The sequence below is a fragment of the Erythrolamprus reginae genome, chromosome 5, assembly GCF_031021105.1.
Source record: "Erythrolamprus reginae isolate rEryReg1 chromosome 5, rEryReg1.hap1, whole genome shotgun sequence".
Taxonomy (NCBI): domain Eukaryota; kingdom Metazoa; phylum Chordata; class Lepidosauria; order Squamata; family Dipsadidae; genus Erythrolamprus; species Erythrolamprus reginae.
In genome coordinates, this window is record NC_091954.1 from 80,524,749 (window position 1) to 80,668,927 (window position 144,179).

Sequence of the window (144,179 nt, forward strand, 5' to 3'; positions counted from 1 at the left end):
TGTGCTGGGTTTTCTAGCAAACAAGCAGGCAAACTAAGTAATATGCTTTGCTACCTATGACACTTAGAAAATATGCAAAAGCTTCAAAAAAGTGATCAAGTTTCTTTGTAAATAATTTTCAGTCATCTACCATGCTATAAAAACAGTTATTTGTTGGTCCTACTGCTTTTTTCCACATCCATATACAATTTTGATAAGCTTAAAATTTTTCAGCATGATAGACTTCAGCCTCAATCTACACTATTGCAAGAATCACCTTAATAATGGGATACCCAAGTACAACTTTAAAAAAGTCAACTATGAATTCAGACACCGATCTCTCACCTATTGACTGGCAAACTATTCTCTGGCTGTAGCACTGTGATGACCTCTTTAATATTTTCTTGCTTGGAGTCAAAAGAACTATCAGACTGCACATACATCTAATAACCACCACAACTAAGGAAAAAAATACTACCCATATCAATAAGGAAGCTAAAATCAAAAAAATAATAATCCCTCTGGCGAAAAAACAAAGCAGGCTATGTAGCTAACTTCAGAAACCACTACAAAAATATATGTCCCCAAATAAAGACGGAATGCTCCAATTATCACATCAAACAAGAAGAAAACCTTCTGTGCAAAAATCCAACCATGCCTTCTACAACTTCATAAATAACAAACTGAAGGACTCGAGACCCCTCCCACCACTAAAAGGACTCAACAACTAAGAATGCTACAATGAAACTATCAAAGTTAACCTCATCTACACATTCTTTGGCCCAGTCTTTGTAAACAGCAATGGCTCATGCCCAAAATTCCCTAGACATACCACAAATACAATGATTTAACATAAATAGACTTCACTCGAACCTTCTTTGTCAATTGGACCTGATGGACTATGTGCATATTGCTTAAAAAGGTTATCCACAGCCATAGCTGAACTACTATGCATAATCTTTGAAAAATCCTTCAGAACCAGTTCCCTACCAAAGCTATGATCACTAACCACAGTCATCCCCATCTTTAAAAAGGAAGATCCCACTCTAGTAGAAAAGTACAGACCAATCTCTATGCTACTTCACATGCAAAGTTATGAAATCAATCATAAACCAATCATTACCCTCCACCTAGAAACTAACAACCTACTTTCAAACAAGCAATTTGGTTTCAGGAACAAATTATCCTGCAGTCTACAACTATTGCACTGCAAAAATATATGGACCTCAAAACTTGACCAGAGCAAAATAATAGATGAAATTTACATAGACTTCAGTGAAGCCTTCAACTCAGTGTTTCATGATAAACTACTTCTGGAGCTGAAATCCTATGGCATCTCTGGACCCCTACATGATTGGATAACTGCATTCCTTTCAAACAGAAAAATGGTCAAAATAGGGAGCACCCTATCTAATCCCATTGCTGTCAACAGCAGTGTACCCCAAGGCAGTGTACTAGGACCCACACTCTTTATACTCTACATAAATGACCTTTGCAATCACATTACAAGTGACTGCATTCTTTTTGCTGATAATGCAAAACTCTTCAGCACCACCGACAACACCCCTACCCTCCAAAAAGTCCTTGACTCTGTGATCAGAATGATCAAACATCTGGCAACTCCAAATCTCAACCACCAAATGCTCGGTCCTGCATATTGGCAAAAAGAATCAGAACACCAAATACAAACTGAATAAACAAAACCTTGCAAATAATCCTCAATCTGTCAAAGACCTTGGAATACTCAAATTAAATGACCTGAGTGCCAAAGCTGCAACAACATCGCCAAAAAGGCTTCAGGAGTTGTTAAACTAATCTTACATAGCTTATCCTCCAGCAATATATCACTACTAACCAGAACATACAAAACATTTGCAAGACCAATCCTTGAATATCCTGCATATTGGACATAAATACACAAGAAAGTGTCCAGAGATACTTTGTGTGAGGAGCCCTCCACTCCTCTACTTGCAACAGAATATCTTATGCAACTAGATTTGAAATCCTGGGATTAGAAAGCTTAGAACTACGTTGCCTTCAGTATATGACCTAAGTACAACTCATAAAATTATCTGCTACAACATCCTACATGTCAACAACTACTTCAGCTTCAACGACAAGCACACACCAGATACAAACCCAAAGTGAACCACCCCAAACTTGACTGCAGAAAATACAACTTTTGTAACAGAGTGGTTAATGCCTGGAACTTACTACCTGACACCATACCCCCAAACTGCCCTTAGACCAGTGGTTCTCAACTTTCTAATGCCATGACCACTTAATACAGTTCCTCGTGTTGTGGTGACCCCCAACCATAAGTCTAGCACCAATTCTCACAACAGAGCTTTAAACTGATTGGCAGGAAGGTCAGAGCGACTGTAAACACTTGATTGGTCAGATTTCAAAAATATGTTCCAAAGTGCCAGAATAAAAATTTTAGTTCTAACACCATGGGAAATTTGTCTTTTCCCATGTTCATAGGTGACCCCTGTGAAATGGTCATTCGACCCCCAAAGGGATCCCGACCCCCAGGTTGATAATCACTGTCTTACACTGTCCACTGTTGACCTCACCTGATTCCTAAGAGGTCAGTAAGGGAAGTGCATAACCACACCAGCGTGCCTACCATCCCTGTCCAATTGTTCCTTCTTATCAGTACCCGTCTTATGTATATAAACAATGTTATATCTACTATTAACATTATATTACAAATATGTACTTGACAAATAAATAAATAAAAATAAAATAAATAAATAAATAAATAAAATAAAAAGCACAATAGTTTCATTACTTTATAATATACAAGCCTTTTTCTGTGTGGTATTCCTCAGTATAGCATTCAATGTATTAAATCCCACCCTATTATCTTTATGCTTAAAAGCCTTGTATTTTAATAGACTAGTGTGTGGTGATTTAGAAAATAGCTTTTCAGTTCACACAGCATAATCATTTCTGTAAAAGGAAACAGCCATGGACACCTGAGGTATTGCCATAGTACAAAAGTAAGACATATACAAGAAGTAAAAATAAAGTGCCTTTGTATTTTATAAATAAAGCATTAAATGTCATTGTAAGCAGTTTCCAGAGTTCCTCTCTATTCTTTTTATAATTTTAATGGATCTAATTTGTTATTTGAACTTTGTTTTTTTTTTCTCATTTCATTGTAAACATTTCAGCCACAGAGAAATTTCTTTCTCATTACCAAGCTACTTGATCCTTAAATATGGCCAGAATCGACTTTCTTATTCTGCTTTTAATTAGAACACATCAACATATCCATATAGGTCTTCCTTTGTTAAACGTTTTGAAATAAAGAGTATAAATGATCCATCTGCTAACATGATTATTTTTTTCAGTGTTCTTTTTATACACTACTGGAACTTGCTTCAGTTTTAAGTAGTATCAAGTGCTAGAAAGAATTTCAAAATATATTTTGAGCAGGATTGTTTAGCTATTATTTTTTCACGCTTTCTCAGAATCCTTGAATTAAGCAAATTCAAAACCCATGCCTGCTCATTTTCAAAAACTGATACCTTAGCTTTGGCAATAATTGGCTCTTGTTAACTTTTGATTCATTTCTTCTATTCCTATATCTCTTCTATTCTTTCATTGATATGTTCTATTACTATATCTTCTTTTCTATTTTCTTTTCTATTCTTTCTTAGATATATTTTACTATGAGTATCTCCTCTATAACCTTCATCATGTATTTTACTCTGTGTGTGTGTGTGTGTGTGTGTATGTATATATATGTGTGTGTGTGTGTGTGTGTGTGTGTGTTTTCGTAGATTTTCACGGGTATATGTATGTAGATTGTTCTGAGTTCGGGTTTTGCCCCGTGTAATATTTTGAGTGTCTATGCGACGTTTCGGTGAAATCACATTCACCATCATCAGGCTGAAGTTTTAAGCTTCGTGCTGCTGTAAATATGTAAATATTCCATATTTACAGCAGCACGAAGCTTAAAACTTCAGCCTGATGATGGTGAATGTGATTTCACCGAAACGTCGCATAGACACTCAAAATATTACACGGGGCAAAACCCGAACTCAGAACAATATATATATATATATATATATATATATATATATATATATATATATATATATATATGTGTGTGTGTGTGTGTGTGTGTGTGTGTGTGTGTGTGTGTGTGTGTGTGTGTGTGTTTTCGTAGATTTTCACGGGTACAGGTATGACGGTCTTGGTATATTCGGGTTTCTTCCCGTGTAGGATTTGGAAATTTCTGGCGACGTTTTAATGAGGTCCCACTCATCATCTTCAGGCTGGTGTTTCTGTCCTTGTTCTAAGGCGAACACTGCTAGACCTAAGCTGCCTTCCTTCTATAAATACTGGTGGCTGGGTGTGGTTTGATGGCTCAGCAATTGCCTGCTGTGTAGAAACTTCCTGGTGAGTCAATGGGGTAACATCTGGGGTCGTTGATGTAGCTGAAGTATGCTGAGTAGTTCATGGTTGTTGATTAGGCATGATATCCTGAGTAGTTGGAGCTTGCAGGCTACTTGATTGTTTTGCAATATGTGTTCTGAGTCTAGTTTCTGTTTTTATGGCTGGGTTACGTTTGAGGGCTGGTTTCCAGATGTCTGGTAGGCGGGAGGTATCACCCCACTTGTTCATATTTTGGGGATGTTTTTCTATCTTGATGGCTTCCATTATTATTCTTTTGCTGTAGTGTTCTGTTTTGGAAATTAATTTAGTACTGTCAAAATCAATTTCATGTCCTGTAGTTTTGAAGTGTTGGAAAAGGGAGGAGGTTTTTTCTTTTTTCCTTAATGCATTCTTATGTTCTACAACACGTGTTCTTATGTTCAGAACACAGGAGAGTAAATGCATATATACCCACTAAAACCCTCATCGTGTATTGGACAAACTAACTAACGAACTAACGAACTAACGAACTAACGAACTAACAAACTAAATAAATGCTGGCTGGGGAATTCTGGGAGTTGAAGTCCAGATATCTTCAAGTTGCCAAGGTTGGGAAACACTGCTCTAGAGGACTGCATAAAGACAAATGGTTGGAAGTAGAAATAAGGACAAACCAAATATATCCTCCTATGCCCTACACTTTCCCCATTCTACATGGCTATAGGTTACCATGAAATATCCAATTATTAATTATATTTGAAGGTTTATCACCTAATGTAGAAAATTCCACACGTGCATTGAAAACGATATTTGAATTCTTCAGATACTTAAGTCAAACCATTTTAAATGGTAGTCCACATCTGCAGAAGTTTACAGCAATCACAAAATAATGATCCAACCAGAACAATGGAATTACAATCAGCTTCTCCACTTCAGATCGTGCAGAATGCAGCTGCGAGAGCAATCATGGGCTTTCCCAAATATGCCCATGTTACACCAACACTCCGCAGTCTGCATTGGTTGCCGATCAGTTTCCGGTCACAATTCAAAGTGTTGGTTATGACCTATAAAGCCCTTCATGGCACCGGACCAGATTACCTCAGGGACCGCCTTCTGCTGCATGAATCCCAGCGACCAGTTAGGTCCCACAGAGTGGATCTTCTCCGGGTCCCGTCAACTAAGCAATGTCGCCTGGCGGGACCCAGGGGAAGAGCCTTCTCTGTGGCGGCCCCAGCCCTCTGGAACCAACTCCCCCCAGAGATTAGAACTGCCCCCACCCTCCTTGCCTTTCGTAAACAACTTAAAACCCACTCTGCCGCCAGGCATGGGGGAATTGAGATCCTCTTTCCCCCTAGGCCTTTACAATTCTATGCATGGTATGTATGTATGTATGTTTGGTTTTTATATTAATTGATTTTTAATCATCAATACCAAATTACTATTGTACACTGTTTTATTGTCGCTGTTAGCCGCCCCGAGTCTCTGGAGAGGGGCGGCATACAAATCCAATAAATAAATAAATAAATCTGTTATGCTACAAAGGATAGAAATCATCGCTTTATGCTTTTTTTTTAGAAAGTATGTGATTGTCAATGAATTTTCACCTTTCATTCTCTCTTTCCGACTACAAGATGTTAAAATGGTATATAAACTGATTGCTTGCTATCTGCCAATGGAACTAATGTATTCTCAGAGTTACATGATTTGCAAGCAATAAATACTTGTTCATATGGTTTACCTCATAATTTAAATTTGGATCAGGATTAATTCCATTCTTCTTTCCTATTTTTTTTCTTCTTACTTCAGGCAAAGAAGAAGTTATTAAGAAACTTCTACATTTTTAATTTTGTTTAATGGTCTAGATGAAAAATTTCTTAAATTATTAAAAGTCAAACTTTGTTTCTTTGGCTTTCAGCATTAAAAAGTAAAAAAAAGAACAGGAAAAAAATAAGTTATATAGGTAATTGAATAGGAATACAAATATAAATAGTATGTGTATGTAAAAAAAAAAGAGAGAGAGAAAGAGAATTCCATAAAGTTCTCTCTACAAAAGGAAAAACGGGAGAAAGGCATTTTTGTAGACTTGATTTATTGCCCAGACTAATACAAAACATATGATTCAAGGCATGTTCTGTTATGCTCAACTCACAAGTAATTATCAATGGAAAAATAGTTAATGAACAAAGAATTAAGCACTGAATTAAGCTTCAAAGAATATACTTTTTAAATAGTCTCATGTGAGATATATGCCATCTTAGAAATGTTTATTTTATTTGATTCTATTATTTATTGGCAGTTGCTCTTTCTTTCTATCAATCCTTGCTTTGTTTGTTTTAATAAATAATCATCCTGTTGTATGAATTGTGGCTACATTAGTGGTTCATCAGTTTGCCAAATGTTCAGACTGGATTTGGCATTTTTGTCTTCCTATTGAGTATTTTCAAAGGACCTGGGATAGGCAGATGTGGATGTTTGATCATGTTATAGATATCATTACAGGATGAAAACTATTCCATATAAAGCTGACTTTTGCAATTGACAGATGGTGTATTTGTCAGTGCCAATGGTGTTCAAGTGGTGAGCCAAACATCATCATCATTATTATTATTATTATTATTATTATTATTATTATTATTATTATTATTAATCACACAGCCACTTGTTTATATTGGAATTGGTATTTTTCTATGCCTACTATTTTCTCTATAACCATGGCTATCATTGATGTATTGTAATTTCTGGGCGAGAGTGCATTGGATTAATCAACCCATGAGTTGACCAGGCATGAATGCATGTTTGAAGGCATCCAAGATCCAGGAAAGGGCACAACTGGTTCATCAGATGACATTATGCAAAGGCCTTCCTGGCCACATGAACCAACTATTTGTCACACTGTGATTGACAGCCTCCAAAGACATTGAGAAACATCCAGTAGTTAGATAGTTAACTCTGTTTATTAATGTAGCTCCTCCTTTGTGATGTAACCTGTTTGCTCACACCCTCCTCCTTGCAGGAAGAAGAAGATCTCTAGTTTTAGAGAATCTCCATTATGCATTATCTTCATTAGCAATGTAGATGTGCCATTTTATGTCTCTTCAGACAATCTTTATTTTTCTACTTTTTCTAATAAAAGTTTAGTTCATTCGAACATGCTCTGTCTGTACTTTAATAACCATCACCTCCGGAAGGTCCTGGCTCAGTCCCAGCGGGCTGAGCACCTTGCAAAGGTAAGGACCCTCTAGATCCAACACTATTCACAGAGCAGGAGCTTTGATTCCAAGAAAACCCAGAAGTTGTTCATCACTCTTGAATAAGAGAAATGTCAGTCAATTTATTCCTGATTGCAATAAAAAAACTGAAATTCAAGCTGAAGGCAAGAAAACCACCAGGAAAAATAATTTTCCCCATTGATAGTAATCTCCAGTTTTAAAAACATTCCTTACCTGTATAGACCAATCTATAACAATTCCCTCTGATTTGAGGCCTCACAACTATTGTTCTTATATGTATAAAAAGTGAAATAAGGTGCATCTGTCAACTATCATCTGGACACCTTGGTTTATTTAATTTATTTATTTATTTAATTTATTTATTTATTATTTAGATTTGTATGCCGCCCCTCTCCGCAGACTCGGGGCGGCTCACAGCAGGATACAACAATTCATGACAAATCTAAATAATTTAAAATATTTAAAACCCCCATATTTCTAAACAAACATACACACAAACATACCATGCATAACTTGTACATGCCCAGGGGAGGTGATTCAGTTCCCCCATGCCTGACGACAAAGGTGGGTTTTAAGGAGTTTACGAAAGGCAGGGAGAGTAGGGGCAGTTCTAATCTCTGGGGGGAGTTGGTTCCAGAGAGTCGGGGCCGCCACAGAGAAGGCTCTTCCCCTGGGGCCCGCCAACCGACATTGTTTAGTTGACGGGACCCGGAGAAGGCCCACTCTGTGGTACCTATTCGGTTGCTGGGATTCGTGCGGCAGAAGGCGGTCTCGGAGATATTCTGTTGGTATAATTAGCAAACTTTCTGCTGAAAATTGCGGGATGGGCTAAAAATGAAAAAAGAAAGCTAGTTTTAAGATAGACCAATGGTTCCAAACAATTTTTTGGCCATGCTCCACTTAAGCATCTCTAAAATCCTGATGCCTCCTGCCTGGCATATAATTCTTACTATTGAAAAAGTGAACTCCTCCTACGGAGGAAGCCTAAAAGGCCACTAACTTGGTTTAAACAAGGTTCCAATTGCCCCCATTAAAAATCAAATTGACCCCTTGTGAGGCATGGGCCTCACCTTCGGAATCACTGGGAGACTAATCCACCATCATGAATTAATGAATGCAGTTTCTACTTTTTCTCTGATACATTTTAGCCTGAAAACGAGTGCAATCCAGCTATAAATGAGTCAGTCTTCATGTTGCAAAGATAAAATGGCAATGGAAAACAGGAAAACAGACATTGTTACTGAAATTCTCCAAAGAGCTTACATTCCCCTGTTCTATTTTTTATTACAGTGATCCCCCGCTCGTTGCGAGGGTTCCGTTCCAGGAGCCCCCGCAACGAGCGGGTTTTCGCGAAGTAGCGATGCGGAAGTAAAAACACCGTCTGCGCATGTGCAGACGGTGTTTTTACTCCCACAGCGCTAGCGAGGAGCCGAAGATTGGGGGCGGGGCGGCTGTTTGCCGCCGGCATGGAGGGCTTCCTAGCAGCCCCCCAAACCCGGGTTGGGGGTCCGGGGGGCGCTTGGTATCGGCGGTTTTGAGCTGAGTCCGGAAGCGAATTCGCTTCCGGACTCAGCTCAAAACCGCCGATAGCAAGCGGCAAGGAACGCCTTGTCTCGGCGCTTTCGAGCTGTCAGCTCGAAAGCGCCGAGACAAGGCGTTCCTTGCCGCTTGCTATCGGCGGTTTTGAGCTGAAAACCGGCGGTTTTGAGCTCAAAACCGGCGATACCAAGCGGCAAGGAACGGCTTGTCTCGGCGCTTTCGAGCTGACAGCTCGAAAGCGCCGAGACAAGGCGTTCCTTGCCGCTTGCTATCGGCGGTTTTGAGCTGAAAACCGGCGGTTTTGAGCTCAAAACCGGCGATACCAAGCGGCAAGGAACGGCTTGTCTCGGCGCTTTCGAGCTGACAGCTCGAAAGCGCCGAGACAAGGCGTTCCTTGCCGCTTGCTATCGGCGGTTTTGAGCTGAAAACCGGCGGTTTTGAGCTCAAAACCGGCGATACCAAGCGGCAAGGAACGGCTTGTCTCGGCGCTTTCGAGCTGACAGCTCGAAAGCGCCGAGACAAGCTGTTCCTTGCCGCTTGCTATCGGCGGTTTTGAGCTAAATCCGGGAGCGAATTCGCTCCCGGATTTAGCTCAAAAGCGGCGAGAATGAACGGCGTGGGCGGGCGAAGGGCGGGCGGCAGCGAGGAGTTTGCGTGGGCGGTGGGGAAACTCCTCGCTGACGCCAGCAAGAGGGGGAAGACCCAGGGAAGCCGCTGCCATCTACGCATGCGTGCCCGGCACGCATGCGTAGATGGTATTTTTGACTTCCGGGTTGAAAAATAGCGAAGTACCCTGTTCGCAATGGTTGGGGACGCAATAAACGGGGGATCACTGTATTATTCTGGAACCTTAAAGCAATGTGCATAGTTCTCCTTCTCATTTATCAATACAGTAATCTAGGTAATGTTGTGGTTAGCTCTGGCCCAGCTCCTGCCCCAAGTAATGTGCAGGTGGATGTGGGGGAAACATCCACATGCCGCAGGCCTGTTTTGCTCCCTATGGAATCTGCCGACAAAGCCTCCTCTGACCAAGGAAGCTTGAGTGACAGGGAAGAGGGGAGTTTGGCAGACAGCCCAGGAAGAGATCAATCATCTGTATCATCCTTGGATTCTGAACAAGAATTAATGACACATCCATGCATGCGTAGTGTGATGCATAGGAGACAACAACTGAAGGATTATTACAATAGAAAATGAGGCCACCTGTGGTTGGGTGGGGCTGCTGTAATTAGTGCTACAGATAAAAAGAACAGCGTGCTGGTTTAGCCTTGTGGCAGTTTATCTGATTCATTGTTTCGTCAAGATCGTGGTTTGTGTGCTGTTCAAGATTGTGTGTGGACTCTCTGGACTTTAGAATTGGACTCAATTTCCCAGTTATTGGGTGAGCAATTGGATTGAATTTAACCTGTGCCTTGTGTGTACCAGAAAATCCCTTTGACATTTAAAAAGGGAGCTGTTTCTGTTTTTCTGTTTATAAAAACTTTTATCCTGTGATGTGTGTCTTCTTGGACTAATTACCATGTAATTACAGGTGGTTGAAACACGCGGGCAGAACAGGTAAGGGATGTTTTTAGGTTGACAATCGTGCCTGACTTGTTAATATTTAAAATACTTCTTAATATACAGTATAGCTTATGGCATTTTTAATGTTAAATATGAAGCTCAATGTTGTCCCAAAGATTTTTAAAATTCATAGTTATTTATTTTTCCTTTGAGAATTCCAACCCTTTTTAAATTGTGTTCCTCAATTTATTTTGGAAGTTAATTTCATAGATAGGTATCATATCCTGCTGTGCATGCTTATTACACTAATATAATATCCAAATATCATACAGTCACATCATAACCCATGCACTTCTTGGTATAATTTCAAAGAAAATAAACATAAAAGTCTTTCCTTTGTCTCTCTACTTACTCATTCATCTGTCACTTAAAATATTGAATTTAATATTTCTTTCTATCTCATTAGAAGATGAAATAATCCATGAAACAGCGTGTATTAAAAAGCCATTCTCAAAATTACTCTGTTGTTTTTAAATAGCTTGCCAATGTATTTTTTCTACCTGCTAGTAGGGCCACATATGTGGCTTTACTGAGAAATTAATGGATGGATAGTCTACAATCTCAGGAAAGAGGCTGTTAAGATCTAATTAAAGGTAAAAATAGAGGTTGCCGGAACTGTCTTTTACAAATTAAATGTCCTCTTTTATGTGGTGCAGAGATGTCATCAGTATTATAAAGAGTAATTAGAGCATTTTACAACATCTTTCTAACACAGAGGAAGTGTTATTGTGAGTAGCTCCTAAAGTTATTAAGCATCTTGAGCACACAAAGTCACACTTACAAAGATGCCTCCAGCACATACCTGCTGTTGAGGGAGGATGTATTTTAATGCTTTTTAAGAAAGAACAAGTAATTGAAGACTTTAAATGGCTAACAAGTACAGAAACAATTGCTCACTTCTGACAGCCACTGAACTGGCAGCTAGACAAATGAATGCTATTGCACTTGAAATTGGAGAACAGAGACATAACAGTTCTGTGTTAGAATATGTCCAAGGTATTCTCATAATTTTTTACATGGCTGAAGCATCATTTCCTCCAAACAAAACTGAAACTCTTCATGCATAAATGGAAAGATCAACAATAACATTACCATAAGAATAGAGTGGAACGTTCTGGATCTTGTAAGGGGGTTGCTTGATAATTCAAGAAGGCATTTAGCAAGGCTTTTTGGAAATTCTTGATTATGGTTACTCACTAGCCAGCCAAATGTTTAGCATGGATTTAACCTTTTTATTCATCTACTGAGTCTTTCCCAAGGATCTGAAATAGGCAGAGGTTCATGTTAAATGTATTATACTATTATGGTTCATCATACAGTTGGCCAGATGTTTAGCCTAGATTTGGCATTTTTATCAACCTATTGAGTCCTTCCCAAGGACCCGACATGGGGAGGTGCTATTATTTGATGGTGTTATACTTTACATTGTTTCAGGATGAAAGGTGTTCCAAGCAGTGTTCCCTCTTAATTTTTTTCCAGTGTGAGCGGAAAGGTATAGTGTCTGAGCAGCAGTCCTTTTGGGACTGGGCGGCATAGAAGTATAAACAAACAAACAAACAAATAAACAAACAAATAAATAAATAAACAAACAAACAAAGTGTGGGCGCACACTATCACACGTAGGCGAGTTCTGACATCCATAATTCGCTCCCCCTCCTTTCTCTCTCCTCCTTCCTCTCTCATCTCTTTCCTTTCTCTCCCTCCCTTTCTCTTTCCATTCTATCCCTCCCTCTTTTTCTCTATCTATTCTATATCTCACTCTTTCTTTCCCCCTCCATCATGCCCTCTTTTTCTCCCTCCCTTTCTCTCCCTCCCTCTTTCTCTCTATCCTTTCTATCTCTCACTCTTTCTTTCTCTCCCTCCTTCATTCCCTCTTTCTCTCCCTCCTTTTCTCTCTTTCCTTTCTCTCCCTCTTTCTCTCTATCCTTTATATCTCTCTTTCTTTCTCTCCCTCCTTCATTCCCCCTTTCTCTTTCCCTCCCTCCCTTTCTCTCCCTCCTTCCCTCCCTTTCTCTCTATCCTTTATAGCTCTCACTCTTTCTTTGTTTCTCTTCCTCCTTCCTCCTCTTTTTCTCCCTCCCTTTCTCTCCCTCCCTCTTTCTCTCTATCCTTTCTATCTCTCACTCTTTCTTTCTCTCCCTCCTTCATTCCCTCTTTCTCTCCCTCCTTTTCTCTCTTTCCTTTCTCTCCCTCTTTCTCTCTATCCTTTATATCTCTCTTTCTTTCTCTCCCTCCTTCATTCCCCCTTTCTCTTTCCCTCCCTCCCTTTCTCTCCCTCCTTCCCTCCCTTTCTCTCTATCCTTTATAGCTCTCACTTTCTTTGTTTCTCTTTCTCCTTCATTCCCTCTATCTCTCCCTCCTTTTCTGTCTCTCCTTTCTCTCCCTCCCTCTTTCTCTCTATCCTTTATACATCTCTCTCTTTCTCTCCCTCCTTCATTCCCTCTTTCTCTCTTCCTCCCTTTCTCTCTATCCTTTATATCTCTCTGTTTCTTTCTCTCCCTCCTTCATTCCCTCTTTCTCATCGAGTTGGTGGCGTGGCCGGCGGATTTGCCCCCCCCCCACATGGATGAACATCAGGCTGGTGGCGTGGCCGGTGGATTCACCCCCCCCCCACGGACGGACATCGGGCTGGCGGCGTGGCCGGCGGATTGCCCCTTCGCACGTACGGACATCGGGCTGGCGGATTCGCCCCCCCTGCACGTACGGACATTGGGCTGGCGGTGGGCAGCTGGCTTTGCTGACTGCTGCAGGGCTCAAGTCCTGTGCCGAACAGCAAAGTCGGCTTTCCGGGAAAGCAGCACACTTTTCAAACGCGCTGCTTTCCTTCACCTCTTTCCTGGGCGGGGGGGGGGGAGGCAGCCACCTTCTCCTCCCCCCCGCCCAGGAAAGAGGTGCATGAGTACTCCAAGGTCTTTGAAATGAGTGAGGGTCTTCTGTGAGTTCAGTTTTACCAAGTGTGTATTTAGTATTCGGATTCTTTTTACCAATGTGTAGGACAGAGCATTTGTTGGTAGAGATTTGAAGTTGCCAGTTGTTAGACCATTCAGCTACATGGTCAAGGTCCCTTTGAAGGGTAGAAGTATTGTCAGAGGTATTAAATAGTTTAACATCATCAGCAAAGAGAACCCAATTGCTTGTGATATTGTCACAGATATAGTTTATGTAGAGTATAAAGAGAGTAGGTCCTAAAGCACTGCCTTGTGGGACACCACTATTAACTGGAGCAGGATTAGATATGGCATTACCTATTTTGACCATTTGCTGTTTGTTGGACAGGAACACTGAAATCCAATAATGCAGAAGTCCAGAGATGCCATAGGATTTTAGTTTCAGGAGAGGTTTGTCACGAGTCAAAGGCTTTGCAAAAGTCTATATAGATTGCATCTATTGATCTACCCTGATCGAGTTGGGTAGTCCATATGTTTTTACATTGTAAGAGTTGCAGATTTCAGGATAATTTTTCCCTGAAGCCAAATTGTTTGTTGTAAAGTAGGTTATTGGTTTCAAGATGAAGTGTAATGGATTGGTTTATGATGGATTCCATGCCTTTGCAAGTGACACAAGTCAGGGAGATTGGTCTGTAGTTTTCAATATTGCTTGGATCACCTTTTTTGAAGATATGGATGACTGTGGCTAGAGACAAGAGTTTATGTAGGGAGCTAGTTGTAGAAGATATTTTGAAAATTATGCTTAGGGGTTCAGCCAGTGTTGAAGAGAGTTTTTTAAAGAAGTATGCGCATAGTCCGTCTGCTCTGATTGAAAGGGAAGGTTTTAGGTTGTGTAATGATTTTTTTAATGTTTTCCTCTGTAAATTTGATTTGTGTTAGATCATTGAAGTTAGTTGAGTTGCGACTAGGAAATACTGGGCATGAGCCGTTGCTGTTAACAAAGACAGAGTTGAAGAAGGTGTTAAAGAGGTTAGCTTTAATTGTTTCATCATTATACGCTTTTTTGTTAGGTCCTTTAAAGGGTGAGATGGATCTAGAGTCTTTGAGTTTATTGTTTACAAAGTTATAGAAGACATGAGTGGATTTTGTACGTAGGAGATTTTCTTCTTGATTAATGTGATAGTTGGTACATTTCCTATCTTTTTACTTACATCACAATAATAAATCCTATATGCCAATGAATTTCCCTAGTACATTAAAAGCTCTTGGATAATTGCAAAAATATAATCATGTTATATTTATTCTAAACTTAATTTCCTCAGTACATTACTCTGAATTAATTAATTACACAAATACGGTCCTGGTAAAGTGATTCTTAAATTAATAATCCAATATTACCCACTACACATTTTAATTATATTTTAATCATTTTAAAAGATTTATTTGGATCATAAATTCTTTACAAATATTATCAACATGCTAAGTCTAACAGGACTAAGAACACCCATTGATCTAACTTTGACATGCTTCTAGTTTCTACCCCCAGCCCCGTGTCTGCGTTGACAGGCTGTAGTATAGTAAGCTCGGCTTCTATGATGCAGAGTGCCTACTATTGCATGGTTTAATTCCTTAGCCTCAGAAGCAGGAAAATGAAAATGGCTAGAAGAAGAACTGAGCAATAGTAGTTAGAATGAAATATTATTGAACAAAACAAGGCAGTGAAAAAATCAAAGGACATCAAAATGATATATAGGATAGTTCATTAACATGTCTAATTGTGTGTATAATTATCTAAATTTAACATCAAGGTGCATCACCAACATTCAGCAACCAATGGGAGTATGCTCTGGGAGGAGTATCACAACCTCAGAAATTTTTTATGGTATCCTTTTCCATTCTCAAATTATGCTACACCAGCCTCATAAAGCAACAAATAAAAATGCTGAACAATCACTGTGGACATAGCTCTATCAACTTTTAACTTTAAGACAGAAATTACATCAGAGATAATGATATGGATCTTCTCAGAATGAATTTAGAAGGTGGCAGAGATAATATCCCTTTTGAAAATACCTTTCCCCCTTTTGCCTTAAAAAAAGCAGCAACTCACAAATGTACAATAAATGCTTATAGAACTTTCTCATTTCCTATTCATTTTAACAACATCTAGTTGTTAAGTATTCATCTGACCACCTAGGACATAAATGCCTATGTAATAGTACACAATTAGTTAATTATTTTTCTGATTGGATGCAGAAGAAGGAATTAAAAACTATTTATGTGAATAGCTGTGCATACAGATGAAACAATTTTTAAAGAATAGAAACTGGAAAAATATGAAATCCAATAATATCCTATTTTGCTCAGCCAGAGTTTCTAAGGAATACTATTTTATTGCCTCTAATGCTAATTGCAATTGAACAAATAGGATGAACTGCAATTGTTCAACATAATTTATAAATATTATAAATACCTCAGGGACCGCCTTCTGCTGCACAAATCCCAGCGACCAGTTAGGTCCCACAGAGTGGATCTTCTCCGCATCCCGTCAACTAAGCAATGTCGCCTGGCGGGACCCAGGGGAAGAGCCTTCTCTGTGGCGGCCCCGGCCCTCTGGAACCAACTCCCCCCAGAGATTAGAACTGCCCCCACCCTCCTTGCCTTTCGTAAACAACTTAAAACCCACTCTGCCGCCAGGCATGGGGGAATTGAGATCCTCTTTCCCCCTAGGCCTTTACAATTCTATGCATGGTATGTATGTATGTATGTTTGGTTTTTATATTAATTGATTTTTAATCATCAATACCAAATTACTATTGTACACTGTTTTATTGTGGCTGTTAGCCGCCCCGAGTCTCTGGAGAGGGGCGGCATACAAATCCAATAAATAAATAAATAAATATTCTATTCTGGAAGATACTAACAATCCAAAAAGATTCCTAAGTTTATAGAAATCATGAAATAACTATACACATCAATTCAACTCTTTGTGATTTTTTTGTATTATTCTTGGAAATTCACAGTTAAGATCAGATATCAACAGTGATGAGTTGCTACCACCTGTTCACACAAATTCAGACTACCCAGTAGTGGTAATTTGGCCTGGGTCGCTAAACCGATAGCAACTGCTGGCTGGCCAAACCCCAAACTAGTCACCGCACTCTCGTCCCACCTGCCCAATGCTCATCCCACCGGAAGCTCATCCTGCCTTGCCTTCACCATGTGCATCCACAGAACTGCCTCCTCCTGCCCATACACAGGTAAGCATTAGCTTTCCCTCCTGTTCCTGCCGGACTAGCGTCTCCCAAAGCCACCAGACTTGCATGAGTGGCAGGGATGGGGGAATCCCAGCAAACTTCACAATCACATAGCTGCAAAGCTTGCCAGGCCGACACTCCTCTCCCTACCAGGCTAGCATATCATAAAGCTGCCAGCATTGCAGGAGTAGTGGGGATAGGGGACGGCCTATCAAGCTTTGCAGCCACATGACTGAGAAGCTTGCTGGGCCACTGCCCCCTTCCCCACCAGGCTAGCATACCCAAAGCTGCCGGGATTGTAGGATGGCAGTGGGGAAGGCAGACGGCTTTGAAAACATCATAGCTGCATGGCTGTGAAGCTTGCCAGGCCTCCACTCTCTCCCTACTGGGCTAGTTTTTTCTGAAGCCACCAGCATTCCAGGAGTGGTGAGGGCCACTGCCTCCTCCCCACCAGCCTAGCAAAACCAACTTTCACTCGCCACCATCATTACTGCTGCAGCCAGCCAAAGCCACACAGGAAAACTCCCCAGGACCTCTGGGACAGCCCACTGCCACCACTGTGGAAAACAGAGAGGGGGAGGAGGAAGGGGGAGGGGAAGGGAGAGAAACTGTACCTCTGAGGAAAAGAGGAGGTGGTGAAACGTTGGCTATCACCTGGGAAGGGAATGCAGAGGGACACGTCACATGCCTTTGTATCCCTCGCCACCACTACTTTTGCACTCAGTTTCTCAGTGCTCTTAAAGTTGATCTTGAAGAGCTGGAAGACATTTCTTTAGATCTCTGTCAAACTCATAATTGGGAGAGGTGTAGCCTAGCCTCTGAATATACCAGAAGTCTTGGGCAAAGTTCTTCCAAAGGTCAGCCAAGTCTTCTCCTCCTTCTCAGCCTTAATGTATGTGAGCAAATTATGCACAGCATGAGTTATGTGCATCATGAGCTGTGTGCAACTGTGCATGTTTGGTCTGTGATACAAGGCCGAGAAGGAGGCGAAAACGTGGCTGAACTTTGGAGGAACTTTGCCTAAGACTCAAATATTCAGGAGCTAGCCTACACCTCTTCCAATAATGAGCGTGGTGGCTATCTAAGGAAACATCTTCCAGCTGTACAAGATGGACTTTAAGAGTGCCAATAAACCAAGAGTAGATTTAGATTTATTGGATTTATATGCCGCCCCTCTCCGCAGACTCGGGGCGGCTCACAACAATGGTGAAGAACAATAAATAGTGACAAATCTAATATTTAAAAATCTAGGTTACAGTTTTAGATTAAAAGTCCAAAAAAAAAATAAACCCCAATATATCAAACACAACACACAATCGAATCATACAGAAAAACTGCATGGACAAGGGGGAGATGTTTCAATTTCCCCATGTCTGACAGCAGAGGTGGGTTTTAAAAAGTTTACGAAAGGCAAGGAGGGTGGGGGCAATCCTGATCTCTGGGGGGAGCTGGTTCCAGAGGGTCGGAGCCACCACAGAGAAGGCTCTTCCCCTGGGTCCCACCAGATGACATTGTTTAGTTGACGGGACCCGGAGAAGGCCAACTCTGTGGGACCTAACCGGTTGCTGGGATTTGTGCGGCAGAAGGCGGTCTCGCAGGTATCCTGGTCTGATGCCATGTAGGGCTTTATAGGTCATAACCAACACTTTGAATTGTGACCGGAAACTGATCGGCAGCCAATTCAGATTGCCGATCAAAATAAAACTAGTGGGGGTGAGAGGGGATTGTATATGTCCCCTTTGCAAGGACTTGGTGGCAGACACTCTGCTACTGAAGAAAAGAGGAGGCAGTGAAGCTCTGGCTGTCATCTGGGAGGAGACTGCAGAGGGACACATTACATCCCGTTGCCCTTGCCGCCATTACTTTTGCTCTTGGCTTATCAGTGTGGTATCTGCCATTGCCTACCTTCACTTCTTGTGCTTGCCAGGAGTGCTGAATAGGAGCAGGTTAGAGTTAGGGTTGAGTCCAAGGGGCTTATGTCAAAAAACCACCCCCAAAAAAGCCCAAGTTTGTAGCAACAGTTTGGAGATTGTTAAACATTCCTCCATGCCAGCCATGCATTTTCCAGTCCGGGCTGCTCAGCAGGTGGACTTGGCAAACAGGCTATTTGTCATCCAAAGTGGGAGGTACGTAGGAAATTGCCCTGTCTTTGCAGCATTGATTATGTGACTGGGTGGGCATGGCCAACTCAATGTCAATCACAGCAAGATGCCGCCCCACCTTATTGTTGTGGTTAGCTCTGGCCCAGCTCCTGCCCCAAGGACTGTGGATGTGGGGGAGACATCCACATGCTGCAGGCCTGTTTTGCCCCCAGTGGAATCTGCTGATGAAGGCTCCTCTGACCAAGAAGACATGAGTGACAGGGAGGAGGAGAGTGTGGCAGACAGCTCAGAAGGAGATCAATTATCTAGCTCCTCCTTGGATTCAGAACAAGAGTTAATGATACAGCCACGCATGCGGAGAGCGATGCATAGGCAACAACAACTGAGAGATTATTATCAAAGAAAATGAGGCCACCTGTGGTTGGGTGGGGCTGTGGTAATTAGTTAGGCTGCTATAAATAGCAGCCTGTGGGTTTGGCCATTGTGGAGGATTATCTGATCGTTCTGTTTCGTGACTGCTTTACTGATTTTGACCTTTTGTGTGCTGATTTTTCCCTGCTTTGAAACTAAACCAGAGCAAAGTGTGTTTCACTTTGTGAAAGAAGAAGGACTGTGAATTGCCTCAAAGCTGCAAGCTAAGTATCACAGAAATGATAAGGGACTTGTACAAATTACCAGTTTGTTTGGAGATGAGTGCTCTTGGCTATACCAAAAGAGGGCTTAGTTTAAGTGACTTTTCATTATAAAGAACATTGTTTTGAATTTTCAAACGTGTGTGTGTCTGAAATTTGTACCTGTGAATTTTTGGGAGAAGTCTACCAGAGAGCCCAACAGAACACTTATCATGAGGGATTTTGAGTTGGCCATTCCCACTCTGTCATGTGAACCTCAGCCAGCCATACTCATTAAGCCTCACTCTCTCAGAAAGCCACACCCACAGAACTGGTAGCAAAAATGTTTGAACCCACCCTAACCTGGTTAAATCTGAGGGGCTTCTGGCAATACTAAAAAAACCCACCCCAAAACAAAATCCAGTTTTGCAGCAACAGTGTGGAGTTTGTTAAATGTTCCTCCATTCCAGCCATCCTTTTGTCAGTCCGGGCTGCTCGGCAAGCAGGCTTTTATTTTGTCAGGTGGAAGGGAGAAAGTACATAAGAAATTGCCCTGTCTTTAAAGCATCAATCACGTGACTGAATGTGCATGGCCAATTCGATGACACTCAGATTAAAGTGCCGCTCAACCTTGCTATGAGTGTTGTCGAGTTGTCCATACCCGCTCAGTCACATGACTTCCACCAAGCCACACCTACTAATCCACACCTACCAAGCGAGCTACGCTGATAGAACTGATTGTAAAAAATTTTTTGAAACCCATCACTGGATATCAATATGCTATATTTGTATTATAGACTTTTAAGATCTGCTCATCAAATATCATGGGTCTAATCTATACCAAATGTAGACTCGGTGTTATTTAATTTGCTATCTCTCTTCCAAAATGTATTTAATTTAAATGAAAAATAATGCTCTTCAGAGAAAAGTATTATCTTGCCTGTTTACAAATCAGCCATACAAAGAAACAACTGTCATGGGTGTTACTCTGTTTATTGGAAGCTTCTGGCCCTGAAATAAATGAATGAACATGGGTAAGTCTTCATATTAGATCTATTTAATACACAGATATACACAGACATACACCATGCTATATTTATGTCCCCAGAGGTGAACCTACTGTGTTTATTAAGATTATCCTCCATCCACATTTTGCTGGAACAACAACAAGCAAAAACACCTTAACATATAGCAAGCAACATGCCATTAAAACCCAAAACATGTATACTTTTTGATAAATGCAACTTTTTCTTTTTATAATTCTGTATTATATACACAAAACTCAACATTCTTCAGTTTGTTTGGCTTCTTCATTACATATCCATTCTATGTAAGTTATACATATGGATACTTTGCTTTTGTTAAGAAAAGTCACAAAATTGGAAAACAGATTTTTTATTTATAGTAGTTTAGATCCTTGTGATATACTAGATGGTCAATTTGCAAAGCAATGTCTTCAAATCAGCCAGGCTGGGTTAAAATTTCAAGATATAATTTACCGTTTCCATGGTCTTGTGAATCTGTTTCTGGCATGTTGGTTTTCACATATCTACAGTTGCCTTTCATTATTATTTCTGCTAGATAGCATTTCTTGAATATCTACAGTTGCCTTTCATTAATATTTCTGCTAGATACTGTTTTCTTGAACTTTAAAATGACATTAGCTTTCGTTCAATTTAATATTTGCCTTTTTAGTACCATTTTTATGTTGAGTCTTCTTCTCTGGCACACCAGGCAAACATTTTTATCTATTTACAATATAGTTTCTTGTATGCTATTCATAGGTTTTGTTTGCTATTCATAAGTTTTAACACAGCACAATTTGTGGTGTGTTAAAACAGTTCAGTAGCAGTATTCAATCCAAAGCATTTTTATTCATCAATGCATTAAACATACAAAGTAGTATGTTTTCTCCACCCAGTGTTTATGGAGATTCTCAATCATTCAGGTTGTCCCAAAGATGCTTTTTCCCCCAAATTAAATTAAAATTAAATTAAAATTCAATTTCACTCATTCATACAGCAGCCATATAATCATTTGTTGGTCAGGGCCTAAGGTCTAATTGGCGAGTACAATTAGCCTTCTGTCCCCTGTCCTATTGCTCTCCTATATCTCCTATACCTTCTTCTATTCTTTCATTGATATGTTCTATTACTATACCTTCTTTTCTATTATTTCTTAGATATATTTTACTATGAGTATCTCCTCTATAACCTTCATCATGTATTTTACTATGTGTATATAGATATATACCCACTAAAACCCTCATTGTGTATTGGACAAAATAAATAAATACATAAAATAACATAAATGAGTCTTAAGAGGAAGGTGGGGGCAGTAAGAATCTCTGGGGGGAGCTGATTCCAGAGGGCTGACGTCCCCACAGAGAAGGGTCTTTCCCTAGGTCCAGCCAAATGGAATTGTGGAATTGTCTAGTTGATGGAACCTGGAGAAGGCCGACTCTGTGGGACCTAAACAGTTGCTGGGATTCATGAGGCAGGAGGCGGTCCCACAAGTATTCTGGTCCAATACCATGTAGGGCTTTTTAGGTCATAACTAACACTTATATCATGACTATCAATTTTTTAAATCTCCATTTCAGAAGCCTCCTCATCACTTATCTATTTTTATATTTGCCATTGTTTTGTCACCTGGAATCCAATGGATAGGCAAGAATTCATCTGCATTGCTATGTCTCCTATTAACAGAACAATTGGATGGATTCATCCTTTTGAAAAAATTGCCTTTAACAAATTGCTCTATTCTTTCTTCAGCATATTTCCCTTGTAAGCAATCTGCAGATATTACTCCCTCATCTTGCCCTCTAGAGGTCCTACTTCACCTTTTCTGAGCTTTTAACTCATCAGGAAAGGCAAACTGCACATTTGTCTTATAGTAAAAGTTAGATTTGGCCAAGATTACGTACACATGGGCAGCAGATGCACATAGGCAAGATGGTGCCAGCTTCTTGTGGGGAATTTGGAGAGGTTTTCTGTTACATTTTTGGTTTCCATCTGCCCATTGAAGGAACTGGGCTCAAAGTATATTGACTCATTCCTTTATACATGTTAGATTAGTCAAGCAATCTTCTATCTGCAATTGTCTGCTTCAGTGAAGCTTCATGAAGAAGGTTATAGCTTGTTCTGTTAGGCTCCAGAAAAACAGAGAGATACATAGAAGTTACTTCCTCCTGGCCATCAGGAATAGGTTATACCACATATTTATTTATTTATTTGTTTGTTTGTTTGTTTTCTCAAGTATGCCAACATGTCCTTTGTTCGGGATAAAATATTTTAATACATAAAAAACAAACAAATTTAATAAATGTATAATAAATAAACTACTTTCCCCCTTGTAATCTTAAGATGGTTTTTCCTTCCTATCCACCCTCTGTTTCAATGAATGGGGAAGAAGCATTGGAAATGGAATATATTCTGGTTTCCAGAAGGGAGTGGGGATGAGGATTGAATGCTTAGGATATTGTATTCATTGGAAGGGCTTCTCTGAATTGAAAAGTTTTAGGGAGGAAGCAATGGAAGCAAAATGTATTTGACAAGTGACAGAAGTCCTGTCTTTGAGAACTACAATCATATTGATAGATAATATCCCTAGAATGATTCCTGCCTGATTGGAGTCACTAGTTCCAGTTGTCGTGTAGAAGGACAGGAGAAAAATGTCCAGCTCTATCTAGAGCTTCTCTGTAACACATGTATATTGACTTTGATGAATGTGGGGTTTATCTTTATTCCTGAGATGTGAAAATTATTCTGATGTGGAAGGAAGTCTGAAAAAATTTAAAGTTTAAGAAAGAAAAAAGAGTGAATGAAAGGAGAAGTTTCAGAGAAGATTACCCAATAAAAAGAAATGAATAAGGGAAAAAATCAAAATAACTTAACTTTAATTGCATTTGGTATTAAGATAGAGCAGAAAAACTTCATCAGGCTTTCAAGATTCTGTTAGTCAACTCCACAAGGACTTCTAGAATCCTTATGGTGTCTCTTATTTGACCTTGTCTACCTTCTAAAGCTGATGATAAACATGTCCAGTTCTTCTATTGTCACTGTCTCTTTTTTATGCATGATTTGAATACAAATGGTTCATATGTTGAATAGAGTTAGAGAACTGGATGCAAGACTAAAATCTGCAACTTCCTGACTGACACTATATTCCAGTACAGTAAGGAATCAGAGATAGTATTCTTTCTGTATCATTATCAAGCCAGCTATACATCCATTTAATTGTTAATGCTATCCAGTTCACATTTAACTATCTTGCTAATCAGAGTGTTCTGAAGTACTCTGTCAAATGCTTTGCTGAAATCAAGATGCATAGCACATGTCCAGCCAACCCATTATACATTTAATTAGTAAGAAAATTGAAAGTGTGAGCCATCTCTGTAGAAATAATAAAGCATATTTATTCCTGGGAAAGAATGTAGATAGGGACTGAATAAAGGCACAGTCTCTCTTTATGCTGAACTTACTATTGTTCCATCAATAGTGGATGAATAGCTGGGCCATATAGCTGGATATTTCTTGAAAAAAGAACCTCAAAAAGATTTATCTCATCTTGAGGCTTTGTGTGAAAATAGCATTTCAATCCAAAGCATGTTCCTGACATTTGCTGCCAGTAAGATATATTTTGCCTTACAGAGTTCACATGCCCTCAAACTCAGTTTTCTTCTTGCTTATTTAATCATTTATTTCACAAAGCTAATGAGAAGTTCATGCAAATAGAAAGAAATCTTTTTGGATGTTTCCTCCAAGAAATTTGCCACAATGTCATCTTATTTAATATGTGCCATTTTAAATATTATAAAGACATATTTCTAATTTAATCATAGTTAGGCACAAATAGTTCTTCAGTCTTCTCCACGAAATCTGTTGTGTGATTTATCTAGGGACAAGAGAATGTCCTATACTTTCCCAACTGAGTGTTCCCTTTTAATGGTCAGTAATAGTATTACCATTGGAAAAAAATATTTTGTAAGACTTTCTAGTACACTTCTCCTATAGATGCAGAGCAAGTTGGTTTCATTGGTGGAAATTGCTATCTTGTCGTTTTGAGTGAATTTTCTGTACACAAAACCATACAACTTCCCATCCCAAGATAAAGCAACTCAAGAAGGTGACTGTGCAAATGAAGTCTGGTAGCCAGATAACCAAAAAAAATCCAGTGAAATATTTGGAATTATAGGTAGAACTGAAGATATATTTCAAAATAATCATATTTAATGAGATATTGAAAAGTAAAAACATTTAGAAACTTTCTAACAGGTTGAAACTATCAAAATTAACATTCTAAGGTATTTTTTTAGTCATTTCAAAAATTCTGCCTCATCTCCAAAAGAGAAATGGGACTGTGCAATTTCTAATTTCTCATATTCTACCTGCCCCACCTTTTTGATTAATTGAAAATAAGATTGAGATCTAAACCACTGTGTTATCCACTTTCCCATGATTGGAATTATTAGACTGTAATACTAACTTAATAGCACTTATATTATCTTGTAGATAAGAGAAATACAGCTTTGCACATTTAAAGAGCTAACAAACTACCAAATTTATTTATTATTTATTTATTTATTGGATTTGTATGCGGCCCCTCTCCGTGGACTCGGGGCGGCTAACAACAGTGATAAAAAGCAGCATTTAACAATCCAATACTAAAACAACTAAAAACCCTTATTATAAAACCAAACATACATACAAACATACCATGCATAAATTGTAGAAGCCTAGGGGGAAAGAATATCTCAGTTCCCCCATGCCTGACGGCAGAGGTGGGTTTTAAGGAGCTTATAAAAGGCAAGGACGGTGGGGGCTATTCTAATCTCTGGGGGGAGTTGGTTCCAAAAGGCCAGGGCTGCCACAGAGAAGGCTCTTCTCCTGGGTCCCACCAAATGACATTGTTTAGTCGACGGGACCTGGAGAAGGCCCACTCTGTGGGACCTAACTGGTCGCTGGGGTTCGTGCAGCAGAAGACGGTCCTGGAGATAATCTGGTCCTGTGCCATGAAGGGATTTATAGGTCATAACCAACACTTTGAATTGTGACCGGAAACTGATCGGCAACCAATGCAGACTGAGGAGTGTTGGTGTGACATGGGCATATTTAGGGAAGCCCATGATTGCTCTCGCAGCTGCATTCCGAACACTTTTCAAAGGTAGCCCCATGTAGAGAGCATTATAGTAGTCGAGCCTTGAGGTGATGAGGGCATGAGTGACTGTGAGCAATGACTCCTGATCCAGATAGGGCCGCAACTGGTGCACCAGGCAAACCTGGGCAAACGCCCCCCTCGCCACAGCTGAAAATGTTTCTCTAATGTGAGCTGTGGATCGAGGAGGACGCCCAAGTTGCGGACCCTCTTTGAGGGGGTTAGTAATTCCCCTCCCCCAGGGTAATGGATGGACAGATGGAATTGTCCTTGGGAGGCAAAACCTACAGCCACTGCCTTCTTTGGAGCAAAATGTATCTTTTAACTATTTTCTAATAATAGCAGGATTAATAGTTCATTACACTGTCTAGTGCTTGAATGTTGCATTTAAGAGACCAGAACAACATTGTTTATCTTTATTTTTTATTCTTACCTTATTTGCTCTCTTGAGAACCTCTAATTTTCATCATATCATTTCAAAATCTGTATCAGTTTCATGCTGCTTTTTAAAAAAATTGTAGAGTAGGCCAAATTTCACTTTCTAAAAGAGGAGTGAAATCTAGACTTTGACAGGTAGCAAATTGTTTTGGGGGGAAATTGATGCATTATGCCACAACCTGGTTAAGTACAAATGTTGCTGCTAAGTGAAAACCTCATTTGCAGCAAAGGACATTTTGCAATTTTACAAATATTTTCATGTTCTGATTAATTCATCAACTTGGGAATTTTTTTCTATTTTGCTCTAGTCACTGCTGCGTGTTGGACTCTCAATGGTTGGATACTTGTAATCAAATAAATTGGTAACGTGAATTGTAACAAAAATATATTTGTAGATTTAAATAACCAATCTTCAATGTATGGAAACATTGATGGGATCCATTAGAACATGGATGAAATTCTGTAAAATTTCGTGTACTACCATTATATTAAAAGTAGATGTCACAATCTGTAGCCTTATTTATGACTGTCTAGTGTTCCTGGCTTAAAATAAGATGGTCAAAACAAGGAGTGAAAACTTGTGTTCTTAAAATAGAATAGAATAGGTAGATAGAATTATTTTATTGGCCAAGTGTGATTAACCACACAAGGAATTGAATTCGACTACTGTAATGCTCTCTACATGGGGCTACCTTTGAAAAGTGTTCGGAAACTTCAGATCGTGCAGAATGCAGCTGCGAGAGCAGTCATGGGCTTTCCCAAATATGCCCATGTTACACCAACACTCCGCAGTCTGCATTGGTTGCCGATCAGTTTCCAGTCACAATTCAAAGTGTTGGTTATGACCTATAAAGCCCTTCATGGCACCGGACCAGATTATCTCAGGGACCGCCTTCTGCTGCACGAATCCCAGCAACCAGTTAGGTCCCACAGAGTGGGCCTTCTCTGGGTCCCGTCAACTAAACAATGAGCCGGGGTGGCGCAGCAGGTAGAGTGCTGTACTGTAGGCCACTGAAGCTGACTTGTAGATCTGAAGGTCACTGGTTCAAATCTCATCACCGGCTCAAGGTTGACTCAGCCTTCCATCCTTCCGAGGTAGGTAAAATGAGGACCCGGATTATGGGGGCAATAGCCTAGTTTTGTTTTTAAAAAGTGCTATTGCTAGCATGTTGTAAGCCACCCTGAGACTAAGGAGAAGGGCGGCATAAAAATAGAATAAACAAACAAACAAACAAACAAACAAACAAATAAAGAGCCTTCTCTGTGGCGGCACCGGCCCTTTGGAACCAACTCCCCCCAGAGATTAGAATTGCCCCACCCTCCTTGCCTTTTGTAAGCTTCTTAAAACCCACCTCTGCCGTCAGGCATGGGGGGACTGAGATATTCTTTCCCCCTAGGCCTTTACAATTTACGCATGGTATGTTTGTATGTATGTTTGGTTTTATAATAAGGTTTTTTTTAGTTGTTTAGTATTGGATTGTTACATGCTGTTTTTATCACTGTTGTTAGCTGCCCCGAGTCTGCGGAGAGGGACGGCATACAAATCCAATAAAATAATAATAATAATAATAATAATAATAATAATAATAATAATAATAATTTCTCTTGGTGTATATGCCCTCAGTGAATATATAATAATACAAAACATTTTAGCCAGCAAGTTGAGTAGGGCTGAGCTGACAAGCAATAGTCTAATAATCCTAAAACTAAATCATCTATCCTAGAGACCTTATGAAGCTTCACATTCTGGCCTTATATCTTGCTCAAAATATCACCACAAAAGGATAGTCCACCTGATGTTCCATTCCTAATTTTCAATGTTTGAAAATATAAGCTTTTGAATTTCCAAATGCTTAAAAATATTTTTTTTAAAAACCCATAGAAATAGTTTTTAAACTTTAAATTCTTAAAACTATAAATACACAATGTTGCCATTTTTTATGTATGAAGGTACATTAATTTATTATATACAGCAGGTAAAAATTGTTTAAACTAAAAAAATTCAAAAGATCACAAGATGGCACTGATCTATAACAATTCTATCAGACTCCAAGTTTTACGGTGCTCAAAGAATTTCTCTGAAAAAAAATTTTGATCTCAAAAGATTTGAAAGAAATCATCGTTATGCACAACATGATATACACATAAAAGAGTGAAATAGGTAGAATCACAGAGCGTCTGAAGATATATATAAAATATTGGAGTAAAGCACACAAAGACAAAAATAAATTAAAATGGCACAGCAACTTCTTTCTTTGTTTCCCTGGAGTGATGTCTTAGTCTTTTTTTCCTCTATCTACAGTAAAACAGTTTGAAAGAGTCCCTTGAGCATATGTTCTAAAGCCCATGTCTGAAAGAAGATACACATTCAGAAGTTGCAGGAAATCTTTAATTTTGTCAATGCTGTCTACAGTATTCACAGCAACATTAATGTCAGATTCAAAATCCTTACTTTCAATTGGCTTTTATGCATGAGACCTTCATTTTTATTTGCCATAAAAATTCACTGATCAAAGAGAAGAAGCTGCCTTAATATTTGCTAGCCGGACACTTTAAAGAATGGCATAAGGATGACCATGATGGATTTGAAGGAAGTGATACAAGACAGAGGAGCAGGGAGAGTGCTGATCCATAGAATAGCTAAGGGTTGGAAATGGCAAAATTGCTGCTGCTGATGTTGTATACAATTTGCTAAAATGTTATAGATAGATGGTTATCCAGCCTTTGTTGGATTATTTCCATTAAATTGAAAATGAACTTCATCAGGAAACTAGTTATACTACTACTACTGATGATGATGATGATGATGATGATGATGATGATGATGATGATAGGCAGGTCATGTTACTAGGATGCCAGACCATCACATCCCTAAACAGGTCCTCTATGGCGAGCTGTCTAAAGAAAAGCAATTGAACAGTGGACAAAGGAAGTGATACAGTGACATGTTGAAAGCCTCCTTCTAGTCCCTCAATATTCAAGGGATAGCCTGCCATAAGATCAATCAATATGGCACATGCTGATCCACCAAGACTGCCAGATATCTGAGGACAGAACAACCACACCAGAAGAGAAGCAAGCACTCCACAAAGCCAGAGCTGTAAATGCTGCGACAATGGTGTCCACACATGTCTGCCCAACATGTGGCAGAATATTTTGTGCCCCTATAGGCCTTACCAACCTTCAGACATATCATGGACAGCCTGTTAGATATCAAGGTCCTCCTTGAACACAATAGACGAACATAATACATCAGAGATAAATTCCTTGTGTGTCCAATCACGCTTGGATAATAAATAATTCTAATTCTAATTCAACTTAATATTATTTGTTTTATCGTATTATTTAACCTGTCTTGAACTTTTTGGTGCCCTTCTCATTTTATTCTGCACGGGCTGCTGATTGATCTCCAAACGCAATTCAAAGTGTTATTTATTACCTATAAAGCCCTACATGGCATTTTACCAGATTATTTACAGGACCATCTTCTGCCTCACATGTCCCAGCAACCAATTAGGTCACACAGAGTCAGCCTCCTCCGGGTCCCATCATCCAAACAATGTTGGCTTACGGGTCCATGGGGGGAGGGCCTTCTCTGTTGCAGCTCCAGTTCTCTGGAACAAACTCCCCCCAGAGATCCACACTGCCCTCACTCTCCTTGCCTTTCAAAAAGCATTAAAGACACATCTATGCCGGCAGACCTGAGGACCGTGAGCGACAGTTTCGTTCTGGCTGTTAGTATGAAAGAGGGATGATTGTTTGTTTTTTATAGTGGGTTTTATTTATATTCCTAACATAATAATAATTAATAATAATAATTTATTAGATTTGTATGCTGGCCCCCTCCGAGGACTTGGAGCGGCTCACAACAGCAACAAGATACAATATGATACAAATCCAATATTAAAACTAATTTAAAAACCCATTATTGCTCAAAAACATTCAATTCTACACAATCACACCATTCTCAAATGCTATAGTCAGAAAGATGGGGGGGATTAGTCCCCCCCATACCTGGCAGCATAAATGGGTCTCTAACAGCTTGTGGAAGGCAAGGAGGGTGGGGGCAATTCGAATCTCCAGGGGGAGTTGATTCCAGAGGGCCGGGCCGCCACAGAGAAGGCTCTACCCCTAGGTCCCACCAGACAGCATTGTTTAGTCGATGGGACATGAAGAAGGCCAACTCTGTGGGACCTAATTTGCCGCTGGGATTTGTGCGGCAGAAGGCGGTCCCATAGATATTCTGGTCCTATGCCATGTAGGGCTTTATAGGTCATTACCAACACTTTGAATTGTGACTGGAAACTTATCAGCAACCAATGTAAGTCATGGAGTGTTGACGAAACGTGGACGTATCTAGAGAGGCCCACAACTGCTCACACGGCCATATTCTGCACAATCTGAAGTTTCTGAACACTTTTCAAAGGTAACCCCATGTAAAGAGTGTTGCAGTAGTCGAACCTCGAGCTGATGAGGGCATGAGTGACTGTAAGCAATGACTCCCTATCCAAATAGGGCCGCAACTGGTGCACCAGACGAACCTGTTCTAATGATAGCTGTGAATCAAGGAGGATGCCCAAGTTGTGGATCCTCTCCGAGGGGGTCAATAATTCCCCCCTGGGTGATGGACAGACAGATGGAATTGTCCTTGGGAGGCAAAACCCACAGCCACTCCATCTTGTCACAGTTGAATTTGAGCCTGCCACAAGATCAAAAGAAACATGAGAAAATATTATTTTACTGAAAGAGTAGTAGATCCTTGGAACAAACTTCAAGTAGATGTGGTTGGTAAATCCACAGTAACTGAATTTAAACATGCCTGGGATAAACATATATCCATCTTAAGATAAAGTACAGGAAATAGTATAAGGGCAGACTAGATGGACCATGAGGTCTTTTTCTGCCATCAGTCTTCTATGTTTCTTCTATGTTTCTAGCCTGTTGATACCCATCCAGATCCTAACAGCCTCCAGGCACCGGCACATCACTTCCACTGATCCACTGACTGGACATGGGGTGGAGATGTACAGCTGGGTGTCATCGGCGTACTGTTGACACCTCATTCCCTTGGATGATCTCACCCAGTGGTTTCATGTAGATGTTGAATAGTAGGGGGAGAGGACCAACACCTGTGGCACCCCACAAGGGAGAAACCTAGAGGTCAACCTCTGACCCCCCACTAACAGTGACTGCGATTGACCAGAGAGGTAGGAGGAGAACCACTGCAGAACAGTGCCTCCCACTCCCAATCCCTCTAGCCATCGCAGAAGGATAGCATGGTCAATGGTATCAAAAGCTGATGAGAGGTCCAGCACCAGGACAGATGATAAAACCCTGTCCCGGGCCTGCCAGAGATCATCCATCAGCGTGACCAAAGCAGTTTCTGTGCTGTAGCCGGGCTTGAATCTTGACTGTTGAGAGCCTAGATAATCGGCTTCTTCCAAGGACTGCTGGAGCTGGAGCAACACCACCTTCTCAACAACCTTCCTCATAAAGGGAAGGTTGGAGACTGGATGGTAGCTGTTGAGTACGGCTGGCTCCAGGGAAGGCTTCTTGAGGAGGGTGTGCACAAGTGCCTCCTTATAGGGAGCCGGGAAGGACCCCCCCTCAAAGAAGCATTGACAATCTCCTGGACCCAGATCCGTGTCACCTCCCTGCCGGCTGAGACCAACCAGGAGGGACACGGATCCAATAAACAGGTGGTGGAACTCACAGCTCCAATGGCCTTGTCAACTTCATCAGGTGTCACCGGGTCAAACTCCTCCCAGACAAGTGGACAAAGATGAGCCCCAGTCACCTCGACTGACTCATTGTCAGTCGACACTGCTGTCCAATTGGAGTCAAGGTCCATCTGAGTGATTTTATCAGTGAAAAACTTATTAAAATCCTTAGCACTACCCTTCAAGGGCTCCCCAACTCCCCTCTGATTAAGAAGGGAGTGGGTTAGCCTAAACAGGGCGGCCGGACGAGATTCCGTTGATGCAATCAAGGCGGCATAACATTTTAATTTTATTTATTGTTACCATGTCTATTTTACCCCTGTAAGAAGCCCTGAGTCCACGAGGAGAAGGTCGACATATAAATAAATAAATAAATATCAATAAATAAATATTAATAAATAAATAAATAAATAAATAAAATTCTGAAACATTACCCACTTTCTAAGATGATCTTCAGCCAGCAAATTTGTCTAGTTGTGATCACTCACCTAATTAGGAATCAGTCTAATAATTAATCACCTGCACACATTTCATACTTTTATGAAAGGGCAGCTGAGAAGATATTGAATGTTTATTTAAATCAAGGTATCCTATCGTTATGACTTGTTTGTGGCAAATCCCAAAATTATTATCCAAATGCTGAACCTTGCCCAGTTAAACCTGACAAATCTATAATTTCTTGAATCCTTGGAAGGATCCCAAGTCATTGACTGAGATGGATGGGCATAGAAATTTAAAAAATACATAAATACTTTCTCTTTCTCTTTTTTAGAGTTAGTGATGTTAACTGTTATCCAACCTTTGGGGACTCTGGCAGCTCTCCAAGAGTTGTCAGAGCTATATTTAGCATTTTTGCTATCATTTCTATCAATTATTTAGTATCCTAGGATGTAAATAATTTGATATTGAAGACCGAATTAATTTAAATGACATAAGTATTTTTTAATTCTCTTTTTATCTGTACAGAACTACAGTCCAGTCTTCCACTGCAAATGTCTTAACTATCATTGAGAAGCACTAGAGTAACATAGAAACATAGAAACATAGAAGACTGACGGCAGAAAAAGACCCCATGGTCCATCTAGTCTGCCCTTTTACTATTTCCTGTATTTTATCTTACAATGGATATATGTTTATCCCAGGCATGTTTAAATTCGGTTACTGTGGATTTACCAACCCCGTCTGCTGGAAGTTTGTTCCAAGGATCTACTACTCTTTCAGTAAAATAATACTTTCTCATGTTGCCTTTGATCTTTCCCCCAACTAACTTCAGATTGTGTCCCCTTGTTCTTGTGTTCACTTTCCTGTTAAAAACACTTCCCTCCTGAACCCTATTTAACCCTTTAACATATTTAAATGTTTCGATCATGTCCCCCCTTTTCCTTCTGTCTTCCAGACTATACAGATTGAGTTCATTAAGTCTTTCCTGATACGTTTTATACTTCAGACCTTCCACCATTCTTGTAGCCCGTCTTTGGACCCGTTCAATTTTGTCAATATCTTTTTGTAGGTGAGGTCTCCAGAACTGAACACAGTACTCCAAATGTGGTCTCACCAGCGCTCTATATAAGGGAACAACAGCATTCACAAAACATAAAAAAACCCCATCAATTATCAGTCTGGACTTCTCTGATGTTTTACTTTCTTCTTTTTTCTTCAATGAACTGCTATACAAAATTCCTGGCTGTTCTCACAAATTAGCCTCACTCTCTCAGTACTATTGTCTTCATTTTAGTAGAAATAGTATATTTTCCAGAAAACAGTCTTTTCTACTTCTTTTATCAAGAATGTAAAAACTGATTAAAATCAAGTCATCAAAACAGGGTTTCTTACAATGCCATTCAGTTTGAAAGTCTGTAATCTGAGAAAGTCCATTTTAATTAGGATTTTATTTTTGCATTACAGTACTCTTTAATTTTGACTCAAACAGCAACTGCAACACAATAACCATTTCAGAGTGTAGCATATCAAAATATCAGGGCATGATCCTTTAAATAAAAATATGGTGGCTATATTTTGATTCTCCATTTGTATTCTGTTGCCATGTTTGCCTTGAATATTCCACAGATGATAGTGTCAATTATGCAGATAACATGAACCCTATTAAATGTCAGGATCAAAAGTATCATTCCCCAATGTCAAATTCTTTATAGTCTTGATGTGCTGCACATGATGAATGGAAAAAGCAGAAAAAGGAAATGGAAAATGTCCTTTTGTGAATTTACTGCTGTTTCTGCCTGTAAATGTAGGAGGTATAATGAGAATAGTTTTGAAATTATAGGAAAAATAGAGAAATTATACCTATAACTCTGTTAAACTGGGGGATTTCTGGACTTAAGAGCTGAAACTCTTTCCAGTTGAAAACTAATGATTGCCTTAAAGAAAAGTAGCACTGTGAATATTTCCACCCAAGATCACAATTTTGGAAAAAGGGAGTAAATTTCTTTTCATTGTTCCCACAGAAACTTAAATACAAGAAAGCAAAGGCACTGGGTGGCGGCAAATGGAATATTATTGTTCTAGCTAATTTAGAAAAAAATAATTAAGTAAACCACCAAATTATTTTCATACCTGCGTGACATTTGTACTGAGCAGTCCTGTTGTGCCTCTAAACATTTCCTACTTATTATTTCAGTATGGATAATCTGTTAATCAGGTCTGCTAGTGGTGGTCAGTTATTTTTGGGTGAACAATTTGTTGACTCGTCATTTCACCTACTAAATCTCCATGTTTCCATCTTAGTCCCTCTCTTAGACTATTTGATCCCTTCCATCTTGGCAATTTGCTCTTATTTGCTCTTTGCTTTCCCTTATTTGCTTTGATGGCCACTGTTGAGCCATCACACATACAAGTGCACTGGCTGCTGCTCATGTCTGATTGGCTCAGACACAAATAACCGCAAGCGGAAAAATAAAGCCTTGCTATTGGTTTGGAGTTTGACAGTTCCACTATAAAAGGAACTGTCAGGCCACTGTTCCCTGTTCTGCCTATTGGTGCTGAAATAAAGCTCACTGGTGCTGTTACTGCTGAGTCTGCCTCGTTCCTGTCAGCTACATCTCTCTACCTAGTTAACAGCCATAATTGGTATCTTGTCTCTCCTGTCCATTATGTCTCATTTTCAGTGACCCTCCTAGGTTCCTTTAGTTGCATTGCATTTAGTTGCATTCTTTGCCACTCTTTTGTGCCTCACATACTTATCCTTCATAGGATTTTTCTGAATCTTTTCCTTTTGAATTCATTATATCCTGCCCTTGTTCTCTCAACCATTTACCATATTTTGTATCTCTTTATCTTAATCTCTATAGGTTTCTCTTTCATCATGCATTTCTTTGCCTCTTTTAACTTTAATTTTCTCTCTTTTGCATCTTCATTTCCTTTTCTCTTCTCATAAAATTATTTTCAACAGTAAGTTGTACCCACCTAACTCTCTGACCAATATTGGAGGTAGTAATCCATATTAAAATAAGTATCAGAAGATGAGAAAGAACTTAAGTGGCTTTGGATATTTATATGTTCTCTTAAATGCCTCAGTAAGTAACTTTTGAGGCATACAAATCTTATCATTATCACTTTAATATAACTAAATTAGAAAGTCTCCATTCAATCCTGTTAGCATTTTCTGAATTTCTAGGAATTTGAACTCACATGCTTTCTTTTTCTGAATGAAATCTGATTCCTTTCTACTTAGCAGATTTTCCCAACTGGTCACCCTTGAGAAATATCAAATGAGAGTTCCCATCATTTGGAGTAGAATATTTGTCTGATTCATGTAAAGCTTTCTAAGCAGGTAAGATATATTTTTCTCAATACCAGATAGTATAAAACCTAAATATAGCTATTCAACCTGTTCTTAATGGCTTTCGAGGGGTGGCATACAAATCAAATCAAATCAAATCAAATCAAATCAAATCAAATCAAATCAAATCAAATCAAATCAAATCAAATCAAATCAATCCATCCATCCATCCATCCATCCATACATACATACATACATACATACATACATACATACATACATACATAAAAAAATATTGCTGAGGACCATCCAACACAAATTAGAGTCCCTAGGACAGATATTCAAGCAGGCTTTAGAAAAGACTGAGGAAAACTGTCAATTTTGCCAGTTGTATCAAGTTATGGAATATTTTCAGAAAAACTGGAATCCTCATCGTCCTCATACAAAATCCATACACACTTCAGGAAACCACATGTTAAAATTAAAATGTGGATATATTATGCAAAAACCTTGATAAGTCTATAATACTAATAATTATGAAACAAAAGTGTCAATAGGTGCATTGCAGCAGAGGCAGAGTAACGACACGGACACAGAGAGTTGGATTTAAAACTGGATCATTTTTATTAATTAAATTTGCATAATTTATTCATTAAATTAGCATAAATTTAACTAAACCTAACAAGGACCTGCAGGGTCAATTACTTCCGGGGCAGAAATGACGTCAGAAAAACTTCCGGGACAACTTATGGGTGTAGCTCCATGCTGATCCAGGTGAAGGGCCTGCCCTCACCTGGATCCCAGCCATGCACCTGCATGTGGGAGGTCTCGCCGTCTAACCCCTACAAGGGGATAGAAGTGGGCGGGACCCAAAGACAGGTTCCCCCCAATTGCTCAGATCGAACTAAAGGCACCATGAGCCTTTGGAGAGAACATGTCAATCATCCCCAAAGATGCCCAACGGAGAAAACGCAGTTGGTAAACACCACCCAATTTCCGCCCCTAACCTGTCTACCCAAATGACCAAAGGTAAGCCAATTTAGACTAATCGGGGAGCAAAGCACCTCCTAACCATCCATCCGTCACCACACTGTGGAATAGGTGAAAAACGGTCGCAGAAAATACTGAGACCGCCAAAAATTCCTATTCGGCCCCCTAAGGGTGACCCACAGTGGCACACTGAAAGATAGGGAGGGCGGGCGGGTGTTTGCTTGCTCATCGTCGGGGCGAAAAGGAGGCCCCAAGCCTGCGCAGCCTCTTTTATAGGGCTGGCAGGCTCTTCCCCCGACGACGTCATCGGCCTGGGCCGATGACACAAAATGGCTGGGATCTCGCGAAATCTTGTGAGATCCCGTCCTTCCAAAATGGCGGCTATGCCGAGGGCCATGTCTCCCTGGCCCTGCAGCAAATCCGGACCGGGGATGACTCACCGGCCATGCATTGTGGGAATACCTAGGAGACATTTGGAGACAAATTATTCTGTATCTGTATCTATATGATTGCTAAGAAATATAAAGTCATTAAAAAGACTTAATAGGTCATATTTATCAATAAACAAAATATTCATGTGTTGTTTTATTTTTTGGTTGTTTGAATATGATATGGACATTTCATTGATTCATTAGTACAGAAATTGTTAGTTGCCCAAAATAAGACATTAAGAGTGCATTAATGTACTCTAAGAACATCAGGATAAGTGTTTATATTTACAATACTGTATTGTCAAGATCACTGTACAGAAAGGCAGAAATTGGTTCCTTTGATTACTCTTGTTTTGAAAAGTCTTCAAATGTTAATGAATTCAATCTCAATTTGACGTGTCTTGAAGATAAGGCAAAGGATTAAAACAAAGATAAATTCTGTTGTGGTTAGCTCTGGCCCAGCTCCTGCCCCAAGGACTGTGGATGTGGGGGAGACATCCACATGCCGCAGGCCTGTTTTGCTCCCGGTGGAATCTGCTGATGAAGCCTCCTCTGACCAAGAAGACATGAGTGACAGGGAGGAAGAGAGTGTGGCAGACAGCTCAGAAGGAGATCAATTATCTAACTCCTCCTTGGATTCGGAACAAGAGTTAATGATACAGCCACGCATGCGGAGAGCGATGCATAGGCAGCAACAACTGAGAGATTATTATCAAAGAAAATGAGGCCACCTGTGGTTGGGTGGAGCTGTGGTAATTAGTGAGGCTGCTATTAATAGCAGCCTGTGGGTTTGGCCATTGTGGAGGATTATCTGATCGTTGTGTTTCGTGCCTGCCTTGCTGACTTCGACCTTTGTGTGCTGATTTTTCCCCACTTTGAAACTAAACCAGAGCAAAGTGTGTTTCACTTTGTGTAAGAAGAAGGACTGTGAATTGCCTCACAGCTGCAAGCTAAGTATCTCAGAACTGACAAGGGACTTGTACAAATTACCAGTTTGTTTGGAGACAAGTGCTCTTTGCTATACCAAAAGAGGGCTTGGTTTAGTTCACTTGGTTAAAAGTGAATTTTCAGTATAAAGAACATTGTTTTGAATTTTCAAACGTGTGTGTGTCTGAAATTTGTACCTGTGAATTTTCGGGAGGATTCTACCAGAGAGCTTGACAGAACAAATTCTATCAAGTCTCTATTGATTTTTCAAAGCAAATTGATTATATTATTATTCCTTTCTTTTCCCTTCCCCTTTCCTGGCTTCCTTTTCTATAGCAGAGGCAGAGTACTACAAACCTTGGCTGAACACGGGAACCCTGCTGAGCTCATTGCAAGCCAAGGGCAGGGAATGGAACACATGCTTTTCACTAAGGCAAATTTCTTTTTTCTAATCAGATCAGCAGTCATGCAGGGGGAAGTGGCAGTGACAGAATGTCAAGAAATCAATCTGCCAGCACACACGGCATTTAAATCCAACTGTGGATGCTAGCTTTTCAGAAAGGAATTAATCCAAGCCTAGACTCTGTTGTTCATCATCATGAGAAGGGGAACAAACTGTTCATTTAGCCCGAACAGTGGCAACATTTGGATTACAACAGCTTAACCTAGTGCTGCTAGGAAAAGATTGTAATTGAGCCTGAATCTTAAATTTCTAATTTATTATGAGCACCCCACTCAGAGCTATGGACTAAGCTTTGGTTGTGCTTGGTTTGCACTGTACATAAATTAGTAACAATGTTCTGATTTGCAAGGTATTATTAGAAACAAACATGCCTTCAAACAGGTATGAAGATTTTCTGTTTTGTCTATAAGCAATTCATGGTCTTTAATTATACAGCATGAAGGCTGTATATTTTAGTCATTCATTTTCTTTCCTGTGTTGCCTTTAATACAAAACTTAAAGGAGTAAGACCGAAAAAGTCCCAAAGGAGCTTCTTAGATGAGAAGTGAAATGTCTTCAAAGAAAAAACAGAAAGTCCAGTTGTCTCTTGAAAAAGCAACTTTGAAGCAACCATGACTTGGATGATTAAGAATCTCCATAAGACTGAAAAAGCTTTAAAGAATTAGAAAATACAATATAATATCATCCTAAGATAAAATACAGAAAATAGTATAAGGGCAGACTAGATGGACCATGAGGTCTTTTTCTGCCGTCAGACTTCTATGTTTCTATGTTTCTAGATGAATTTTTATACTGAAGCTATTAGAAGTGATTTTAAATTTAGATTTTAAATTTTAGATTTTTAAGGTTGGATAGGATACTGATAAAAAAAATCATTATTGTACTTAATCTGGAAAAATGGAGATTTGGAAGCACAGAACATTCCTTGTGATCCTGCTCCCCATTCTCTCCAGAACTTGTTTCCAGTTCTAATGTTTAACATGAGTTGTTTGTAATTGTTTGAACTGAATTTTAATTCAATAATTCCATTTATTGTTTATAAATTACACAAAGCACACCTTGTATTAATGGATTCCCAAAGCTTTGGAACTAGACTTGAGCTAACCCACATGCCAATTCATAGTTAGGTATTAACCTGTCTTCCAGAATCTTTCTCTCTTTCGCTCATGTTGAGAATGGACTGGTTCTTGGGAGGCAACCATGCAACTAGCAAACTATCAGCTGTAAACCTACTTGATTTTCACTGTAAAGATTTGCTTGGCAACTTTCACTCTTATATCACCTAAAGTACTGTATCAAGACTGCATATAACTTTTGGATTTGCCATCATTGATCTATTTACTACCGTTGGTTTTAGATTCTGCTATCTTTCTGTGGAAACTGATAAAGCAATGAATATCACTTAACCTTGTAGCATCACTGTATTCAGTGACTTATACTTTGTGCTGAAAGTTACTCAATGAGAAAAACGTTCTTTTTTGAACTTATATAACAGAAAAATACTAACAAGTTCATCACTGTTGTTCACAATGCTGGTACCACTCTGTGCAACAGGAAGAATATATTGGCATATTTCTGAAAAGTTTAAAACTCAGTCCTTTCTTATTCCATGCTCACTTGATTTCCATGAGAAGGCTTCTTACAAATTAATGTTTGATGTATTTGACAAGAAACTAATAGACTTAGTGCTTAGGGAAATTGTAATGACCAAAAGGTGAATTCTTATGAATGCTTAATGTGGGGATTAAAAGAGAGGGCTCTTATGAGTTAATAACCTAGGACTTAATTTCTTTCAATTGTGTTCAGAATACTTCAACAATACAACTATAATATTATAAAGTCCCGAAGAACACATTTGGTATTTAGTTAGGATACAGCAGAACAATATATTCTTTACTTACAGTAGAAGTGAAATTTATCTTTAAAAAATTTGTTCATGATTTTTTTTTCTGTCTCCCTATCCTCTTTTTTGTCACCATTCCTTTGAGATAACTGATAAAATATAATATAATTTTAATATTTCCTTTACAGCAATGGATTATTTTTTGTAAATGTGAATTCAAATTGGATAGCTTAATACAACTCTGAACTAATAAAATTAGTAATATTAGTTCAACATTTTCTCAATCTTTCATAAATATTTAAAATATGTTAACCTTAATCATAGCATTAAAAGATCCTGAATGGTATAGAGCAGTGATGGCGAACCTATGGCATGGGTGCCACAGGTGGCATGCGAAGCCATATCTGCTGGCATGCAAGCAGTTGCCCTAGCTCAGCTCCAACATGCATGTGTGTACTGACCAGCTGATTTTTGGCTCACACAGAGGCTCTGGGAGGGCTTTTTTGGCTTCCTGATAGCCTCCAGGGGGATGGGGGAGGGCGTTTTTACCCTCCCCTTGCTCCAGGGAAGCCTTTGGAGACTGTGGAGGGCATAACACAAGCCTACTGGGCCCACCTGAAGTTGGGAAACAGGCTGTTTCTGGCCTCTAGAGTGGCTCCAGGGAGCGGGGGGGGGAAAACTGTTTTTGCCTTCCCAAGGCATTGAGTTATGGGTGTGGGCACTCACGCATGCACAATAGCACCCACCCACACTTTTTTGGCACCTCTGCCATCAGGCATGGGGGAATTGAGACCCTCTTCCCCCTAGGCCTTTACAATTCTATGCATGGTATGTATATATGTATGTTTGGTTTTTTATATTAATGGGTTTTTAATTGTTTCTAGCATCAGACTACTATTGTACACTGCTTTATTGTTGCTGTTAGCCGCACCAAGTCTCCGGAGAGGGGCGGCATACAAATCCATTAAGTAAGTAAGTAAGTAAGTAAGTAAGTAAGTAAGTAAGTAAGTAAGTAAGTAAGTAAGTAAGTAAGTAAGTAAGTAAGTAAATAAGGTTCACTTTTACTGGTATAGAGATTAAAATAATCTTTTGGAAGAAACAAATGTCATGTACATTATCTACATTATATACGTGTGTGTGTGTGTGTGCTATGTGTTATGTGTGTGTGTGTGTGTGTGTGTTTGTGTTTTTGTAGATTTTCACAGCTATAGGTGTTTGGCATATTCGGATCTTTTCCTATGTAAGATTGATCATATCTTAGCAACATTTTGAAGAAGTCCCACTCATCATCTTCATTTTCATCCTAGGGCGAACAAATTGTGGTCAGGACTGCTATCTTTCTATAAATATTGGTGTGTGGGTGCGTGGAGTGCTTGCTTAAGCACAGTAAATTGGTTGGCTGTGTTGTAACATCTTGATTAGTTGATGGAGTTGATGTTTGCAGATTAGTTGATGTTTGCAGATTAGGGGTGACTGAGTAGTTGTTGCAGTTGATGTTTGAAGATTAGTTGGCTGTTTTGTAATGTATGTCTGTGGTGTAACATCCCTGGTTTTGGTTTGGCTCCGAGTTTGTGATCTGGCTATGTGTTTACGGCGTGTTTCAGTTTGCTTTGTGCAGGTGTCGGAAGGGGGTGCAGCAGTTGGAGATGCCGCTGTGGTTTGGCTTCTGGGTGGTGGTTGTATTTTGTCTGTGTGGTGGGTATGGGTTTAGGTGTAGTGTGGGTGATGATGTTGGCATCCTGTGTTGTTCTGGGTCTGGTGTCGGTTTTTGTGGTTGGGATTCATTTGTTGATTAGAGCTAGTTTCCAGATGTATTATAGGTGGGAGGTATTGTCACATTTATTCATGTTGTGGGGATGTTTCTCTATTTCGATTGCTTCCATAATTATTCTCTTGTTGAAGTGTTCAGTTTTGGAGATTAATTTGATTCTTTCAAAACAATGTCCTGTTGTTTTGAGGTGTTGGAAAAGGTTTTTTCTTGTTTTCTGGCTGCAGTGTGTGTGTTTATTGTCCTATTAGTTTGTCCAATGTTTGTGGCTGGCCAGATTTTTAAGGAATTGAGATCTCATTTCTGCAACTGTTTTTATCATTTTTTATTTTACTATTAAGACTTTGTTCTTTCATACAGCTGTGAAAATTAAAATGAACATCTCATTGTTTGACAGGCCAACTTTAAGCAAACTTTAAATTTACTCATTAATATACTAATACAGTACATTGGATCTGGGTTTCCTTTATCTTACCTGATGGTATTTTCATTCTTTATACAAAGAGTAGCTTCTATATACAAAGAATCTCTTATAAATTCCAGAAGATTAAGATTTTGGAATCTTTAGACTAAAATAGATGGTCATATGTCTTCAATCAGTGGGACGTAATAATATCCTCTGCACACACGCTGCAAGACTAAGCAAAAATCTAATAGTTACTGTGTGTTACAAAAATGTCTTATGGCGAGAAGAAGAAGAGAAAAATTACTAGTCAGAGAGAAGCAGGAATCTAAAAATTCTATTCAGAGATCAATGTCCAATTCAGATAGTTGTGGTGATAGTGACTTTTTTAATCTGGTAGCAATCTACATAAAGTTATAATAAAAATAAATTATTAGGCGTGGGAGATTTTTCACCAGAAGCTGTGTTCCTAAACAATCTCTAAAATTACAAGAAAGGAAATTGAAATGTGTCTGTAACCTTTCATTGGTAGTCAATGCTGTAAAAAATGGCAAACTGCACGTAGCCTTAGCTTGAATAAATTAAAAAGGAGTCTTTTATTCTTTCTATACTCTCTACACTTTAGGTGTATCTTAAAGGTTGAAGGTCTTCAGCAAAGGTCAAATAAGCTAAATGAGGAAAGCAGTTGGGTATTGGAAAATGGATGGAAAGTCAGCTCAGTCCACTGGTTTTCTGATTTCTTTTCCTGTAGCACTGCCTTACTAAAGTACCACTCAAACTTCAGGCAAGACAGTAGGTCATGTCTACTATATAGAAAACTGGTGTATAGCATAGTGTGCTGTATTGAAAAGGTGCATTTGTGTGTGTGTGTGTACGTGCATTCATGTATGTATGTATGTATGTATGTAAGTATGTATGTATGTATGTATGTATGTATGTGTTATGCCGGGCTCTTTGCTAATAGCCCCCCAGTGAGTTAGGAATGCAAACTCAAACACATGCACACCAGCAAAGAAGAAAAATAGAAATAGTTTATCCGAAACAGTTTTGAAAGCACACACTTTAAGAAGAGCCAAATTTCTCTCACCCAGATAACAGTCTTGGAAGGCGTCCAAAAGCAAAAACAAAAGAGCAATTAAGGCAGCTGTGAATCCTCACAGCAACCCCCTTCTATGAGTCCACAAGAGGTAGTTAACTGTGAAGTGTCCCAAAAGTCAGTAGAAGTCCTGGAATAATCCAAACATTAGCAATGTCTTTCTCCAAATGGATAAACATCCATGCACACACTCCCCAATGCCCGTAATTTATCACCAAACACATTAATCTAATTGACTCAGCAACAGGTGTTCTCCCTTATCTTCGACGATACCTGCGCATTCGACGATACCTGCACATCTGGTCCCTTCTTGTCATGAGCCTGCGCATATGGGCATCTACCAGCAGATCCTCCTCCAAGTCTGACATCTCACTAATGGGAGCATTAACTGATGGGCTGGTTGCACCCATCTCTCCGTCTGATTCCCCTCCCCCACCTTCTGACCTTGGTGATGAATCTTCACTATCAGAATCTTCTGGCAATAACACACATCTCTGTGAGTCCGAGAATTCCCCTGAAGCAACATCCAAATTCCCCGTTGCAGAAGCTGGCCCAGAGCCAACCACAACAGTATGTATGTATGTATGTATGTATGTATGTATGTATGTATGTATGTATATAAGTATGTATGCATACATGCATAAGAAATAAAATATTTATTAGTCAGTTTGGGAGTGGCAGAAGATGTCTCCATGGTTGCTTCTAAACATAACATTGTATTATAGCTTGGTTAACTTTATTCTGTAAACCAAACTATATACAATGGCAAGCTGCATAAGTTTTGCAAATCACAATTATTACGTGATTAATTGCTACTTAATATAATATGTGAACCCAGACAATATATTAGAATGAAAACCAAGGTTTTTAAGCTATCAGAATGTGCAGGTTACTTCTAGCTTCTAGCACTATTATTAGTAACATAGTAGTAAATTTTGCACAATAGGGCAGTTTTTGATCTTTGGATACAATAGTGACTATCCTGCATCCCAAATGTAGAAGAATAGAGAATTATTTTCATTGAGTTGCAGAAAAACATAGGGAAGATAACTATATTCAGTTTTGTTGCTTCAGTTGATAAGAAGAATCGAGCGACTTACAGATTCTCACATTAAAGATCAGAGCAAACCTTTGTGATGATTCATGAGCTTTGACTTCTCTTCCCTTCCCTACAAGTTCCTGTATTTCTAAATTATCTGTACACATCAATGCCATTTTTATTGTTGTTCAATAATGACTTTTTACCTATTTTGTTTACCTATCTGACATTTTTATTAACTTTATATTTGTGTGTGTTTGCGGACACAAACTTCTCCAACCATCACAAACTTTTCTTTTTACAGTAGCATTATTTGAAGAGAATTTATCACTAATCTATTACAGCTGTAGGGACTGTACAGCCAATTAAAAAGAACAGGGATTGGCTCCTGCCAAATAAGGCAACCATATGTTGGACTTTGATTGGCTACCTCAGGGGAGCAAAGGGTCACAGGGGGCATCTGTTTGCCATTTCCTTTCAAAATAGCGTGGTGTAAAGTAAAGGGTAAAGGGACAAGTTATCAAACCATGGGGTTCTTCATCTAATGTCTTGTCTAGGATCAAATGAAATATAGATCATCCCACTGAGCAATATTCATTAAAATGAACCAACACGTATACCATGTTAGTACTTAAAAGGTTTGCAATTACTCACAGTTATAAAAATATGCATGTGCAAAAATCCTTAGTTTAAATGAAATGACTTAGCTTTTGCAACAAGATTACTTGAAATGTACTTTAGGTATGTCTCCTGAAATAATATGTTGCAAACTAACATGCTAACATTAGGAGGCAGTGGTTAAATGACAATATGAATATTCTGAACTATACAAAGACAATTAAAAAGAAATTTCAAAGAGGAAAGCATTGCTGATCATTCAATAAAATATATATTTGGCTACGTCTAGATATACTGTTAAGCAGGGGTGGGTTCTATCTTATCTCACAGCTGGTTCGCTTTCTCCCGCACCATGTGTCTGAGGTTTGTGAGTTTGTCCATGCACAATGCTGAAAAATTAAAAAAATCCCCCCTTCCCCCTAAAAAAGATAAAAACAAGATATCAACATATAGAAACTCGGTTTCTGCACATGTGCAGGATAAAAAAAGATTTAAAATGATGGCAGTGCCCAAGGACCGGCACTGATTGAACTGGTTCTGTCATGTCATTGTGACATCACCAGCGGGTCATTACCGGTTTGGGTAAACTGGTCCGAACTGGGAGAAACCCACTTCCGCTGTTAAGTGAAACTTAGGAGGAAATTAAGTCTAAAATACTTCAAAGTATAAGGTGAACGAATAAGAACAGATAGCAAATTCTATAGCCCTCTCCCACTTCAGAATTGGAGGGGGTTGCTCTGTCACTGAAAGCTTTCAAAAAGAGACTGGACAACCATTTGTCTGAAATTATATACAGTATCCTGATTGAGCAGAGATTTGGACTAGATGCTGTCCAACTCTATTATTCTATGTTCTATATTTAAATATAGATATATACAAATAAGCATAAATATTTGGCCCCACATTCCAATTTTTGGGAGATATTCTGGAGACTATAAAGCTACATATGGCCTTCGAACAGTATCTTTCCCATATTTTCACTAATAAGATACAACACTTACCAGTACTGTACTTTGTTTCCAATAGTTTTATATTATATAAATTATCTGAAGTAGAGATATTTTATGGTATAATTTCACAGCATGTCTGGGTTAAGGAAAAAAGGTTTTGGTTCTTATCTTAGTATATTTTCCCTTTGCTATATAAAACAAGGACTATTTATTTCCAGTTTTTTTTCTTTTGTGTAGCCAATTATACCATTTATCCCAAACTTTATAAAAGACTGTGCCTTTTCTATCTTTAATCCGCATAGTCAACCTATTCATTTCAGCCAATTCCATTATCTTGTTTATAATATAAAGGTTAGTGGGTGTAAATTCATTTTTCCAATTTTGAGAGTAACAGATTTTGCAGCAGTGAGTAGATGTATAATTAAATATTTATCATCCCTTTAAATATTTTTATCAACTTTTCCCAATATAAATATTTCTGGTTCAAATTTGATCTCTGTTTCAGTTATTTCCTTTACCATTTCCATATTAATTTCCAAAATTGCCTAGCTTTCCCACAGGTCTACCACATATGAAAGTATGTGTCTAATTCATCTTTACACTTCCAACAATTTGAAGACATTCCTTTATGAATTTTTGCCAATTTCACTAGTGTAAAATACCATTGATAGAAAATTTTGTAGCAATTTTCTTTATACACAGAGGAGATGGTAAGTTTTAGGTTGTAATTCCAGGGGTTCTCCCATTTGTCTAACTCAATTGTATGGCCTACATTTTGGACCCATTTTACCATAACTCTTTCTTCCTCCATTTCATTTTTAAGAAGGCATTTATAAAATTTTGAAATTTCTTTTCCCTCTGGACCTGTAAAAATTTTGTCGATTTCTTGTTCACTTGGTTGGCATATTTTGATAGGAAAGATCTTCCATACAATACTGCTATTGTTTTTTGATAAGTTCTCTTTGGCCAAGATACTTGTCTTAAGAATGTTGTGCTTGATAAAATCCTGTTGAGCACTATGAATCTCCCATATAAAATTGTATATTTGAAGCATATATAACTCAGCAAGCTGACTAAACTAAATTAATACACTAATGCAATATTTTATAACCTTGGCAACTTAAAATATGTTGAATGGAGAATTGTGTAGGTCCACACCTGTTAAATTTGTCAAGTTGAGAAACAGTACTGTAACATAGTATTTCTTCATCAGGCTACAATTCCATATGCAAGGTTTAAATAAATCCATGTGATTGCAGTAAACATTCTTGTATCGTACTTCAATGAGAGGAAAAAATAGAAAACACATCCTAATCAGGATAACTCATTGTTTATTTCAGTCTAGACATTGCAAATGAAACTATCAAACAGTGATTTATGAACTCAACACTCATTTTGTGGTTTGTATAATACCAAAATTCACATGCATACAAATAAAAATGATCTAGAACCACTGCTAGTATTTTTGTTATAACTTAAGTAAAATCAGCACATATTATTCTTTACTAAAGTTAAAATTAAGAATTAAAAATAATAAAATTAAGAACAAGAAATAACATGCTCACTAAGATAAATTTATTAGATTTTTGTCATAACAATGTACATCCACTTATATTAAATAATCAACTTTTTCTCCTTTATTTTTCCTATACCCCATGAGCTAGTACTTATTGTTCTTTCTTTTATTTTTAATTAATTTTGCAGGATGTTTTGAATCTTGCAGTAGTAGCAAAGGTAAAAAAGTATCCTGGTAAATTTGGAAGAATAAATTATTGTTTAAATATTTTAATTTTTTTTTTTAGTATATTTTTGCTAATACCAACTGCCTCTTGAATAGTAGCTTGCTTTTTTAAAAAAATCTTGATGTGTTGGTAAATTTGAGACATTAAAATAAATAAAGTGATGGCTTGCTGCTATCTTATTGCATTCCTGCTCAGAATGTAAATTTTTGTATTTTGAGTGGGTATCCATACCTATCTTTATATTTCTCTCTCTCTCTCTCTCTCTTTATATCTATATTATATCTATATATCTATATCTATATCCCTCCATCCCTCCATCCCTCCATCCATCTATCTATCTATCTACCTCTCTCACACACACACACTCTCTAGATCTATATCATAACTATATATCTCTATCTCTATCTATCTATCTATCTATCTATCTATCTATCTATCTATCTATCTATCTATCTATCTATCTACCTACCTACCTACCTACCTACCTATCTCTCTCTGTCTCTCTCTCTCTCTCAAGTGTTTCGACATGTGCGGAAGCAAAAAAATCTCACCGAAACACGGGCACACCTGCAGCTCCATGCCTGATTTTGCTACCTCCACAGGTGCAGAAGCAAAATCGCACTAGCCCTGCAAGCACTTATAAGCCGCCCCAGCGAGGGCAATTTAGCATTCTGGCTCATAGCCCACCGCTATAGTTCTACATATATTAATTATAAACATTATTTAAAAGGTAGATTAAAATTGCCTCCTTGAGCACTTATCTTCTTAATTTATATCTGTCAGTGGTGATACATTATAGTGGTGGTATAAACAAAAGACAAGAGGTTGCTAGAATTTGTTCATGAATAGGATTTTGTGATTCTGACAAATTATTTGATCAAAAGAACATAGTTAAACAAATATGAATTAAAAACAAAGGCATCAAACATATAGTATTGTATACATTTTACGATCAGTTTGCACAAGATCTCAAGTGAATGTGCATTGTTTGTTTAGTCAAGTGCTACTGAATTTCAAAATTGCCCTGCAGGTCAGTGTCAACACTTCTAGGTTTTAAAGCAAAATGTTTCAGGAATTTTCTTCCTTAGCATGAATCAGATGTTTCCTACATTTTTTCAGACTTAATTAGCTCAATGCAAGTAAGATCTTCTTACGTTTTCCTTTTATTCTGAATTTAAAGCTATAACTCTCCACTATTTTCTTTTCCTTTGCAAATGAAAGTATCTCTCCTTTTTCAATGGAATGCTTCATTCAATTCCCACCACTAAGAAGTCCTTACTTTATAAGGTCAATGGCAAAGTAAACAAACAATTCATCTGTTTTACAATTTGAACCATAGTTCAGAGACAGACAGAATCAGAAACAGTATGATTTCATTAGGAATATAGACAGAATAAGGAGTCATTGACACTTCTGCTCATATTATTAAATAGAGTTTTTAAAGGCTAGAATTCTAAATGTGGTGAACATTCCTCATATTTTCAGTGAAATAACAATACTACTACTATTTTTATTATTGGTAAATAACCTAAGTTCCCCTGGTAAATTGAATTATGGGACTGTGGATCCTCTCCACTCAGAATTAAGAAATTGATCAGAAAATATATTCTGATTTAAAAATATGAATTAGATTATGGAAAGAAAATAAGGTGTTATATGACACATAGTCTATGTTTTCTTGTTTCTTACTAATTCCACTATCAATTCCATTTTGAATCTGATTAAACTTTCACATTTACAGTACTTTCTGAGATGTTTCTAAACTTGGTTCTTTAAATCTATAATAAATGCTTGCATATTTCAGAGACTCTTTCATATGTAAATGAAATTATTATAAAAAGTAAAATGAAGGACTTAATTGAAATAATTTCTGGTGTAATCTTTTATCTTGCCTCAGCACCTGGACAATAGGAATAATATAAAAATATATTTATATTTAAATTGACCAAATACTATATCCTAAATAAGGGAAATAAGACCTAAATAGTTTTACTCTTAATATATCAGTATATCCACATGTTATCATATAGAGGAAAAAAACCCAGCATTCTTTACCAATAGATTCAATTAGAAATGACTGCCTCTCTAAGTTATTAGAGCACTTTGTATGTTCATGTTTGGACTTGCTTTCTCTTAGCAACCTTTTGACATACCACACTGTACTTAGTGCCTTTATGTCCTGAACTTTAACCTTTACTTCCTGTAACTGTATAAACATCATCTCAGTTTTGCCCTGGAGGATGCTATTTCTATCAGCAATGAAATGTGAGGAGAAAGCTGAAATTCATTTGTGCTTGTTTGAGTCATTCAACAAACTGCTGGCCTAAATAGTAAATTCAGGTACAAGAGTGTGGTCTGATTTTACTTTGAATGTTTTAATTCTTTTCAGATGTAAGGGATATAATCTTGGTCAATTGGAAATAAACATGTCTTCTGTTTAAAAAGAAAAAAAATCTTTGCACAATAAAGGCCAATGAACTAATCCAATAACTGAATCTTTCAGACAGAAATAACTTTGAAATTTAGCTTGGCTTCCGATGATTTCACTACTTGAATTATAGTGACCGGCTTGTCACTAATGGTTGGGAAAGGACAATTTAAAAAGCTACTTTTTTCTGTGCACTAAAAGATTTGTGAACCTTCCCAGATATTGCCAGTAGAAAAGGTCAAACATATAATTTGGTTTCTTAATGGAATTAAGCTAAACATTAATGCTTATGTTTCTTCTACCATTTTAAAAAGGGGGATAAACATGTTTTGTTGAGTATCAATGGCAACATTTTGTATGATCAAAATGGATTATAGCACAATGATGCTTTGGGTTCCTTCCTTCCTTCTTCCTTCCTTCCTTCCTCCTCCTCCTTTTTTCCTCCCTCCCTAATTCTTCTTTCTCCCTTCCTTCCTTCCTCCTCCTTCCTTCCTTCCTTCCTTCCTTCCTTCCTCTGTCCATCTTGTTAAGTGACTCTCAGCAGTTTAAATAAACTGTTACCTTAACTCATGGATGTAGATGCTATTTGGAATAGTCTGTATAAATTTAATGTACTACCTTTCTTGAGAAAAAAAAATCAATATAACATTATTATCAGTTTCATTACCAAAGAACTAAAAATCTAATTTTAAATAGATTAAATGAAGTTAGAGTCAAGATTAAAATATACATTATAATATTTTGTAGGAATCTTATAAAAAGAATTAAACACTTTTGGATATGATCAGAATCCAATGTAAAGAACTTAAAACCTCATCTTGAGTAAGCTATTGTTTATCAATAGCTTAATAGCTGTTTATGCATCATTTTAATATAACTGTTCTCAATATTTATTTGCCGTTTCATGGTATTTGCGCAAGATTCCCTTATTGGCATGCTAAGTTTCTCTCAGAATATTTATTGATACTAAATTTAATGAAATTAATAGGTTTGCTAGAAATTAAAGATATAGAAATAGAGATGGGTGACATAGAAATCACACACACACACACAGTATGTCACAGAAGTGAATATACCCCCTCACATTTTGTAAATATTTAAGTATATCTTTTCATATGGCAACACTGAAGAAATGACACTTGGCTACAAGCTAAAGTAGTAGTATACAGCTTGCATAACAGTATAAATCTCCGAGTCTTCGGAGAGGGGCGGCATACAAATCCAAATAATAAATAAATAAATAAATAAATAAATGTGCTGTCCCCTTTAAATAACTCAACACACAGTCATTAAACTGCTGGCAACAAATTTAAATGCACCCCAAAGTGATATTGTCCAAATGGGACTTGAGTAGCTGTTAGCACTCCCTGGGGTCATGTGACACATTGGTGATACAAAGTCTAAGGTTTGAAGGGGAAACAAGTATGTTAAATTTGGTGTTACTGCTGTCACTCTCTCATACTAGTCACTGGAGGTTCAATAGGGCACCTCGTGGCAATGAACTCTCTTAGGATCTAAAAAAATGAATTCTTGCTCTGCATAAAATGGCAATAAGAATATTGCCCATATCCTGAAATGAGCTGCAGCAGACCATACAGTATTTGAACAGGAGTAATTCCACTTAGAATAGGCCTTGTCACGGTCGACCAAAGAAGTTGAGTGCCTGTGCTAAGTGTCATATCAAGATTGAGATTTTATCAGGCGGCAGCCAATTCTAACAGGTATTGGCAGAAGGAGACAGCTGAGGAGCGCCAAATCGGATCACCTTGGAGTGAAGCTGCCATGATCGGAACCCATTCAGGTTAATCAGGAGAAGCGGTGGGTAACATCAAAAAGCAGCCCAGCTGCCTGACAGCCCCCTGAGGAGCTTCAGAAGTGCAGTGCGGGAATCCATGGGCACTCAACAAATATAGAAGGCTCTGACATAATAGCTGAAAGCAAAAGTGTGCATCCTGGCCTATGACTGAGTTGAAAGAGGGGAAATCTAAGATGGAGGGCTCTATTTATTTGTTTTCAGACTCAGTCCTGATTGGCTGACAAGGTCAACCCATCCTTGGAGATTAGCTCCACCAACTGTGGAGAAAAGCACATTTACACTGTTTTACAAGCCATATGCTCCATACTATACATTGTAGCCAAGTGTCATTTCTTCAGTGTTGTCACATGAAAAGAGATAAATATTTGCAAAATGTGAGGGGGTGTACTCACTTCATAAATGAGGGGAACAGAGACAGAGAGAAAGACAGAGACAGAGACAGAAAGACAGACAGAGAGACAGACAATGACAGAGAAACAGAGGCAAACAGAGATAGTGACAGAGACAGAGAGACTGAGAAAGACAGAGAGAGAGAGAGAGAGAGAGAGAGAGAGAGAGAGAGAGAGAGAGAGAGAGATGTATGACTGGGCTGTATACCCAGAGGTAAAAAAGATATAAATATAATATATAAATAGGCAAAGCACCTATATTTGTACACAAAATATTTTTGGCCCAACCCACTTCCAACTCTAGTATATCACATTGAATATCACATTGGTAAACAATTTTAAATAAGTAATCAATGAAACTATTATCACTTTTGCTGAGCTATTGATTACCTACAAAAAATGTGTGTTTGAGATATGGGTGATTTTTGGAAAATTGACTTTTTTCTTGTTATTCTCTCTTTTTATTAAAAAAAATGAAGAATTAATTATTGGTTTCAGTCATTTGTACAGTATACAAATCTGCCTTCTGGACTAGAAAATGCAGAATCAATGACAGTATCATTTCACCAGATTAGCACAACCTGGAGTTGTTGTGACCTTGAACCTGAATTTGGTACTTGCACTTGGTACAATTTGGTACAATAAAAGATCTAATTCTAGAAATTCAAAAATATTGAATCACGCCAGCTTCAATAAAAACAACTTGTTCACATGATATCTTCCAATTGAAAATTCAGTTCTAAATTGTCTTTCTCTTTTTCAAATTGCATTGGAAACATTATTGAAGAGGGTTTTTTAGATAAATATAGTCAGGGGTGTGCAGCAGGCAGGACGGAGTGAAACACAGTTCCATCGGCAGAAATGAAGCTGCGTGCGCAGCTCCAGCTGACTGGCGGCAGTCACTTCGTGGATTACCAGTCTTGGCTCAGCTCTCCCTGCTGCTGCTCCTCGCTTTTTTCCTCTTTCCTCCTTCTTGGCCTCGGACAAGCTTCCTTCTCTCCTGCCCAGCTCCCCTCCAGCCTCACATGGCCACCTCCCAAGGCCAGGAAGGAGGAAAGAGGGGAAAAGCGAGGAGTGTGTAGCAGCAGCAACAGGGGGAAAAGGGACAGCTGCACCACGCCAAAGCAGTCTGGGCTGCAGTGTTTTTCTCCTCATGAAGCCCTCATTCCACCCATAGCTGAGATGAAAAGGTGTCGTGCAGCAATAATAAACTTGTGACTCTCCCTCAGCTTTCCGATATTTTTAAATTCTCCCTCCCGTCCTCCTCCTCCTCCTCCTTGGAAAGCAGCAGGGGGGCCTTTTCTTCCCCCATCATTCCTCTGATCGGCACCTGTTCATCTAGCTACCCAGCCTGAGGTGGGGGGCAACCCAGGAAATAGACCACGGGAAATGCAAAGCAAATTGTCGCCCCAGCGGGAGATTATAAGTTGTGGACTTAACAGTTCACTTGAACATGACCAGCAAGCCACGCCTACCCAGTCACATGACCATCAAGCCACACCCATAAAGTAAGCTGCACCCACAGTGTGGCAGTAAAAATTTTTGCTGCCCATTACTGGATATAGTGGTATTGTCTGGAACAGGAAGCAGGTATGCCAAGATACAGTATGTCAGTCACATAGGCTGGAACCCTGATAATATAATGTAGTTATAGATGCATCTCTAGTGAAAGTCATGGCGTAACCATGTGGTTAAAGATTCCTTATTAATCCAAGATTTCCTATCACTTTAACACAAGTGAATATAGCAAAAGAGATACTTCTGAGCTATAGATATTTGAATCTTAAGAGCAGTTGAGGACAAGTATAGATCAGTAAACTAATAGGTTCATTATTTGCTGCCAAGATGGAATTGATTATGTAAAACAAGCAGAAGGTGAAATTGTTTCTTAAAAAGAAATTATTTTAGGGGAAATCAAACAGGTCAAGTCAGTATACATTAAAACATCATTAACACATATGAATATTGTATGAAATAAATAGTTCCTGTTTATATTGGATTCATATTGAACTTCTATTAAGTTGCACAATTCTTTAAAACCCTGCTGTTCTGTTCGGGTCGTATGTGACCCGAAGCCAAGTTTGAGTCCCTGTAAAAAATTTTCCCTGCATATCTGAAACTTGAAATTTCATGACTTTTCATCATTTCAGGGGTTCTCTCTATGAGAATTTTTTTGGGGGGGTGGGGGGCTTAGTTTTTGCTGAGCAAAAAAAGTTACAAATCTTATGTTCGGGTCACATACGACCCGGACCGAAAACACTTCATTTGAAGTGCTTATGTTTGGTCAATTTGAAAACTTTTTTCACTTGGAAAGTAGTCTGAACATTTCTGCACACAATGATATGAAAATTGAAATGAAAAAATTAATCCTTATTGGTTTATTTTGCACATAAATGTGCCCCCCCCCCCCCGTTTTTGTGATTTTTTTTCAATTTATGGATAGTTTTGCTTGCAAAATCCATTCTATTTTACTGGAGTTGGTGTGGGATTGGTAGCTTGAACATTTCTGAATATAAGAAAAATATAAAGGAACTGAAAAAAATGATTCTTACTGGTTTTTTAACATCAGAAATAAGGCCTCCCCCCCCCCCTCGGCTGCTTGCAATCATTTTCACTTTTTATTTTTTTATGCTCCAAATCCGAAATATTCTTTAAAATCTTAGGCATTCATTTACTCAATTTAACAATGCTGGTCATCAAAAAATATTTTTGGGGTGGTGGCTAATTGTTTTCTGGGCAAAAAAAAATCATAACTTCAAATCTGTTTCTGTTCGTATATGACAGGACCAAAAATATTTTTTTTAGGTACTTGAATTTAATCTTTTTGAAAACTTTTTCAACTGGAAAACTAGTTTGAACATTTATGAACATAATGATATGAAAATTGAACTGGAAAAATTGAGACTTATATTTTTATTTTGATCAAAAAGCCCCTCCCTCCCCCCATCCTTTCTGAATTTCGTGTCAATTTATATTTTTTAAGGCTACAAATCCCTAAGGAATTTTCCCCCAAAAGGTTTGATATACTAAATTGAACATTTCTGAACATGAGAAAAATATAAATGAACTGAAAAAAATGGTTCTTATTGGTTTATTTTTGCCACAAAAGGGCCACCCCCCCCGGCCTTGCTGTGTGCCATTATTGTCACTGTTTATACATATTTGTCTATAAATATTTGGAATATCCTTTTGAAAATCAACCACATTGTAGCCAGATAACTAATTTTATGAAAGAAATCCATTTTACTAAAAAAAAGTATGTAAGTTTGAAATTAACAGCATAATTTTTATATAAATTGAAATAAATTTATATGCAAAATAAACCAATATGCATCAATTTTTCCAGTTCAATTTTCATATCATTATGTTCAGAAATGTTCAAGCTACAAATCCCACACCAACTTTAGCAAAATAGAATGCATTCTGCTAGCAAAACTATCCATAAAGTAAAGACTATTTCACAAAAACGGGGGGAGGCACATTTATGTGCAAAATAAACCAATAAGGATTAATTTTTTCAGTTCAATTTTCATATCATTGTGTGCAGTAATGTTCAAGCTACCAATCCCACACCAACTTTAGTAAAATAGAATGCATTTTGCAAGCAAAACTATCCATAAATTGAAAAAAAATCACAAAAACGGGGGGGGCGGCACATTTATGTGCAAAATAAACCAATAAGGATTAATTTTTTCATTTCAATTTTCATATCATTGTGTGCAGAAATGTTCAGACTACTTTCCAAGTGAAAAAAGTTTTCAAATTGACCAAACATAAGCACTTCAAATGAAGAGTTTTCGGTCCGGGTCGTATGTGACCCGAACATAAGATTTGTAACTTTTTTCGAACAGAACAGCAGGGTTAAAGAGTTTTATTACTCTCAAGGGTATATATAATAAAAAAATATGTTGCTATTTACATTACCAACTCCTAAGAAAAGTGCCAGTATATCTTTCTACCTCTGTTATGTATTGTTGTCATATGTTTTTGCCATCATTTCGTTCTATTGCATGAATTTAAATGTTTAATGCAATTCCTTGTAAAGTCAAAATAAATGTATGCAATATCTTTATGTGTTAAGTAACTAGATTCTTGCACATTAGGCAAAAAACAAAGCAATTTGGATAGTTTAACATAGTATTTATAAAAATTAAATTAATTACTTTAGATATATTTATCCTTTAGAAAGTAATAAAAAGCGGATATAAGAAAGTATGTTCTTTCTAGGAATAGGGGTTTGATACATTTAAAAAACTGAAAAACAGAAACAAGAATCTTGTTTCCATGTTGTGAGAAACAGCAAATCATCCATATTTTCCATAATATATAATTCTTATCCTTTCCATACAGCTTCATGAAAATCCTGTTCACAACGGGATTTTTTAAGGAAAAGCAAATAATTATATCTAAAAAGAGTGTTTGTGTCCTACTTTCCAAAGAAAAAATTCCCAAAGTTGATAACCAGTCACTCATCATTAATTCCAATTATTGCTTTTTGAAGACAGCTTGATGCTTATAATTAGAAATTTATAGAAAATATAGGTCAAATACTACTTTTGATTTAAAATTAAATAGACTCATTTTATTCTTGTAATATTTTTTATGTGCACTGAGAGCATATGCACCAAAGGCAAATTCCTTGTGTGTGCAATCACACTTGGCCAATAAAGAATTCTATATAAAACAATGAAAGGCATAGAAGCCAGAATTGTCCATTTCTGAACTCCACTAAATGAACCTGTGGGGAGGATTTATTTATTTGTTTGTTTGTATATACTGCCCCTGTCTGAAGACTCGGGGCAGCTTACAACATATAAAAAAGAACAATAAAATACAATATGGTAAATCCAATTAAGTAAAATTAAATAAACTACAGCAACCATACATAACATTTATCAGCCAGGGGGCTAGGGTCTAATCACCTCAAGCCTGATGAAATAAATGAGTCTTAAGTCTTACGGAAGGTGAGGAGGGTGAGGAGGGTGAGGAGGGTGGGGGCAGTGCAAATCTCTGAGGGGAGCTGATTCCAGAGGGCCAGGGCCCTCACAGTGAAGACTCTTCCCCTAGGTCCCACCAAACGAGAGCGTCTAGTTGATGGGACCTGGAGAAAGCCGACTCTGTGGGACCTATCCGGTCGCTAGGGCTCATGCGGTAGAAGGTGGTCCCGCAAGTATTTTGGTCTAATGACATGTAGGCCTTTATAGGTCATAACCAACACTTTGAATTGCATCTGGAAACCAATTGGGAGCCAGTGAAGTCCGCAGAGTGTCGGAGAAACATGGGCATGCCTAGGGAGGCCTAGGCAGGCCTCAACTGTGTGGAAATTTCAAAGGTAAAATTCTCAACATGCTACACGACAATGAATTATTAATCTTTATTTTCAAACAACTGAAGAAAGACCTTTCCACAAGGAATTCATTGCATTATGCACATAAATATACACAAAATTAAATAAAAGTGATACTTTGTGTCATAATGGAATCTGTTTCTAATATGAGTCATGTTAAGTCATTTCATGTGGCTAAAGTTGTTCCAAAAATAACTAATAAATATAATGTGTACTTTATAAATATCCAGAGTTCCCAATCTGCGACAGAGTTCATATTCAAGAACATCAATCAAAATAAAAGCTGCTTTCTTGACATCCTCAATATATAATACTTGAATATTTATTTAGGACATATAACACAAAGTACTGTATTGCCAAACCTAATAAGCCTATTGTATAATTCAAATAACTTCCATTCCATTGCCCTGAAGTTGCAAGTTTGCATTGCTTCCCTTTGGGGCTTTGTAATATAGTTGCTTTTCAGCTATACTTCAGCAGATCCTAAGAATAATTAATGTCTGTGTGGGATAATTATATAAATAATAACGACTCAACCAACTTGTAGTTATTTATTTTGTATTCAGGGATGTCCTGCAATTTGGCCACGTTGCCTTCTAATTCATTCCAAAAGTTTAATAGTGTATCATATTCATGTTGTCCTATTCATCTATCCCTATAAAATATAGTATACAAATCAGAATAATTTATTTATTCCAATTTAGCCACACGGATAAGATCTGAAACTAAGAATAAAGTCTGAGGTTTTCCATTATTCGTTTAAAACAACCTGAATCAGTTAACAATCTTCCACAGTGAAATATGTTAAACAATTCAATTTTTTATGAATTGTATCTGTTCTACAACAGTTATACTATTGTCTGGTTTATCCAATCTTTGTACAATCTTATTTTGTATTTTGTCATGGAGATACAACAAATTTCTTCTCTACGTGTATACAATTATCTTGAAAAAAAATCAGAAACATGTTAAATCATTGGAATCATTTAATAAGTTGTTCATTTTATAACAATCAGAACTTAATCTTGAAATTTGTGTCCTATTATTAAATCTACTGATGAATTTACAAACAATTATAATTCACCCATTTTTTTCTAGAATAGACTAAAACCCATAATTTGCATTATTACAAATGTCAAATGGTGATAATTACTACAAAACTTGTTATCATTATAAAACTTGTACATATTTTTTCAGGGGAAGGAAAAGTCAATTTCATTTCATTTTGTTTTTTAAGAGATTATACATGTTTCTGTTAATATAATGGAATAGAATAGAATAGAACAGAATTCTTTATTGGCCAAGTGTGATTGGACACACGAGGAATTTAGGTGCATGGGCTCTCAGTGTACAGAAAAAAAATAGATTTGTCAAGAAACATGTGGTACAACATTTAACGATTATCATGGGGTCAAATAAGCAATGAAGAAATAATCAATATTAATAAAAATCTTAGGATACAAGCAACAAGTTACAGTCATACAGTCCTGAGTGGGAGGAAATAGGTGATAGGAATGATGAGAAAAAACTAGTAGAAATAGAAGTGCAGACTTAGTAAAAAGTTTGACAGTATTGAGGGAATTATTTGTTTGGTAGAGTGATGGTATTTGGGGAAAAACTGTTCTTTTGTCTAGTTGTCTTGGTGTGTAGTGCTCTGTAGCGACGTTTGGAGAGTAATTCATTTGGGTAGTAGCACTGCCAGAAAGTCTAAAATATATGTACAGGTTATTCTGTTCTATTAATCATCTAAGCCATTACTTTTCTTTCGTCTGGTGAATGAATCTAATTTGTATGAAAATAGCATATATTGAAGATTTTCTTTGATAAGTTGCATCTACAGCATTTGAGACAAAGGAAAAGTTCAGAACTTATGAAGAATGGGAAAAATTTCTCCAGTTAATTGAAAACAGTTAATGATTTGTTCTTTTTATGTCAGTCCCAAACTGCTTTGTTTAGGAATAAAAATGAATCTTTTGGAGCAATTATTCCATGTTTAAAGTTTCATTTTCTCTCTGGTATGTATGCATTCACCAGTAAAGCTTCAGAAATAGTATCCAGGGAAATTTATTTTCAATTCCCTATTGAAGAATGCATTACAGTAAAATAAACTTTGAGTCTGGAACAAGCACTGTGTCTCTTTATAGGTCGCTCTGTGTGAGAGAGGGTATGGTACCAGAGATGGTAGGAGCATCTGGAACTGTGACTCCTAAGATGGGAGAGTGGCTCCAACAGACTCCAGATTAGATCTCTGTATTCCTAGGAATGCAATGCCAGGAACAGTAAGATGTTGTGGAGAACTCTCAAATTACCAGGCCTCTGGTAGAAGACCCAAGATTAAGGAACACAGACAGATAGATAGACAGACAGACAGACACACACACACACACACACACACACACACAGGGGGGGATTAAAGGTTTTAGATATATTTTGTTTACTTCGACAGGCTAGAAGTTTTATAACTCATAGGACCTTTTCTGAAAATTTTAGAGAACTATCAAATTAATAAGCCCTTTTGTTGAAATTGTCACATAGCCATAAAATGTGAATAGTAATTATTAAGAAAGTTTTCCTTTGTCAACAAATTATTAAAATTTAGCTTTTCTAAAAAACTTTATATATGTGAGAAAGCTTCTGCCAGTAGCTAATTTGTGGTAATACTAAGAATTAACATGAAAGGATTATTATATTACATAAAGCATCTATAATTTATAGGTAAGCAGTGCAGTGAATTGTGAAAGCCATTCATTGAATTCTAAGAATAAAACTGCAAGTTGTTCAAGTTTTGCAATAAGACCCTCTTCTGGTTTCAAATAGCTATAATTATGAATGCACATTCTGTTCTCATTTTAGAAAACATTTATACACTGAACTAATTTAAATCCCTAATAGTAAGGTAAAACTTATTGTGTATGCTTAAACAACAGCACTGCAAGCACTCCAAGCATTAGTGCCAAAAAAACCCTACAAGTATTAAAAGCATGATTGTGAGAATAATCATGATGTGATAAATTTTTGTTAAGCCTGCAGAAGTACTGTACTTACACTGAGAGGTTTCAGGATGCCACCACTGAAAGAAATTAATGAATACAGTTTGTGTGTGTCTGTGTGTGTATTCTTGATTTATGAGAAAAAGCACATGGATTACTAGAAAGAACAAAGTCAATCCTCTGACTCCTGTAGGCTCAGGTTCAGCAGATATTGTCTTTTTCCTACACCTCTTCTAAATCTGATTAGCCCATTAAATGCTTTTCATATCGAAATGCTATCAACCAGCATTTGACTTTTATGAGGCTTAAATGTAAGTACTGGTATGTGCAAAATATACCATGCATGGATTTCTCTGCAAAACAAATAACAATATTTTAAAATCTTGCCTGAACCAAGCCATGTTTTAGGTATTTTGGTCAATGAACAGGATGAAACATGACTGTCCTGATCTGGCCAAAAATGATTCAGTTGGGAGGCAACAATATGAAGCCATTTATAAGATTGGAAGGATAGGTAGATTGACCAGTGAAATACACTGTAATGATATATCAGTGGCAATAGAAGCAATGGTTAAAGGAAAAAAGAGGATGCCGGGAAAATTAAGATTAAATCTTAAACCTAAACTGTAATTAGTCTACATTTGCCACTCAGCTGTAATGTTAGGTTGTCATATGATACATTGCATTGCCATTGATCTCGTTATCTTTTCCCAATGATAGTGATGTCTTGCTGCCTTCCCTACTGTAGTATAGCACTCAATAGAAACTTTCAAATACTTTTCTCTTTCTTAACTTTTAACTTCACCTTTTTTTCTAAAAATAATAGTTGCAAGTTTTCCTATATTTCTAGAGTCAAATATGATGACAAATATGATGACAAATATTGAAAATGTCCAAAGATACTTCACCAGAAGAGCCCTTCATTCCTCCACTCAAAATAGAATACAGTGATCCCTCGATTTTAGCGGGGGTTACGTTCCAAGACCTCCCGCGAAAATCGATTATCCGTGGTATAGTGGTGCAAAAGTAAAAACACCATCTGCGCATGTGCGCCCTTTTTTCCCATGGCCGCGCATGCGCAGATGGTGGAGGCGGGGAGCGACGAAAGTGAGGAAGCCGACAGATTGCTTTGAATGTCAGCTGCCCCCGCGCCCCCAGCACCCGCTCGCCCGCCGTTCGCTGCTTGCCCGCCCGCCTGCCCGGCCGCTCATTCTCTCGCCGTTCGGCCGTTCGCTCGGCCGTCCGGCCGTCCGCTCGCTCGCCGCTCTCCCGTTCGCTCGGCCGCTCGCTCACTCGCCGCTCTCCCGTTCGCTCGCCCGCCTGCCCGGCCGCTCGCTCACTCACCGCTCTCCCATTTGCTCGGCCGGCCGCTCGCCGCTCGCCCGCCGTTCTCCCGGCCGCTTGAGAGCAAGAAGGGGAGAAATAGAGATGAGAGAGGGAGGAAGAGAGTGTGAGAGAGGAAGAAGCAAGATAGAGAAAGAGAGAGAGAAGAGTGGAAGGAAGAGAGAGAGAAATGATAGAAAAAAGGGGAGAAAAAAAGAGAAATGAGAAAATGATTGAAGCAGAGAATGACAGGAAAGAAAGAGAAAGAGACAGAGAAGTGACTCTTGGTGATGACGTACGACGTCATCGGGTGGGAAAAACCGTGGTATAGCAAAAAAACCGTGGAGTATTTTTTAATTATTATTTTTTGAAAAACTGTGGTGTAGCGTTTCGCGAAAATCGAGACCGCGAAAATCGAGGGATCACTGTACCCTACGAGACTAGACTTTCAATCCTGGGCCTAGAAAGCCTAGAACTAAGACGCCTTAAACAAGATCTAAGTATTGCCCACAAGATCATATGCTGCAACGTCCTGCCTGTCGGTGACTACTTCAGCTTCAACCACAACAACACAAGAGCACACAACATATTTAAACTTAATATTAACCGCTCCAAAGCGTGGAACTCATTACCGGACTCCATAGTGTCATCCCCAAACCCCCAACATTTTACCCTTAGATTATCTACGGTTGACTTATCCAGATTCCTAAGAGGTCAGTAAGGGGCAAGTACAAGTGCACTAGAGTGCCTTTCTTCTATTCCTATATCTCTTCTTCTATTCTTTCATTGATATGTTCTATTACTATATCTTCTTTTCTATTCTTTCATAGATATATTTTACTATGAATATCTCCTCTATAACCTTCATCATGTATTTTACTATGTATATATATATATATATACATATACACCCACTAAAACTCTCATTGTGTATTGTACAAAACAAACAAATAAATAAATAAATAAATATCCTTTGAAAAAAGACAACCAAGGATCAACAGTGTGAATCAAAACCAGAATGTTCACCTAACATCTTTTTATTATATGTTTCATTGGAATATTACAAATTCCAAGACTCTTTTTTTAAAGTCTGTAATCTGATACATGTATGTGAGAATATGTTTGGTATAATGGCTAACATATTAAACTAGAAATTGGAGGACTATGAATTGTAGTCCAGCCTTAGGCACAAAGCAGCTGGGTGACCTTGTGCCAGTCACTCCCTTTCAGCCCTAGGAAGGAGGCAATGGCAAACCACTTCTAAAAATCTTGCCAAGAAAATTTGCAAAGCAGTCTACAAGAATTGTGCTTGACTGAACAGAAAGGGGGAGGAGTCTCTCTCTCCCCCCCCCCCCAATTTGGTTTGACAAGAAGTTTAGAAGAAAGCTAAATAATATGTACATGTTGATTCCTTTCAGACCAGTTAATCTGGAGTCTATCACCTGAGCATAGTCATAGAACATCTTGAAATTCTGAGAGCTTAATTCAATGCATCTGAATGAAAGCAGATTGTGGAATGCTAGTGTATATAGCATTTTTAAAACCCCTACCATGTCTAATAGATATGCTATCAAATCAATATGCAAAATTTGTCTTACTTTAAATATTGGCAAGTCTATGTGCTTACACAAATCATTCTTCCATTCCATTCTTCTTCTTCCATTGCTATTTCAGGCTCAAGTCCTCTATGTACTCCTGAGGAATAAACTCTATTAAACAGAGATTGCTTTTGCGTGATTATGTACAAACTTCCACTGTTCCTCACATTCATGCCTTATTCATTTTATTTGTCAATGCTTTCATTTGGAAACCATCCATAGCTTATCAATAGACTGTGCTAGATCAGCTTTGCAATTTAAATACCCAACTAGCAGATGTTTAATATCTTGCAACACATATTAATGATGAAGCCCAAAATAATAAATAGATTTTAAATTCATTCTAATACAGATGCATATTTTAAATTGTCTCTGAATCCTTCTGCTTCTTTTCTTTGGAGTTTAGCTCTTTTTCCCACATGTTCTGATCAGGGATTTCAAGAATCAGAAGATCCATCATGTATACATACATACATACATACATACATACATACATACATACATACATACATACTTGTTTTTGTAGATTTTCACGGGAACAGGTATGATGGTCTTGGTATATTCGGGTTTCTTCCCATGTAGGATTTGGAAATTTCTGGCAACGTTTCAACGAGGTCCCACTCGTCATCTTCAGGCTGGTGTTTCTGTCCTTGTTCTATCCCCAAAATATGAACAACTGGGATGATACCTCCCGCCTACCAGACATCTGGAAACCAGCCCTCAAACATATCCCAGCCATAGAAACTGAAACCAGACTCAGAACACACATTGCAAAGCAATCAAGTAGCCTGCAAGCTCCAACGACTCAGGATATCATGCCTACAACCATTAACTAATCAGCATACCTCAGTTACATCAACGACCCCAGGTGCTACCCCACTGACTCACCAGGAAGTTTCTACACAGCAGGCAATTGCTGAGCCATCAAACCACACCCAGCCACCAGTATTTATAGAAGGAAGGCAGCTCAGGTCTCACTGTGTTTGCCCTAGAACAAGGACAGAAACACCAGCCTGAAGATGACGAGTGGGACCTCGTTGAAACGTCGCCAGAAATTTCCAAATCCTGCACAGGAAGAAACCCAAATATACCAAGACCATCATACATAAATACATATATATATATATGTCACATGTTTTTTTTGCTGAATTTGAAAATTATATATATGATGAATTTGAAGCATTTTAATTCAAACATTATATTTGTTTCTAAGATATTTATTTTATTTATTTATTTTGTTAAGTACGAATTGGTAGTAAACAAAGATATAACAATGTTTATATGCATGATACTAGTAAGAAAGAAACACTAGGACAGGGGACAGACATAGACACGGGTGCACTTATACATACCTCTGCTTTAGTTCTAAAGCAGGCAAGCATAGAAATGGTATAGGCCAGTGATGGCGAACCTATGATATGGGTGCCACAGGTGACACTTGGAGCCATATCTGCTGGCATTTGAGCTGTTGTCCTAGCTCAGCTCCAGCGGGCATGTGTGTGCTGCCCAGTTGATTTTTGCCTCACACAGAGTCTCTGGGAGAGTTTTTTGGCTTTCAGAGGGCCTCTGGGGGGATGGGGAGGGCGTTTTTACCCTCCCCTGGCTCCAGTGAAGCCTTTGGAGTCTGGGGAGGGTGAAACACAACTCTACTGGGCCCACCAGAAGTTGGGGAAAAAGCCATTTCTGGATTCCAGAGGGCCTTGGGGGTCTGGGGAAAGCTGATTTTGTCCTCCCCAGGCATTGAATTATGGGTGTGGGCACTTGTGCGTTTGCGATAATGTGTGCACATGCTCTTTCGGCACCCAAGGAAAACAAGGTTTGCCATCATTGGTATAGGCACAAACTCTCTATATGCCAGTCATGTCTTAAAGAAGGCACACTTATTATGTGCTCTTATGAGTGCAAATCCAGAAGTATGGAGATGATGTCAATGAAGAAATGATGAGAGCCAACCTATGCTTGCATCTTTTCACTTTCTCTGTCTTGGGCCTGAAATATCTTTCCTTTCTTGCTTAGATCAAAATTCTACAGTCATTAATTGATAGTATAAGTATAGATTTCATCCTATTTCATCCTGGTTTTTATTTTAACAACAATCCAACTTGCTGGATTATTTATATTATGTAATTCTTCTTATTTTAAAACACATCATCTATATTAAAAGAAATGGACTAACAATAAAGTATGATTTAATGTCTAGGCATGTCACGTTAGCACTGATATATGAAAATATCAATATCTATAATTTTTATTCAAAAATAACAAGTGATGTGGCAAATATGAAGCATATACATAAATATAAATAAATATAAATATGAGCATATACACCAAGACAAATTCCTTGTGTGTCCAATCACACTTGGCCAATAAAAATTCTTTTCTATTCTATTCTATTCTATTTGATAGATTGGTAAATTGTAACTTAAACTGTTACTTCCATTGATCAGTGATGTTGCCTTATAAACATGCTACCTTTTTTGAAATATTAAAATGAAATATTACATGATGTGAAGGAAATAAATAAATAGCTTATAACACTTTATTTAAAAACCAGACATGTCAAAATGTGAATAAAATTAATTATTACTGTACATATTAACAGCTCAAATATTTACTTGCAAAAGTCTGGCAAGATCTAAATTCTAAATTATAATTTAGCTATAATCCTATGCATACATCTTCCAGAGAAAGTATAAATGAATTCAGTGGAATCTGTGTTTATGTAAATGATGAAATGTGCTAATTTTTTGAAGTGGCATTTTGCCTTGTCAGATATTTGAGTGCAGCATTCCTTTAAAGAATCTCCCAAAAGCGAGAAGGTGCTGCATTTCTATTGTAGCAGAATAAAAGGAGGTGATATCACTATGCTTCACTTAGCATATGAATCAGCTGATTGAGGTAAGGTGAATTTGCTTCAATATTTCATCAGTACATGTACAAAAGGTGTTTAGTCACATCTCACAAGTTGAAGAGCTCTATAAAATGTTTTATGAATAATCTGCAGATCTCCATTACTGCATGGGAACTCAGGGTCACTTTTAGTTTTGATATTCTTTAGACAAATAGTAAATATTTTAAAAAAATCTCATAAATGTTTTTTTTTTAATCTGTGGTGTTTGTCAGTAAAAATTATAAGGTTCTCATTACTGTCATTTTCACTGTCATATCATTTTAATGAGCCAGCATTATATATAGTTAAGATGTTGGAACAAGTTCAGGGAGATCCTGTTTGAATGCCCTCTCAATTCATAGCATAATTTTGGGTCAGTCACTAATTTCTTAGAATGCTGGGATGATGGAAAATATCACTCTCAAACCTTGATTGAAAAAAAAAAAATTTTTTCAGAAAACTACTGGAATATGATCTGTTGGAAACAGAAATGAAAAGAAAGAATGAAACGATTCAGCACAAACTTATTTTGCTCTATTCGGATTCTATTTTATCCCAATGCCAACTAAAACATTCTAAAAGAAGAATTGCATGATGTAAGGCCATGAATGCGAACCTATGGCACAGGTGCCACAGGTGGCATGCGAAACCATATCTGCTGACTCCCGAGCCGTTGCCTAGCTCAGTTCCAATGTTCATGTGTATGCCGGCCAGCTGATTTTTGGCTCACACAAAAACTCTGGGAAGCCATATTTGGCTTCCAGAGAGCCTCTGGGGACTGGGGGAGGGCTTTTGTTACCCTTTTCCAGCTCCAGGAAAGCCTTTGGAGTTTGGAGATGGCAAATCACAAGCCTACTAGGTCCACCAGAAGTTGGGAAATAGGCCATCTCTGCCCTCCAGAAGGCCAAAACTAAGTCTCTAATTATTGGGAGGGGGAAAAAATCTCACTATTCATAAAAAGCATACAGTTGTAGTCCTTTGAGCAAGCTTTTATGAATTAATTTTGATATTAATTTTAACTATACATATTTAATATTAATTTAACAATAAGTATTTAGTATTACTTTAACCAAATTAGTTCCTGTTTATTTAATTAGCCATCTTCGGCATTTGTATAAATTGAATAAATATATAACAATGAAATTATGATTATAACATGACTAATTATTGTTTCGCTGTTAAAAGGCATCCTTGACTAAACTCCTTATATTTCTTTTAGTCAGAGATAAATGAAGGTATAAAGGGGGCATTGGTCTTACCTGATACACCTCTTCTCATCAGATGCAGCTATAATTCAGGATGGGATGTCCTCCTCCAGTCAGAATGAGACCTGAGTCTGTTATTTTTCTTTTTTTGCTGGATCTGCCTACCTGGGACACAGTTTCAATGACAAAAAGATTTGACATGGCTACCAACTGGATCCCATAAAATATATGGAGTCCTCCCTTTCTGAGGCCACCAAAAAGATGGGCAGATATTGGCCAACCAATGTCAACCAGGATCAATTAAGAAAAATGAGGAGTGTGTAGTAACAATCCCCCAAGGATGGGACTGAATGATGACTCCACCTGATGAGAAGAGGCATATCAGGTAAGACCAATGCCCTTTCTCCACTCTGGGTGGAGCCATCATTCAGGATGGGATATACCAAAGCCCCAAATTCCCTTGGGTGGTTTCAGTCCAAGTCCAAATCAGTGAGATTCCTCTTGAATGCCTTGTAGAACCCTAGGGCTGAAAACCACAACTGCCAGTGTGAATTTGTTGATTTTATAGTTGTGGATGAACTGAGAAGGAGAAGTTAAAGTTGCCACTCAACAAACTGCAGCCCAGAGTGCCTCGTTGCCAAGGTGGCTGCGCTATGCATGAGTGTGACCATGATCCCCAACGGTCACGGCAAGGCTGAGAGCTAGGACACCTTAGCAATAGTCTCTCAAATCCATTAGCCGATAGTTGAGATGGACAACTTTTGACCCAAAGGGGAAAAAAAATCACTTACAAAGTCCTGTAAGTCCATTGGGTAGTAGACCAAATTCAGGAAGGGAGAAAGGTAGCCATGATTGTTCTGGTATGAAGACCAAGTTGAAACTATGTCCCAGGAAGGCGGATCTAACAATCTGGTCAATCTGATCCTAAATGATGGAAGATGGAGAACATAAGAGCCCTGGTGGTGCACTGGTTAGAATGTGGTATTGCAGGCAAAGTTGGCCGGCAGTCTGGAATTTAATCCTGACAGGTTCAAGATTCAGCCTTCCATCCTTCCAAGGTCAGTAAAATGAGCACACAGATTGTTGGGGGAAATATGCTGACATTGTCGCCTGTCCAGAGAGTGGTGTAAAGCACTGTGGGGTGGTTTATAAATCTAAGTGTCATCGCTAATGCTAATGCTACAAAACATGCAATCCACATGTTAACAAGTTAGGAAAAATGTGGCTTCTTGAATTCTTTAAAACTCTTCCTAGCATTGATCATATGTAAGTATACACATGTGCTAGGAAGGATGGAAGACTGTCAAAATTCTATTCTTAGTCATATGCTTAGAATAAATATTAAAACAATCCAATTTTAAGCTATTTGCTTTCACCTACAGGAATACATATCGTAGTTTTCAAATTATTTTTCCTCTCCAGATCTTCAAATCCTAGGCCAATGATGGCGAACCTTTTTCAGTTTGTATGCCAAAAAGGGGGGGGGGGAGCACAGACATAATTCCATGTGCCCCTCCACACATACACACATGATCACTCCTGTTCCAGCATGTGATGGCACACCCATTTTTCACTCTCCTCAGGCTTCAAGGCCTTTCTAGGAGTCTGGGGAGGGTGAAAATGGCCTTCCCCATTCTCCAGAGGCCCTCCAGAGACAGAAAATGGCCCATTTGCAAAGTTCTGGTTGAACCAGAAGGCCATTTTTTTTGTTTCCCCCAATCTCCAGAGCCTTTCTAGGGGCCTGGGGAGGGCAAAAATTGCCTACCCCCACCCCCAGAGGTCCTCTGGAGGCCAGAAATGTTTCATTTGCCAACTTTTGGTTGAAGCAGAAAGTCTGGGGTTTTTTACTCTCCCCAGGCTTCACAGCCTATCTAGGTTCCTGGGAGGGCAAAAATGGCATCCTCCCACCGGAGGCCAGAAATGGCCCATTTCTGGCTTCCAGAAGGCCTCCAGCGTGTGGGGAAGGCCATTTTCATCCTCCCCACCCTGGAAAGACTCTAGAGCTTGAGGAAAGCAAAAATGGGCTCTCTGGAGGCTGAAACTAGGCTGCTTCCCGACTCCCAGTGGGCCCAGAAGGCCCAGAGATCAATGGCCAATGCTGCACATGCACGCCGAAGCAGATCTTGCATGCCCACAAGTGGTACGCATGCCATAGATTTGCCATCACGATCCTAGGAAGATCCTACTACTCCAGCTACTTCTTTTGCTACTATCTCTTCCTATTGTCTTCTTTGACACTGATTGTACTAATCGACAGGGCAACAGAGACTCAAATCTATTTGTACAATTTCTTTCCAACATTCTATTGGGTTAGAAAGTATTAACATAAAACTGGCTCACATCTTGACATGCTACAATTTTTTACACTTCATTATTGTGTCATGGGATTTATTTTGTAGCCTTTTATTTTTTGACATATTATATCTATCTCCAGGATAGCTGTATTAACTCCCTGGCCCTATCAAGACTTCAATGGTTTTATGGCTGATTGCAGTACACATTAATTCTGTTAAATAAATAGAAGCCCTTCAATCATTTTGCCCTAGATCTGAAGATAGCTAAGCAAATTAATAAACAAAACTCTCCCATTACTGGAGACAAAAACATTGGTAGATCTTTACAAGCCTTGTGAAATGAAGCAATTTCCTTAAATTAAGCCCAGATATTAATCAGATATTCAGCTATTGATTTCAGGCACGTTTAATTAATTTCATGTTATGAGGGAAGGGGGTAAATGCAAGCACTTTGACTGTAATAAATTATTTGAGAATTCATTATCTGTTTTTCCCTCTGAAAACAGAAGAGGCAAGAACGCTTATATATCTGCCTTTCAGATTCAATGAATCAATCATTTTCCATCAGCACCATCCCTCTGATAAACTAAGACAATCACTTTTTTAATCGATTTAGAGTGGTGAAAAGTTGCCATAGATATGGGATCCTGCAGCCATCAAAACAGAAAGCCCTTTCAGAATTGAAAGTGACAGCTTTATTCATCACATAGTTAACGAGCCTTTGAAGGGAGAGAGTCAAGCTGTCAGAGGCTTTGGGTATATATGAAAAGGCTGTTGCAAAATACTTGAAAAAAAGCAGCCATGAACAGCTCAATGGAGAAATATGACATAAAATTTTCATTAATGTTTTAATGTCTGAACAATGAATTCTACTTTTGTAGAACATCTTTCTTCCCTTCCCTTCTCATCTTTAAGCTTACTGACATACCTCACAATAGTTCTCATGTTGAGTGCTGTAAAAATAGCACTGTTGACATTTCTGCATGATTTCAAACTGTTCTAGGCTAAGTTTAGAAGGCGAAAAGAGATGCTGAAACCATCAATTTAAAATCTGATCATTGTTATGTTCTGAAACCTCTTTTTGGCTGAGCACCCTTTGCAAATATTGTGAGAGCCCTGCAGGGATGTTTATAAGATTCTGCAAATCCCTGCTGAGTTTTCTCCTCTATACCTTTTCTACGTTTGAGAATGCACTGTATTTCCTACCTGTGAGCCCAGCAAGCATGTCACTCAATCATTCATTTGCAGATCATGCCTCATAACAGTGTGTCTTTCTGTCACATTGAAATTAGAGAAAAGGGAAGGGTGTGTTTGTGATATGTATGTACTGGTATGCTGCATAAATATATAAATAAATCCAGCAACCTTCTGTTCTCACATTAAAAGTGTAATTCACAGTAAGCTTAAAATTATACTATTGTGGAACACTTAATAATTTTGTGGATCTGTGCCTGCCTTTTAATTATTATTTCTGTTGGATTCTTAGTCTTCATACATATGTCTGCAAATAATGCTGGACGTCAAGAAATAATAATAATAATAATTTTGTTTTTACAGATGACTTTTACAAAGCTCCTTTAGGCAAAAGATGTTCATTCAGTGATTGTGAGAATGAAAAAGAATTAATTTGTTTTCATAATGATAAAGATGTGTGAGCATGCAAAATAAATTTAAAAATCCCCAATAAGGTACAAGCAAAGAAAAATATAATCCTGGGCCTGCAGATAAGGTCTAGCAGAGCTTACTCTTACCTGATATACCATATTTTTCTGAGTATATGACACATCCTTTTCCGCCCTAAAAGAGGGTGGAAATGTCAGTGCATCTTATGCACCTGATACAGCCATTTTTGCTGTCCCGGAGCCCACCACTGCATCCTATTTTTTGATACAGGGTCTGGGAGGCCTGCAGAGAGCTCCTGGGGCTGGGGAAAGGCAAAAATGCCTCTGTTTTGTGAAAAACGGGGGCATTATTGCCATACTCCAGCACCCAGGAGTTCTCTGCAGCTTTCCAGACCCTTTGCTGACCAATTTTTGCAAAAAAACCCAACACCCTGTTTTCACAAAAACAGGGCTGTTTTTGCCTTCTAATTAACCCATCTAGCATGACTGGAGGAGGAATTCTGGGAGTTGAAGTCCACAAGTCTTAAAGCTGTCAAGTTTGAAGTTTGTACAAAGTCGCCCTGAGTCCACAGAGAGAGGAGGCATACAAATCCAATAAATAAATAAATGAATAAATACATGGTTGCAAAAAGTATACATATTTTTGTAAAAAGTATTCTGCTGCACTGATATTTTATTAAATATCACTACACCATTTGGTTCACAATACTTTTTTCCTTGTTTTCCACCTGTAAAATCTAGGTGTGTCTTATACTCCGGTGCATTTTATACTCCGAAAAAATACGGTACATTGATTTTTCAGAATCATATTGAATAAACAATGTTTCTTGTTATTCTCATTGGGTCAGGCATTTCTTGTAAATATGCATTTATTTATTTATTTATTTATTTATTACTTAGATTTGTATGCCGCCCCTCTCCGAAGACTCGGGGCGGCTCACAACATGTAAAAACAAATCATAAGCAATCAGACAAATTTAAAATATTTAAATATTTAAAAACCCCATATGCTAACAGATACACACACAGACATACCATGCATAAATTAAACATGCCCAGGGGGAGATGTTCAGTTCCCCCATGCCTGACGGCAAAGGTGGGTTTTAAGGAGTTTACGGAAGGCAGGAAGAGTAGGGGCAGTTCTAATCTCCGGGGGGGAGTTGGTTCCAGAGGGCCGGTGCCGCCACAGAGAAGGCTCTTCCCCTGGGGCCCGCCAACCGACTTTGTTTAGTTGACGGGACCCGGAGAAGGCCCACTCTGTGGGACCTAATCGGTCACTGGGATTCGTGCGGCAGGAGGCGGTCTCGGAGATATTCTGGTCCGATGCCATGAAGGGCTTTAAAGGTCATAACCAACACTTTGAATTGTGACCGGAAATTGATCGGCAGCCAATGCAGACTGCGGAGTGATGGTGAAACATGGGCATACCTAGGTAGGCCCATGACTGCTCTCGCAGCTGCATTTTGCACGATCTGAAGTTTCCGAACACTTTTCAAAGGTAGCCCCATGTAGAGAGCATTACAGTAGTCGAACCTCGAGGTGATGAGGGCATGAGTGACTGTGAGCAATGAGTCCCGGTCCAGATAGGGCCGCAACTGGTGCACCAGGCGAACCTGGGCAAACGCCCCCCTCGCCACAGCTGAAGAGTGTTGTTCTAATGTGAGCTGTGGATCGAGGAGGACGCCCAAGTTGCGGACCCTCTCTGAGGGGGTCAATAATTCCCCCCCCCAGGGTAATGGACGGACAGATGGAATTGTCCTTGGGAGGCAAAACCCACAGCCACTCCGTCTTATCCGGGTTGAGCTTGAGTCTGTTGACACCCATCCAGGCCCCAACAGCCTCCAGGCACCGGCACATCACTTCCACCGCTTCATTGACTGGGCATGGGGTGGAGATGTAAAGCTGGGTATCATCCGCATATTGATGATACCTCACCCCATGTCCTTGGATGATCTCGCCCAGCGGTTTCATGTAGATGTTAAATAGCAGGGGGGAGAGGACCGACCCCCGAGGCACCCCACAAGGGAGAGACCCAGGAGTCGACCTCTGTCCCCCCACTAACACCGACTGCAACCGGCCAGAGAGGTAGGAGGAGAACCACTGAAGAACAGTGCCTCCCACCCCCAGCCCCTCCAGCCGGTGCAGAAGGATACCATGGTCGATGGTATCGAAAGCCGCTGAGAGGTCAAGGAGCACCAGGACAGAGGATAAACCCCTGTCCCGGGCCCGCCAGAGATCATCCATCAACGCGACCAAAGCGGTTTCCGTGCTGTAACCGGGCCTGAAACCCGACTGCTGGGGACCTAGATAATCGGCTTCTTCCAAGGACCGTTGGAGCTGGAGTGCCACCACCTTCTCAACAACCTTCCCCATAAAGGGAAGGTTGGAGACTGGACGATAGTTATTAAGCACAGCTGGGTCCAGGGAGGGCTTCTTGAGGAGGGGGCGCACAAGCGCTTCTTTATAGAGTGATGGAAAAACTCCCCTCCCCAAGGAAGCGTTGGTAATCTCCTGGGCCCAGCTCCGTGTCACCTCCCTGCTGGCCGAAACCAACCAGGAGGGACACGGATCCAGTAAACAGGTGGCGGAACTCACAGCTCCAATGGCCTTGTCCACTTCATCAGGTGTCACCAGATCAAACTCTTCCCAGACAGGTGGACAAGTACGTGCCCCAGTCACCTCGACTGACTCGTTGTCAGTCGACTCTGTTTTACAATTGGAGTCGAGGTCGGCCCGAATCCGAGCGACTTTATCAGCGAAAAACATGTTAAAATCCTCGGCACTACTCTGCAAGGGCTCCCCAACTCCCCCCTGATTAAGAAGGGAGCGGGTCACCCTAAACAGAGCGGCCGGGCGGGATTCCGCTGATGCAATCAAGGCGGCATGGTACGCGCATCTTGCCGCCTTGAGCGCCACTTTGTAAGTCTTAATAAAAGCTCTTACAAGTGTTCGATCGGATTCAGACCTACTCTTCCTCCATCGCTTCTCTAGACGTCTCTTCTGGCGTTTCAACTCCCGGAGCTCCTCGTTGAACCATGGGGCTCTACGGGGTCTAACGCCTCGGAGAGATCGCAAAGGCGCAATCCGGTCGAGAGCCTCCGCAGCAGCCGTGTTCCAGGCCTCCGCAAGAGACTCCACCGAACTGTGGACGAGTGCCTCTGGAATAACCCCAAGCGCCGTCTGAAAGCCCTCTGGGTCCATCAGGCGTCTGGGGCGGAACATCTTCATTGGTTCCGCCTCCCTGCGGGGGAGGATTGGAGCCAGGAAGTCAAGCCATAGCAGAAAATGGTCTGACCATGACAAAGGCAATGCTTCTAAGCCCCTTAGTCTCAGACCATTACTCAGTTGCTCGGAAAGGAATACCATGTCAGGTGCGTGCCCTCCCTCGTGAGTCGGACCCTGTACTACTTGAGTCAGGTCCACGGCTGTCATGGTGGCCATGAACTCCTGTGCCAACCCAGAGGTTTCGCCGAGTGACGGCAGGTTGAAGTCCCCCAAGACAATAAGTCCGGGGAACTCCACCGCCAACTCGGCTACCTCCTCGAGTAGCACAGGCAGGGCTTTTGACACGCAGCTGGGAGGCAGGTACGTGAGAAATAAGCCCACCTGAACCCCTAAGTCCAACTTCATCAAGAGAGATTCGCAACCTGCAATTTCCGGAGCAATGAGTCTACGCAGGCAAAGGCTCTCCCTGGCTACAATGGCCACTCCTCCCCCCCTTCCCTGGGGTCGCGGTTGATGCCATATCTGAAACCCGGCTGGGCAAATTTCCGAGAGAGGAACACCTCCCTCTGGGCCCAGCCAGGTTTCAGTAATGCATGCCAGGTCGGCCTCCTCATCCAGGATCAAATCCCGGATGAGGAGAGCTTTATTTACCACCGACCTGGCATTCAGCAGCAACAACCTGAGCCCAGGGCCAGAGTTACACTCACCACCAGTACCCAAGATTGGGCTCACAGAGCCAGAACAAGGGATCGTTATTAAGCAACGATCCCTCGTTCCCCTGGAACGGCTAACTCTGTGGCCCCCGCCATATCTGCCTCTCCCCAGCAACACAGGGATATTCCGACCCCCTGCCCCCCCAGAGATCGGTGCCCCTTCCTCTCCCACCTCCCGAGCGTCAGGTGGGCCAAACCTCTCATTCACACTACTATCAATGAATTCATCCATACCATAACCCCCCCCCACCCCCACCCATGCAATCATACCAATCATTCCATTCATAACCCCAATTTTGATTATCCCAGTCATCCATTACTTAGACCCCAACTACGTTAAAAAATTTGCTTTCTTTTTCCACCTTTATAAAATGAAATTGCATCTTAGATGCCCTGGGAATAGTCAGTTCTGTAGCAGCTTTTAATCAGATGGATCTATTGAAAAGTTTCATTTGGGATGACTGTATTCCAGAAATTGGATGATTCTATTACAAACAAAGTTGAAGTACATGGAAAAATTGTTTGAGAAGAATAACAGGATAAGTCTAAAACACCAAGAGATGAAGAAACAGTGGTCCTGGCAAAAATCAAGGATGATGATTCTGGAAACTATTATTAGATACTGACAAACAATACACAAACATCTGGCTTGACTCTTGCAATTTATTATAAACAAAGATGCTAGAGAAGATCTTTTAAATTGCCTCAGATTAAAAAAACATGTCAGCAACAATAGCAGAATAAAGCAAAAGAGAATAGTTTTGCATCTCTCTATTATTGTGTTTATATCTGTCAGGGTTCCAAGTAACACCCCCAACACAAGAAAACTCCAAGGCTAGTAGTTCCTCAAAGTCATTTGGCACATCTGGGGAAAATGAAAATCTAAAAGCTTCCAGGTTTTCCCCACTCAAAAGAAAGCCCAAGTCCCTTCCCCTTGCCCACAAGTCCATCACATGGTCCAATCAACACACCGTCCCAACTGGAGATACCTCCCAGTCACACCACTCCAGGTGCAGGCCGAATGTCCTTGGCTGTCAGAGAAAGAAATGTTATTATGGCTAGCTATTCCCCACAGTTCCCTGCAATCCCCCATCCCAGTTTTCCACAACACTAAGTGTGGTAGCCCTGAAGTTCCAAATAAAAATATGGCCTCTAAGGATTATTATCCTTAGAGGCCTTCACCCCCCCCTCCCTGCAATGATGATTGAGTCCTACAATTACCATGGTATGCTGCCCTGAATCACTTTGAGAAGGGCAGCATAGAAGTCTAATGAATAAATAATAAATTAATAATAAATGGGAAAATGTAGGGAGTTAATACCAGATTCCCTAACTATCTCTCCCTCAAGTAGCTTTAGACAAAGTAGCTTCAGACAAAGGGTAGCCTTTCTATTGTTGAATATTTTATTATGAGTATCTCCTATATAACCTTCATCATGTATTTTACTATGTGTACATATATATATATATGTAGATTGTTCTGAGTTCGGGTTTTGCCCTGTGTAATATTTTGCATGTCTATGCGACGTTTCGGTGAAATCACATTCACCATCATCAGGCTGAAGTTCCAAGCTTCGTGTTGTTGTAAAATTTTACAACAACACGAAGCTTGGAACTTCAGCCTGATGATGGTGAATGTGATTTCACCGAAACGTCGCATAGACATGCAAAATATTACACAGGGCAAAACCCGAACTCAGAACAATCTACATACATATACCCGTGAAAATTTACGAAAATATATATATATATATACCCACTAAAACCCTCATTGTGTATTGGACTGACTGACTGACTGACTGACTGACTGACTGACTGACTGACTGACTGACTGACTGACTGACTGACTGACTGACTGACTAACTAACTAACTAACTAACTAACTAACTAACTAAATAAATAAATAAATTGTAAGAAATTTTTCCTGATAGACATGGACAGTCTTTTCCGGTAATATTTACTTGAGGTTAGACAATGAATTATAAAATTAAATGTTACATTGTTTATACTTTAGCTACACTATTAGTGATTCTATTAACAACTACAGTGTGACCTTATTAAAATGGAATACAGTACTGTTTCTCAGAAGTTCATATTATAGGAGCAAATCAGATAAAAAGTTGTAATAGAAAAATGTGGGCAATGGGTATGCAAGTTTGCTATGCCTATGTATTGAAGGAGTTATATATGTGAAGAAAAAACATGTCTTTATGTATATGCACTCCTATTGAACTGTATAAATTGCTTTGATTAAAAAGCTGAAGATCAAATTTAATCTCACCCTGTTCCCTCAAATTAGGATAAATTCTTTACAAGCGTGCAAATTAATTGATCCAAATTCATGAATATGTCACTGCATATATATTCCTATTTAATAAACCAACTGCATCTTAGCTTGCCTTCTGATGCACATTTCTAGTGATGTTAAAGTTACCAGAATTGCTGAAGCGTGACATATATTAAACATATGTTAACAGGTTAATATTGAAGTACTGGAAAATGGTCTTAAAGAATTCACTTAAATTTATGAAATCATAAAGTTGACTCTAGATAGAGTTGCAATCTGAAATATAAAATATGAATTATCTGCTTTGCTTTGCTTAGCTCAGAAAGGAAGATCTACATATAGAAACATATGTTTGCCGTTTATGAAGTTCTCTACATGCATATTGTTGCTGCCATTATTGCTATGGTATGATTACAGTTACACAGATATATATTACACACAAATATATATTCACACAAAGCAGCCTTAGCAATGTGATTCCAGGAGCAGGATTTTTTTTTTAATTAACATACAAATATGAACAATTATTATGATTACTTACAAAACTCTATTGTCCCTAGAACTATTTTGGTTAGACTCATGGCAGCTTACAACATATCAAATACAATGTACATATAAATATCTAAAAATCCAATTAATTTGGCTAATCACTTTAAAACCCTAGTAACATTTAAAAATCACTCATTCCCATTCAAACAGCAGACATACCTACATTCATCAGCCAGGGGGTTAAAGTCTAATAGTCCCAAGCCTGGTGGCAGAAATGAGTCTTTAAATGAGAAGGTGAGTGGATGGGCGCAGTATGAATCTCTGGGGGGAACTGATTCCTGAGGGCCAGGGTCCTCACAGAGAAGGCTTTTCCCCTAGTCCTGCCAAGCGACATTGTCTAGTTGATGGGACCTGGAGAAGGCTGATTCTGTGGGAGCTGGGACTCATGTAGCTGAAGGCGGGCCCCCAAGTAATCTGGTCCGATGCCATATAGGGCTTTATAGGTCATAACGAACACTTTGAATTGTGTATGGAAACCAATCAGCAACCAATGCAGTCCGCGGAAAGCTAGAGAAATATGTGCCTGTCTTAGGAAGCCCATAACTGCTCACACGGCTGCATTTCATACGATTTGCAGTTTCCAAACACTCTTCAAAGGTAGCCCCATGTAGAGAGTATTGTAGTAGTTGAACTTTGAGGCGGTAAGGGCATGAGTGACCGTGAGTAGAGACTCCCTATCCAAATAGGGCCGCAACTGGTGCAGCAGGTGGACCTGGGCAAATGTCCCCCTCGCCATAGCTGAAAGCTGTGAGTCGAGGAGGACGCCCAAGTTGAGGACCCTCTCTGAGAGATCAAAATCCCCCCCAGAGTGATGAATGGACAGATGGACATGTCCTTGGGAGGCAGAACCCACAGCCACTCTGTCTTGTAGGGGTTGAGTCTAAGCATGTTAGCACCCATCCAGACCCTAACAGCCTCCAGACACCAGCCCATTACTTCCACTGCTTCACTGAGTGGAAACGGGTGGAAATGTATAGCTGAGTATCATCAGCATACTGATGGTAACTCACCCGTGCCGTCGGATGATCTCATCCAGCAGTTTCATACAGATATTAAACAGCAGGGGGGGAGAGGACCGACCCCTGATGGACCCCACAAGGAAAAGGCCTAGGAATTGGCCTCTGACACCCTGCTAACACCAACTGTGACTGACCAGAGAGGTAGGAGGTGAACCATTATAAAACTGTGTCCCCCACTCCTAACCCCTCCACTCAGCGCAGAAGGATACTATGGTCGATGGTATCAAAAGCTACTGAGAGGTCAAGAAGCACCAGGATAGAGGATAAACCCCTATCCCGAGCCTGCCAGAGATCATCCATCAGTGCGACCAAAGCTGTTTACATTCTATAGCTGGGTCTGAATCCTGAATGTTGAGGGTGCAGATATCCATTTTTTAGCACCTTTCAGTTGAAACAAGACTTAGAAACAATAACCAGGGTTAGAAAAACAAGACAAAACAAAAGCTTTAAACAAATCTTGTGTCAATTCACATACTAATCCTCAATAGGTTTTTCCTAGCAATAGCATCTATCAATCAATCAACCAAAATTTTATTACAATTTTGTTGTTAGGAAAAATCAAATGATATAAGCAGAAAGACTAAATAATTTACACAGAAATAAATATTTGTTGATATATTGATTTAATTATATTTTCAGGCCATGATTCTAAATGGCATGCAATTTTTTAAAAAGCAGTAATTAAAGCAATAAAAATTAGTTGACCCAAAATATTATCTGCTAAAATGTTGGAAACAAAATTAAACAGCTAAAAGTGCACACTAGTGGAAAATTGTCCTTACTATTTTTGGAGAAAGAAGACTGATAAAGAGTTTTCCAGAATTAGATTGACCCAAGCCTCACGCAAGAAAAGTCAGATTTAATCAAAAATTCAGAACTCTTAATTAGCCCATAATTATTTCATTCACCTAAATCTAGTGAGCAACCTAGCTCCTATATTTCAAACAAACTTAAAAGAGCCTGCATAAACAATAAGATCAAGAATTTGTGTCCCCTTGTTCTTGTATTCACTTTCCTATTAAAGGTCACATGGCCGGCAAGCCACTCCTACCCATTAAATATTAGACATATTTACTAAACGTGGTTAATCACAACTAAAATTTATATTTCAGCCTCCCTTCCTTTTCATTATCAGCAAAAATATGTTAGATAGATAGATAGATAGATAGATAGATAGATAGATAGATAGATAGATAGATAGATAGATAGATACATACATACATACATACATACATACATACATACATACATACATACACACAGGTGTAGGCAGCAGGCCGGATGGGGTGGAACGCAGTTCCACTGATGGAAATGAAGATGCGTGCGTAGCTCCAGCTGATCGGCGGCTGTCACTTTCTGGATTACTAGTCTCAGCTTGGCTCTCCTTTTTTTTCTTGCTGCTGCTGCTGCACCTGCGCTCCTTGCTTTTTTCCTCTTTCCTCCATCCTGGCCTCAGACGAGCTTCCCGCTCTCCTGCCCGGCTCCCCTCCAGCCTCACACAGCCACTTCCCACCTGAGGTGAAAGCAGAAGGTGTGGGTGGAAGTGGCGCTGGCAGCATTTATGCTTCTGGCAGCACCCGGTTTGCCTAGCTACCCAGCCTGAGGTGGGGGGGGGCACCCAGGAAGGAGAGTGTGGGAAACGCAAAGCAAATTGTCACCCCAGTGAGCAACAATGGTAAGGTTGTAAGTCGAATGATGATGAATTCACTTGAATGATGATGATCGTTCAAGCCACTCCCACCCGGTCATAGAAACATAGAAATCTGACGGCAGAAAAAGACCTCATGGTCCATCTAGTCTGCCCTTATACTATATTCTGTATTTTAACTTAGGATGGATATATGTTTATCCCAGGCATGTTTAAATTCTGTTACTGTGGATTTATCTACCACGTCTGCTGGAAGTTTGTTCCAAGGATCTACTACTCTTTCAGTAAAATAATATTTTCTCATGTTGCTTTTGATCTTTCCCCCAACTAACTTCAGATTGTGTCCCCTTGTTCTTGTGTTCACTTTCCTATTAAAGGTCACATGGCCGGCAAGCCACTCCTACCCAGTCACATGACCATTAAGCCACACTCACAAAATAAACCACACTCACAGTGTGGCAGTAAAAATTTTGACTGCCCATTACTATACACACACACATTTCAGCCAAAACATTAGCTACTGCTAGTGAAAGGATTTTGACACATAAAATCTATTTAATCCATCAATGTTGCTGCTATAACAGCATTCTTCAAACTACTAGCCTCTTTTGTGGGAAATGCAACTCCATTGAAAACAGGCTTATACCACCATTCAAGACACTACTACTGTCCACTGAACTGTCAACATATCTGATAAAACAACAATGCCGCCACCTTGCTGTGAATATGGCAAATTCAGGATCTGAAGGTCTATATAGAGTTTTATATATTTACAATTTTATAAATCAGTGTGTGAATGAATTTTAGTATGTCAGTAGGATTAGTATTCTGCCATTTGTATTGGGCAGTGATATTTTTCAAAAAAGATTTAGGTTTTTTTTTAAAAAAAACTCCCTTTGATCTATAATATAATTAAAAGTAAAATACAAGAGATTAAACAACAAAGTCCCACCTGCTTAACTATATATTTGACTGATTTGTATCTGCATCGGTTAGAACTTATTTGTAGTTCCTGTAAACATCTTCTTCGGGGTCTGAAAACAATACCTAAAATAACATGTTTGGCTCCTTAGGAAAAATTTTAAATCCTCCAGCTTTCACAAGTATCTGCCATGAATTATCTTAGAAAGAAGATTAAATAATATAAATCCTTCATTATGAAAATGGGCAGTTACATCAGCCAGTTTCCAGCCAGAGGGGGAAAAAATATCCAATGGTATTAGTAGTAACATTAAAAGGATTCCATTTATGTGAGATATTTAATGATTAAAGAATTTTCCCCCCAAGACAAAGTCTTATGAATGTATTGCATGGCTCATAGCTTGGTGAAGACTGGCTCCTTTAGGAATAAGTACACATCTTTTCATAAATTCAGATATCTTCAGTCCAGGTAAATATACTTACAAAGAATCCATGTACAGTGAAATATTTTTAAAGAAGATATTTTGTCCAGCAGAAACACAGTAAGCAATATGATTTGGTGGGAAGTAATGTGCTGATTGTGTGGATTGTTAATGTTGCATAATGGGATGAGCTCCCATTACTTGTCCCAGCTTCTGCTAATCTATCAGTTTGAAAGCATATGAAAAATGCAAGTAGAAAAATAGGGACCAACTTTGGGATGGTAACATACTACTGTATATGAATTCACAATTTTGGTGTTAGGTGTATCTTACAGGTTCAAAAGTCTTCTTTAATAAGAATTCCCTTTTTCTTTAATTTTATCCAATTTGATTTGATTTGATTTGATTTAGTTTGATTTGATTTGAATGCCGCCCCTCTCCGAAGACTCGGGGTGGCTCACAACAATAATAAAACAGTGTAACATTGAAACAAATCTAATATTGAAATAAAAATATATAAAAACCCCAGCAGTTAAAACCATACAACACATACATACCAAACATAAAATATGAAAGCCTGGGGGAGATGTCTCAATTCCCCCATGCCTGACGATATAGGTGAGTCTTGAGTAATTTGCGAAAGACCATAATACTTCTGGTAAGAAGATTTCAAGGAGAAAAATTTCTTTAGGAAAAAAATGACTTAATGACTGTTTATGTTTGTCTGGATTTCAACTTCCCAATAAGTAAGTCCTGGAAGAAGGATGATATTTTTACTGTTTTTGTTCTAAAATAGGCAAAAAATTCTATTAATTTGGTTTTTATGCCCATTCTGAATTTAACCTAAGATTTAGGTTAAATTCAGATTAAAAGCTAGTTAAAGGGTTAGGTTTAGGTTAAGGCTAGTATTGTAGCTGATAATTTTACAAAATAAAGTTTGTGGAGAATTTAACATGCACTGCAACATTTTCCTGTAGCACAATAACATTGATAGCATTGGCAAATAAAGCCTGAGAATTAACAGCCCATCCAGCTTGATGCTGGAAAGAAAATGTGTAAATAGTGTCCAAATCTCATTGTTGAGAAAATACTTTAGTTCATAATTTGACTCTACAGTGTAAAATCACCAAAGAGGAAAGCATGGAGTTGGCCTTGAGGAAGAAGATTTTTGCTAGTTATGCGGTAATTGCTGACAGGATTATTGAGCTGAGCTTCATGTGCCAAGGAAGAAAGAGTAGAAATGAGTAGAATTTACTGCCAAATTGGGGGTTCAATAGCACAGAAAGTGTGGGAATTAAATACTATTATTTCAACTGTCCGTGATCTAAGTTAGCTTTTGTAGGGTCCTGGTTTCAAAAGGCATGATCACAACAGATAAACCTTATATTTAAAAAAAAATGCTTTCGAGAACTGGTCGATATACAAAATTTGCCATCTCTAAGTAGAACAATTAGCTTGTTTTAAAGGATGTAATGACATGAATAAAAATATGGAAAATCTGGCTTTTCTTTATTCAGCTATTGGAAATACTTTGTTTCAGGCCAATTCTGTCTAAAGTTTAGACCACAAAGCCTCTGTTTTTTTGGCATTAGTCTAGTTTGCATAAATAACCCATAGAACTGAAGCCAGCGGGAAAATAAACAATGGCAATCAATTTGTTTCAACACAACCCATAAACAAGATAGTGAAAAAATATGTAATGCCTTCAAATCTGAACTAAATTAATAGTGTTTTTTTTAAAAAAAATGCAATTTAAAACAGAGCAATGATCTGTAATGCATCTGCATTATGAAATGATACTTTTGTACTGGTTTCAGCTTGAAAAGCATATAATACATATTCAAGTTCAAAACCTGTATTGCAGTCATTGCCCCTTTGTATATTTTATGCCGTTTCATATCAAAGGTTATATATACAAAAAAAATTATGAATAACTAAAATTAAATGAAGATCAAAAACACATAAATAAAATGTAAATAAGGTGGATTAAAGAATAATCTAAGTAAAGTCAATTGGGGATTTAAAAATAAATTTTCAACAATAAAATACTATTAATAGTATTAATAACTAGGTCATGCTAAGAAATATACAAGTGTTCAGTTTGGAGATTTGCTATCACACTAAGATATTGAAATGATATTCAATCGAGTAATAATAAATACATTGTTGAATTTTATGATGGACTACAAAAATATTAGAAAATAAAAATAAAGGACAAACACAATGTGTTATAGTAATAAAGTCAAAACAATATGCAACCAACAGCCAACCAAACACTTTAGTATGTTTGCCAATGTCCAGTCCCAGCCAAGAAACTTGACTGCTGCCAAGAAAGAATTGGCAACTTTACACATAATATATGGTTCCTTATCTGAGAAAGGGAAGACAAAATGATATTGACGGTTGCTATGATATTGTGGGTAATATAGCACAACATGTTGGACAGTAGCAGTAACACCAACCTGCGAGGTCAGGTTCTTTTAAATGCTTTACTAAATCTGCCAGTAAGAGTCGTAGAGGTTAAGACATCAAGTCTAGTCCTAAAAAGGCTCTTTGTTGGGCAGGACAAAGAAATTAGATATGTATTTAATTCCCACTTTATATAAAGTATGCAGGTTCTAACATGAGCTGAATTGTTGTTAACTAGATATCCAATATCTAAAAGTCTTTCTGTAATAATTCTCCTACGTGGAAAATATTTCAAGAGAATCAATTGTTTGAGTGGTATCCTGTAGGTTTTCCTAATATTCCCTGCTGTCATGAAGACTGAAATGGGCCAGCCAGAACTAATGGAATCAATGCTGATCAAAGGAAATGCCATTTAAGCCAATCAGTGAGTATTAATAATCGTGCTCTTACTTCCATTTTTCTTGCCCTGATTCCATTCTAAGAAACATATTAATTAAACAGCTAAGAGCTTGAAACAGTAATGAAAAAAACCCCTCTGTACAACCTTAAAAGATTTTTAATGAGTAACGGAGACTGAAATGGAGTGTTTGAACTATTGGTTTTGTGAGAAAGACTTTCCATTCAATTATATATATCCCCTGCTCTTCAGTGTTGCTTATATACATTATGTGCCTTTCAGTGCTGTTTGTATACATTGCCTGTCTAGATAAATCTCATAATAATTGCTGTACAAGGCAACATGATCATTGTCCATCTTATATCCTGGAATAGTACTTCTAAATATTTACAGCTTTTAATCTGCTTGATTTCCTTTCAATAAACTAATTAAATAGATTGGATTTTCTATAAAAATACTCCCCTCAGTTTCAGTTTTCTGTCTCTTGATTAGTTCGTAGAAGATAATTTTGGCAAGAATGGGTAAAGATTTTTTTAAAAATTGTCTGAATTCTACCTACTAGTATTAGTAAATTAATATCTGCTTCACCATCTTAAGAAGAAATAGGATATCCACTTTTGGAATTTTAGGAAAATGGAAACTCGGATGGATTGTTGCTAGAAAGTATAAGCAGAGGTTAAATAAGGTTAGCTCCAAAATATGGCTCTATATGATTCTCCTTGAAATCAGGATAAAAGTATAAAAAGCACGCCATAAAGAAAACACAGGATAATCATTACATTATAACCAATTGTTGTGGTTAGCTCTGGCCCAGCTCCTGCTCCGAGGACTGTGGATGTGGGGAATACATCCACATGCTGCAGGCCTGTTTTGCCCCCCCCCCCCCCGGTGGAATCTGATGATGAAGGCTCCTCTGACCAAGAAGACATGAATGACAGGTAGGAGGAGAGTGTGACAGACAGCTCTGAAGGAGATCAATTATCTAGCTCCTCCTTGGATTCAGAACAAGAGTTAATGATACAGCCACGCATGCGGAGAGTGATTCATAGGCAACAACAACTGAGAGATTATTATCAAAGAAAATGAGGCCACCTGTAGTTGGGTGGGGCTGTGGTAATTAGTGAGGCTGCTATAAATAGCAGCCTGTGCATTTGGCCATTGTGGAGGATTATCTGATCGTTGTGTTTCGTGACCGCTTTACTGACTTTGACCTTTTGAAACTAAACCAGAGCAAAGTGTGTTTCACTTTGTGAAAGAAGAAGGACTGTGAATTGCCTCACAGCTGCAAGCTAAGTATCACAGAACTGATAAGGGACTTGTACAAATTACCAGTTTGTTTGGAGACGAGTGCTCTTTGTTATACCAAAAGAGGGCTTAGGTTAAGTGAATTGTCATTATAAATAACATTGTTTTGAATTTTCAAACGTGTGTGTGTCTGAAATTTGTACCTGTGAATTTTTGGGAGGAGTCTACCAGAGAGCCCGACAGAACACCAATGGATTTTTAACTCAATGTAAAACTTTAAAACATCAATACTTTATCTGTTAAGCAGGCAGACATTAATATATTTGGCAAAACTGATATTCAGTCTCTGAATGTGTTCAGATAACTTTCTCTTACCCTAATTTCTCTCTTTTATCTTCAGAAAGGTATTTGAGTCATCTTGAGAAGTGCGGCATAGAAATCTAATAAATAAATTTGGGGTGAGTATATTCATAATATCCTCCAAAATGGTAGCAATTGTAATACAAAATGTATTTTAATACATTGATGAGTGTTTTTGTTTTAGCATTTTAATATTGACAACAATGAAAGTTGCAGTTTGTCCAGAAACGGAATGCATAGAGATTGTAGTAATAAAATATTAATAACTATCCCAACTAAAGAATTTCTATTTTCTTTAAATGAATTGAAGATATTTTAAACAGAAATTAAACAGCCAATGATGGTATGACATAATTTAAAACACTGTAGAACAATGCTACCTTGTTCTCAAACTGGGAAGAAGTTTGTTTATGTTGCATATGCAACATCTGCTAATTCCTGCTAAGCATTTGCAAGCTAAGTGATGTTTAGACATGCAATGACTTGTATAGATATACCTACAGTAGGTGCAGCATGCAAAACAGTCTTATTACCAAAACCCAGTTTCAAGGAACAATTCTGTATTTAAGGTTAAAATGTGATGTATAAGAAATATATAAGGAACATACTATGTTCCTTTAGTTAGGAGGTGAAGTTAAGAGAGAAGGATCTAACAACAACCAAAGGAAACTTTACATTTACAGTATGTGCTATATTTATTATCCAATTCAATTGTCCTAAAACATAACAGTGAAGCATAAACACTAACCAATCATACTATCTTAAGCCATATTAATTTAAATAGTAATAGCACTTAGACTTACTGTATTTTCCGGTGTATAAGACGCACCTTTTTCCTCCCTAAAAGAGGCTGATAATTAGGGTGTGGCTTATACTCTGCCACTTATACCTTTAAAGCAATCATCTCTGGCTCTATGGCAGTAAGAATTCTGACTGAAGGAATGAAGGGAGGTTTTACTTTGAACAAAAAAAGGGTTGTTATTTCACGTTATTTTAATTTGTCTTTCAGAAGAGCAATATTTGACATTGGGGAAGTCAATCAGTCAAAGTTATCTGAAAACTGCATAGGAGCTACATGCAGAGTTATGCTTAGTTTAACTTTCAAAGCTTGTTATTGGCACAGGAAACTGACATGAAGAAATATATTCTTCTCTATGAGTTGTCCAGAATAATAAATCATATGATAGGTAGAGCAAGGTTTCTATTCATATTAAAATGGAATTATGTGACATTTGTAGGGGTGTAAATGAAATATATAGTGACACTTTATTGGTATAGTCGCACTGCTATTGTCCCCCATATGTATTTCAGATTTCCAACTGAAATATAGGCTTTCTGAATCCTTCAGAGCTCTTTGAAATCTTAATCATATCTTCATTCTGTGATAATCCTAGTTATTATTAAATCATTTATTATTAAATAATTATTAATGTTAAGGATTTTATCACATTTGTTTGTTTATATATTTATTATATCAATTTATATAGCTGCCCATCTCACAGCTGTGACTCTGAATGGTAGAGATAAGGTTAAAATCCAACCAAACAGAGATAAGAAAAAAGAAAAAGCAGTGGTGGTTGAAAACAAATCCAGATTCAAGCTTAAAAAAATAGGTGCCCAGCTCACATAATGTCAGATCCCAAAATTGAATAACTACCACACAACTAATAAACCATACTGGTTTTCCGGGAATTTTGAATTCAATGGCTGAGTTTATAATAAATCCATCTGATATTTTAGGACAACATATCATTTCAATATAACTTACACCATGCTGGGTTTTTCTTCCTGCTATTGATTTGTTTTATTTAAAAGGAAGTGGTTTCTGATGTTCTCTTTCATGGCTGGCTCAGAATAACGGTGTCTCTTTGTTAATTGTTATAAATCTGTTCTGCTTTGGTAGATAGTTTATTGACAGCTTAATTTTTAAATTGTGTTCTTTACTGTAGGAGAGTTAGTAATAACAGGGATGAGCCAATGTTCTTTTCTTATTGCACATTTTAAATATTTGAAATGGGATTAAATTGAGATTTGGGTGGTTTGAAACCAATAAGGGTTTATGGCCACTGGGGCGTCCCAAGGTCATGTAATTGTCAGCTTCCAATAAGGAGACTCAATAGAGAAGCCAGCAGTAAAATTATGAGTTGTGATCATGTGATGCTTCATTTACAAACCTGCATTGCTTAGCAATGGAGCTTCGAGTTTAATGGTTAAGTGAGATTGTCTGAATTGATTTAAAACTAGTTGCAATTTGGATTTCTTTATTGAGAGTGGAACTAAAACTATCATACAAAATGATGCTTGAAATGGTTTTTGTTTTTTAATAAAAGATTCAAAACATTATGTAGCTTATTTTTTTGTTTTAAAAGTCTAATTAAGAAATTTAGCAAACATATACAAAAGTACAAACAATACATTTAAGAAACACACCGAAAAAAATAACAATAACAAAAAGAAAGGGAAAAAAGACAAAAGAAAGAAAAAAAGACAAAAGTAGAGGTGTCAACATGTATATATACAATCTGAAGGCGCTTCTCACCTCATAGAAGAAATCACCCTTCTCCCTCTAATACTTCAAAGTTTCCCCTCTCTACTGGTTCTTGTCCCTTGAAAGGAGCTTGCCTAAAATGGCCACGATTGTACAAAAGACTGGGCAAACCAGACGGAGTTTAAGACAGCTTAAAATATAGTAGGAACTGTAGCTTAACATGTCCATTTAGCACTAAAAGAGGATAAAAAAGAAGAAATAATGTAATTGGAATAAAAGTAGCCTACTGGTTTGATAATTTTCTCCTTTTGTTTTAACATCTCCCCCACCCAACACACACAATAACATGTACCCTGCTCTTATTACAGTGAACCCTCGATCATCGCGAGGGTTCCGTTCCAGGACCCCACGCGATGATCGATTTTTAGCGAAGTAGCGGTGCGGAAGTAAAAACACCATCTGCGCTTGCGCAGATGGTGTTTTTGCTTCTACTGCCGCCCGCCCTTCGCCCGCCCACCCCGTTGCTCGCACAACGGCTTCCCTGGGTGCCCGCTCGCTTGGGAACATCCCAGCTTCGCTCCCAGCTGGGGAGCGGATCTAGGGAGTCCCCCACCGCGCGCGGCGTTGCTGGGGAAAGCGCGCGCGCTTGGGAACATCCCAGCTTCGCTCCCAGCTGGGGAGCGGATCTAGGGAGTCCCCCACCGCGCGCGCGTTGCTGGGGAAAGCGCGCGCGCTTGGGAACATCCCAGCTTCGCTCCCAGCTGGGGAGCGGATCTAGGGAGTCCCCCACCGCGCGCGCGTTGCGAAGCTGGGATGTTCCCAAGCGCGCGCGCTTTCCCCAGCAACGCGCGCGCGGTGGGGACTCCCTAGATCCGCTCCCCAGCTGGGAGCGAAGCTGGGATGTTCCCAAGCGCGCGCGCTTTCCCCAGCAACGCGCGCGCGGTGGGGGACTCCCTAGATCCGCTCCCCAGCTGGGGAGCGGAGCTAGGCTGCCCCAAGCTCGCGCGCGCCGCCCGCCCGCCCACGCTGTTGCCGGCTCCGCTTCCCAGCTGGGAAGCGGAGCTAGGGTGCCCCAAGCTCTCGCTCCAGCCCACCGCCGCTGGGGTCTTACGGGGCAAGAGGGGGAAGACCCAGGGAAGCCTCTGCCCGGCGGGGAAACTCCACCATCTACGCATGCGTGGAAGGGCACGCATGCGTAGATGGTGGAGTTTACTTCCGGGTTGCAAACTAGCGAAATAGCCCTTTCGCGATCCTTGAGGACGCGAAACTCGAGGGTTCACTGTATTACTTTTTGTCCATACACTATGGTTAGTATTATGGATCATTTCTTTTCCAAAGACCTCATTTCTATATTTCTAGAACGGCTGAAATAAAAGGAAGTAATAATGATGCATCAGTAAATTAGAATGGTATCCTTTATTGGAAAAGACCTTTGTTACTGAGTAGCAGCATGGTTTTCAAAATATATTAGGGAATTATAATTAGCACGAGTTTAGCATAATCTTTTCTGGTGTTTGAAACATCAACTCTCAGTATGGGTATGTGAATTAATATGGAGAAGTTCATTTTGGGGTCAGTGCAATTGTAAGATAATGCTGTACAAAGTCAAATTAATTTAGAATAATCTGTAGAAAGATCAGTTACCATTTCGCTGAGAATGTGTAAATTCTCAAAATTGATGGGCCTGCAGAGCAAAGATGTCAGGCCCAAAATAAACATCTGCTGTTCCAAAACTGCTGTAGAAATAATAGATTGGAAATAGGAATCTATTTTAGCTCAGCATGAATCCTCCAAACCAATGTTTTGCAAAGTTCCTATTTTCCACTGTAACTATGTTTGATATTTTTTTGTCAATATAATATTTTATTCCAAAGTTTAGAATACTGGAACATTTCCCAAACTAAGCATGGCTGGTGCTAGTAATCCTCTTTATCCTCTCACATCCATGTTTATGTCAATAAAGTATCCAACATTTTGTAGCTAAAATTTGTGCATAGATATCATTGTCTAATTCTAAAATATAGAGTCTTCGGAGAGGGGCAGCATACAAATCTAATAAATAATAATAATAATAATAATAATAATAATAATAATAATAATAATAATAATAATAAATCATACTGGAAAGCATTCCAAATGCAATTGAATAATTGAATGATGCCTATTTATTTTTTCAATTGTGAAAAAGTGGTCAGTCATCTTATATTCATTCATACAGTATCTGGGTAATTTAAAATTTAAAATGATGGAATTTAAATTTAAAATGATGAATTTAAAATGAATTTAAATTTAAAATGACGGAACTACTGATTCCAACTACTGGTTTAATTCATAAATTCACATTAAAACATATCTGACTAATAAATAACCTGAATTTCCTTGAACACATCCAGGAAAAAATGATCTGGAAATTTTTCCCTCTGTGTAATTTGTTGTATTATAATAATAATTAATAATAATAATAATTTATTGGATTTGTATGCCGCCCCTCTCCGTAGACTTGGGGCTGCTAACTATGGCTGATGCTAAGATTTGCTTTTGTAACATCCCACTGGAGTTTGCCTACCTGAAAGCTAAATCCATTATTCCACATATTAGTCTTGGTCCTCTTTTATGTAATGTTTTAGATCAGTAGCTTATGATACCTCTTCAATCTTCTCTACTCTAAGCATTCTCAGATCTTTAAATTTCTCTGTACAGAATTTCATTTCTGATTTCTGGGTCATACTTATAGATATTTTTGAAGTTGATTCCTGTTTTTATGAATCTGTTTCAAGTGGGTAAAGTACTCAAGATGGATTTAGACCAAAGTAGAGTGGGACACAGTGAAGGAATGTCTATATTTCTGCTAATGCAGAAATAAATGTAGGCTAATATTGTTCCTTCCTTCCTTCCTTCCTTCCTTCCTTCCTTCCTTCCTCCTCTTCCCCCTCTCTCTATCTCTCTCCCTCCCCTCTCTTTCTTTCTTTTTTGTACTTATTACATCCCATTATTTCCAAAACCAGATTGAAGCATAGTCTTAAAGAAGCTACAGTTTAAGGTGATAAAATGCTGTTCAATCAGGCCAGAAATATATTAACAAGGGAGATCAGAGGAGCAAAAAGGAACTACACTGAAAAGCTAACGAATCAATTCTCAACAAATGAACCAGCAAACATGTGGAAAACTCTCAAAAACATCACCTGTTACAGCAAACCACCTTCCCAAGCTGAAGGAGATCAGCAACTGGCAGATGACCTGAATGTGTTCTACTGCAGGTTTGAAAATAAATCACAACCACCTATCTGCACAACCTCCATCCCAGACACACCAACAACAGCCAAAGCTTCTACAACTGAACCCATCCCATTGGGTTTACAACCCCTAGTGATCACAGAAAAGGAAGTGAAAGATCTATTTCACAGACAGAAGCCTGGAAAAGCACCAGGCCCAGACAAGAGAACTCCTTCTTGCTTAAATGTCTGTGCTGACCAATTGGCCCCCATCTTCACCCAAATCTTCAACAAATCACTAGAGTTGTGCTATGTTCCTTCCTGCTTCAAACACCCTACTATCATCCCAGTGCCGAAGAAGGCCTCCATCAAGGAACTGAATAATTGCAGAACAGTTGCTCTAACACCTGTAGTTATGAAAACCTTTGAAAGGCTAGTGATGTTTCACTTGAAAACCATCACAGATCCACTGTAAGACCCCCTGCAATTTGCATACCAAGCAAATAGATCGACAGATGATGCTGTTAATACGGCTCTACACTACATCCTTCAACATCTTGAATCTCCAATGACCTACGCTAGGGTCCTCTTTGTAGACGTCAGTTCAGCATTCAACACCATCATACCGGACATTCTCTGAACCAAACTAAATCAGCTAGCAGTACCTGAAAACACTTGTAAGTGGATCACAAGCTTCCTAAGAGACAGGAAGAAGAAGGATAAGCTAGGAAAAAATCACATCAGATACATGTATAATTAGCATAGGGCCATCCAAAGGCAGTGTCCTCTTACCACCTCTTCTCTCTATACACTAATGACTGCATCTCAAACGATCCATCTGTTAAACTACTGAAGCTTGCCGATGATACAACAGCGATCAGACTCATTCGAGACAATGATGAATCCATATACAGATGAGAGGTTGAACAACTATCCTTGTGGTGTGACCGGAACAACCTAGAACTGAACACACTCAAAACCGTACAAATGGTGGTAGACTTTAGGAGAAACCCTTCCACCTCTCACAATGCTAGACAACACAGTATCAACAATAGGAACCTTCAAATTTCTAGGTTTTAGCATATCTCAAGACCTAAAATGGTCACCTAACATCAAAAACATCATCAAAAAAGGACAATAAAGAATGTTCTTTCTGTGCCAACTCAGGATACTCAAACTGCCCAAGAAGCTGCTGATACAGTTCTACAGAAGAATCATTGAGTCTGTCATCTGCACTTCTATAACTGTCTGGTTTGGTTCTGTAACCTAACAAGACTGACAGAGACTTCAGAGGATAATCAGAACTGCAGAAAAATCAATTGCTGCCAACTTGCCTTCCATTGAGGACCTGTATACTGCACGAGTCAAAAAGAGGGCGGTGAAAATATTTACTGACCCCTCACATTCTGGACACAAATGGCTTCAACTCCTGCCCTCAAAACGTCACTACAGAGCACTGCGTCGTAAAAAGCTAGTAATGAGGGATGGTTCCGGGCCATCGAGATGAACCTGAAAGAGTAACCAGTGGTCTCGTAGAAGGCACTGTAGGAGGAGTTACAATACATGGACGTGAAAAGTGGAGTGCCATGCTTTATGCTGAAGGATAGAGGATTTCTTGGGAGGGACTACATCATGGGACACCAGTTGGAACAGGATATTCATGACAAGTCACGTACCCAGACGTGCCGTGCATGGAACGACCAAGAATATGAGGCAGATAGGTAGGTGTGCTGGTTGGACCAGAATGTCTAGACAACTAGAAATAAGAACAGTTCATTCCCAAATGCCATCACTCTACTAAACAAATAATTCCCTCAACACTGTCAGGCTTTTACTAAATCTGCACTTCTATTTCTACTAGTTTGTTCTCACAATTCCTATCATCCTTTTCCTCCCACTTAGGACTGTATGACTGTAACTTGTTGATTGTATCCTATGATTTTAATTAATATTGATTTTTTTCTTCATTGCTTATTTGACCCCTATGACAATCATTAAGTGTTGTACCACATGATTCTTGACAAATGTATCTTTTTCTTTTATGTACGCTGAGAGCATATGCACCAAGACAAATTCCTTGTGTGTCCAATCACACTTGGCCAATAAAATTCTATTCTATTCTATTCTATTTAGGACCTCATAGATTGTAACTATCTTTCAAAATTTTATATTCTTTTTAAAAATTTGTTACAGATTTACTACAGTTTAATATATGAAAGTATCCATAAATCACCTCTTCCTTTATATATCACATAAGCCCCATTAATTGATTTAAGATATGCTTTGTTTCTTCATGCATTAAAGTCTTCTGTTGGAAGGGGGGTGTTCTCACCATCACAGGCTTTTTATGCATCTTGTTGATATTTTTAACCTTAATACTGTTAGCACTTGCGAAATAGAGCCTCTACTACATTCCATAACATAAGGATTTACCTGGCCTAAATCTGTCCCCAAAAGTCATTCTTTTATCTTCTCTTTCAACATTAAAAAATGTTGAACAGTATAGGGTTAATTAATAAATATGAATTAGCACATTTTAAGCTACAATTCAAACCAACTCTTCATCAGGCTTTCATATTACTCAGTTCAATCACATATATTCTGTTCAATCCTACAGATTGATAGTAATAGTTACAGATAAAACAAAGTGAAATAATGGTAGACATGGGTTTCTAGTTTTCTGTTGTCTAGTCTCCTTATGCCAATGTGAGGAATAGGAGTCTATTGTCTGTTTCCTTTTCACATGTTAATTTTATCCCAGGGAATAGGTTATTGAGTAGGTGGTGGGTTTTTTTCAATTGGGGAGCATTCGATGATGATGAAGGCATCATTATTTATTTATTTATTTATTTATTTGATTTTTATGCCGCCCTTCTCCTTAGACTCAGGGCGGCTTACAACATGTTAGCAATAGCACTTTTCTAACAGAGCCAGCATATTGCCCCCACAATCCGGGTCCTCATTTTACCCACCTCGGAAGGATGGAAGGCTGAGTCAACCTTGAGCCGGTGATGAGATTTGAACTGCTGACCTTCAGATCTACAAGTCAGCTTCAGTGGCCTGCAGTACAGCACTCTACCTGCTGCGCCACCTCGGCTCATTAATGGACCATGCCCGTATTTTGGTTGAATGGTGAGTAGAACTATGGATTTGAGTCATTGCATGACTGAGTTTATTTTCTCTCATTAACTAGACTTATGTATCCAATATCATACCAACAGCTGCACAGGACCTCATCCAGCAGAAGAGATACTACAAACAATTGTTGGCACACAGGAAAAGGAAGCCATGGGAAACAACTGGACATGACTGTTTCGAGCAGTCAAACCCAATATCTGTGAATATTTGGGAATAATCCTTCACTCTGCCAACAGTAGTAAACATCATAGGGACTACATTTATAAAAGTGCTCAGATAAGCTCAGCCAAAGCATAAACTGATTTAGGTTTTGATTCAGTAGAAGGAATATACAATGAACAAACTTTATCGTATGTTTATACACATTGTAGATAACTGCAGGGAAAGCTTATGCAAAGGAATACAAGAGAAAATTAAAACCCAGTCGTTGGAAATCAATTCATCTTGACTCTGTTTGGTGTAAGAGAACAAAAGAAACTTTCAAAATGCTGTTATTATGCAATAAAAGTTGTATATTATATGTTACACAATAAAGCAGAATGTTTGAGATCCTCCCAATATTTATTTCCTGAATTACCTCAAAGGGCTCTCTCTCTCTCTCTCTCTCCAATTTTATTTTCTCCTAATTTTATTCTGACTTAAGTCCATAAGACTTTGATTCAAAATTGACTACTGCAGCTTCAGTAGTTTTCCATTTCTCATGTGCTTGTCTTTCAACATAGTTTCTCCTAACTGTTCTGTCTGGGTCACTCCAGAAGCTATGACCAACCCAAAAAGATAAGCCAGACACACCGGTTGAATCCAAACACAGTTTTATAATGGTAAAGAGAAAAGAAGGCAACAGAAAATGTCCTTACAGGTCAGGAAAGCACTGGAACTCCAAAAGAAACATGACAGCAATTGTTCATACAGAAAAACAGGATCCTTAATGCCAAACGAGGCTGTTTAGCTAACAGACACAAACCTCCCACCGGTCTTCAAGACTGCTGGGCCACGAGCTAAGAACAAAAACGCTGAGAGAAAATGCAGATAACACCAACTCCACTTTGATAACACTCCACGCTGCTGAAAGGGTTCACATGCCTTATAAACCCTTCCCTGCTAATGAGGACCACACCCAACCCCCAGGTGCTCCTCATTCAGTGCTGATAATATCTACGCAGTTGAGTTCTCCTTTGATCTCTGCGTCTCTGTCGCATACTAATGATAGCTTGTGCTTCGTCATCCAGGGACTCCAAGGAATCCAAGAATCCAAGCTACTTGCTTGAGATAGCCCTTCCCCAGGGCTCCCAGGCCTTGCTTCATCGTCACTTTCTTGACTGCTGTCTCCACTGTCTGGCTGCAAAGAACTCTCCCCTCCGCTCTCAGACTCCCCCGGGCATGGAGCCAGCAGAGATGCAGCTGGTCTTTGATCTGGCTCAGGCTGAACCACAACACTAACTATGGATGTTTTTGAAAAAATATCAGAATCAGGTTCATATGTGTATAGTAATGAATCACTAATTTGATGCTCAATATAAATGAGCAGTTACTTAATACTGTTGGTTCCTGCTCTATGGAATTTATCCAACAATATCACAGTGCGCACTGCGCATTTATAAAAGTCAAAAAATATTGCACTGGGAAATCAGTCGTACTTCTATAACCTTTGTTTTATCTCTTCCAATAAAATAGAACTATGACAGATAAGTAAACCAATGAGAAAACAACCAGATTGATAACAATTCTCTTGAATAACCTATTCCAAAATTGGAAAATATTATTTCAATTTTGTATTCATATTCACACCTGTGAATTCATAAAAACTAAATGAGCATCTAAATCATGCTTAATCACTTGTTTTCATCCTGGTATTTTGAAGGTAGATAATTATGTTGAAAAATAAAATCACTTGTTCACAGATAAAAAGCACATTATCCCACATCCTCCAACAGAGTGGATGAATACAAATATTTCAGAGGAGTTAAAACATCTCCTGAGCAAAACAAAAGATCTATCTTGGAAATTAAACTCCCTGGAACTCGAAAGCTATAGACTGATGACAAACAATGTCTATAATACCCAGATTGATGGGCACATGGTGTTGGTAAAGATATGCTCCCTAGAAGAGAACACAAAAACAATGTGACAGCTATAAAGGTTTTGTGCTTTGAAATATTTCAGAAAGATCCTATTTCTCTTGAGTGATACTTTCAGTTTTTCTACTGGTGACCTCTGGGAAGCTTGCTCCTTATGAGCTGCAATGGTGTCTATCAAAATGACATATACTTTGTTCTGTGAGTCAAATGACACACTTGTGGATAAACTTGTAGAAAAACACACAGAAAAAGCCTTGCCAATCTTTGGTAAATGTTTTGGAGCAGAGCATATATCAATATATTGTATTATTAATACTTGATCCATGTTACGTAACATACAACATTGAAAAATACACAATTTTTACTTGTTTAAATAATTTACAGGGTGCGTTCCAAAGGTAATGCAATTGAATTTCCCACGCCACTCCTATTGGTTAGAGTGGGATCGAAGCACTTGAAGTAGGTGGGGGGGATGCTAAGCTTTGCCACGAAACCAGTCTCAGTGCTCTCCAAGCTGTGGAAGTGGCAGGACGTTAGTTATTGTAAACGTCTGCGCACCGACCATGTCATGAAAAAAATGGAATCGGAAATTTCAAGTGAACTTTTGCAACATATAGAAATTGAACCTGATTATTTGGATAATGTCATCACTAGTGATGAAACCTGGATTTTTGAATACGACCCAGAAACAAAACGCTAAAGCTCTGAGTGGCGCACTGACCAGTCCCCCAAGTCCAAAAAGGCAAGAATGAGCAAATCAAAAGTGAAAACAATGATCATTGTCTTTTTCGACAGTAAAGGAGTGGTTCATAAGGAGTTTGATCCTCAGGAATAGACAGTTAATGCTGCCTACTATGTGGATGTGCTGGAAAGACTTTGAAAAAGGGTCATCAAGATGAGAAAAGACATCTCAACTACATGGCAACTCCATCATGACAATGTGCCTCGCCACAACGTGCTACGACTCCATGAGTTCCTAGCCAAACACCAGGTGCCAACGCTGTCCCACCCCCTATCATCATTCCTATCACCCATTTCTCCCACTTATTACCCTATGACTGTAACTTGTTGCTTGTATCCTAAGATTTTTTTATTAATATTGATTTTTTCCTTCCTTATTTGATCCCTATGACAATCATTAAATGTTGTACCATATGATTCTTGACAAATGTATCTTTTTCATTTATGTACACTGAGAGCATATACCCCAAGACAAATTCCTTATGTGTCCAATCACACTTGGCCAATAAAATTATTCTATTCTATTCTATTCTATTCCATTCCATTCCATTCTATTCTGGACCTCATAGATTGTAACTGTCTTTCAAAATTATATATTCTTTTTTAAAATTTGTTACAGATTTAATACAATTTAATATATGGGCAGCAGGAAGCAGGGAGAAGACAAATTCCTTGTGTGTCCAATCACACGTGGCCAATAAAGATTTCTTTCTATCTATCTGTTCCCTGTTTGATGCAGCTATTTACTTGTGCAAGGATTCAGAAATGCCGTAAGAACTTAGTTTTAACAGAAGCTTGTCATGCACAACAGAATAAAAGGCTTTGCAAAGTCTATGTAGAATGCATCTATTGCTTTACCCTGGTCAAGTTGAGAGGTCCAAATGTTTTTGCAATGTATGAGTTGCAGATTACATTTTGTTAGTTTTCTGTTTGTGACTTTTACTTTTTGAAACAAGTGTTTGAAGAAGGTCATGACAGAATTTGCCTAATGTAAATACAGTACTGGAAGAATTTGTATAAAGTAGGTTTACTGATTACATTACAATTTACAACACACATCTTTACTAATACAGTGCAGACTTTTTTGTTTTTACAAATTCTGATATATAACTAGTCAATTTTATCTTGATAATTTTTTTCTTCATTTGTTAAACTAGATTCAAATGAAGGGATTCATTAAAATCATCCAGACTCACCACACCACTGGTCTTGATAAGCTTACCCAGTGCTTGCTATTAAGTTTCTCAGAAAATTTATATTTCCAAAGAGCAGTTATGTTTGACACACTTTTCTAGAGAAATACAAAATGTTTTGACCTTCAAATGTTCATATTTTGAAAGAGCAGTTTAGACTGTTCTGAGCATGAAAGAAAATGTATACCGGTACTTTAAGAGTTTTGTTTTGAGGTTGGAGGAGTACAAAATTGACCATTTTGAATGGTGCTGTTCTTAGTATTCTGACTGTTCTCAGCACTGCAATTGCCCGTTGTTCTGCCAGTAGCCACTGAATGGCTTCTTTTTAAAAAAAATTCCAAACCTTCCCAGTACAGCAGCATGAACTAGTCATGTCCCTGCTGCTAATGGGGTGAGGTGAGAGTAAAGTGTTTATATGAAAGAAGTATTTAAGCACAGGGCCAGATAGAAGAAGATTGCTTGTGGCTGGATGCCTGTCAGTCTGCCTAATAAATTACTGATGTGAAACTTAGCATTTATGAGTGTGGATGAGTGAATTGCATGTATGTATTCCTTGATTTATTTCATAAGCAGGCCACCACTGTAAAAAGCCTTTGTTTTGCTTTACTTTGCATAGACATGTTGCTAATATTATTGAGCTTGTGCAAATTAAAATGTATCAATACAAGGTTGGTTTGGTTTGATTGATTTGTTAAGGTTTGAGATAAACTCTCTTGTTTCCAGTTGATTTTCAAGCAAACTTCCACAAATACATGTCTGCTATTCCACTAGGAAATAACATGTCAATAGATGACACATATATTTTGGGTGGATGTTACTCATGCATAAATAGTGGCAGAAGTGGGTTCAGAAAGAACTAGGCATGTAAATAAAGTGTAGTTTTACTGTCTTTTAATATAATAAAGTATTATATGAATGTTTTAATAGAAAATTTTAATTAAAATGCACATTTTTTTTAAAAAAAGTCAATCAATAGTGATATTTTAAAAAATGAATACAGGAATTTAAATTTGAAAAGAGAAGGTTGCTGTTCACACACAAATGTTGGTTAGTAGCTGAGTAATCCAACCCCAGAGAGATTCACTCAAAATGAGTGTAGATTCATTTTGTTGTGCATGTTGTACAACATGCTAGAATTCACTTCCTAATCTTGCTACCCTTCAATTATTTAATTCTTTTTTAAAATAAAGAATAACAATACACTGCTTTTGAACTAAGATGTTGTGCAGTATTTCTGAACACTGAGGGCATACTCCTGCACAGATATCTCCAAGAAATTATATTCTAATGGAATACCAAGTCTTCCACCTCTGAATACATGAATTTACAAATTATCTTAGATATTCTGTTAAAATATTCAAACAACATGACAAGCTGGACCTTTAGCAACAACAACACAGTAACAGTCACCCTTATTATTGTGGGTCATCACATAGTCAGTCATTATAGTCAGTATTAGTAATAGTAGTAGTAGTAATATTAGTGTTGTGGTTAGCTCTGGCCCAGCTCCTGCCCCAAGGGATGTGCAGGTGGATGTGGGGGAGACATCCACATGCTGCAGGCCTGTTTTGCTCGCTATGGAATCTGACGATGAAGCCTCCTCTGACCAACGCAGCATGAGTGACAGGGAAGAAGGAGTTTGGCAGACAGTCCAGGAGGAGATCAATAATCTGTATCATCTTTGGATTCTGAACAAGAATTAATGACACATCCACGCATGAGTAGAGTGATGCATAGGAGACAACAACTAAAGGATTATTACAAGAAAAAATGAGGCCACCTGTGGTTGGATAGGGCTCCAGTAATTAGGGCTGCTGCTATAAATAGCAGCATGTGGGTTTGGCCATTGTGAAAGAGTATCTGATAGCAGTTCGTCAGGAATCCTGGGTTGCTGGTTTCTGGACTTTGCTTGCTGATTTTTCACGCCTTTGAAAACAAAGCAGAGCAACGTGTGTGTGTCTCACTTCGTTGGAAGAAGAAGGGGTGTGAAGTTTCTTCACAGCTGCTAGATAAGTACTGTGTGTGTCTGAAATTTGTACCCTTGAATTTTCGGGAGGCTCCTACCAGAGAGCCCGGCAGAACAATTAGTAATAGTATTCATAATAATTTCTTGCATTATTATGTATCAGCAGTAGTTATTGATAATATAGTATCATCAATAGAAATTTGTAGTTGATTTGTAGTTGATTATTTTGAAAAACAATATTGGAAACCAAGGAAAATAACAAGCAACTATAAGATTGCCAAGATTAGAGCAGGAATGAGAAACAGAGCGACAGAAAAATAAATGTGAAGAAACTAATAAGTATGAACAATCATCAAGCAGATAATAATAGAGATCATTAAGAATATACAAATGCTGTTTTGATTTTTACATTTGCATGAGAAAGCCATCCATAAAAAAAGAAAACAGCTTTGATAATGTATTGCAGTGTATGTGATATTCTGCAGGGATCACTTCAAGAAAATGATAACATCTGGCTCTGCACACGAACTCTTTGTGCTTCCCATGATTGGAGGGGAAGAGAACACTGTGAACTAATATACCATACAACAAACATAGAGCAAGAAACTGTCTAACTGATTGATCTCACAATTAGTACAATTGGCCACACCAGTTAATGCAAATTCAACATAACAAAAATAGGGTCCTTTGCCTTTCTAATTTATTTGCTTCTAGTTTAAATTTTCCAGGGTGAAAAATATATTGTGTACACCTTTCTTATATGTATGAAGATACTAGCAGTGATGAAAAAATGGTTAGGTTCATATTTTATTGCAAACTACTTTGCACTTAGCAAACTAACTGGTGAATCAGAAGGCAATTGTCCTGTCATTTTCACAGTTCTCAACATACTCAAATGCAATTCTCATCAGGTTTTTATCAGTGAAACCTCTACAAAATATGCAAAATGGGGAACTTGCTTGTGAACATGTCTATGTGTTACTTTACAAATATATATTAAATAAAATTGCTTGTAAAATATGGATGTTGAGGATCCTTCCTACAAGCAATGTATGTTATAGAACATTGTTTTAGAAATACAGTGATACCTTGTCTTACAAACTTAATTGGTTCAGGGATGAGGTTCTTAAGGTGAAACGTTTGTAAGTGTTTCCCATAGGAATCAATGGAAAAGCGATTAATGCGTGCAAGCCCAAAATTCACTCCTTTTGCCAGCCGAAGTGCCCATTTTTGCACTGCGGAGATTTCCCTGAGGCTCCCCACCATGGGAAACCCCACCTCCGGACTTCTGTATTTTTGCGATGCTGCAGGGGAATCCCAGCATCGCAAAAACAAGCGCTTCGCTGGCAACGGAAGTCCGGAGGTGGGGTTTCCCAGCGAAGAGAGCATCAGTGAAATCGCAGCATCGCAAAAACACTAAAGTCCTCGAAACCCCACCTCCAGACCTCTGTTTTTGCGATGTTGCGATTTCACTGAGGCTCCCCTTGCTGGGAAACCCCACCTCCGGACTTCCATTGCCAGCGAAGTGCCCGTTTTTGTGCTGCTGGGATTCCCCTGCTGGGATTCCCTTGCAGCATCACAAAAACATGGAAGTCCGGAGGTGGGGTTTCCCATGGAGGGGAGCCTAAGGGGAATCCCAGCAGCGCAAAAACGGGCACTTCGCTTGCAATGGAAGTCCGGAGGCAGGGCATCCCAGCGGCAGCGGTGGGTTTGTAAGGTGAAAATAGTTTGTAAGAAGAGGCAAAAAAATCTTAAACCCCGGGTTTGTATCTCGAAAAGTTTGTATGATGAGGCATTTCCAAGATGAGGTATCGCTGTATTATATTTTAGATGAATGCTATATTTTCATTGTTTTGTTTTCAATAGAAAAAAAGAGAAATGGGCAATAAGAAAAATGCTATGGAAACATTCAGATTGATTGATCCATTTCTAAATGCATGTACAAATTTTTCCATATTTTTGGGGAGGAGGAAAATTTCTCTCTTAGAAATTTCATTCCTTTTAAAAGTGAATGCTTTTTAATATTATTACTATTTGTGCAACACTATCCAACTCTTTATATGATTATTTTACTTTGAAGTTTCAATGCTATATAGGATTTTGTAGACTATGATTTGTTCTGTATTGTGGAAATAAGCTTCTAGTTTAATTATTGTAAGAACAAATGTCAATACGTAGAGCAAATGTATTATTGGGATTTTTTACAGCAGCTTTATATTGTTTTCTCAAATATTCCAGCTTCCTGCATCCCCGATTAATACGATCTGCTGCTTTGAAAATTAGCCTCATATCTAATTAGTTATCCACCATTACATCAGAAATAGATGGAGGAATCAGATAGGTGGCTGGCTGTAGTTCTGGGTATCAACCACATTTTATTCTTGCCTCCATTCACATTGCTGTATAATTGGTAATTTTAACTCAGCCCACCCAGAAGCATATTTCAATAGTCTTCAGCAACCACAGTTATTGTAACACTTTGCAACCAGGCAAATCCATAATTACCTTTGGGTCATCCTGGCAGTTTAGAGTCGTAATTTTCAGGGGAGAAAATGTTCCATATATTTGTGCAGTGACCCTCATCTCTGAATATTAGAGTGTAAATATAATGCACATTTTATTGTAAAGCTTCAGATGTTTTCCCTGACCAGCTACTTCAAAGCTAGCTATATTCACCAGACACTTTTCCATACAAAACGAAAACATGAGCTGCTGCACTCTGGACTCTGGCGGATAAAATAAACAGAATATACAGCTTGGAATAAGATAAACTAAAGCTGCTAACACTTCACTTTGGCATGATCTGGGGTGACTAGAATCTGTTCTGATATAAAAGTAAATATGTTTATAAATATTTGAGGGGTGGGGGCAGCACGAGATAAATGTTTTCAATTTTATTTTTGTATAAATGATGTCCACTATTTATTTTTACAAAAATGTGGTAATCATTTTGTTAATTCTATACTTTTCAGTGCAGACTGCTTTGATAATTATAATGTTCCTTTTTGAAGCTGTTATAAAATAACAAAGGCTAATATAACCACAACTGTTTTTTGTAAGCCGCAATATTATTCTGTTTCTTTGGGAAAGACATTTTGAATAGCTTTAGATATTCCCCTCCCCCTTTTTTGTCTTCTGTTTTTATTCCCACCCTCCAAGTTCAGTAGAAGTTAAACATTTGGTCCCCACTTTGAACTTTTAGAGCATTCCATTACTAGCAATCCATCTGTTAAACCCTTATTCTTTTATAGAACAAAATTTGTTTACTGAATGTTTTAAACAATATAACAAAATAAGGGGAAATCATCAGAGAAAATTGCAAATATGAATAATTAGGATATCAATTCAAGAATGCATAAATAACTTATAATGAATTCTAATAAAAGAAATGAGAAGTGTATGTCCATGCAAATTTTAAATGCTAGTTAGTGTTTCTAATGAATTCAAGGAAGCTGTAATGTTGCCTCATATGTTCTAATTGTGCCAACTTTGACAGATAATAGAATGAAAGCACAAGAAGGAGAACAAAAGGCACAAGCAGAGTGAAGAAATCTTGAAAAAAATAGCTGGGGCAAAAATAATAACTACAATTAAGTTAGGACTGCACAGATAATAAAAGAGTTGCCTGATAATATTACTCTAAAGCCATTTGTTCTCTTATTCTATGAGCATAATACTCTCTTTTTATATTATTCTCCCCTACTTTTAGGATTGTTCTGAATATTCACAGTCTACTGTGAATATCCAGCTGTGACATCTGTGTGCACTTGAAAGCAGAACCAGATAAAGCAGAAATGGTATGTTCTCCAACATAGCTGGTCCAATTCAGATCAATAAGCACAAGATGACATGAAAATATACTGGATATCAGGGTCAAAGTGTGTCCTGGCTAAATGGTGCAAGGAAGTTTCCTTGTGTGGCGTTAAACTATTCATCAGTTCACACTTAAGGCTAACATCTGTACTTCATAGAGTAACCTGTAAGCAGAACCTTCCACAGCTCTTTACCTACAAAGAATAATTGGCCATTATTTGCACTTTACCAGAATTTTGAAGTTGAGAAATGCTAGCATGATCACAACCATTATCAAAATGGTTTACATTGACTACTAAGAGAAAACAATGGAGATATGTTAGAAACTTTTAAAATGTTCAATTAGTTGTTCTTCTAGCACTTGTATGTTTAAAAGGATAGTAGCAATATTTTGTTAAACTACTTCACTAAGGGGGAGAGGGAGGGCGGAAGGAAGGGAGGGAAGGAGAGAGGGAGGGAGGAAGTAAAAATATTGTAGCTTTGGGGGGGGAAAGATCTAAACAAGCAGGATTTTTTTTCTCGAACTGTCCTTCACACTAAAGAGATAAGCAATATTTAAACACTATGCATAAATAATGTATTCCTAATTACCCGGATGCCTGGATGCCTATTCAGGTTTTCTTTCATATTTGAATGGTAATATATGAAATGTTTAGTATGCCTGCAATATGGTAAAAATTTGTACTTTTCTCTCAGAGCCAGGTTGAGCACTCCCCAGATATAACATCAGATAAGGATGGCTACTGGTCTACATTTCTCTGAAAGAAACAACTTCAATATTCCTTAACATTTCTCTATAATGCTGGAATGTAGCCTGGAATGAAAATTACTGCTAGTTATCTTTGATAATTCCCATAACTGTGGGACTGGAGTTACCTAAAAAACAAACAAACAAACAACTAATCAGGATTGATCCAGGTACCATAGAATCTACCAATTGCCAGATCAATCTAGGTATTAATACCATGTCTACTTGGAAAATAAACTTTTTTTAGAATGAACAAATTATGAATGTCAATAGCTGCAAATGTATAGGTCATAATTGAATACAGTACTTACTAAACAGTATTCCAGGAAAAAGCCATCACACTAGTAAAATAGGTTGGAGTAGAGAAGGGAAAACTCTGCAGCATGGAAGAAGAGCTATGATGACAGTTTATTAGACAGTTATTTCTTTCTTCCCTTTTCTTAGGTTTGCTTTACATTAAGTGTCCAGCTTCCTGTCTCTATCTGCGCAGCCAAATTGTGAAGTAGGACATTTCTTTTCATTTTGGATGACATTTTATGTTAAAGCCCATGACATCTTAATTTCAGTTAACTACCGCTAACGATATGAATGCACTAAGACAGCCAGTAGTCATGCAGTCTTTGATCAGGTATGTAAATGATGGCACCTATTGTGTTTGGTCATTGTGAAAATTCTTTATTATAAAACCTCCCTTCTTGTCACATCCTGATGTGACAGAAATACAAAACATGCTGTATATTATCATGCAAAACAGTAAAGTTGTCATTATTAAAGCATTTTCAAGTGTTGATAGAATTGCAAGATTCTAGACAGATTTGGATCCGTGTGTTCATCTTTAATTTTAAGAGACACCCCCCCACACACACACCCATAATCCTTTCTTCTGAGCCTGGACCATTCCTTTATAATGAAAAGAATATCTAACCTCTTTTATATTTACCACTATATATTTTGCAATATCTGATACATTGGGTTGTGAACAAATGTGGTTTTGTATGCTCCAAATTTATTTGAAACTGATTTTCACTAAATCAGACTATTCCATTTAAGTCAGTGGCTGGATTTGCATTCTGTACCAAGCCATAAAAGTGTTTTATATGATTTAAGGTATTTTATGAATCCAACCTGAAGATGATAAGGACTTGGCTTGGGGGGGGGGGGGAAGTTGTATACAAAGTCATTCTTTTTTCTTAGACACTTTGACTATTGACCTTAAATTCCTTATCTTCAGTTTCTGCTTGATTTAGATTTTGGGGGGTTTTATAATCATTCTTCCCATATGATCAATTTTAAATATAAGAAAGCTAGAACACACAGCCAATATCACACAATCAAATTGCACAACTATGAAAAATAAGTACAGTATATACTCGAGTATAAGTTGATATTTTCAGCACAAAAATGTGCTGAAAAATTCAACCTCGACTTATACTAGAGTCACTGACTTTCACTGACCTGAAAACTGTCCCAAAGCTCCACAGTTCCAATGTGAAAGGCAGGGAGGAAAGAAACCTCATGGCTGGCAACAGGAGGTTTTTTTACCTTTCTGCTCTTGCTACCCCTCAGCTGCCTAATTGGCATCAGGCTGAACCAATCACAGCTCCTTCTCTACACAGAAAGGAGGCACTGAGAGAGCTATCTGATTGGCAGCAATCTGTACCAATCACAGCTCCTCCTCTACAGGAAGTACTGGGAGAAGGGGCGGGAGGGTTGGAGAGACTTTCAGAACGAAGGAACCATGGCTTTCTCTTCTGATCAAGCCAGCAACAATATTTTACAAATAAATAAAATGTACAAGTAAAATGTAAGTTACCCATTTAAATTTAATTAACAGGATAGGTTATTTTGTAAGAAAATGTTGCTTAAAGTGGGGATAACTCTGTGTAATTAAACTTTTTCTTCCAGCTATACTTATCCTACCTAAGAGGATTGTTAATGCTGACTTGTTTAAAACAATACAAAGGTTAGGATACTGTAATAGTATGAATTTTGTCATTAATCATTTGTTCTACATAATTAATATGAATAGATTTACCTTTTTTTAAGAGTATGGTTTCTCCTTATGCAAGATAAATATCATGTAGAAAAAAGATTTTACAATTAATGATTGAGTACAGCCTGCTGCCAGTCAGATAGCTCTCTCAGTGCCTCCTTTCTGTGTAGAGGAGGAGCTGTGATTGGTTCAGCCTGCTGCCAATCAGGCAGCTGAGGGGTAGCAAGAGCAGAAAGGAAAAATTGTTATTTACTGATCTATTGAGATAGTAATAATGATTTTAACTTATGAAATACGTTTTAAATGGAAAATCTGAATATTTATCATATGGAAGTTTGATTTAAGCAATTGTTTTGAAAGAATATATGAAATCCCAATTATTAAGAAAATTATAATGATATTGTAATGAAGATTAAGATAACAGGTTTTAAGATTAAGATAACATTCCTAAAGATATTTTAAGAGGTTTTTGGAATTTTAAAAAAAGAAAGATTTTGGAAGGGAAGGAGGAAAGATGCAAGAAATAAAAAACATTTTGGAAGGAAAAAAGTTACATAATGTAATAATAACAACAGGGTTGGAAGGGGCCTTGGAGGTCTTCTAGTCTAACCCCTTGCCTAGGCAGAAAATCCTACACTACTTCAGACAAATGGGTATCCAACATCTTCTTTAAAACTTCCAGTGTTGGAGCATTCACAACTTTGGGTGGCAGGCTGTTCCACAGATTCATTGTTCCAACTGTCAGGATTTTTTTTTCCTTAGTTCTAAGTTGCTTCTCTCCTTGTTTAGTTTCCACCAATTGCTTCTTGTTCTGCCCTCAGGTGCTTTGGAGAATAGGTTGACTCTTTCTTCTTTGTGGCAAACTCTGAGATATTGGAATAATGCTATCATGTCTCCCCTGGTCCTTTTTTTCATTAAATTAGATATACCCAATTCCTGCAACCGTTCTTCATTTTTTTTTTTTTATTGTCCTACAAAAACAATTTTAAGAAGCTACAATAGAAGAATATTCCATTTTTATAAGTTACCAGTAGCCACTGTATTTTTCACCCTGGACTTATATTCGAGTCAAAAAGTTTTCCCAGTTTTTGTGACAAAAGTAGGTGCCTTGGCTTATAATCGGGTCGACGTATACTCAAGTATATACGGTAATCAAATTAGCACAAAAGGAGCAAGAACACATTGGGGAAAAAAATTTGAACTCCAAATACGAACTGAATAATCAAATTATCACAGATAACCCCCACTCAGTTAAAGACCTCGGTTTACTAATAACAAAAGATTTAAGTACCAAAGCCCGCTGCAACAACATAGCCAAGAAGGCTTCAAGAGTTGTAAACCTAATCCTATGTAGCTTCTGCTCTGGCAATCTCACACTACTTACCAGAGCTTACAAAACCTTCGCAGACCCATCCTTGAATACAGCTCATCCGTTTGGAACCCATATCGCATCTCAAACATTAACACCCTTGAAAATGTCCAAAGATACTTCACCAGAAGAGCCCTTCACTCCTCCAGTCGAAACAGAATACCCTACAAGACTAGACTTTCAATCCTGGACCTAGAAAGCCTAGAACTAAGATGCCTTAAACAAGATTGCCCACAAGATCATATGCTGCAACTCCCTGCCTGTCGGCGACTACTTCAGCTTCAACCACAACAATATAAGAGCACACAACAGATTTAAACTTAATATTAACCGCTCCAAACTTGACTGTAAAAAATATGACTTCAGTAACTGAGTTGTCAAAGTGTGGAACTCATTACCGGACTCCATAGTGTCATCCCCAAACCCCCAACACTTTACCCTTAGATTATCTACGGTTGACCTATCCAGATTCGTAAGAGGTCAGTAAGGGGCGAGTACAAGTGCACTAGAGTGCCTTCCGTCTCCTGTCCTATTGCTCTCCTATATCTCCTATACCTTTCTTCTATTCCTATATCTCTTCTTCTATTCTTTCATTGATATGTTCTATTCCTATAACTTCTCTTCTATTCTTTCTTAGATATATTTTACTATGAGTATATCATCTATAACCTTCATCATGTATTTTACTATGTGTATACCCACTAAAACCCTCATTGTGTATTGGACAAAATCAATCAATCAATCAATCAATCAATCAATCAATCAAGTAAGTAAGTAAGTAAGTAAAGCAAGGGAAGATAAAGCATCAATCTGAGATATATTATGGTGGGCTTTCCTCCTTCTCTCAAATCCCAGAAGTTTTTTCCAGAACCTTCTATTGTAGCAAACTGTTAAATTGTTGTCAATTTAGGAATACATCAATACATTCAATAAACAGAATAACAAGGCAAGCCATATTGATGTTTAGCATCATAAATATATCCACTGCTTTAAAGAATGTCAGCCTTAGTTTAAGCATTATCTGCTGTTATAGTGAAAACACAGACAACTTTTCAGATACATAAAGGACTTGGGTGGGTTTTCTTTCTTATACAGTGGTACCTCTACTTAAGAACGTCTCTACTTAAGAAATTTTCTAGATAAGAACCGGGTGTTCAAGATTTTTTTGCCTCTTCTTAAGAAACATTTTCTACTTAAGAACCTGAGCCCAGAAAAAATTCCTAGGAAATTTGAGAGCGGCACGAAGGCCCGGCCCAGTTTCCTGCCATTCCCAATTTAATCCCGTCTGTCTCTGGTTTTTCTTGATTGCCAGAGGAACCTTTCGGTGGGGCTTGAGGAGGCTTTGGTAGTCCAGAGCGAACAAAGCATTTTCCGTTCTCTGGGCACTTATGGAGGGAATAAACCACTGCCAGCGCCCATAGAAAAGAAACGCTCCCTTCGCTCTGGGCAGCAACTGTTCTCCTCCTCTTCCTCTTCCTCCTCCTGCCCAAATTCTGAGCTTTTATTTCTTTCCTAATGGGTTTGCACACATTATTTGCTTTTACATTGATTCCTATGGGAAAAATTTCTTCTACTTACAAACCTTTTTACTTAAGAACCTGGTCATGGAACTAATTAAGTTCTTAAGTAGAGGTACCAATGTATAATAGTTAGTTCCAATTTATTACCTGTTTCTTAATCTGAGTCTTTTCATGACTGAAACAGGTTTGCTATACTCTTGCCTTCTTCTTGCCATTGCCTTTCACAGCATTATTTTAGGTGTGGTGAGTGTGGGTTTAAATATAATTTCTTTCTACACTGAAATGACTTGTAATTACATTTAACTGTTCAATGTTTCTGGCTTTAGTGAAAAGTACTCATGTCCTCAATCATTTCAAACAGTGAACCAAATTTTGAATCAAACCCGTCTTCTATGGAAGTCTGCAAAAAATTGTTTTACTTCTTGGACAAAGCTGTAATTAGAAAGCCATTTTGCTCTCTTTGGAAATAATATCACTATCAGACCATTTCCAAATAAAAAGGTTTGTTTGGATTTTAACTCACTGTCACTCTTTTATTCTTACTTACTTATTCTTCATTAACAGCAGCCAGAGCTGAGCAATGGTAGCTGAGAACATCATGACCCAACCTTGAACAGAGTTCTGTTAATCCCATCCACCTTCCCCAAAGGTTCTAAAGGTAAATTTGACTCCAAAGGATAAATTTGAGATTCAAAAGGAGAGCTTTTCATAATTTATAATTGAGGAGAGCTTTTCATAATTTATTTTCCATGAGATGTGTGAATCAGGCCATGGCTACTCTATCACTGCTTGGAAATTTTTTGTTCTGGTCTTATCTTAAAATTTTATTAATGTTATTTAATATAGAAAACAGGTCAAGGAAAATGTATCCAGTGTAATTTCCAGTGCTTCTATCTCTCTATCCACCCAATCTGAAATGTAACACTGCTGTGTGTCAGACTTGGAAACTATTTTGGTAATTGGATCTTCAGGCGTGAGAATTGTATGATGTTGGGAAGATATGTATAGTCAAAATAGCATTTCTTTCTCCGATACAAGGCCACTCTGCCCTGCACCTGGAAGAGTGTGACTGGAGAGCATCTCCAGTTGGGCCAGTGCATTGATTAGACCATGTGATGGACATCTGAGTGCTGGGGCAGAGACTTGGACTTTCCGTTCGGTGGGCAAAAAGATTTGGGTTTTCTCAGATGTTCTAATATGACATCTCCAATATGACATCTCTTTAAGGAATGCCTAGCTTCAGAGTCTTCTTTCATTAGGGAACCCTAATACTTGAAACCCTGACACTGTGTTAACAACATATATTCAATTTATTTTACAGTCATATTGTGGTCTGCTATGTGAGCTCCTGAGGGTAGAGTGGAATATGAATCTAACAAATAAATATTATGCTTATGCTAATCACAGGCAGAATAAAATTAAACTATACACTTTTAACCATCATGGACATGGAGCGTTACAGGGCTCTGATGAGCATTTATAAGTATCACTCTCAGGAAACATTGTCAGTAGTAAACTCCGATGTTTGATTTGAAGGATGTAACTGCTTCACCATGCCAGCTAATTAAGCAACATCTCATAAAACCTCTGGCAGGGTTATTCTAATATCCATCAAATACAGAAGCAAATGATCAGCACCAAAATTGACTTGTGAAAGGTCACAGATTAAATCATTAACTAAGAGGTAGGTGGAAGAAAAGTTAGGAAGCAATCTGTAAGGTTGTAGAGTCAGCAGGATAACACTGCAAGAATCTCAATAGCTCCTACTATGCCTATATGTTAATAATCGCATGCCTTTCTATGCTTGAAAAACATGATAACCTAATGTAGTGTGGTGGTTATAATCTAATGAGCCAGCAAGTTCATGAATTATTTTACATTTTTATTCTAGAAAAGAACACTACTAGCTTCCCTCATAGTGCTAACATTAAAAATAATTGATAAATATCTTTAGGATTTTAAATACAGTACTAAGCTCCATTAAATACGATCACTTTAAAGACGATTTAAACAGGGTTCAATTAAGGATATGCTTCGAATGAAAGCACAATCCTAATAATCTATTCTTCGAGGATAAGTAATGACTGCTATTTTCACGTAAATATCCATAAGAAAGCAGTTTTAAAAATGAATTTAGACCTCAACAAAACATCAAAAGTTAAAAAAAAAGCGCAGCAGAAAGCTTAAGTACCAAAAACAATATGGAAATAAGTAATTTTAAAAAATAAATGCATATTACACAAATTGTGGGGTTTTTTTTTTTACTACCGGTTGTGTGGGTGTGGCTTGGTGGGCATGGCAGGGAAAGAAAACTGAAAAATCTCTATTCCCTTCCTACTCTAGGGAAAGGTTACTGCAAAATCCCCATTTCCTCCCATCAGCTGGAACAGAGAATAAATGGTGGTGGGACCAGTCAAAGGTGGTATTTAATAGTTCTCCAAACTACTCAAAATTTCCACTACTGGTTCTTCAGAACTGGCCAGAACCTGCTAAATCCCATCTCTGGTGTATGTATATAACTATATTACACACACACACACATATGTATTTGTGTATTTGTGTGTGTGTGTATAACTTTGAGATGTGGATTTTTTAAAAATACCTCATCAATATCTCTACTTTAGAATTATTTGTAGTGCAGAGACAGTAAAGAAGTAATTCATTTGTATAACTATAAAAATGGACCACATGTAAATAGAGCGGTCCTTAAAGGATCAAAGGTTTCTTTGCTACTGTGTTTCTTTTTCAATAAATTTTAGATGTTAACTATATTATGCAGTTTTAGTATTAAATAAGCGAAGCCTGGAAAACTCATTAATGTAATTCTTTGCTATGTTATCAGAATATGTTCTGCATGTCTCCTTTTCTTCAAAGAAACATTTCTTCATTTCAGCAGAAATGTCAGCTGTGTAGTACAGCATTTACCTACTGCAGTTCTACATTGTTTCTCCTTTTGGGGGAACAAAAATAAAGATGCAAGCTAGAAGAAAGGTAGTTGAGAATATATTGTGCCTTTCAAAGCCACATTTCATTTTTTCTGCATTCCTTTTTCATCTTTCTGCCAGCTGATGGGCAAATACTTGTAGAATATTTATGCTGTAATTCTCTAAAGCCTTCTTGCTGATTTCTTACTAGCCTGAAAGTGCTTGTTCTTACATTCTTTAGTTTTACAGTGAATGCAGACTACAGCATATTCTTAGTTTCATTCCCATCTTCATAGTATCACAGGCACTAAATAACTCATCCCACTGTCTATTTAAGGAAGAAAGAAAACCCCAGCAGCAGAATGTCAGTGACAGTTTTTCATAGAATTCTTATAATGTCATTTGTTTGGCACCAATGTTAGTGTAATTAAGCATTCTCTATAGAACTAAATTGAATCTCCAGCCTGAAGTTTATAAACATAAGCATTTCTCTATGAACACATCATATATTTGCAAAATATAGTTCCTGCATTCCTCAGCAAACTAAATATTGTTATAAACGTACAAGAGTTGTCAGAATCGAAAAAATAGCACAGTTAAATTCAATCACAGGGTTTGTAGCTTTGGTTATTTGTATTCAAACTATTCTGTTGACAGATACATGATACATATTAACAAAGATGTAAACAGATATAGCAAACCTGCTACATTGCAGCTTGCCGTTTGACAGTTTATATACTATTCTATGCAATCCTAACCTTTATTAGATTGGTATGATTATTATTTTATATTTCTCCAGTCAAGAAAAGGTCCACTAAATTACTCATCATCAGTTTGGGCTAGAATCAACATCTCCAATTCCTCAATCTCTCTTCAAAGGACCTGGCTTCTGTATCCTTTGATAATTCTCACTAAAATAGTGAGAGGAAATACATTTCTTCTGACTCCTTCTTGGAAAGTATTGTTCAGAATTAAATTCAGTATATACAGTATATCATTGAGTCTGACCTCTCAGGAGAATTTGCTTTTTAGAAATTTCTCATTCTGTGATTCAGGTTATCATCAACTCTTGCATTAGCCATATTACTTGGTCCAGTTGCTGATTCAATGGGCGAAAAATGATAGAAGAGTAAAAATTAACACACACACACCCCCCAAAATAAACTTTCATCGAGCTGAACACTCAAATGTAGTTTCCCAAAATCTCTGCTTGGACAAATATGAAAAATAAAATATTTTGGGATAGAAACCCTCTTGCCCCGAAAAGTAATTTGAAATGCAGACTAGGCATGGAAAGTTATAATTTGAATAGTTGGGACACTTTACACACATCTATATACAGGGGTGGGCTGCTACCCAGACGGGGGAAACACAGTGGGGTAGCGAACCCCTGAGCACACAATCTGGAGCTCTACCCCAGAGCACACAATTTGCATTGAAAGTTGAAAGAAAATGCAAGGCATCATGCATAAGCCACGGCCACAGTGTGGTAGTAAAAAGTTTGGTAGCCTTTCACTGTCTATATACTATTGCAGTTATCTCGGGACAACTTGTTTCCCCCTGGATTTTTACTTTGCATGGCCTTGCAATTATCGCAGGGAACTGATATGGTCTGTTACTGCAGTTAACTTCTCGAAGGACTGTTGCCTGGATTTTTTGGTAGGTGAATGCAATTAATTCACAAGCAGTAAATGAAGAGGGGCTTTTCATGACAAGAAGTCTGTTTCTTGCTAAAGCTGGGTCAGAACAGGAGCACACGCTGGAAATGCGTGTTGTTGTGAAATTGGAGCATCTTCTGATGCTCCAGTGCTCAGCCTGGAACTGTCTATGTCTTTCTCGTTTAATTTGCTGGGGAGGGGAAGGAGCAGCCCTGATGTTTCTGCTGCCCCACCCCATGGCCAAAGCCATTGCTGCCTGTCTTCCTCAAAGGTGTGGCACCTTTCAAAGGTGGCAACTTGTGTCTGGAGTGCCAAACAGTATCCTGCTGTGAGGGTTGGGCTAGGTTTCTCTACCATCCAGTGCCAGGCCAGCTGTGCCCCCTTCCACTGGACTTTTGTACTTGGTGCTCAGCTAGAAGAGGGGAGCACTTTCCCATGCTTCCCCCTTCTTTCTCTTGGCCCTGCCAATGAAGAGAAGAAAGGCCAGGCTTGGGAGATGGATGCCACTTAGCAGGAGCTGACCTCACCATTTTGTTTGCTGGCAAAAACAGCAAATTCCATGACGAAAGTAGACAGGGAGCCACAACAGAGAAGTGAAAGAGCCACATGTAGCTTTGGAGCCATGGCTTGGTGACACTCAGTTTATCCCAAACATTTGATAATTTACTAATCAGAAGAAAAAATGATAATACAGCTTCTAGGACTAGGTATATTTCAAAAATTATGCAGAAAATGTTTATGATAAAGCCATGACATGGCATATGTCTGTTTATTTATTTATTTATTTTTATTTATTTATTTATTTTGTCCAATACACAATGAGGGTTTTAGTGGATATATATCTATATACACATAGTAAAATACATGATGAAGGTTATAGAGGAGATACTCATAGTAAAATATATCTAAGAAATAATAGAAAAGAAGATAAAGTAATAGAACATATCAATGAAAGAATTGAAGAAGAGATATAAGAATAGAAGAAAGGTATAGGAGATATAGGACAGCAATAGGACAGGGGACAGAAGGCACTCTAGTGCACTTGTACTCGCCCCTTACTGACCTCTTAGGAATCTGGATAGGTTAACCGTAGATAATCTAAGGGTAAAGTGTTGGGGGTTTGGGGATGACACTATGGAGTCCGGTAATGAGTTCCACGCTTCGACAACTCAGTTACTGAAGTCATATTTTTTACAGTCAAGTTTGGAGCGGTTAATATTAAGTTTAAATCTGTTGTGTGCTCTTGTGTTGTTGTGGTTGAAGTAGTCGCCGACAGGCAGGACATTGCAGCATATGATCTTGTGGGCAATACTTAGATCTTGTTTAAGGCGTCTTAGTTCTAGACTTTCTAGGCCCAGGATTGAAAGTCTAGTCTCATAGGGTATTCTATTTCGAGTGGAGGAGTGAAGGGCTCTTCTGTATTGTCTGTATTCATTAAAAGTAGCCATCATTTTTCAGATTTCTGTGGTAGTGTCTCTGCTTTGAGAAATTTAATTTTAATGACTTGAGCTTTTAAAACAGCTTCAACTCCCCCCCCCCCTTTTCTTTCCTTTTCCCAGCTCAAGCCAAAATCCGCCAGGCTGCTTTTAATGAATAGCTGAGAGGTTCAATTTTGTGCAAAAGTCTGAAGTGTTCCTGAATTATTTTTGACTCATGAAGAGCCCCAATTATTTATTTAGGATTTCTTTAGGAGAATATAACTAAAACATGGAACAACCATTAAGCACATGACTTCAGAATAATTTTATCAAATATAATTTAGTTTTTTCAACTTTGGCAACTTTACACTGTATCCATTTCAAGTGTCAGTATTTTGACTGGCTGGGGAATTCTGAAAAATAAAATCTTCACATCTTAAAGTCGCTGAGATTGAGAAACACTACAGCAATAAAAATCCATCAATGTGAGAAACGCCAGCAGTCTAAGTGATTATAGCATTTTCCAGAGAGGGAAAATATCCTACTGTTCACCACATAGACTATGGAAAGTGCAACAAATTAAAGGGAAACAAAACAAATCAAAATTGCATCATAAGATTAATTATAAAATGACACCATTATAGAGCACTGAATTTGTTTTCCTTTATGCCATTGTCCTTTTGAACGCTGCTTCACTGATATCAATATAATGACTCCCTATGGAAATTATAATTGCTGGCATCTTTTATGAATGTTTAATAACCTTTTTTTAACCTCTACTACCATTAGCGGAGCATAATGGCACTTGCGTAACGAAAGTTCACACATGAAAAATGGGTTATAAAACCTACAAAGTGACTCTTTGTTCAAGGGAAATTGAATCAAAAGTTATAAAGGAAATTCATTGAACGGGCAACAAATAAAATTTTACTTTTTTTGTTTTGTGGGTCTTTAATTCAAGGTTCCTGGAGCAAAAAGGGAAAAGCTTGCTATAGGGCTTTAGATATAAAGAAGTGAAGTAAATTCTGATTAGCTTTATTCAGGAACTCTGAATTAAATCTGTATTAAAAGTACAGCCAGATTGGATTTTTAAGGCTCTGCTTTTCTTCTGACAAAGGCAGCTGGTTAAATGTTAATAGTGAAAGTATGAAGAGCTCCAAATGCCACCAATAGCTAGACCAGTTGAGACATTAATATTGTTTCCATCTGGAACAGTCAAAAGACAAATAAGTAAATTAAGGCTGAAAGAGCAATTAATGGAATAAAGACACAGGAAGGCAAATGATTGTGTTAAATGCTTGTGGGGGGACAAGGAGGGCTGAATGCTGGGCAATATACAGCAGACATGCCAAAGGTGAAAGAGAATGGAAAGAAAAGAAATCTTCTATCAAAGAAAGATATCACTTGCAGTAAATAGGAAACATTAAACATGGTCTGGTCTTGCCAATCAGACAGTGAAAAGGGCTGCCTGAATGAATGATTATAGCGTTAGAGCCATGACTGCCCCTCCTTGTCTCAGAGTATTCATTAGGAAGTATACTACTATCTCCTGTTTTCCTGCCATACATAAGTCACTACTAGCCTTAATTAATTGATGGGAAGAAGGGCAGAGAAACATTATAAAGGCGTCTAGGATACCACTGGTCTATTTGATTGAAATGCCATAAAATTAGCAAGGTGATTTTTCTCTGGAGTGCATAGAAAAAATATGTAAAAAATATGACTTTAACAATCGAGTTGTTGAAGCGTGGAACTCATTACCGGACTCAATATTGTCAACCCCTAACCCCCAACATTTCTCCCTTAGACTATCCACGATTGACCTCTCCAGGTTCCTAAGAGGTCAGTAAGGGGCGTACATAAGTGCACCAGTGTGCCTTTCGTCCCCTGTCCAACTGTCTTTCCTTTATCTCATATATCATATATATTTTCTTCCTTTCATATATCTTCTCTATTTTTACATATTATCTTTATATATATTACTTCATGTCTATTCTCTTCCATATGTATTGGGTATTGGACAAAAGAATAAATAAATAAATAAAATTTTTGAAGGAACTATCTAAGTAATTGTTCTTGTTAAGTGTGTTGTTTTAAAATGAGAAAGAAATAAATGTTAGAGAAAACAAGAGAAATAATAAGAGTATGTTTGGAGACCGTGAGTTCCTGTTACATTCATTAAGACCTATTAATATTTGCAGCATAAAAGGAGAACTGTTGAGCCTACCATTATAATGTAAGAAATATTTATTGTACTTCTATAATAGGGAGAAATCATATAGTATTGACAATTAACCATTATCAATTAACTCTATAAAACATTTTTTTATAATCAATGACAACTTAATTTAATCTCTGTGGGCTCAGCAATTTCAAAGAGAGTTATGTTCTGTCAGAATGACACAAGTCTAAAGAACATAAAAAGGTGGGTTGGAAGAAGCATTTATTTACTTATTTTTAAATTTACACTGCCGATTTTCAGTGCAGCTATTTTACCATTGAATTTTAAAGAAAAATGGTGACAACATTCACAGTAACCCATAAAAATGAAATGGAATAATTTAGGAACAACTAAATTATCATTTCAATTTCTATCATTCTGAAAGTCCAGTTAAAAGAACATATGTAGATTATCATAAATCAGAATCAGAATAGAGCTGGAAAGGATCTTAGAGGTGTTCTAATCCAGTCCCTGCTCAAGCAGCAGATCCTATACCAGTGATGGTGAACCTTTTTTTCCCTTTGGTGCCAAAAGAGCGTGAGTGTATGCTATCATGCATGCGTGAGGTCCCACACCCATAATTCAATGATTGAGGAGGGCGAAAACAGCTTCCCCGCCTGCCTGAGGCTCTCTGGAGGCAGGAAATGGACTGTTTCCCAACTTCTGGTAGGCCCAACAGGCTCGTGTTTCACCCTCCCCAACCTCCAAACGCTTTCCTGGAGCCGGGAGAGAGTAAAAATGCCCTCCCCCATCCTCCCAGAAGATCTCTGGAAGCCAAAAATGCCCTCCAGAGCCTCTGTGCAAGCCAAAAATCATCTGGCCATCCCACACATGCATATTGGAGCTGAGCTAGGGCAACAGCTCATGTGCCAGCAGATATGGTTTCGCATGCCACTCTGGCACTTGTGTCATGGGTTCACCATCACTGTCCTATACCATTTCAGACAAGTAATGGTCCAGTCTCTTCTTAAAAAGCTCTAGGAATGAAGTACCCACAGCACCTGAAGGCTGTTCCACTAATTAATTGTCTCACTGTCAGGAAGTTTCTCCTTAATTCCATATTGCTTCTCTCCTTGATTAGTTACCAATGATAATTTACATCCATTTACATCCATTACCATCCATTGTTTCTTGTCCGGCCCTCTGGTGCTTTGGAAAATAATTTTTTCTCCTCCTCTTTATGGCAGCTTCTCAAATAATGGAATACAGTGAACCCTCGATCATCGCGAGGGTTCCGTTCCAGGAACCCACGCGATGATCGATTTTTAGCGAAGTAGCGGTGCGGAAGTAAAAACACCATCTGCGCGTGCGCAGATGGTGTTTTTGCTTCCACTGCCGCCCGCCCTTCGCCCGCCCACCCCGTTGCTCGCGCCCAGGCTCGCGCACGCTGCCCGCCCGCCCACGCTGTTGCCGGCTCCGCTTCCCAGCTGGGAGGCGGAGGTGAGGTTTCCCGCGCGCACGGGCTTTCCCCAGCAACGCGCGCAGAGCTAGGGTGTCCCCAGGCTCGCGCGCCGCTGCCCGCCCGCCCACGCTGTTGCCGGCTCCGCTTCCCAGCTGGGAGGCGGAGGTGAGGTTTCCCGCGCGCACGGGCTTTCCCCAGCAACGCGCGCAGAGCTAGGGTGTCCCCAGGCTCGCGCGCCGCCGCCCGCCCACCCACGCTGTTGCCGGCTCCGCTTCCCAGCTGGGAGGCGGAGGTGAGGTTTCCCCAAGCGCGCGCGCTTTCCCCAGCAACGCGCGCGCGCTGGGAAGCAGAGCAAGGGTGTCCCCAGGCTCGCGCGAGTCGCCCGCCCACCCACGCTGTTGCCGGCTCCGCTTCCCAGCTGGGAGGCGGAGGTGAGGATTCCCCAAGCGCGCGCGCTTTCCCCAGCAACGCGCGCGCGCTGGGAAGCAGAGCAAGGGTGTCCCCAGGCTCGCGCGAGTCGCCCGCCCACCCACGCTGTTGCCGGCTCCGCTTCCCAGCTGGGAGGCGGAGGTGAGGATTCCCCAAGCGCGCGCGCTTTCCCCAGCAACGCGCGCGCGCTGGGAAGCAGAGCAAGGGTGTCCCCAGGCTCGCGCGAGTCGCCCGCCCACCCACGCTGTTGCCGGCTCCGCTTCCCAGCTGGGAGGCGGAGGTGAGGATTCCCCAAGCGCGCGCGCTTTCCCCAGCAACGCGCGCGCGCTGGGAAGCAGAGCAAGGGTGTCCCCAGGCTCGCGCGAGTCGCCCGCCCACCCACGCTGTTGCCGGCTCCGCTTCCCAGCTGGGAGGCGGAGGTGAGGTTTCCCCAAGCGCGCGCGCTTTCCCCAGCAACGCGCGCGCACTGGGAAGCAGAGCAAGGGTGTCCCCAGGCTCGCGCGAGTCGCCCGCCCACCCACGCTGTTGCCGGCTCCGCTTCCCAGCTGGGAGGCGGAGGTGAGGTGTCCCCAAGCGCGCGCGCTTTCCCCAGCAACGCGCGCGCGCTGGGAAGCAGAGCAAGGGTGTCCCCAGGCTCGCGTGAGTCGCCCGCCCGCCCACGCTGTTGTCGGCTCCGCTTCCCAGCTGGGAGGCGGAGGTGGGGTTTCCCGCGCGCGTACCGCCCGCCCGCCCACGCCGTTGCTCGCGCCGCCGCTGTCTTACCGGGGCAAGAGGGGGAAGACCCAGGGAAGCCTCTGCCCGGCGGGGAAACTCCACCATCTACGCATGCGTGGAAGGGCACGCATGCGCAGATGGTGGAGTTTACTTCCGGGTTGAAAACTCGCTATATAGCGTTTCGCAATAATCGAGATCGCGAAACTCGAGGGATCACTGTACTGCTATCATGTCTCCCCCAGTCCTTCTTTTTTCTAGACTAGCCAAATCCAAATCCTGCAACCATTCTTCCTATGTTTTAGTCTCTAGGCTTTTTAATCATCAATTAGTTACTTTTCTTTGCGCTTTTTCCAATCTCAACATCTTTTTTGTAACATGGTCACCAAAAATGGATGTAGTATTCCGGGTGTGGTTTTACTAAGGCTTTATACAGCAGTACTAACACTTCACAGGATTTTAATTGTATGCCTCTGTTTATACAACCATGGATTCTTTAGCTTTTTTGGCTGCTGCCGAATCATGTTTAAGTGGTCATCCACTAAGACGCCAAGCTCCCTTTCACAGTTACTGTTTTTGAACCAACTTTACCTAATCTGTACTTATACTTTTGGTTTTTTCTGCCCAGATGTAAAGCCTTGCTTTTCTCTACATTAAATTTCATTTTGTTGGATCGGGCACATTATTCAAACCTGCCAAGATCATTTTGGATCCTGAACTTGTCTTCTGGGATGTTGGCTATTCCTGCCAGCTTAGTGTCATTTGCAAATTTCATGTTGCAATTATACTTTAAAAGGGGAATATTTTTCATGAAAATAAATGACACTATTCAAAATACATTCTCCTTTCTATTCAATTTATGGGGGGGGGAAACTTTCTACTATTTATCAGATGGCAGAGTATTAATTCCATAAAATGTTTTTAAGTGAGAAAGAAAGAAAATTGTACACATACTTAGGAATAGAAAAAGACTGTGTCAGACTGAAGCCAGAATGTTGGAGGTCTTGATCTGGCACATTATGCTCTATGCTTTTGGATTGTTTCTCTCTGTGGGACGTTGGGAGGGGCAGTTGCATGAGGAGATAGAGGTAGACAAAATGAATTTCTTTTAGAGTTTCAAGGTTATCCTTTGTTCAGCACCGAGCCAGAAGAAGATGGGTGTGTACAGACACAGTGGCAAAACATTAGTGGCCTATGTGACAAACTTGTGGGTGTGGTACAGGGGAATTAACTTTAAACTGGAAGTAGAAATCCTGGGGAAGTCAGATTTGGATTTCTCCAGAGATGTGCCAGTATGGGTCTAAGAATAAATTGGAACTTTGAGGAAGTATTTGCCTTGGACTCAGATTTAAACTTAAATGTTAATTGGAATGCTGACAGACTGTTGGGTTGTGAGAAATTCTGCTCCTGTCCGTCTGTAAATCTTGATCCAAGGTTTGTTGCCTGATGTCTTTTAAGACCCTCTCAGACCCTGGTGTTATCAGTGATTGAACTGAAAATCCACAATAGGATAAGACTGAAAGTAGGCTCCTTTTTCTACAAGGAGTCAAACTTTTGACAGGGATTAACTGTGATAAGGATCTCACCCATCCTCCAAATTAATTTTAACCAGAATTTCAGTCAACAAATCCTCATATGGGCATCTATTGACAGACAACATGTATCTAGCTGGCATCTGAAAAACAATGAGGCACACCGAGCACGGCTTTCACAAACTTGAATTATCTTTATATTTTTATAAGCAAAAAAATGTGACCATAAAGTCTTAGGCTCAGCAATTTCACCCTGAAAAGTGTGATTGCAGTGGGAACATAATCATTTCTATGATGGTTTGGAAATCTAATTATTGCGTTTTTATTTATTTTGTGCACAAGTGAAATAGACCTCCCAACTGTTTGTCCCTGTTAAAGAATTGAAAGATAAATCATCAGTAGTTAAAGGTTTTAATTTGCTCAATCTGATCAATTTTGATTTTGATTTTCTATTTATGAATTATATTACTAGGTCATTATTCTGAATGTCATAAGTTTTGTTAGCAAAGATAGATACAGACTGCCAAGGGAATCAGCGTACTTATCCCCATTTTCAAAGGTCAAGCTTATCAAATGTAGGGGAAAAAAATCCTTTCTCAAAATGGTATGATTCCAATTCATCTCACATGAAAAAGATTATACAGTGGTACCTCAAGATACGAACCCCTCATCTTACGAACAACTCAAGATACGAACCTGGGGTTCAGAAAAAATATTCCTCTTCTTCTTTTTTTGTGTTACGAATGCCAAACCCGAACTTCCGGGTTTGGCGTTCGGAGGCTGCTGGGAAGCCGCGCGGCTGTTTTAAAAAGGTGACAGCTGGGCTGGGGGGCTTCCCAGCAGCCTCCGAACGCCGAATGCGGAAGTTCGGGTTTGGCGTTCGGCTTCGGGAGGCTGTTGGGAAGCCCCCCAGCCCGGCTGTCACCTTTTAAAACAGCCGCGCGGCTTCCCAGAAGCCTCCGAACGCCAAACCCGGAAGTTCGGGTTTGGCGTTCGTAACACAAAAAAAGTTCGTAAGAAGAGGAACATTTTTTCTGAACCGTTCGGAGGCTGCTAGGAAGCCGCGCGGCTGTTTTAAAAGGTGACAGCCGGGCGGCGGGGCTTCCCAGCAGCCTCCGAACGCCAAACGTGGAAGTTTGGGTTTGGCGTTCGGCTTCGGGAGACGGCTGGGAAGCCGCACGGCTGTTTTAAAAGGTCACAGCCGGGCTGGGGGGGTTGCTGGGAAGCCCCCCAGCCCGGCTGTCACCTTTTAAAACAGCCGCGCGGCTTCCCAGCCGTCTCCCGAAGCTGAACGCCAAACCCAAACTTCCACGTTCGGCGTTCGGAGGCTGCTGGGAAGCCCCGCCGCCCGGCTTTTAAAACAGCCTGGGGGCTTCTCGGCGGCCTCCCGAACGCCGAACCCAGAAGTTCGGGTTTGGCGTTCGGCGTTCAGGAGGTCGCTGAGAAGCCCCCAGGCTGTTTTAAAAGGTGACAGCCGGGCGGCAGGGGTTTTTTTGCGGGGTTTTTTTTGGGTTGCACAGATTAATTGACTTTACATTGTTTCCTATGGGAAACAATGTTTCGTCTTACGAACCTTTCGTCTTACGAACCTCCCCCTGGAACCAATTAGGTTCGTAAGACGAGGTATGACTGTACTGCATATGGGAGATATGAGATATATTAGTTACATTATTTAATGCAGCAATGGGATATTTTCATTTTTTTGTATGTACATACATACCTCTCCACACCAGACACACACCACACACACACAAACGTAAAAAGAACCAGGCATCATATCTATTAGAACACTTACACTTTGTTTACTTGCTGTTAGAGAAATGTGATACCACTGAAACTGTTGATCCCCATATTACAATTCTTTTACAAGCTTGTTTGCAGATACATGGAGAGTAACAGCAAGAGCTCTAGACCTTGTCTCTCTCCTTCATATCTTGATTCTACACTGAAATATGAAGCCCAGATTGGGCTTATGTATACTTCCAAAAGCACAAAGACCTTCAAAAATAGCGGTACTGCTCAGGATCATAATCAGTTGTTTATGTGTTAAAATATTTATTAAGTAAGTGCTGTCCTTGTGGCTACCCACATGAAAGGCTGCAATGACATCCCAGTATTTGGTAAAAAATCTCTAAATCTCTTTGCATTGCTTTGAAGCTGTGGAAGAGAAACACATACAGAGAACAGCTTAAAAAGTTATTTCCTTAGCCTGAGATTAGTAAACTGTGTAATTTCTGGCCTATTGTTATGGTTCTTTTGAAGTACCATTTGCTAAAGAGGAAAAAACGTTTTATAGCAATGAAAGTAGGATGAGAGGGAATGCCTGTTCCATAACTGTACTTGGAGTTCTTGAATTTTCTTTTCAGAAAAGCCTTCACTTTCCACCTTTCTCAATAACAACTTTCCACAAAACAGCTGAACCACAGCTTTGTGAGAAGACACTTGAGTGATAAATGATTGCTCCATTTTTAATTGCAGTAGTTAGGTTAATTAATTAAATATTTTATTTGCTATAGTTAGATTAATAAGATTATTTTTCTTTGACATGCTCCATCTCTGACCTGGACTGGTTCACCCCTTCTTAGGCAAACTAGTGGCCCTCCACTTCCTAGGAATCACCATATTGATCATGAACTTAGTGCAGACATCCGATTGATATAGCTCACTACAGCCCAGAACTCCTGAGCTCAAGCGATCCGCCAGTCTCAACCTCAGCCTCAGCCTCAGGTGGCGATCTGCCAGTGTCAGAGTATCTGGATTAGAGGCTTGCGCCACTGTGCCTGGACAATAAGAGTGTCGATCCATTGGTTGGAATTGGATTTGATAAAGCAGCTTGTTTCCTGAACCCAATATTGTCATTTGAGCAAGAGTGATTGACCAAAGTCATCCAACTGATCATCATACCTCAGAAAAGGCTAGAAGTCAGTTTCCTGGTTTCTAACTGGGTACCTTAACCTCTAGACCAGGGTCCCCAAACTTTTTACACAGGGGGCCAGTTCACTGTCCTTTGGACTGTTGGAGGGCCGGACTATAAAAAATACCTATGAACAAATCCCTATGCACACTGCACATACCTTATTTTAAAGTAAAAAACAAAATGGGAACGTATTATTTAGAGGGGGGGGGGAAGAAGTCTGAAATTCACATATGTTTATGTGTTGTTTTTAATTTTCTTTTGTTAACATCTGATTGGCTATACAAGGTTTTCTTGGATTATTAGAAAAATGTATAAAGAAAGAAAGAAGCACTTTGGCATAATGGTCAATAAGTTAGAAATAGAATTGGTGTACTTTTTTGAGGAGGGAATTTAATTAAAAGAAAATGAATGTAACTGGATGACAAAATTAGAAAAAAAACTTTTGCAACTTTTTTGATGATTGATATTAGTTACTAACAAAATACCGCATTTTATTCAGGGAAAATTAGATGTGCTCCTGTCACTCACCCGCGGGCCGGATAAATAGCCTCAGCGGGCCGCATGTGGCCCACGGGCCATACTTTGGGGACCGCTGCTCTAGACCATGTTGTCTCTCTTTTAATTTGAGTTAAATACAAGTTGTCTAGAGATTATGACTAATAGTCTCACTATCAATGATATCCAGGACTAACTTTGTTCAATGTTATTTGTCCACTTGATGAATACTTGAAGATATTAAACACCTGAATAAAGTTAAAGAGCTTTAATTTCTAGTCCTTAGAATATCTAGATTAGTCTTGTCCATCTTGTACTGTTTAGGACACTTGGGTTGAAGTCTCTACTTAGTCCAGGAATTTCCTACCCTAAGTCTAGCCTACTTTGCAGGGTTAATGTAATAAGGACTAGGTAACTACAGGAAAATAGTTTAATTTTAGTGTCAATCATTTATTTTTATGGTCTTTATCTTGCATACAAAATTAAGTTTTTATCTGTGAAATGCAAACAAATGATGAAGAGATACTGAAATTATCTCAGTGCCAAGGGATTAAATGTTATATCGTCCCTCACCTCCCTGCCACAAAGAAACTAGTAATTATTCTCCTGATGAAACATTTTAGTTAGAGATAAACAAAGGGAACAAGCATGCAGCGTGAGTGCTGAAGAGATTGCAGCAAATATTTAGTTTTTTTCAAGCATTGTGTTCAAATGGACAGCCTCAGGAAGATAGTGTTAAACATGAGTGATGCCTACAAACAGAAGCTCTTAAAAGAATTGGAATAGAGTTTGCCGAAAGGGATGCTAGTATTTGATCAAGTAAGCAGTTTGTGTATCTAGGTACCAATGTGTTATTAGATGAATCAACAGCAATACTTTGTTCTTTGGAAACATTACTATTATTGTAGATGCCTCAGAAAGTAACATCTTTCTTTCCAAAACAAGAATTCCACTTAACTCCTTTCAGCACTGGGGCTCCATAAATGCTTGTCTGCCTCCAGTAAAGAAAAAAAAGAGAGCTACTACCACACTACACTCATTTCCATGTCTGGTAGTTACCTATTTAGATTTAGACCAACTTATATTTGTATTTATTGAGTCTCTATTGGGATAGATGCAATGGGCTGTTTCCTCTCCCCCTAAAAAAACAACAACATTTAATGCTCTTTCATGTGTTAGGTGCGGTGCTGAATAGCTATTCTGGATATTTCTACGAGGTTATTTATTTATTTTATTTTATTTTATTTTATTTTATTTTTATGCCACCATTCTCCTTAGACTCAGGGCAGCTTACAACATGTCATCGCCGAGAGTGGGTGCAACCGGGCACCCCTGGCAGGAGAAAGCAGGCTGCTTTCTCTCATAGTTCCCTCTAAGCTGAGCAGTGAGCAATCGCTCACTTAAAAATCATCATCAACTCAGAGTTTTTCAAACCTGCCCAGAAGCCAAGAGGGAAAGAGTGAGAGGGAAGGAGAGAGAGAGGAAGAGAGGAAGAGAGAGAAACAGATAGAAAAAAGAGAGGAAGGAAAAGAGAAAGAAAAAGAATGGGAGTAAGGAAGAGAGAAAATCAAAATCAAAATCTACTTTGAAACTAGCTCAACTGTTTAAGTGGCATTTCGATATTGATAGAGTTGCCCTATTATGAGCTCACTGTTATAGACACACAGTACAGTATTTTATTTTGAAATTCTCTGAGGCAAAACAGGGTGGGTTTTTTATTTGTTTGTTTGTTTATTTATTCATTCGTTCGTTCGTTCATTCATTCATTCATTTACCGGTATTTATTTATTTATTTATTTATTTATTTATTTATTTATTTATTTATTTATTTATTTATTTATTTATTTATTTATTTTTTCTGTGCCGCCCAGTCCCGAAGGGACTGCCGCTCAGACACTATACTTTTCCGCACACACCCCCAAAAAATTAAAGGGAACACTGCTTTCTCTTACCTCATTCTCAGCTGGCTGGCTGGCACCTTCCGTTCTGTAGCAGCAGCACACATCCCCCCGCCCCTACTTGCCAACACTGTCGCCGATGCTGCCCAGACTCAGCAAAGCCAGCCGAAAGAAGGGCAGAAGTGCCTGATTATTATTATTATTATTATTATTATTATTATTATTATTATTATTATTATTATTGAAGAGTTATGTGGAATTTCTGCTCTATAATATATTCTTGAGTGAAACTAAGCATATTTCTCTCCACATGTTTTCTGAGTGGCTATTGGCACAAAAACAAAATATGCTTCCTCAGAAAAGTGAGGTTTATAATCGTTTATAATATAAGCACAAGGATTACTTGGCTGTATATTGAACTACCAGTATACGTCAAGGTGGAAAATTATGGCAGTCCAAGTTAAGATTAACATTTTCAGGACTCACAGTTAGAAATTGTTGCAAGTATGTTTTATAGCACAGGAGGGATGTTTAGAAATCTGGAAATGAAGTGTAGGGACTCTGCATGGGCTTCTATGAAGACAATTTATAATGCAGTTCTGCACTCCTGAAATAAAGCTGTGGCTCTTTTAATGGGTCAAGGAAACATTTGTCTAAAGTGGTGTAGGGTTTCTATTTGAATACTCTGTAATCTGTAATAAAGCAAATAGGTTTTGTTATAGTTGAAGTAGGTATTAATACTTTTTTACAGCAATGTCTCCTATTTAAATTATCCAGGGGTAAGGAAAAATTAATAGATATCTGTCAGCCTCTCTGCATTGTTCTTCATATCTTATCTGCATCGGTTTTATCAGAAATGATGGGTGGAGGGAGGCATTGGAATTTGGGAGGGAAGCTACACTGTAGGAGCCCGTGTGAAGTTTGAATTGTATAAGAAAAGTGGGAGGGGAGAACATACAGCAAACCATCACCTGCCTGGCACAGATATGCAGAGCAGACCAAGGTTAATGGCCTCTACATTCCAGAAGTACGACATGCAATGGAAGATGCACCCACCTGATGCTTATGGACACAATGGATTTGGTGGACTGCCAAGGGAGGTAATTGGGGATACTTTGTAATACGCATCTTTCATGCCTTTTTCTTCAGACTTTGCTTTGCTTTCACTGCATTCACTTCTGATATAGTAAAAGTGTTCTTTGAAGTTTGAAATGGACTGTGAGTTTTACTTTCCTAAATTCTGAATGAAGCAGACCATGATGAGTCAAGGAAACAAGCTTTTTGTGTGTCCCTGAATGTTGCAAAAAGCCTTTTTTGAACAACTTGAATAATCTGTAATAAAGCAAATAAGCTTTGTTATAGTTGAAGTAGGTATTAATACCTTTTTTAAAGCAATGTCTCCTATTTGAATTATCATGGGGTAAGGAAATTTAATAGATACCTTTAATACATTGCAAGTATAATTGCATGATAAAAGATTTTTTAAGACTCTGGCCAGCTTTACATAAATTTAAAACTGATCATGCAGGTGGGAAAAAAAAGCCATTCAAAAGAAATTATTGCATGTTTAAACCATAAAGATACTTCATTGTCATAGGCAAATCTCTTAGTGATTTAATGGAAACTGTGCTGCCTGCTATAAAAATGTACATTATTAATAATGTTGTGGAAAAGAATATTTTTGGGCTGTCTCGATAACATTTGAAAAAAACAACAACATTCAAATTCAAACCTTTATTGTCAGAGTACAACATGTGTACTAAGAGATTGGCTGAGCTTCTCTTCATCCACTCCCACCTTTAACACAATACAATTCACAGCGAAAGACAGAAAATCTGTATTCCAGTGAATCCTGCTAACAAACACCCAATCCTATTGCACCATGTGAATTTATTGCAGGTCGTGCCAGCCCTGCAAGTCAATCCTACTATGTTGTTGTAGTTATTTTTCATTTAGCAATCTGACAGCCCAGGGATAAAAACTGTTCTTCGGCCTGTTTGTGCTGCTGCCTATGCTTCTTTATGTCCTTCCCAATCATAGGAGATTAAAGAAGTACTGACCCAGGTGTGAGTCATCCTTGAGGATTTTCCTCACTCCTCTAAGGCACCCTTGAAAATGTCCAAAGATACTTCACCAGAAGAGCCCTTCACTCCTCCACTCGAAATAGAATACCCTATGAGACTAGACTTTCAATACTGGGCCTAGAAAGTTTAGAACTAAGACGCCTTAAACAAGATCTAAGTATTGCCCACAAGATCATATGCTGCAACGTCCTGCCTGTCGACGACTACTTCAGCTTCAACCACAACAACACAAGAGCACACAACAGATTTAAACTTAATATTAACCACTCCAAACTTGACTGTAAAAAATATGACTTCAGTAACCGAGTTGTTGAAGCGTGGAACTCATTACCGGACTCCATGGTGTCATCCCCAAACCCCCAACACTTTACCCTTAGATTATCTATGATTATCTACAGATTCCTAAGAGGTCAGTAAGGGGAGAGTACAAGTGTGCTAGAGTGCCTTCCGTCCCCTGTCTTATTGCTCTCCTATATCTCCTATACCTTTCTTCTATTCCTATATCTCTTCTTCTATTCTTTCATTGATATCTTCTATTACTATACCTTCTTTTCTATTATTTCTTAGATATATTTTACTATGAGTATCTCCTCTATAACCTTCATCATGTATTTTTCTATGTGTATATAGATATATACCCACTAAAACCCTCATTGTGTATTGGACTAACTAACTAAATAAATAAATAAACAAACAAACAAACAAACAAACAAACGAGCCCTAGCAATGCTATCTAGTGATATCAGGGGCAGCCCATGATGTTTTGTATACCATACCTTAATACAGTGTTTCCCAGCCTTGGTAACTTGAAGATATCTGGACTTCAACTCCCAGAATTCCCCAGCCAGCATTCTCTGGCTGGGGAATTCTGGGAATTGAAGTCCAAATATGTTCAAGTATATTGTTTGTTTGTTTGTTTGTTTGTTTGTTTATTTAGTTAGTTAGTTAGTCCAATACACAATGAGGGTTTTAGTGGGTATACTGTATATCTATATACACATAGAAAAATACATGATGAAGGTTATAGAGGAGATACTCATAGTAAAATATATCTAAGAAATAATAGAAAAGAAGGTATAGTAATAGAAGATATCAATGAAAGAATAGAAGAAGAGATATAGGAATAGAAGAAAGGTATAGGAGATATAGGAGAGCATACTATACCGTAATGCAATGAGTGAGGACCATTTCTACTGTGGACTGATAAAAGGAAGTCATCAGTTGTTAATCTACTTTGGGTTTCCCCCCACCACCAAAAAAAAATGGCATGTGAGCAGAGACAGACAATTAACTTTTTAATCCATGTTTCCCAGCCTTAGGGAAAGAGCAAAGTGCCAAGAAAAGTTACCATTCTGCCCCCACCTATTTGATACTTTGATGCTGAATTACCTGGACTTTGATGAAATGGTAACTTTCTCCCTTACTTTCAATCCCTTTCAAAGCTTAACCCAAGTGGGATAAAACTGCTCATGTTACAATCCTTTCAGACAAAGTATGATGACTAAATGAGAACTCAGGTCTTTATTATGTATATTAAGATTAAAGAATCAAACAAGAGTTGAAAGCCCCAAAGAGATTATTTTTAAAATAACAATGACTTCAACAGGGATTTTCCTCAGCCACTGCTGCTCTTGAGAGAAGCAAGCATGCACATAAACTCAGAGACACTTGCAGGAAAAAATAAAAGATAAAGGATAATAGTGGTACTGCAACTTAGCTTTCCATTAAAAATAAATAAGTCAGGAAAAGATTGCACAGAATAAAGACAAAATGCAGCTAACTCTTCCTTTTTCAAAAACTCACCTGAGAATGTAATCTTCTTGGCTCCAGGGACTGGCTTTTTCATGCTTGATTTTCCCAAGCTTTGACAGATCAGATTTAAGTCCTTCTGCCACTATCCTACTTCAAGCATGTTTCGTAGGCTTTTATTACAATTTACTACTCTATTAGGGAAGGATACAGACATAAAATGTAGTGGGAACTATTCAAGTTTCAGGGAGGACCTCATCCAGTTAGCAGATGCTGGAACACAGGAGACACATTTCTGTGTCCAGATAGATGATATTGTTTAATTAAAGAGACTTCCACCCTGAAGCTCTAATTGGATGGGCAGACATACAGGAGGAAGGTGATCCCTGAAAATAACTGAGACCTATTCCATGTAGAAGACATTGACAGTCTTACAGTCCTTTCTTGCAACATATTCATCACATGAACAGCAGTACTTTGACAAATGGATTTTAGGAACATGAGTAAACACAATATTTAACTCACTCTGCAAAGTTGCCAGAACATGCTACATTTTTACAACCGTGATTTCTAGCATTTTCTAGATTCAACTGAGATCCAATTCATCTGAGATGCATAATGAGGACTAAAACCAGAGGCAAAGGTCCAATCCTATTTGCCACAAAATAGGATTGGACCTTTGGACCTGCTACAATGCTTCCCAGTTTCTGGCCACTGATTTTCAGAGACACTTGCCATTCTTCTATTTCTTTTTTGCCAACCAATTGGTAAAAGAAGAAATGGAGAAAAAAGGAGGAAGCAATGCCAATTCTCTTTTACCATCCAAAAGAACCCATTTACACCTAAAGGGGAGATGAAGTGGCCATGAAGCCTTTTTCCCCCCTACAGCATCCATTTACTAAAGCTCCAGGAAGTCTTATCACAGAGGCACAAGCTTCAGACATACTTCCAAGTAATTTGATGGTGTGGCTGTGAAAGTTGTCTTTGTTCATAGTAGGCTTTACAAAGTCTGGAAGGCTGGACAGGAACAGAGAATTACAGAAACTGATATGAAATTGATCCCATGGCTTGAAGGTGACAGATCTTCCGCCTGCTGCCATTTTATTTATGAAACGAGCACATTGCAGATCAGAAGTTCAGCCAAAAACATTTCAGGCATGTTGCAATTCAGCCAAACTGGAACTGGAACATCACAGCCTCTGTTGCCAGTCTGTTCATCAATCTGTGTGCCTTATTTTGCTCTCCCTTTGCCACCAATGGCCTTGTTTTTCCCCACTGTCTCTAAGCTTCAAACGCTTCTGCTAGAAGGGTTGTGTACGGTGAATGTTTGTGAATTGAACTTTTGTACACACCCTTTGCTTTTATCATATTTCTTTGAAAGTAAATACTGAAACAGAGTCAGAATATGCCTCCAAAACTTTCATCTGCAAAACTGTTGCTGAAAAATAAATCTCAAACAATTGCATTCCCTATACAGTCAGTCTCTTTTCCCTGCTTCTTCTTTCATTGTGGGTTAAATGCCACTGGGTGGAAGTGAACTACATTAGCTTAGGTCACCCACGAGGGAAGCTGAAAGCAAGGGGATAGCTTTTGGCTGCTGAAAATTCACAAGTATCCAGCTAGTTTTGCCACATAGTCTGTGCAAACAAAAAAGACAAGCTTCTCAGGTTCACCCAAAGAAAACTACTTTTTTCTTGTATGAAGAAAAAAGAGCCTGATGTTTTATCCTAGCTAAAAGATAGTAATAGCATTTGTCCTGACTACTTACCACTTGGGGACAGGTAGTAGGAGGTGACACTGGAAAAAATAAACATGTATAGCTTGCACATGTCTCCCAGTAGATGGCTCCTTCTTCTTATAATTTCCTATTATTGCCATGATATTCACTCTGGGCATTTCAACATGCCTAGTATGTTTTAAGGGCAAGGAGAGGAGAAGCCCACACAGAAGTATTCAGATTATTGCTTTTTAAACGCAAGAAGTTCACAACTGCACAAGAATGGGTGTCTAATGGCTGCTTACTTGAAATAACTATCCATAATGTCAAGCTTAGCTGGATGAGTAATTTAAACATAAATAGAGAAATAGAAATGATACAAATCATGGACACAAATTAATTTAAAACCTTCAGTAAGGTAAACCTTATCAACTGCCTGGGAGGAACTGCTAATACAAAGGTGGCAGGCAGCTAGGCTTTGTTCTTTTGTCCTAGAAGAAAAAAGAAAAAGTATCATACAGACAATGGGTTGGCATTTGAAAGTTGGGGATACAGCTGTATCAGCCTCAGGTTTTGATTAGGTACTGGGCTGTTCTCATTCCCTGTAAAATACATGTCTCTGGTGCAAATAGAATAGTCTTCTATGCACATCAGATTTTAGATAACTTGAAATTGTTACATATCACTGCTAGTTTAAGGTAGGCCCTTGAGTTATAATTGTTTGTTCAGCAACTACAAAAACATTGGACAAGGGGGAATGAGTAACCAGACTTAGAACCATTGCAGTGTCCCTACAGTCACACGATGATAAGTTCCAGTGTTCCCCTTCCAGCTTCCCATAAGCAAAGTCAATGGGATACCCAGCAGGGAGTGGAAAGCGGTGTTCATGTGAGGGTCAGTGATGGGCTACTATCTGGAACGCTAAATTGCGCTCGGCCGCCGCAGCTCGTAAGTGCTGGGCGGGGCTAGCGCAATTTTGCTTCTGCACTTGTGGAGGTCGCAAAATCACGCATGTAGCCACAGGTGCGTCTGTTTTTTTGGTGAGGTTTTTTTTTGCTTCAGCAGCGCATGCCAAAACACAGGCACACCTGCAGCTCTGTGCAAGATTTTGCTACCTCCACAGGTGCAGAAGCAAAATTGTGCTGGCCCCTTAAGCACTTATGAGCCACAGCAGTGAGCACAATTTAGCATTCCGGCTAGTCGCCCACCGTTGTGTGAGGTCCTGGCTTAATTATTACATAGTGATTATTTAATGGCAGAAACCAGAAATTCTGGAATCGCCATTTCTAAACAATGTAGTCACATCACTTTTGTGCTATATTAGCATGTAATGTAGCAATGGATTTCCTGGTCCCAACTGATGTTGTAATTCTAGAATTACTTGTACAGCCAAGAATGGGCTCAACCCTGTGGTACTCATGGGCTGAGGATGGAGTGAAAGTAAAGTCATGACTGCAGTCAAATAATGTGGTAGTCGATAAAAATCATATCATGGTTTGAATGCAAGTGTAGGAAGATCCAAAATTCCAATGCAAATAAATCCAGGGTACAATTTGAGTAGTACACACAAGAATTTGAGATTTATATACAAAGATGCAGTAAAGTCTTCCTTTAGTTTCCTTCCTTTCTGATATGCATGTTAATCTTTCTAAATCAGGTTTTACTGTCTTTCTTTTTTAAAGTAATTTCAGAAAATGTAAGACTTAAGGTTGTATGTGAAGACATGAATAAATTGATGCTGTTTTTTCTACAACGAAAGAGCCAATCCTTACAAAAATGGCTGAAATACTAGTTGCTTTGTCTTATGTTTTTATTTCTTTATTACGTTAACTTCTTTATGCTAAGCAAAACAAAAAAACAAAAAAAAACCTGTATCCCCTGAAATATTTGTGGGGGGGTTTTTTTGCCTTTTTTCTTAATAAATCCATACTTAACAACACATTGATCTATTTACTTTGATCTATACTAAGAAAGAAAGATCAACTTTCTAAATGGCAGGGTTTTTTTTCAGTGTTGCCAAAAGGTCAAATCAATTAAGAGGTATATTTGTAAAGTACAAATCTTGCCAACATTGCAATATATTCTGCAATGTCTAATTTGTTCACTGTAATAAGGCCATGCCCATGTATTGATTAATCAATCGCCACTGTTGTCTTGATGATTACATCAGAAGAAATGTCTCAGTTTAATGACTGATCATAGGTAGAACAATGCTGTATATCACAGGAAATGTTTATCATTAAATCTAATAAATGTTGAACTGCAGTAGAGAAGGTTCATTGGTGTTAGATCAATATCATTAACTATACAATAACCATTCACGCCATTGTGTGTTTATAATCAGACTTGGTTCATGATTTTGTACCTAGCTTCCTCAAATTCTTACAGATTTACACAACTATTAACATTATAGTTACATCTTGGCAACAAGATTAATAATTTCACTTAGGAGGATGAAGATATCATGAGAAAAAAAGAATTCTGCTCATTGTGCAAAATCCTTTCAAAATTTCAGGAAGTACCTTAGTAGATATTAATGGTAATTTACTGCAGTAATAGGTGAGTAGAAGATGAAACATGTGGGTTAATTAAAGTATCTTATTTTACTGCATTATTTATTACATTTATATGTGAGAAATTCTTGGCAGCTCACAGAACATAAGAAAAACAATAAAGATTGCTTGTAAAAGTGGAATAGTCAGTACAAGTGATCACAAAAACCAATATACAATTTAATAATAGCAATAGCATTAATACATTGAGCGGGGGGGGGGGGCTAAAAAAAGTTTGGACAAAAAAATTATCTCTCTCTCTTCCTTCCTTTTGCTTTATTTCTCTTTCCCCTCCCTCTTTCTCTTCCCTTCCTTCCTCTTTCTTTCTCTCTCTCTCTCCATCCCTCTTTCTTTCTCTTCCTTCCGTCCTCTCTTTTTAGCTCTCTTTCTCTCTCCCTTCCCTACTTCCCCTCTATGTCTTTCTCTCTCTCTCCTTCTCTCCCTCTCTTTCTCTCTCTCTCTCTCTCTTTCTTTCTCTCTCTCTTGTTCTCTTTCTCTCTTGCTCTTTCTCTCTCTTGCTCTTTCTTTCTTTCTCTCTCTCTTTCTTTCTCTGTCTCTTGCTTTCTCTCTCTCTTTCTTTCCTCTCTTCTCTCTCTCTTGCTTTCTCTCTCTCTTGCTTTCTTTCTCTCTCTGAGCTTCACGGTAACACCTGATCATGTCTCGCGGGCACACTGGTTGAAAAACACTGCTATCGAATACAGTATTCTGAATCCTACAGCATACTGATGGGAGCATCTGTGTGGGAGAAGAGAATATTCCAAATGCAAATCAAGGGCTAAGGGCTTGCAGGGGAGAGCACTATGGAAAGGAATCCGTTGTCCACTGTAATAAAGGCCAATTAAAACACTTTCAGTTCTGTTTCGTTAGAATTGAATATTTCCTTTTCTTTTCGATTTTTCTATTGCAGTGGCAAAATAAACTACCAGCTTGCATTATTGAAAAAAATGTTCAAATATTTATGTATATTATATTGATATTTTTATTTTTTTATTGAGAATAATGTCCTGGGGAATAGCTAACACATTTCATTATTTAACAGCTATCTATAAAGGATGTTAATTGTTTATTGATTTCTAATGGATTTAGAAATGTGGAGCAAAATTTTCAGCTCCATAAAACTGACTTTCAATACATGGGAATTTACATTTTCTTTTTCTACTATAAAAGCTCCTAGTATTCTCTAGAGGAAGCAATTGAGCAATATTCAGAACTTTTCTAATGTTTGTAAAAAGAAATCTTTTTACATTACACCCACATATCTCTTAATCATACGGTTGAATCCGACTAGAATGTGACCGATAGATTGTAATAGCATAGAGAGTTTTAACATCATGATAATTGCTGTCAGATTATCTAGTGATAAGCAGTGTCTATTGATTATTTTACCTGCTGCATTAGAATTATGCCTTTTATCTCTCTTCTAAACAGACAATGCCTGCATTTTTAGTTTATTACAATTATTGTTGCTGAGTTGATAGTGTTGTTTGGAATGGATCTCAGTCCATGTCAGAATCCATAGCTTTGAAGTGGCATTCTTCAGTTGCATTTTTATGAAAGCTAAATTACGTTTTGGCATCCATAACATTGCCATAAGTTTATTAAATGAGGTAGAAAAGAGAATGCCTTCCTCACTCCAATGCACATCTATTTTTTCCAATTTACATTTAGGTCTCCTTCACTATTTTTCAGGGGAATATAGTATAATATGTTTGCCTCCTACCACAATCACATAATGAAATCTACCATATATGCCACAAGTACTATGAAATAATAACCTTTAAAACCATTGGGGAGCAAGTTTAAAATTAAATATGTGATATAGATTGATAGGTAATACAGTAGATAGATTATATATTATTATATATATATTATTTATTTAATTGGATTTATATGCCGCCCCTCTCTGAAGACAGACAGGCAAGCAGGCAGGCAGGCAGGCAGGCAGACATGTAACAGTAGATAGATAGAGCAGTGTTTTTCAACCAGTGTGCCGCAAGACATCGTCAGGTGTGCCGTGAAGCTCAGAGAGAAAGAAAGCAAGAGAGAGAGAAGGAGAACAAGAGAAAGAGAGAGAGCAAGAGAGAGAGAGAAAGCAAGAGAGAGAGAGAGAGGGAAGGAAGGAAGGAGAGAGAGCGAGAAAAACAGAGGGAGGGAGGGAGAGAGAGAGAGAGAGCAAAAAAGAGAGGAAGAAAGGAAGAGAAAGAAAGAGGGATGGAGAAAGAGGAAAGAAAGAGGAAGGAAGGGAGGAGAAAGAGTGGAGGGAGAGAAGAAATAGAGGGAAGGAAAAGAGAGAGAGAGAATTTTTTTGTCCAAACTTTTTTTAGGCCCCCCCCCTCCCCCCGCTCAATGTGCCCCAGGGTTTCGTAAATGTAAAAAATGTGCCGCAGCTCAAAAAAGGTTGAAAATCACTGAGGTAGAGAACAAGATTTAAAATTGTTGGCTCTTATTTAAATATTTTCAACTGAGATAGTCTCCATTTTTCACTTTTCACTCTGCACTCAAGAGCAACCCAGTAAAAAACCCAAGTTTTTTAAAAAATGTCAAACACATTGATATAATTTGAACAAAATATTAATCTTGCAACTAACACGGGTAGAATTTAAATGCAAAAGAAGGCCATAGCTTCTAATGTAGATGAACTCTAACACTCTCTCACTTAAGTAGTTTCAAATAAATCAGTTCCAAGATAGCCCACATGAAACCATGAATCTCAGAAATCTGACTAATCACACAAGTTAAAGATTTCAAACACATATCAAACAATTAAGTAAAGAGTGAACCATCTGCTACTATAATGCATATTGATAATTATACATTTATAGTTTAAAACCCTGCTGTTCTGTTCGGGTCTGTGAGACCCGAATCAAGGTTTGAGACCCTGTAAAAAATTTTCCCCTGCATATCTGAAACTTGAAAATTTCATGACTTTTCATCATTTCAGGGGTTCTCTCTATGAGAATTTTTTTTGGGGGGGGTGGGAGGTTTCTTTCTTGCTGAAAAAAAAACAACTCCCTAATGTTATGTTCCCGGGTTCACCCTGACCCGGACCGAAAACTCTTCATTTGCAGTGCTTATGTTTGGTCTTTTTGAAAGCTTTTTTCACTTGGAAAGTAGTCTGAACATTTCTTCACACAATGGAATGAAAATTGAACTGAAAAAATTAATCCTTATTGGTTTATTTTGCCCATAAATGTGCCTCCCCCCCCGTTTTTGTGAAAGTTTTTTCAATTTATGGATAGTTTTGCTTGCAAAATGCAGTCTATTTTACTGGAGTTGGGTGTGGGAATGGTACCTTGAACATTTCTGAATATAAGAAAAATATAAAGGAACTGAAAAAAATGATTCTTACTGGTTTTTTAACATCAGAAATAAGGCCTCCCTCCCCCCCCTCGGCTGCTTGCAACCATTTTCACCTTTATATTTACGCAGGCTTCAAATCCAAAATATTTTTAATATCTTAGGCATTCATTTACTCAATTTAACAATGCTGATCATACAAAAAAATATTTGTGGGGGTGGGGAAATTTTTTTTTTCCTGGGCAAAAAAAAAGTCACGTTTAGTCTGTTCGGGTCATATAGACCCGGACCAAAATGATTTTTTTTAGGTACTTGAATTTGGTATTTTTGAAAACTTTTTTCAACTGGAAAACTAGTTTGAACATTTATGAACATAATGATATGAAAATTGAACTGGAAAAATTGAGACCTTATATTTTTATTTTGATCAAAAAAGCCCCTCCCCCCCATCCTTTCTGAATTTCGTGTCAATTTCTATTTTTTAAGGCTACAAATCCCTAAAGAATTTTCCCCCCAAAAGGTTTGATATACTAAATTGAAGGCTACAAATCCCTAAAGAATTTTCCCCCCAAAAGGTTTGATATACTAAATTGAACATTTCTGAATACAGTGAACCCTCGAGTTTCGCGTGTTCAAGTATCGCGAAAGGGCTATTTCGCGAGTTTTCAACCAGGAAGTAAACTCCACCATCTGCGCATGCGTGCCCTTCCACACATGCATAGATGGTGGAGTTTCCCTGCCGGGCAGAGGCTTCCCTGGGTCTTCCCCCTCTTGCCCCCATAAGACCCCAGCGGCGGCGCGAGCAACGGCGTGGGCGGGCGGGCGGCACGCGCTTGGGGACATCCCAACTCTGCTCCCCAGCTGGGGAAAGCGCGCGCGTTTGGGGACTCCCTAGATCCGCTCCCCAGCTGGGGAGCGGATATAGGGAGTCCCCAAACGCGCGCGCTTTCCCCAGCAACGCGCGCGCGTTTGGGACTCCCTAGATCCGCTCCCCAGCTGGGGAGCGGATATAGGGAGTCCCCAAACGCGCGCGCTTTCCCCAGCAACGCGTGCGCGTTTGGGACTCCCTAGATCCGCTCCCCAGCTGGGGAGCGGATATAGGGAGTCCCCAAACGCGCGCGCTTTCCCCAGCAACGCGCGCGCGTTTGGGACTCCCTAGATCCGCTCCCCAGCTGGGGAGCGGATCTAGGGAGTCTCCACCGCGCGCGCGTTGCTGGGGGAAAGCGCGCGCGTTTGGGGACTCCCTAGATCCGCTCCCCAGCTGGGGAGCGGATCTAGGGAGTCCCCAAATGCGCGCGCACCCCAGGCGCGAGCAACGGGGTGGGCGGGCGAAGGGCGGGCGGCAGTGGAAGCAAAAACACCATCTGCGCACGCGCAGATGGTGTTTTTACTTCCGCACCGCTACTTCGCTAAAAATCGATCATCGCGTGGGGTCCTGGAACGGAACCCTCGCGATGATCGAGGGTTCACTGTATAAGAAAAATATAAATGAACTGAAAAAAATGGTTCTTATTGGTTTATTTTTGCCACAAAAGGGACACCCCCACCCGGCCTTGCTGTGTGCCATTATTGTCACTGTTCATACATATTTGTCTAGAAATATTTGGAATATCCTTTTGAAAATCAACCACATTGTAGCCAGGTAACTAATTTTATGAAAGAAATCCATTTTACTAAAAAAAAGTATGTAAATTTGAAATTAACAGCATAAATTTTATATAAATTGAAATAACTTTATATGCAAAATAAACCAATATGCATCAATTTTTCCACTTCAATTTTCATATCATTATGTTCAGAAATGTTCAAGCTACAAATCCCACACCAACTTTAGCAAAATTGAATGTATTCTGCTAGCAAAACTATCCATAAAGTGAAGACTATGTCACAGAAACGGGGGGGGAGGCACATTTATGTGCAAAATAAACCAATAAGGATTAATTTTCTCAGTTCAATTTTCATATCATTGTGTGCAGAAATGTTCAAGCTACCAATCCCACACCAACTTTAGTAAAATAGAATGGATTTTGCAAGCAAAACTATCCATAAATTGAAAAAACTTTCACAAAAACGGGGGGGGAGGCACATTTATGTGCAAAATAAACCAATAAGGATTAATTTTTTCAGTTCAATTTTCATTCCATTGTGTGCAGAAATGTTCAAACATGTTTCCAGGTGAAAAAAGCTTTCAAAAAGACCAAACATAAGCACTGCAAATGAAGAGTTTTCGGTCCGGGTCAGGGTGACCCGGGAACATAACATTAGGAACTTTTTTCGAATAGAACAGCAGGGTTAAATAAAAGTTTAGACATATGGAAAGCAAAATTATATCTCTCAGTGATAAACCACTCATCATTTCATAGACACCACTCAGTAACCCCTCTCATTGATATAAATGTTTAATAAGAACTAATTCAGATGTGGGCATCACATAATGTAACTGAAAATGTGTGCATGCACACACCTTCTGCACATGTGTGCAACAGCAAAAACATAATTATATAGGATGGGATAATACTGGAGTAGGTGGGTGAACCCAACTACTGGTCAGAATTACCAGTTCACCTGAACTGGTCCGAATTGGCAGCAGCCCACCTCTGAACTGATTGAAGATGCATTTAGAAAAAAAGTGAACAATTTCTGTCTGGAACTGGACCGAAAAGAAGATTCTTTCAGATAAAACAAGACTAAAAGCAAGAGGAGCAGAGGTTACTATAACTGGCTATTGATTTTGGAACTGACCAGACTGCCCATATCATCAGACATATATGTATTATGGTATAAATGAAGAAGAACAATCTATCTATCTATCCATCCATCCATCCATCCATCCATCCATCCATCTATCTATCTATCTATCTATCTCTACAACCACACTCATACTTACACCCACTGACATATACATATTCACACACATACATATACATATTCATATACATAAAGATACACACACACAACTCTACATATATATGTATACATACACATACATACATACATACATACATACATACATACATACATTCAGATAAATGTATTTATTTTATGCATAATAAAATTATGAGAGAGAGAGAGAGTAAACCTAATCCAAAAGTTTATTTATACAATCCTATTTTTTAAATGACAAGTACTGGGTATAGTTGTTAGGGTACTGGATTAGGAGTAGAGGGACTCAAGTCTCCATGCCTAAGGAAGACTTGAGTCTCTCTACTCCTAATCATGTATCCTAACAACTATACCCCGGTATTTCTCATCATATAATAGCAGCAGATGTTATTCTCCTAGGACATAAAGAAAAATATATCTGCTATGAAATCCACATGGCATCAGGAAGGGCATCTGATCAGTAAGTAGTCAAATCCATCCAATCATCCTGACTCCATCCCAGATAAAAGGATTAAGGGATTTTAAAAGGGAGAGGATTATTATTATTATTATTATTATTATTATTATTATTAATTAGATTTGTTTGCCGCCCCTCTCTGCAGACTCGGGGCGGCTCACAGCAACAATAGAAACAGTATATTACAAAACTAATTTTAGTGGTTTAATCTGGGTTAATAAATATAATATTATATTTTAATATATAATTTATGCATATATGTATTGGTGAATATGAAATTTCATTTTTAACAAACAATTATAAAAATTTGAAAAAAAATAGAAATGAAACAGATCTTGAAGTCTTGAAAACAACCCTCAGAAACTTTCATATCATTACCATCGGTCTATATGTTTTAATGTGATGCCTTAAATACAGGAATATAATAATCATATTAATTTATTTTTATATAATTAATTGATTTAATCTACAGTAATTAGATTACATCCTGAACATATCAATTTTATGGAATATGTATTAGATATATAATTCAAATTATAGAATAGAGTAACAGAGTTGGAAGGGACCCTGGAGGCCAATATAATAATATAATTATCAGTGA

At 38.7% G+C, this 144,179-nt stretch overlaps 1 long non-coding RNA gene across 1 annotated transcript; it reads right to left on the bottom strand.

The window, feature by feature from the left end:
- Positions 1-20,535: 20,535 nt before the first annotated feature.
- Positions 20,536-104,415, bottom strand: LOC139168485 (uncharacterized). The gene is made up of 3 exons (XR_011559301.1): positions 104,297-104,415; positions 86,991-87,055; positions 20,536-20,569 (listed from the first exon to the last, which is right to left on the bottom strand). It is a non-coding gene; the product is annotated as an uncharacterized lncRNA (long non-coding RNA).
- Between the last annotated feature and the right edge of the window lie 39,764 nt (positions 104,416-144,179).